Source organism: Musa acuminata, chromosome BXJ1-1 (genome assembly GCF_036884655.1).
Source record: "Musa acuminata AAA Group cultivar baxijiao chromosome BXJ1-1, Cavendish_Baxijiao_AAA, whole genome shotgun sequence".
Classification (NCBI taxonomy): Eukaryota; Viridiplantae; Streptophyta; class Magnoliopsida; order Zingiberales; family Musaceae; genus Musa; species Musa acuminata.
The window spans coordinates 6,835,545-6,966,307 of record NC_088327.1 but is presented as its reverse complement, the minus strand read 5'-3'; the positions used below and the strand labels follow the sequence as shown (position 1 = coordinate 6,966,307).

At 39.3% G+C, this 130,763-nt stretch overlaps 13 protein-coding genes and 4 long non-coding RNA genes across 33 annotated transcripts in view; 11 read left to right on the top strand and 6 right to left on the bottom strand.

The window, feature by feature from the left end:
* Positions 1 to 401: 401 nt before the first annotated feature.
* On the bottom strand, positions 402 to 10,077 carry LOC135638758 (uncharacterized). Of its 4 annotated transcripts, XM_065152310.1 has the most exons (8): positions 9,624 to 10,075; positions 9,094 to 9,443; positions 8,962 to 9,000; positions 6,553 to 6,643; positions 5,301 to 5,414; positions 2,631 to 2,712; positions 899 to 1,124; positions 402 to 718 (listed from the first exon to the last, which is right to left on the bottom strand). In XM_065152310.1, the coding sequence occupies exons 2-7, from the start codon at positions 9,096 to 9,098 to the stop codon at positions 1,015 to 1,017; spliced, it is 441 nt and encodes a 146-aa protein (XP_065008382.1). In that variant the 5' UTR covers positions 9,099 to 9,443; positions 9,624 to 10,075; the 3' UTR covers positions 402 to 718; positions 899 to 1,014. The 4 variants fall into 4 exon arrangements, with proteins under 4 accessions (XP_065008382.1, XP_065008327.1, XP_065008203.1 ...); XM_065152255.1 differs by having other exon boundaries at positions 899 to 1,584; positions 8,962 to 9,443; positions 9,624 to 10,077; XM_065152131.1 differs by having other exon boundaries at positions 8,962 to 9,443; positions 9,624 to 10,076.
* A 2,786-nt stretch (positions 10,078 to 12,863) lies between these two features.
* Positions 12,864 to 18,813, top strand: LOC108952498 (large ribosomal subunit protein eL39). 5 transcript variants are annotated; one of them, XM_065151730.1, is made up of 9 exons: positions 12,864 to 13,126; positions 13,218 to 13,344; positions 14,525 to 14,569; positions 14,886 to 14,990; positions 16,811 to 16,875; positions 16,950 to 17,045; positions 18,148 to 18,191; positions 18,301 to 18,404; positions 18,498 to 18,813. In XM_065151730.1, exons 3-9 carry the CDS (start codon positions 14,555 to 14,557, stop codon positions 18,555 to 18,557), a joined length of 489 nt encoding a protein of 162 aa, XP_065007802.1. In that variant the 5' UTR covers positions 12,864 to 13,126; positions 13,218 to 13,344; positions 14,525 to 14,554; the 3' UTR covers positions 18,558 to 18,813. The 5 variants fall into 5 exon arrangements, with proteins under 5 accessions (XP_065007802.1, XP_065007901.1, XP_065007848.1 ...); XM_065151959.1 differs by having other exon boundaries at positions 12,892 to 13,126; positions 14,850 to 14,990; XM_065151829.1 differs by lacking the exon at positions 14,525 to 14,569 and having other exon boundaries at positions 12,866 to 13,126.
* A 2,363-nt stretch (positions 18,814 to 21,176) lies between these two features.
* Positions 21,177 to 28,830, bottom strand: LOC135638504 (aberrant root formation protein 4-like). Its single transcript, XM_065151661.1, has 14 exons — positions 28,647 to 28,830; positions 28,371 to 28,535; positions 28,141 to 28,290; positions 26,968 to 27,040; positions 25,577 to 25,755; positions 25,422 to 25,481; positions 25,188 to 25,341; positions 25,017 to 25,076; positions 24,626 to 24,900; positions 24,476 to 24,547; positions 23,627 to 23,704; positions 23,354 to 23,551; positions 22,789 to 22,840; positions 21,177 to 21,812 (listed from the first exon to the last, which is right to left on the bottom strand). The coding sequence occupies exons 1-14, from the start codon at positions 28,755 to 28,757 to the stop codon at positions 21,592 to 21,594; spliced, it is 1,848 nt and encodes a 615-aa protein (XP_065007733.1). The 5' UTR covers positions 28,758 to 28,830; the 3' UTR covers positions 21,177 to 21,591.
* A 395-nt stretch (positions 28,831 to 29,225) lies between these two features.
* On the top strand, positions 29,226 to 37,077 carry LOC103984667 (chaperone protein dnaJ A7A, chloroplastic). The gene is made up of 8 exons (XM_009402217.3): positions 29,226 to 29,359; positions 30,523 to 30,700; positions 33,152 to 33,281; positions 33,426 to 33,483; positions 34,531 to 34,573; positions 35,557 to 35,605; positions 35,702 to 35,782; positions 35,883 to 37,077. Exons 2-8 carry the CDS (start codon positions 30,570 to 30,572, stop codon positions 36,729 to 36,731), a joined length of 1,341 nt encoding a protein of 446 aa, XP_009400492.1. The 5' UTR covers positions 29,226 to 29,359; positions 30,523 to 30,569; the 3' UTR covers positions 36,732 to 37,077.
* Positions 37,078 to 40,054: 2,977 nt separating this feature from the next.
* Positions 40,055 to 41,918, bottom strand: LOC135638372 (amino acid transporter AVT6E-like). Its single transcript, XM_065151506.1, has one exon. The coding sequence runs from the start codon at positions 41,611 to 41,613 to the stop codon at positions 40,198 to 40,200; it is 1,416 nt and encodes a 471-aa protein (XP_065007578.1). The 5' UTR covers positions 41,614 to 41,918; the 3' UTR covers positions 40,055 to 40,197.
* Positions 41,919 to 44,328: 2,410 nt separating this feature from the next.
* LOC135638321 (uncharacterized) lies at positions 44,329 to 50,868 on the top strand. The gene is made up of 8 exons (XM_065151435.1): positions 44,329 to 44,518; positions 46,266 to 46,350; positions 46,421 to 46,489; positions 47,291 to 47,403; positions 47,748 to 47,859; positions 47,938 to 48,081; positions 50,281 to 50,455; positions 50,552 to 50,868. The coding sequence occupies exons 1-8, from the start codon at positions 44,467 to 44,469 to the stop codon at positions 50,675 to 50,677; spliced, it is 876 nt and encodes a 291-aa protein (XP_065007507.1). The 5' UTR covers positions 44,329 to 44,466; the 3' UTR covers positions 50,678 to 50,868.
* Positions 50,869 to 51,849: 981 nt separating this feature from the next.
* LOC135638272 (uncharacterized) lies at positions 51,850 to 53,653 on the top strand. The gene is made up of 3 exons (XM_065151354.1): positions 51,850 to 52,083; positions 52,959 to 53,017; positions 53,167 to 53,653. Exons 1-3 carry the CDS (start codon positions 51,982 to 51,984, stop codon positions 53,450 to 53,452), a joined length of 447 nt encoding a protein of 148 aa, XP_065007426.1. The 5' UTR covers positions 51,850 to 51,981; the 3' UTR covers positions 53,453 to 53,653.
* Positions 53,654 to 54,975: 1,322 nt separating this feature from the next.
* LOC135586484 (triphosphate tunnel metalloenzyme 3-like) lies at positions 54,976 to 58,368 on the bottom strand. Of its 4 annotated transcripts, XR_010496565.1 has the most exons (3): positions 57,459 to 58,368; positions 55,640 to 55,894; positions 54,976 to 55,291 (listed from the first exon to the last, which is right to left on the bottom strand). XR_010496565.1 is itself a non-coding variant. In XM_065151140.1 (2 exons), exon 1 carries the CDS (start codon positions 58,077 to 58,079, stop codon positions 57,459 to 57,461), a length of 621 nt encoding a protein of 206 aa, XP_065007212.1. In that variant the 5' UTR covers positions 58,080 to 58,368; the 3' UTR covers positions 54,976 to 55,291. The 4 variants fall into 4 exon arrangements, 3 of the variants coding, with proteins under 3 accessions (XP_065007212.1, XP_065007267.1, XP_065007319.1); XM_065151140.1 differs by lacking the exon at positions 55,640 to 55,894; XM_065151195.1 differs by lacking the exon at positions 54,976 to 55,291 and having other exon boundaries at positions 55,326 to 55,894.
* Positions 58,369 to 58,506: 138 nt separating this feature from the next.
* Positions 58,507 to 62,915, top strand: LOC135680291 (uncharacterized). Its single transcript, XR_010515433.1, has 3 exons — positions 58,507 to 58,737; positions 58,844 to 59,000; positions 59,624 to 62,915. It is a non-coding gene; the product is annotated as an uncharacterized LOC135680291 (long non-coding RNA).
* A 13,529-nt stretch (positions 62,916 to 76,444) lies between these two features.
* Positions 76,445 to 78,781, top strand: LOC103989294 (subtilisin-like protease SBT1.5). Its single transcript, XM_009408101.3, has one exon. It carries the CDS (start codon positions 76,445 to 76,447, stop codon positions 78,779 to 78,781), a length of 2,337 nt encoding a protein of 778 aa, XP_009406376.2.
* Positions 78,782 to 83,229: 4,448 nt separating this feature from the next.
* LOC135638087 (auxin efflux carrier component 2-like) lies at positions 83,230 to 86,173 on the top strand. The gene is made up of 6 exons (XM_065151059.1): positions 83,230 to 84,557; positions 84,638 to 84,947; positions 85,333 to 85,418; positions 85,522 to 85,679; positions 85,778 to 85,854; positions 85,944 to 86,173. Exons 1-6 carry the CDS (start codon positions 83,369 to 83,371, stop codon positions 86,008 to 86,010), a joined length of 1,887 nt encoding a protein of 628 aa, XP_065007131.1. The 5' UTR covers positions 83,230 to 83,368; the 3' UTR covers positions 86,011 to 86,173.
* A 2,514-nt stretch (positions 86,174 to 88,687) lies between these two features.
* LOC135680287 (uncharacterized) lies at positions 88,688 to 93,347 on the bottom strand. Its single transcript, XR_010515432.1, has 4 exons — positions 93,035 to 93,347; positions 90,016 to 90,212; positions 89,656 to 89,800; positions 88,688 to 89,357 (listed from the first exon to the last, which is right to left on the bottom strand). It is a non-coding gene; the product is annotated as an uncharacterized LOC135680287 (long non-coding RNA).
* Positions 93,348 to 94,960: 1,613 nt separating this feature from the next.
* LOC135637952 (putative clathrin assembly protein At5g57200) lies at positions 94,961 to 101,016 on the bottom strand. Of its 2 annotated transcripts, XM_065150878.1 has the most exons (15): positions 100,786 to 101,016; positions 100,575 to 100,644; positions 100,191 to 100,288; positions 99,508 to 99,646; positions 99,273 to 99,400; positions 99,089 to 99,181; positions 98,967 to 99,017; positions 97,918 to 97,983; positions 97,762 to 97,827; positions 97,567 to 97,647; positions 97,184 to 97,264; positions 96,616 to 96,816; positions 96,460 to 96,535; positions 96,189 to 96,307; positions 94,961 to 95,667 (listed from the first exon to the last, which is right to left on the bottom strand). In XM_065150878.1, the coding sequence occupies exons 1-15, from the start codon at positions 100,864 to 100,866 to the stop codon at positions 95,275 to 95,277; spliced, it is 1,743 nt and encodes a 580-aa protein (XP_065006950.1). In that variant the 5' UTR covers positions 100,867 to 101,016; the 3' UTR covers positions 94,961 to 95,274. The 2 variants fall into 2 exon arrangements, with proteins under 2 accessions (XP_065006950.1, XP_065007002.1); XM_065150930.1 differs by lacking the exon at positions 97,918 to 97,983.
* A 324-nt stretch (positions 101,017 to 101,340) lies between these two features.
* On the top strand, positions 101,341 to 103,905 carry LOC135638042 (uncharacterized). Its single transcript, XR_010496487.1, has 2 exons — positions 101,341 to 101,566; positions 102,691 to 103,905. It is a non-coding gene; the product is annotated as an uncharacterized LOC135638042 (long non-coding RNA).
* A 3,274-nt stretch (positions 103,906 to 107,179) lies between these two features.
* Positions 107,180 to 116,749, top strand: LOC108952778 (uncharacterized). Of its 2 annotated transcripts, XR_010496427.1 has the most exons (6): positions 107,180 to 110,212; positions 110,289 to 110,400; positions 111,294 to 111,577; positions 113,667 to 113,761; positions 114,552 to 115,206; positions 116,229 to 116,749. It is a non-coding gene; the product is annotated as an uncharacterized LOC108952778 (long non-coding RNA). The 2 variants fall into 2 exon arrangements; XR_010496423.1 differs by having other exon boundaries at positions 111,294 to 113,761.
* Positions 116,750 to 119,370: 2,621 nt separating this feature from the next.
* Positions 119,371 to 122,262, top strand: LOC103984742 (protein FLX-like 2). Of its 5 annotated transcripts, none has more exons than XR_010496409.1 (4): positions 119,371 to 119,529; positions 119,738 to 119,785; positions 121,396 to 121,793; positions 121,864 to 122,262. XR_010496409.1 is itself a non-coding variant. In XM_018826219.2 (4 exons), the coding sequence occupies exons 2-4, from the start codon at positions 119,741 to 119,743 to the stop codon at positions 121,900 to 121,902; spliced, it is 501 nt and encodes a 166-aa protein (XP_018681764.2). In that variant the 5' UTR covers positions 119,371 to 119,529; positions 119,738 to 119,740; the 3' UTR covers positions 121,903 to 122,262. The 5 variants fall into 5 exon arrangements, 2 of the variants coding, with proteins under 2 accessions (XP_018681764.2, XP_018681745.2); XM_018826219.2 differs by having other exon boundaries at positions 121,377 to 121,793; XR_010496400.1 differs by lacking the exon at positions 119,738 to 119,785.
* Positions 122,263 to 124,509: 2,247 nt separating this feature from the next.
* Positions 124,510 to 130,763, top strand: part of LOC135637733 (mitochondrial outer membrane import complex protein METAXIN-like) — an 11,199-nt gene continuing 4,945 nt past the window's right edge. The window contains exons 1-4 of the mRNA XM_065150515.1: positions 124,510 to 124,820; positions 129,455 to 129,795; positions 130,243 to 130,319; positions 130,470 to 130,530. Of these exons, the coding sequence (XP_065006587.1) occupies positions 124,646 to 124,820; positions 129,455 to 129,795; positions 130,243 to 130,319; positions 130,470 to 130,530 (654 nt within the window). The 5' untranslated portion in view covers positions 124,510 to 124,645. The remainder of the gene's footprint in view (positions 124,821 to 129,454; positions 129,796 to 130,242; positions 130,320 to 130,469; positions 130,531 to 130,763) is intronic.

Sequence of the window (130,763 nt, the reverse complement as noted above, 5' to 3'; positions counted from 1 at the left end):
CAGTGACACAGAGTCGTAACTATTGTTTTCTTAATTCTCTCGAGTAATTTGCTCGTTTTCTTCTCCGACATTACTATTGATCGGTACATCTCATCAAATATCAGACCAAAAATGACATCTGTGGCTGGTTATAGAATGACTGGTTTAGGACTGCCTATGGACCAGACGAACACATACTGCCATTCCAAAGTGAAGGTCAGATAGGCCATGAACCAGCCCATTACAACAAGTTCTCCAAACCATCCAAACCTACAAGCAATGGGTAATGTCCCTTTTTGTGTCCATGACAAAAAAAAAAGGCACAAGATTTTTTATCTTAAACACAACTAATACCTAAAATAAAGTTCTCAGTTGTGATACTTCAAATAAAACAAAGAGAATTCCATAACAAATTATGAGACTACTCCAAAATTTTTCGTATGTGAAATCCACCATAAAATCATGTTCTTTCATAAAAAGATTAATGTGGAAGAAGAAGACCCACTAATGTTTCCGTCAAATGTATCCTAATGATTCCAGGGATTGCCCATTGACAGATAGTTACAACCTTCAAAAATCTTAATAGACAAAGCTCTATTTCATAAAAGAGATGCTGAAGAGGGACTGGTGGAGTAAAAAAGAGTTGTGAAAGTATGACAGTACCATGGTACATGCAGTTTTGGATGGTAGACCTCAAGCATCACCATCCATCATCTCTTCTCGTACCTTACAATATGTCCTGCCCGACAACAACATAAACAGGAACCAATCATTAAAAAGGCTTTCTCCCAATACAAGGACATCAGTTTCACTCTCCTTTGCAAGGTTCATAAAGTAGCATCAAAGTCTGAACCATATAGCCCACCTGACAAGCCTAAAGAAAAGATTTTGCATGCCATGAAAAGGGCTCAGCATGTACCTGAAAGCCAGGGATTGCTTGTTTCTTCCATCTGAACAGAACAATTTTCATCCTTATCGATTGGGCTTGAGCATCTAAATAGTGCACTAAACAAAGGACAACTCCCAAGAGTGGCATCAACTTCGGAGAAACAAGCGGAGTTCCAAGGTGAGATCTTTCTCCCAATTGCTTGAAGGGGTTACTTTGCTGCGACAACCTACATGTTCTGGAACAGGAAGATCCCTTCCTGTTACAATAATATTGAATTCTAAAAATGTGATGCCACAATAACTGATCCACAGAAGAACAGGAAGATCCCTTCCTGTTACAATAATATTGAATTCTAAAAATGTGATGCCACAATAACTGATCCACAGAGGAGAAGACTTTAGTGTTAATTCATGATTTTACTATGTGTTCACATACAGGAAGCCTCTGCAAGAAACAATGGAATAGACTACATGTTCTGGAACAAGAAGATCCCTTCCTGTTACAAAAATATTGAATTCTAAAAATGTGATGCCACATTAACTGAGCAACAAAAAGGAGTAGACTTAGTGTTAATTCATGATTTTACTCAGCTTGAGCTATGAGTCCACATATAGGCAGCCTCTGCAAAAAATGATGCAAGAAATAATGGAATACACTTAAAGTGCTGGTTCATGAATTCCCCTAAGCTTCAGTTATGAGTCCATCTACTGAGGCCTCTGCACATGAAAAATACTAGGTTCAAGAGGGCTTAGCAGATTCCAAGAAAGATACAAGATCCTCACCTAGTTGAGGCAATGCATTCTGAAAATTGAAGCAAAAAATTACATTCCATTGCAAAGCTACATGCAGTTGACAAGCATGGCTTTATTTTAACGGCAATAGTTTGCTGAGGTTTTAATGTTTGTCCAAAAGTTTTAATTATGTCCAAATACAATACAATATGAAACCTGAAAGAAGGAAAGGACAATAATTTTGGCTGAAGAGTGACTAAAAGATAGCAAGAAAAAATTTGGTTTATGGAGTAGAATGATATCAAAGACACAGGAAAACATATATTTTATTCTGCAGCTGAAATTGAGGAGAAAGAAACTGGGGGCAGAAGTTTCTAACAAGTAGTTCAATGATATTATTTAGCAAGGATAAAACGGACATTTATATGATCAGGTATATCAAGAAGAACCAAATTCATATTTTTGAGATACAAGAATTAGCAATCAAGATTGCTCGAGGCACATGTGAGATCTGACTTGACATGTCAAAGAGGTTTGAATGTGCTACAAGTAGTAAGAAAGTTTCAACTTACTTCTTGCTACTCTGAGCCAGAGCAATTCCAAGTGCAATGATGTTCATAACATCAAGTCAGTTGATGCTGGGCAAATCTCAAAAGTTGCAGAAGGCAAGACTGTGGAGTACTGATGAGGGAACTCCAACTCGGCTATTGCAGCTCAGTGCAATACCAAAACTAAGGATCGTGGGTGGCCTTTGAAAAGTATTCTGATTGACTGTATATACTATACAAGAAGGGTTGATGTATTAAGATGGTGTCGAGCATTCATCACATAAGACTATTCATACTTCATCTGGCAGACTTGGATACAAGGCAGAAGTCCACAGGGCTTCCAATAATTTGAGTGCCCAGATTTGTCCTGAATGTAATTTTGCATCATGACTAAAGTAGATTAACTTTTTTTTGAAGTAAAAAAAAGTTCACCCACATCAACCAAAGAAAATCCCAAAGTAAAAGAGAAGAGGGGGTAGGTACCACTTATAGTATTAAAATCAGTCATGTACTGCACTTGTCCAGCCAATTGTAGATTAGGGGACAACTTTCTTTTCATCTTAGCCTGGAATGTGGACCTGCAGCTAAGAAAAACTATTCCGCTCTTCGATCGAAAATATCTATGTGCGATAAAGTATATATCCGAACAACATAATTTATGCATGTATATCCATATATTTACAGAGTATGCAATATATATGATAATATGATTATGAGAAACAGCTTTTGTTGTATATACAAATATATTGAATGTGGCTGATGCCAAAAATGATACTAAAAGCAATGTGAGCAACATGCAATTGTTTCTGTTCTTGGCAGAGATAAATAAATGATGATGATGAATATGATGACACTGAGAAAACTGTTAAAATACTTTGTATATAAGTTTGACAACCAATTCAAAAAATACTGAATGGACAAAATTTTGGATTTTGCAGATGAAACTTCAACAACAGCACTATGAGTTGCCGATTGATTGAACCTGAGAATGTAATCATTGTTTAAATATAAAACAAAACTATCATATACGTATATATGATAGTAGTTAATCTGTGGATTTCTTCAAAAAATGAGTTATCCTATAAAAAAAAAGCAGGACACATTTCTAACACTGGAGTGCTCAAGACATGTCCTGTTTAAAAACCTAAGGGTGGTTTTGTGAATAGATGAATGAACTCTGCTCTTTAGTGACCATAAGACTATGGAATCTTGTACTAAATCATTCTAGTCATATTGGATGCCTGATACAAGTAGTACTTATGCACTATATAGTAGAAGCATATCTGGTTATCTATACTGGTACTAAAACTGAGTTGCAGATGAAGCTCAGAGTGAAGCAATAAACATCATAATTGGCATAGTATGTAGTCCAAACCACTTTTAAGGCATTTAAGAAATCTATCATCATGGGTATTCTCCTCCATCCGATGATTAAAAATATTCTCATCTGGTTTTACCCAACATTAAAGGATGGTTTACCGTATGTCGTCACACCTACCGCAAGGAGGATTATAATTTTGTTTCTAGCAGGTAGTCAAAGGATACGTTCCACAAATATTTGAGGTTTGCAATGCAATCGTAATCTTAAGTTTATTCAGCAAAACACTAGGTGCAAGACTATACATGAAGTTGAACGCAAACTAAAATCTTTTATTTAGAATCAAAGGTTTGGATTATTAAAATTGTCCTCCACATTTTTAAACTTATTTTAAATATAGTTGGATGTCTTTTTTGCATTTTCACTTGATTGCAATATCATGTGAATGTCTTTTTGGATGGACTTTTAGGGACTTACAAGCTCCATTATTTTTTAAAATCTCATAACTGTTCTAAAGTTTGGCGGAAAGCACCCTCTTAATACCATACAGATTTGAAGTTCCTTTTTATATAAAAAATGGAAGTTTTCTTATTTGTATAAGAAATATGGTGAAAGGTTTCCCACCTCTGCAAGATGAGTCAGTATTAATTAGTGTTTGATTTTGATTGAGATCAAGATCAACGACAAAATGCATGAAAACATGATCATGTATGTGATTCATATTTCCTTTTTGTCCATATTGCGTCAAGTATTCTTATTATCTTGATACTACTATGTATATCCATAAATGTGAGACATCACATTTATTTTTTGTAACTTATCACCTAAATAAGTTCTTCATTGAGAATAAATGAAATCAATGTATTTTTTGCTTGGGTCTTAGCATAATAATAAGTTTGGACTTTGGACTTGATTGTGCAGTCTTTACTTACACTCAATTAAATATTAATTTTGAATATTTTAATTAAATTGCATATGCAGCTGCATATGCTTGTGATTCCTTGATTGCATGCAGATCAGAACTTCTTTTGAAATTTTGATTGTTGATTGGACTAAGGCATCTTTGAAGCCTTAGTCTATGGATGGTGCAAAAAATGATACTTTCTTCTAGTTAAAGTATTTGACTATTTTCTCTTCCTTTTTTTCTCTTTATGTGAACTTGTGGGAGGTCAGCAAAAATGGCTAATGTGAGACTCTTATATTACAGAGGGCTTTTACCATAATATATCTTTAGACTGCAATATTTTGTTTGTTGTTTTTTTTTTTTTGAAGTCAAGAATGTCATGTTTACATAAACTAGCCTAACACCAGTTTAAACAAGGTACAAGATAATTTGTTGGCATGGGCTTCAACATTACAAAAAGCAGAGTTATTAGATGGACTTTACCTCAGTGAAGAAATTGCATGTTCCATCTAAGGTACCAACTAAATCTACAATTTAACAGGTGCTGTGCCATAAGGCTTATAGTTCCTTTGGTCAAACCTAGTCATAACTAAACCAAATAGATTATGAATGGGATTGCTCAAACAGAAAATTAGTGATGGCTAACATAAACTAGAATGAAACTTAAACATAATAACTGGCAAAGAGATAAAGAACCCATTGCCTTTGCCGTAAGAGTGAAACTTCCGAACATCACAATCTCCATTGGGATTACTGGTAACTCAAGTAGGCTCCTAGTTTGTGTGTCCAATGTTTGGGATGTGCCCAAATAGAACCCATCCGTGAGTATGTAATCATAAGAAATTCTTAATTATTTGACTGCTTGCATGAACTAGTTCTAAAGAATGAAATTCAAACATGATGACTGGCAAAAAGAGAAGGAACCCATCACCTTTGCTGTAAGAGTGAATCCTCCAAATATCAGAATCTTCACCAGGATTACAGGTAACTCAAGTAGGCTCCTAGTTAATTCAATGTTTGGGAACGTGTACAAATGGAACCCATCCTTGAGTAATAAAGAAATAGTTAATCATGCAAAACTAAGAAAAACTATAAATTAAAACAAGAATGCTAATACCAATTTGATACTAAGCTCATACTTATGTCATGCAACCATGATCCCCAATTAAGCTAGGAATCAGTCAAAATTTACACTGACATACTAAATCAACTACAACCCAAATGTGAAAACCAATTACCAAGGAATTTTTTTAAGGAAATTTAGTTTGTGGCATTCAACACCAACCTACCTATTTTGGTTTGTTAGCCAAACATCACCAAGAATAGGCAATTCGTCATGAGGATACTAGAACAACCCAATTCAGAAAATCAAATGCAGAGACCAACATTTGTAAGCAAGCAATTTGTGGGATGACACCCTTGTTTTTTGTTTGAAATCTCCAGCGGTTTGATATGAGGATGCCGAGATGGACGCAAGATGTTCCCATAATATAGAGTAAGAAATGCTTACTACATTCATCAATAACTAGGTGTAGTTTTGATAGAAAAAGTAAGCGAAAACTACTTAAATGGTTCGACATGTCTAAAGAAGACCTATAAACTTTCTAGTTAGACAAGATGAATCAAGATTAATGGTATTAAGAGAGGTAGACGTGATCTAAGAAACTTCATTTATAAAATAAAATAAGGTTTCATTGTTCTTAGTTTGAGCAGTAATACTTTCATAAAAAGAGCTCAGTTGTAGGAAGGGATTAAGTAGCATACACAACTAGTTGGAACATCATGGCATGTTTTTTTGTGATTGGATGTACTTTCGTTAAGTCATGGGTTATCCATCAGTGTTTTTTCTTAAAGAATGTTTTCCATTATTAAAAAGTAGACTTGATGTATATACGTTGAGAAATCTGACTCTATGATAAAAGTTTTGTCTCGATTTCATTCTATTGTAATCTGAAGATGATTCTAGTTACTTTGCCTTTAAAATAATCCTACTAGGCATTTGAATAAAAATGTCTATTCAAATTCTGGGCCACCCATATGCATGTTCCTTGTATTCTTTGGAGTAAGTCAATTCTTGCAAACTCATTGAAGCCTAGTTTGTCTTTAGGAAGAAAGAACGAAGTCCAGACAGCAACATATATACAAGGGATTAGAAGACAGGAAGCAAACCAATCAAACTGAACCTTCCTCAAGAAACAATTCAACAGTCTGCATGCCAAGGCCTTCAGCTGGGTAAATAGCAAATTGAATTGGAGAAAGAGACTTGTCAGCTGACTAGACAAAGACAAAAAAGGGAAATCAATTATGAAAAATATGAATTGAAATTGCTATATGAGGATGATCAAGTTAAAAATCAACAAGATCATTCTTATTTACCTTTGATACAACATTTGCATTTGATCTTTATTATCTGAGTCATATTATGACAATGATGTCTCTCCTATATTAAAATTGTACCTAACATACGTAAATGTAATGCCTTATTTGTTCAATGATAAACATTCTCCATCTATATAAAGCTTATGGCAGATGGAAGCTAAGTGGACTACTACAAGTCATTTTGCTAAAAGACACAACATGAACAACTATTTTTCATGGACACTGTGTCAAGACTAGTCATAGTTATTGTAGATCCACATTGAAGTGGAGTTTTCCAATTCTCCTATCGATGGCCCTCAACTGATGATATGCATCCCAACTACCAACAATGGGGGTCCCAAAATCACAGTAATCTAGACATCTACAACTATACAAGCTTTATTGTAGAAGTTAGAAGAGGAGCATATGAGTAAAATTTTCCTTTCATACCATGCTTGCTTACACACAAGTTTTATCTTAAAGAAGGTGAAAAAAAGGAAAGGCATATGATAACTATTACCACCATTAACTTATTGATCTGAAATTATGTTAGCTAAACAAAATACATGGAGAAAAAAACTATGAAGAAAAGTCCTCTTATTCTCCTCAATGATAGTGATGATGCATCATCATGAATAACTTAAAATCTCAAGACTAGAGCAATAATGGACACTCAATAAACTAATCATGCTCAGTAAATATTAGTTCACATCTCTGAGTTGTAGCAGCAAAACAAACAGAGTGGTTTTGACAAAAAGTTCCAAAAAATCTCAATAATTTGAGTTTCAATTATATATATTTCCTTTTATACTTTAAACAGTCTTATAGTAAAGGAACTTGCTAGTAGATCGCTCCTTGGTACCAAAACAACCTCATCCAGCACATTACTACATTTCCTGATAAAAGCAAAAAGAACCTAATTGCTTTCTCTTACTAGAACCCATCCCGGCAAAAAATCCAGTTGAATAATCATATCCTCCGATAGAAACCTTGTACCCAGAACCCTTCTCTAATAAACATGGACTTCGAACTTCCAAATTAGGTTTTCCTTAATCAGAATTCAAAAAGTCCAAAAAATTTCACTATAACATTGATAATCTGAGCCAACAATCTACACAGAAAAACCTGAAAATCCCAATGCCTTTGGAAGTGAACCACTCTTGCACTTCCAATTTAAAATCAATGTCAACCTAGTCCAGAAATTATTCCTCTCAATGAGTGACCAATTCTGCCACACAAACTATGTTCTCCCTAAAAACTAACCATCACCAACTCAACTAATACAACAAAAGTCCTAATATCGTCATATATATATTTTTTGGCTAAATTAAATTGATAGTGAACAATCTTAAGCAATCCAACAAACTGAAGCTACCATAGAAAGAAGAAAATACAAAAGATAACCTTACTTCCACGGGTGAAGAAAACAATAAAAATGTCTTCATCAATGGTCATGCAATGAATCATTCCTTCAACCACAAACGACAGAGAAACAAATGAATGGATGGACCACCATGACTGGACCGCAACCAGAAAAGAACCATCTTCTAAAACAACTTGTGGGGCTCTCATTGGTGTAACAGTCTGTTCTTATAGTATCACACCAGATAAAGGAGAGAGTGGTGGACAAAATAAGAAGGGAGAAAGACAGCTAGGATAAGCCAAATATCAAAGGGCATAAAGTTGCGGTTTCCACAGTGAAAAGCAACAAGATCTTCAGGCAAGAGGATAATGAACCAAGGAGAGATCATTTGGAATAAGCTATTGCAGAAATGGTACCACCACCAAATTGGAAAAAAAACAACAAAAGCTTATGTGGAGCACAGGCACCTGAATGCTTGATATGGGAAGGCATAGAAAGATCGTTCCTTTTTACTCTACTGGCTCATCTAGTTCAACAAAGGCATGTAGAATGACAAATATGAAGATGGTGAATGTAAGCGATGACACCCAGATCCAGAACATAAAAGTAGCTCAACAGTCAAGAGTTTTCATCATCATCGAGAAAAGATGTAAAAAAAGGAAAGAGATAAAGAAAACTAAAGTGTTTCATTATCGGGAAACCATAGACATTTCTATCTTTTAAACAAAGCAAAAAAACAGAAAGGGAATCTTTGAGTGCAAAGATAGTCACAGGAGAAGATAAAAATAATCGAACCTTTCAGTGCAAAGATGACCAAAAGAAAGAAATAAGGGAAGCATAATAAACAAAATAGGAAGGTAATGATGCTTACTACTCATCGCATGCCATCAAAACTGAATCTTCTTTCAACCTGGCGAAGCAACAACAAATAAAAGTGAGAAAACGGTTGCACGAAAGGGGGAAAACACAATTGGAAGGAAGAGATGCTAATGATTCATGGTGCCTCATCAAAGCTGAAGCTTTCTCCGCCCTCACGAAGCCGCCATAGAGACAAACCACCAAGGGCTCCTCTTCTCCATAAATTTGATTAGCTTACCACCAAACCCTAGTTAAAACCAGCAAGAAACAAGGGAAAGCAAAGAAACTAAAGAAACACACAGAACGGAAGAGAACAAGAAGAAAGCTAGGACTTGCCAAACAGTAGCCTCCGTTCAGGCCGCACAGACAGCTGAGTGATAAGAGTAGCGTAATGTACTATTTCTAGTTTCTTCCTCCCTCTCGATTGTTCCCTTCAATTCGGTCCGGACAGAGGCGGTCTGTACTCTCTTTCCTTCTCAAAAGTCACGTTTTTTCCTACAATTTCCCTAATCTTTAGAAAACCCAGCGGATGCAAATGGACAACACTGAAAACCCGTTACTATGAATTGCAAACAATCAAACATGAGATTTCTTGAAGCAAAAGAGAGAACGCAAGAAAGGAATCAAAGAAGCCATGGGGCACAGCACAAAAACAATTATTTGCATCATTCTTACCCTCGGAAACCATCCACCACACTTTGCCACACAAATCTGACGAGCCGACGGATAAGATCGATGCATGGAACTCCCGAGACGAGCAGACAGATAAGACCGATGCATGGGACTCCCGAGAAGAGATAGCGAGCGTTGCTCTCGAGCGACGAGAACAGGAGGATAGAACAACAAAGGTTGGATGACAGGAAGAGAAGTGAGCACGCAGCGGAAACAGCACCACGTCATGCCATTTTCCCCGATGTGTGCTCACTCTCTTCTGTCAACCCCTCCTTCGCTCCCATAAAATCTCAACCCTCAGCCCTTTACGCTGAATGCAACGCACAGAGCCCAAAACCCGATCCTCTTCGCAGCAGCTTCACCACCTCCTCCCCTCACCCCTTCCCCTTCGATATCTCTCATCCTTTCCCTTCCCTCGCTCCCCTCCTTCAAATAGACTGCTGCTTTTGTCCGGATCGTGAAGAAGAAGCAGAGATGGTGTGCGGTGACCGGACTCGCTTCTCCCCGTCTTATCATTAGCAGGTATATTGTACGATGCTGGCATCTAATTAATGCGGTTGTGTTAAGACGCTGTCGATTAGGGATTGGAGGGACGTGGCGCAAGCAGACACCTGTCTCGGTGCGACCGCTTGATTTGACAGCGAGATGGGCCCGCGTCGGGTCCCGGGATGTGAGGATGGGACTGCGTCGAGTGCGGGCGACAGGTACGAATCGCGGTCCTCATTATTTCCTGTACGCCTCGCGCTTACTTCCCTCCCCCCGACGCCACCACCGCCTCGCCCCACTGCCGCTAATAATTAGAAGCCCTAATCACCGGATTACCGTCCAACGCCTCAGCATTACCCGGGAGGAGGGGCCCGCATCTGTTCAGCTTATGGATCGTTTTGATTGGAGGTGTCATGTGGGGTCAGGGTCGACGTGGTGGATGATTGCTTTGGTTGTTGAACTCGCTATCCATTTGTCGACCCCTCCTTGTTTGACTTGATCTGCTGACTTCATGCAGTGGTGATATTAATTGAACTTGGGAATTGGAAATGGGACCTAAATGTTGGGTTGGTGACCCAATATTTATATGATATAATATAATATATATTAGCAAATTATAAATAAGTACGAAAATTACTTTTTTTTAATAATTTAATTAAAAAATCTTTACTGTTGGGTTTTTATCCGATGGTGCCCTCCATAATTAGTTTTAAAAATTATTATTTATAATCTCTATTTATTATTTATAATTTTATTTTAAAAAAAATTATTATTTCTAAATTAAAACTTTACGAATAGATGTAAATATTCTCTATCTCATCATCATCTTCTTTCTCTTTCTTCTTTTTTTTTTATCTCAAAGAATAACACGAAAGAGATAACGAGCGACGTCAGTAACAAGCATCAACGATGATAAATGATGATGATGATGATGATATCAAAAGGTATGAGATGAAATAAAAAAATTATGAGAAAGAAAAAGAGGTAAAATTGATAATGCTGGAATTGTAAATAATAAATTATTTTTTTTTTAAGAGATTGCAAATGGTTGTGAATAATAAATATTTTTTGTTACTTTGATAAAAGTACCCCTTCGCCACCACTCATGCTCTCGACCATTAGTATCCCATCGTCATAATCTCTCACTTCCCCCAACTTTCATTATGGTTGCTACCACATTGTTTTTCACTAGTTGTCTCATTTGCCTTTGCGTTGCATAAAGGCCCTGCCATCTCTATATAATGGTCTCCCGTTCATCATCCTTGCTTCCTCTGTCTCTCACTCCCATCGTGAAACCCTATCATCTTTAAGGAGAGAGAGAAGGAAGAGCATAGGTAGAGGGGGAGGAGGATGAAAAGAGAGAAGAAACATACAATAGAAAAGAATAGACAATGAGAAAAGAGATAACGAGTGGGGAAGGGGGTGAGGGGGAATGATGGGCGAAGAGATAGGAGGAAGAGGAGGGAGAGGAGATATTGAGTGATGAGGAAGGGAGGAAGATGGGGGAGAGGGGAAGAATGAGCAATGCAACCTCACGATGGAGTGGAGGTGGCAATGATTTGTCAATAGTGAAAGGCGGTCGATGAAGGATAGAAAGATATTTTTATCAAAGTAAAAAAAAAAAGGTGAAAACTAATTATTGGGTGTCATTGGTAAACGTCCAATCATAAAATTGTAAAAAAATTTTAAAGTGAAATATCCTTTTTTATAGAAATTTTAAATTTTTTGATTATGTAGAGTATGTTAGGGTTTGTTTTTTTAATGAAATTTCAAAGGGTTTTTATTGTGTCGTTATTCAAGTCTCAATCACTTGTTATTGCAAACCGATCACAAATTACCATAAAAGCAGCTGTCATACGGTTAAAAGAACAGTGTTCACTAGACTGCATAAGGGATCAATACTTGTATAAGTACTGATCATCGGTTCCGTCGATCAATGCTCTGCACGCATATCAAGTTTGATGGACACACATCATGCGGTCGGATGGACTTTACGATCGAGAATCCCAAACACAAATTGGCTTCTCATTTCACGGTAAAAGAAAATTGCTATTTTGATCTAAATTATAGTATTTGCTTCATAATGCTTTGTTTTTGGGGGTCAAGTGTAACTCCTAATTATTATATCACCGTATTCACTCGACTAATGACATGCATATGTTACAGAAAAAGATGACATATTTCTTTGTATTCAGTGCGATATCAAATCAGATGTTTAGTCAGTTTTGTATGTCGATACTTGGTCGGTTGCATTGTTATCGCATAATATTGATTATAATGGTCGATAGTTCGCATAAACAAAGATGAACTTAGTTTATGTGACATAAGTAGATGGAGCGGACTACTGAATCAGACATGAACGACAACAGGAATCTGATTTGAGTTATACGTACAGACAAATACCCAAAGTTTGACTTAAATAAATAGTTCTTAACTAACAGATATTTAAATTGGTTTAAGTAAACTAAATACCAGTACGTAAAATGAATAAAAAAGAGAAACCCATTGACGGTATCTCATGATGCACTTACGAGCCGAGTGTGGATCCTTTCGGGTTTGGACCTGGATCCTAATTGGATCCGATCCGATAACGCTTTATTTGTCGTTTTGTTCCCAATGGTAGGACACGGTACAAAATCCCGCGGGTTTACGATGCCACGCGTCACTGTACGATTCGCCGCAACAACACTTTGACGTGGCCCAACATTCCCGGGCCCAAAAGCACAGAGAGCAGGTAACCGACGGCAGCGATGGCGAAAGAGAAAAAGAGAGACTCGTGCCCTCGCCTGCTCCTCCCCCTCAGCGGTGACCCAGTCGCCGTGGCTCCGTCAGGGCCTCTCCCGCCGCAGGATCCCGGCCTCCGCAGCCTTCTCCGCCCCATCGCCGCCTGCCCGGTCTCCCCTCGATGGGCTGAATTGGTTTTTAATCCTCCTCCTCCTCATGGCCTTCTCCTAATTCGCCCTCTCTATCTTCCTTTACTTCGGCCTTGAGTTCCCCGCGGAGGCGAAGAGGGCGCCGAGGTTGGTGGATCTCATCCTCACCCTAGATTGTCTCGTCATATATGTTTTCTAACTTGTTTTCTCCCTTTGTTTGGAATATTACTTATGGTAGTGTGGTTAAGCTGATGCACTAGAGGACGACGTTTCGGTTGCATTCGCTCGATGTGCCGTATGGTTCTGGGAGCGGGCAGCAGTTACTTACTGGATTCCCAAATGTGGATGATTCGAATAGTTATTTGGTATGTGCTAGAATTGTCTATTGCATCTTAGTTTATCTTCGGAGTTCTGGCATCATTATGTTCTGAATTCATCTGCATGGATCTGCACGAACGATGCATTATGCGTTATATCTCTACCAAGCTCGCTAACATTATTCAAGAATGGTAACGTTTCTGCTGTTCATCTTAAGTTGCTGGAATGCATGATGAATGAGACATGATATGGAAGCAGATGATGGTCCTAGTAAATTCCAGACAATTATGTAGTCGTATGATTCGCTTCATTCATATCTGGATTGAGTATGAAGTTCGGATTTTGGAAATAGAAGCAGCAATCGACTTCTGTGTATTATTTAATTGTTATCTCTACTTGGACATAGGTTTGACAGGGCTGTCAGATTTTGTAAGTGCTAATTATATATTTTTGAAGGGCTAATTATAGATTACTCCTTTTAATTAGCTATCTCTAGTATTACGGTCCTACACTTTCAAAAATTATATTAGGATTCTTATAGTTATGAAAGTGAAGCATTTAATCTTGTTTTTCCTCACGTCATCATTTAATCTCTGTGCACTGAGCACGTGCAATATTTTTATCAACTGAGTCGACGACGTGAGGAAAAACAAGATTAAATATTTTTCTTCTATAAATATAAGAATCTAAATTTTGTTTTTCAAATTATAAGAACCGGAATGCTAAAGATAGTTAATTACAAGGCTAATCTATAATTAGCCCTTATTTGAATGTGGTAGCAGTGATCATATAATAATTCTCACTGCTCTCAATCAAGCTAATATCCGAATAGTGTTAGAATAGTTTGTTGGTCACGCATTCACTCACCTTTGTCTTACTTGCTGCCATTTACTATTTGTCATTACATTCTTACCTTTTTCATTACCTTTGGTTTAAATATGTTACTGTTATGCTATTACATTTTCACATATACAAGCACTTTAGTGCAGTTCAGTTATTTATTAAAAGTTGATGATTATATTCATGATAGTATCCTTGAGCTAAGGGTAATTTTGGGTTACAAAACAATAAATGCATCTGTCATGCTTTGATCACTTCTAATTTGGTACATATTTTTGGGATGGATGAGAGGGTGGCCTTGGTCACTTCTAATTTGTCATATTAAAGTTGTTCCTTTGCGATCTAGGTGAGTAAGGTTTGTCATGAAAATAACTTTTCTGCTCGCAGGTTAAGGTTGCTTGCATTGATGTATGAGCAATGTTTTTAGCAATGGTAAGTTGCTAAATGATACTTGTCTGATAGAGATGTTACAATGAATTACTTAGGATTAGGATTTACCAACTCTATGGATGTTTTGCAAATATGTCCCTTAGATCAGATTTTGTTTGGTCTGGAGCTATGCAACAGATAAGGATTCATCTAATAACTTTTAGTTACCTTCTGCTAAGGATTTTTTGTTACAATTAGATGTGTAGAGTTTTGTAGTTCTCTGACTGCTTATTCCATTCAGCATTATTTAATTGTAACATTTGTAATGTGATTAACAATGTAGATTGTAAAATCTCCACCTGATTCCACTGCAAAACAGGCCAATGTTATCTCTAATGAAACTTTCATATGGCTACAACATATGAGAACCCGAAAATGGCTACATAGCCACCAACATACTTCACCAATAACCGACAGTTTGGAGGTTAGTAATCTTTTTGATGTTCTATATTAGTCTCTAGCATCAAACTTGCTGTTCACATTGTATCAGTTTTTAGCCATTTGGATTCTTCGATTTGTGCATGTCTACCTCTGATGGTTTTCATTGTTTGGATCCTGCATTTGCCCCATACGAATGCATTTGTTAATGCCATAAGCTGCTTCTTGTCATGCCAGCTTAATTGGTTGCAGGATGACATTGACAAAATGTATTAATACAGAAAGTCATTATTTGGCTCTATCTTTGTACTTTGTCCATATGATACTCTAAATGCGATAAACCAAATAAGGGTTTACAGTTGCTGCATTTGCAAATGCAGAAAAACAGGCAACCACCAATAAGTTGATGCATGCATCATCTTGTTTGTTTTCATCCATAGTCCAAAAATCACAACAGGTCCCATAATCGTTATATTTGAAAATGGGATATAGTTTTGTTTTGATTCGTGTTCTTACATCCTCATTATTTGACATTTCTCTCTTTTTTGAGTCCATCTCACTGCAATATGGTTTAATGTAGATCATAAGTGGTCCTTAGATCTCCTTCCATCATCTTATATAATGTTTGTTCTACAAGCCTATGATACCCTCTTGTTCTTTTTCCCTACACTTTATTGGTGATTGTTTTAATTCTTTTACATAGCTTATATATACCATTTGTCTTGACTTTCATGGTTCCATAAGTATGTCCTTAGTATTCGAGGTTGTTGGTTGATCCTCTTCGTTTACTAGATAACACACATGTCAGATACTCCAATTTATATTGCTGTGTATTTGGTGCGTATACAAATACATATACTTTATCGATTACATACTGGTAATTGTTTTAAAATTTTTTACATAGCTTATGCATGCCATTTGTCTTTCTTGGTTCCACGAGCATGCTCTTGATTATTTGTTGGTTGTTGCTTGATCCTCTTCATTTTACTAGATAACACTCATGATGGATGCTCTATTGACAATGCTGTGAATTTGGTGCAGATACAAATACAAATATTTCGTCAATTACCTGTTGTCATGTGACCTTCCTCCTTCCTCAAGTTTGGGGCCTAGTCCAATGATACAAATTCATACAATCATGTTTATGACATGAGATATGCGTATAAGAACTTGGAAGACAAAAACAAGAGTACCAAGGAATTTGGAAATTAATTGGCAAACATGGATGCAAAGATTATTAATTACTGAAATATTGTGTTGCTAGGAATTAAGATACTAAAAAACAAAGTACAATCTAACTGAGGCTATCAAGATAAATGGTGTAACCAGAAATATAGAATGAGAAATGATTGCACACTACTGCTAATGATGCCAATCAAGAATTTAGACATCTTTGGCAATGTTTAAGAACTATGATAGGGGATATTAAACCACTTCAACCTTTCTCTTATAGAGGTCATGGAAGATGAAAATGAACTTGAACAAAAAACAAAGAGAAAGAACATTGTTGTTATTTGATTATTTGGAAGTGTTGCCTTCAGTAGGCTAACTGACAACACAAGATCCATATAACAGACAGAAAATGGGTATAATGAAGATTTGGTGTTAATTGCTATTGTTGAATTCTGATCATGGTCTTTTTATGCTGAGATCAGTCTTTGTTGAGGCTTCTGTATGAGGTAGGAACTCAGGTCACTGATAACTTTGGTATAACAGCATTACTCTATGATAACCTGATAACATGATCCAAACTGGAGTTTACTTCTTGTCCTCCTCTTCTCCCCGAACTGTATGTGTTGTAGGGTCGATCGACTTAATCCGCTTGCACTCTCAAATCCCGTGTCTTCTCGCTTCTCTGTTGTCAAGGTACCAAATGATGTCGATTCTGCTGCACTAGGAAAAGGCCGTCACTGCTACACAAGAGGGAACAGGTAAAAATCGCCTCACCCTGCTCTTTCTTCGTTCTTCTTTCGCTTTGGTGTATCATGTCTCTGCTCTGGAACAGTGAGATCAGTACAACAAAGGAATCTCATCATTTCCTCTTTTGCTTGGTCACCACAGTCCGAGTAAGCCCAGTCCATGCCGCAGGTAGCTCTAAAAGGTATGGTGGGTTCCACAGACCGAATTGCATCTTATTTTTATTGTAGATTTTCCTTTTTATTCCAAATAAAAATGCTGTCATATAAAATAAAAAAAAATAAACCTAATGCGCCAAGCTCAGATCAATATAAACACTCTTACTGCTCTAATAAAAATGGTTAGACAAATTATTTTTAATTTTTTCATGATTAGTGTATGATTTCAGTCATTGATTAATTCATATGTTAACACGATAGTTAATATTTGTGATTATCGAGTTATTAATTAAATCCAAATAATAAGTTTTATATAAAAAGACTTAAAATATCTAATCCTATAATTGAATTTTGATTAGTCTTCATTATTTTATTTTATTATTTTATTTTTACTGTTTGAATTGCTGTGGGAAATTCGTGAAACTCTGATATTTTATATATATATATATATATATATATATAATCATATCAAATGACGTACGTGAATATCAGACTATCACTTGTCCAAACCATTTTGGATGTTTCAACAAAGGTAAGTACACATACACTTGATATGAGAAAATGCATATAAAATCCATTGCTCATTTTCATTTTTCTTCTTTTATATATTTTCTCTCTCATGGTCAACCATTTTGCCTCTCCATTCAATCGGGAATTTAGATTTGGGAAAATATCTCTTTTCCATGGTTAGGGGTCTTTTCAATATATTCTTTCAAAAATTGAAAAAATTATATTTATCCATATAAATTTGGTGCAATATACAGAAACCTTCAATTATAATATCTTGACATCTCTCTCCCCCGAAAATACTCATTCAGAAAATTCAAATTAAATGCGACTTACTTACTGTAGCTAACAGAAATTACTATGCTCATTGTGAGTTTTAAAAGGGTATTAGCAACGTTTAAAGTAAATCAGAAATATATGCAACAATTTGTTGCATTATTCTTTTTCTTACTGAGAAGATAGTGTAGATTGTTGCATTACTCTTTTACTGGGGGCGTTCTAAGTAGGCTTAAATAATAAGAAGGCCGAGTGTAACGAGTCGAGGCCTAATTAGAGCCCAAAATTCCCCTAATCACATATATTTATACGAAAGCTCGGCCTTTCGCTACTTCTCTGTGCTAGGGTTTGCGCTGCCGGAATAGACCAGAAGAGCAGCGGGGAACATGGTATGCTTTTTTTCCCTCGATTCTCGCCGAGGTGTCTTCTTTGTTTTTGGGCTTCTAATTTTTCGGATACATCTGCGTCCTGATCCTCCTCGCCCTTCTGTCTTTGTAGCCGTCGCACAAGACGTTCAGGATCAAGAAGAAGCTGGCGAAGAAGATGCGCCAGAACCGCCCCATTCCACACTGGATCCGCATGAGGACCGACAACACCATCAGGTCACTTCCCTATCTTCCCCCGCCCCCCTTTTGCTTTTCCTGTTTCTTTTAGCTTCGAGTCGCTCAGACTCTTCTTTTTCTTCCTGTTCTCAGGTACAACGCCAAGCGCAGGCACTGGCGTCGCACAAAACTAGGGTTTTGAGGGCGCCCTAGGTCTCCTTGCTCACCGCTCTTAGACATTGAGTTCCTTTCTTGACTATTTCATTATCATCGATATATTTCCTTGAAAAAAGCTCTTTCTCACGGTCTTTGATTGATTTTGCTACGAAGAGATTGAGGAGGATGATCATTTGCTTAACTAGTTGGATTTATCTATTGGAATGATGCTGGTTCGATAAAATTTCCATAATGTGAAAATAAATCTTAATGTGTGATTTTGATGCATGAAACAAGTGCTAAGTTTGATTCAGATTCATCAGTTTGATTTGATCCAAGTGCTAAGTATTGATTGTTTATGGTGTTATTTTTACATATTATTTACTAGTTTTCTACATTTACTAACATTGTTTAGTTCTTCAGTTCAATTATTTAAGTCATTTCTAGTTAATTTGTTGTGGTTTGTGATTTTTTTCACTGCTGTGTGTAGCTATATCTGGGGAGTCATGTATCTTAATAACTTTTCCTATTAAACCTAGAAATCATGTGTTCCTCTGCTAGGTTAAAGAGTAAGTTTTGAGAAGGCTACAAATTTTTCTACGGAAGCATGAAAACGATGGACAAAAAGATAATTTTAACGTCCCAGTTCTAATGACGACGAGAGGTGAGGCAAAGGGAGAGAAGGAAGAGGATGACGCAAATGTCGATGCCCTGCATCTGTGTCGACGTTGCGCGGCAACTACGTCGGCGTCAACGTAGATGAAAAGCGACGAAAGGGTCGCTCGACATCTGCATCGGTGCCAGTGTAGATGTCGAGTGGCGTTATGCATCTATGTCGGTGCTAGTGCAGATGTTGAGCGATCCTTTTGTCGTTTCAAAGCGTTGACATCCGTGTCGCTCTCTTCCTCTCCCTTTGACTCATCTCTTGTTGTTGTCGCTTTCTCTCTTCATCTACAACAGTCACCCGTGGCCCCCTAGCGGTGTTGTCGTTCGCCAACTCTGAAATCGTAACTGGGATGTTGAAATTATTTTATTGTCTATCGTTTTCGTGCTTTCGTCGGTAAAATCGACGGTCTTAAGATAAATAGAGTTAGATGTTTCATTTTCATAATTATAAGGATTTCAATGTAAATTTTTTAAGTTTAAAGATCGGGATGCTAAAGAGATCTAACTATAACGGGTGATATGTAATTAACCTTGTTTAGGATGATTATATGAAACATGAAATCAGTTCATTTTATATGATGGATATTATATGAGAATCTTTTTCCTTTTGAGTTGAAGAAAGCAAATGCATATTACTAATTAAGCATCAAAGTACATGAACGAGGGCAAATCCCTTTAGAGGTAGCATATGTAGCTGGAGAATGTGCATTGTTGTTACATTCTCTATATAATAAACCACATTTGGTCAGGATTGCCTTATTAAAGCCCAAGACTGTCACTCAAAATGCCCTATAGGTAACAAGAAGTATTGTCAAAAATGTTCATCCAGGATAAGGAAGCATCAATCTTAAGAGTAAAGGTCAAAATTTTGAAGTTGACGTATTAAAGTCTTCGTGGTTCCAACGACCCTCATCTCCCTCGAACTTGACTGAGAGAAATATACATCCTCACCTGTGTAAGCTAACATGTAGCACCAAGAAGGCTTCAACTGGGTATTGTGGTTGCCAAAATGACAGAAGTTAGTTTTCTGTAGTTTCATAGGATCCAAAGGGAGTTGACAACGAGATCAAGGCGTTCTCCATCCTCCGTTCCTCCCTACTCAAAACCCTCTATCCATTTTCCTTGCTTCCACTCCTCAAAGAACTAAACATGCATTTTAGCTAGCAGAAGCAGCCAACCTGACAAATATGATGGGGAAGAGCAATGAAAACCTGTACTTTGGGAATCTCCCTAAGCTTCCAAATCACCTTCCAACAGGACTCGGTGGTGTTTGCTTTGATGAGTCCGATCCTCCTTCAAGAATCTATATATAGGCACTCTGTGCAGTCATGATATCCCATCGGATCCAAGTGGGCCTAAAACCGACAGTCATCGGAGGTAGGCCACTATCACAACTCAACCAGATCGATGTGTCTGCCCGTTCCCATGGTCCATCGATCCCCACTTTCCATATGGGGACTCTTGTTCGATTGGTACAAATGTATTGAAAAATATGCAACTGTCAGTACGATCGCTGCCGCGTCAAACAAGTAGCGGTGCCGTACGGTATGAAATGGCGGATGTCCTTTAGTAAACCATAAAAATGTAGGGTTGTAATTATAGAGTAGAAGAATGATAACCACATTTACATTTTGCGACAGATAAGATTTCCCGTTTCGGTTAGTTATTGCTACTACTTTCAACCTAAATACAGTCGTTAAGTTTCTGCAGTCAAAATGCGCCTTTGTACATTTCGACACATGACCAATGGGCGACCTAAACCAGTGGTAGATGAATGAAACCACATTCAAGAAAATGCAGGAATGAAGGGCATTCACAGTCTCCAAAATGATGTGCTGTGGAGTATATTTCATGGTTCCTTTGCATCAAAGGATGCAGTTCAAAAAATATTTCATGCGTAACTCAGCGTATATTTAAAAGGACCCATTCTATATTTTGTTTAAAGTCAAACCTATCCAAGTGAGTGAAGATAGGTTAGTGGAGGATGCTGCATTTCAAAGAAATAGAATCTGAATGTAAAATAATTAAGTACTTTGGAAACAAGAACATGACAAAAGCAAGTAATATGACCAGCGCTTTTCATTAGAAGTAATCGTACCGTGTGCTAATCCAGACTCTTCCAATAAAAATGGGTTCTCAAGGAGGATCTTGGGTTGGTGGCCGATGATGCCCAAAATTGCATGGCTCGAGTTACTCCTTTGTAATCTGACAGGAAGCAGCAGAGGATACCATCATGACACTCTCGGCGACAGAATTAACTTGACTCGCAGCAAGATCTGATCATTCTGCTGTGCTAGCATAGCAGCTTCAGCACACGCTTGCTGGATCACATCTGAGGCAATTGTTCCGTCATATCTTGTGATTTACACACAGTGAAAGTAAGTGGAAATCAGCTGCGGATCCTCTGCACAAGCTACCGCCAATTTCATTTTGAATGTTTAAGATTGTCTTCGACCAATTCAATGCAACGGTAGAGTACCAATTGGACAGGATTTAAGGCACAGAAAATGTGATCTGCAAGCTCGCTTTCATCCTTCTCGTTCTCTGCCGAAACGCCGGCGACCAGTGTTCTAAGAGGTAGAAGCCACTCTGTGTAGGCCATTTGCAAGGTACTCTTCGTGAGCACACCAGTGTGGTTTGTTTTTCCTGTGATGAGGAATTAATCAAGTAATTGCAGAATTGAGTGTGATGCAAACATGATCTGATCTAACTTAAAGACTTTTCGATTCACGAAAAGGGGGAAAAAAAAACAACCAAAGATGCTGATAACAATAAGGTTAGGATACAGGACTTTGTTGGTTAACCAAACTATGTGAGACATATAGAAGAAAACTGCATGCCGGAGGTATCATTTATACTCCCATACAGTTTTCAGAAGCTTAGGCATATGAAGAACTTAAAAATCCAAACATTTGAACAAGTGATTTTAAATAATAGACAAGTCCAAGCTTGTAGAGCATACAACACAGAACTTAATAGTGCTATGAAGGACATTTAATTCATAGTTCCACTGCATGGCATTTACAAACATATATTTTTTAAGATTTAGAAACATATATTTTTTGAAGAAATACAAGCCCTAATCTTGTATTAGCTAGCTCATCAGAAAAAGGTTTGGTAAGTATAATTTAAACCAAATTATTCAACTTTAAGAATCATTTCTACAGAAGGTAATACATAGGTTCAGTAACTGAAACTTAAAAACCAGAATATGAAAGTCCACGAATCATTTTACATAAGTTCCATATAGTATCTTTACAAAAAAATTGCTTGCCTTAGGCCCATTCAAGTTGAACTCGGAAGGTTAGAGAATAGATATCCAGATGTTTCTTAAAAGACTAAGCAAAAACAATGATCAACCTTGATAAAGACTGAATATGCAACTGAAGATCCACTAGGAAATTTGTTGGAAGTTGAAAAAAGTATTATCCTTAAAAAGAAAGTGAAAAATGTTTTAGAACACTCTTCATGGTAGATTACTATGATTAAACCAGCCAGTTCAATTAGTATGGTTATGTCACATGAATAAATATTATAAGATTTGCTGTTAATGTAATCAAACGATGAAGATTAAGAGACTAGCAACAAAGTTGCATGTAACTCACAGAAATAGTAGTTTTACCTGTGGACTCCATTATCAAAATAAATCTAAACAGATTGAGAGCAGATAGAACCTGCACATATGAAACACGTGTGTAAATGGCAATGGATAAACAGAAATACCTATTCGATGCAAATATATTATCATTAAAGAAATAAGATATTGGGTCCTAGCATAAGAATTCCCATTGGCAATTAAATTGGGAAAACATGAGTTTCATAGTTATATCAACCCAACAAATCAATCTTCTTAACTGGACAAGGATGCATAATACTTAACATAAATATCCTACCAAACATGCCTATTAGTAGCAGCACAAGAATATCATGATCAATGCCAGATAGCACAACAGAAGAGGAAGTTCATCGTAAATGAAAAGGTAAAATGTCAAGAAGCTCAGAACAGTTAGGCAGTTACATTTTCTAATTCTAAACTAAAAGTTCATCGCCCAAATAAGATTATTATTCTAACAGCTATGAGAATCAGACAGATTATGTCCAAACGAAAAGGATGAGAAATCAAATGAACTCACATATGCAACTTATGCAGGAACCTGACAAGAGAATATTACAGAAAATAGAAGTACCGGATCACTATCTTCAGGGAGAGAAGGAGGACCTCCTTTTGGAGGCTTCAAAACCAGACCCACAAGGTCAAGGGCATAAGAGCTCCAAAACGGTCCCTTTCTCTTCTCTACATGAATGTCTAGACAATTTTCTGATGATGTTCCCTGATTTCTTTCAGCAACAATTTCCTCCCTCACAAGATCAATAAGAATTGCAATCTGCATGTAGTAGAGAACTCCAATAACAGAACTATCCATGCTTAAAAAGCATATATTTGTCTAAATGAAGCTCACCATTGAAGGGGAATTGCTATTAGTAATAAGAACCTTTAGCATGTCAAATCGATGGGAAGATGGAAGATCTGAAATTATCTGAATGATAATTGAACAAAAAATTGTTAGAATAGTTGGAACATGAAAAAAAATATTCACAATAAGACGACTGAAATAACTTCTGCTAGGAGTTTGTAATACCAGAAACGTAGACATACCAAGTACAGCAACTAACTGAGATGGATTGTGCAGGCACAAGCATCTTAAATATATCTTACAAAATAAATAGGCCTGAGGCTATTGGCAAGGATCTCAAGATCCAGTCATTGGCAGTATCTTAAATTATACCCAAAAGGAACTTATAATTGAGCCGTTGCTATATTATGTCATTAAATTTCAGGAACGATTTAAGAATATTAGTTCCAGGTTTAGAAGAATGATGAACAAGAAGACTGCAACCAAGTCATATAAAAGGAAACAATGTTAGATTTCTTTTTCGGTAATTGGCATATGTCCTGTTATTCATTTTATCCTAATATTCCCCTTAATAATCTCTCCTATATCCCTATCCTCTGCTTTCTTTCAACTTCAAGTGTTAAATCAGAAATTTTTGCTTTACTATTTCAATCCAAAATATTTTTTTCTTCAACAATGTGGTCCGATCAAAGCCCCCATATGAAATTTCTTCCACTAAACAATAAGCATCTCTAACCAAATGATAGGACCCAAGAACTACGAGCAGGTAGAAGGTTTGGATTCATATAAGAGCACATCAAAATATATTACAAGAAAATCCTCCAGTGTAGACATCTGGCAAATGTAGATAACCAGCATGTTAGGTAGAAAAGAGATCATGCATTTAGAGTATACCTTTCTAAGTGTGGCAAAAGCTTTTTTTCTTATTGAGGCATCTGAAGCACTAATCATGATCCTTTGGATAGCCTGCAATACTCACTAAAGATCAAGAGAATGATAAATAAAATAGGAGCTTATCAGATGCAAATCAGCAACGAGAAGTACCTGGAGGGTAGTAAAGAGACTCGGCATAACGGATGAGAAATCAATATCGTTATCATCGTTACGTTCTTCAGTGTTAGTTCCATCCATTATGCTACCTAGCAGGTCTATGCAATGATATTTTATTTCCCATGAATAGTCTATCGAGGAAAGTATAGGTTTCAACATCCCAATAACTTGCCACCTTTCACTTCGATTGCTTCGAATTTTGTCTAGAACAGCCGTCAACTGGTCCCCAGCAGCTTTTGCAACTTCATTATTGATATACCCCCATATAACTGTAGTACAACATCAAATCAAGAAATAATATTACACTCCTCGATGTAGCAAGTGGCAAATGGAAAGATTATGGAAAGCAAAGAAGCAAATGGCAGGGCCAACATGTCAGATATACCTGCAAGAGCTGCCCCATTCACTGCCAACGAAAAGCAGGCCAGCAAGCCATTGTCATCCTCTACATTGCTTCAAAAAGAATTTATCAGAATAAAAGTTAATGTATAGTTACCAGCAAAATTTCTCAAGGACATTACTAAGGACAAAAATATATCAGATCAGCTATAGTTACCTTTGGAAACTTCATCAATAGCTGAACTGACATCGGATCCCATTATCAGACCATAAAAGGAGAACCCACAAAAGGGAAGCAACTCAGAAAATCGCAGAACAAGTGAACAGTAGCTTGAAATAATATTTGCATGTTTGCTTCTTGATACAAGAGCCTAAAGTACCATTAGAAAGTATTATCAGATCATAGAAAACATAGAGACAGAGAGAGAGAGATGTTGTGTTGATACTCAACTATATTTTGCAGGACATAAAGACCAAGTATTGCATGTAGCTCTTCTTTTCTTCTTCCAACCTGTTGCAGGTCCGGGGATATGATTTAATGTAAAACAGATTATAAACAATAAGTTCCTATGAATGCATGAAGATTCTCCTGTCAAAAAAACAAACCATTTTCCCACAAATTGCTTGAATAGATGTTCCAATGCCAACCGCTGTGCTAAATAAGTCCTGATAGTTATCTTTCTCTTCGTCGTCAGACTCCGAAGAACAAGCATAAAGAACTTCAAGGATAGCAGGTAGTGCTGCGTTTACTTGTTCAAGATGACGCCTCTGTATACAAAGAAAAACTGCAAGAGCAACTAAATCTATTAGTGAACACATAAATTGTGTTTTTTCCCGTTAGGTTTGGTGCCTAACAATAAAGTACGAGAAAATATGACCAATATGATTCTATACATCAGTTATTGAATTAGTGTAAAGTTGCTCAAGCTTCAAGAATACAAAACATAGGAATCATTCAAATGATGCTCTTTTCTTTAGTTACAAACATATAATAAAGTGAATATAATCTCTATCCCCAAAAAGAACCATGTGATAAAATAGACTAAGCTTCATTACATTATTTAAAATATGCTTCAAAAACAAAGTACAGGTACCTAGTAAAAGTAGGACTGGGCAATACAAAATCAGATGGCTAGCGTAAATTGAGGACAAATTGACAGAACAAGAGGTGAAGAGATCTCAATCTAAATGTTAGAATATACACAGTTTAAAATTTAAATAGACTAAAAAATGTATCTAAAGGCTCCATAAAAAAAAGAAAAACTAAAAAAGGAAATCTTCTGAAAAATAATTAGAAAAAGCAGAAAATTCTAATCCACTCAATTTCCTACTAGGAAACCAAGAAAAGAATGATCTAAAATCAGCGATTAACTATACTCATTGAAGTCAAAGTCAACATATGCCATTTTTATCATCTAGCTGGATCCGAGATCCATAGGGGGTGATTCAGGATTTGACCACTCCTTAATAGTAATAGCAAAAGAGATCAGAAAAGACTTCAACATTATCAATCTTAGAACTTTAAGTTAAAAGATTAAGTGAGAACAATGAAAATTGCATTTCAAGTGTTTTGAGATAGATGCAAAAAAAATTAGCAAAGTGGAAGTGTTTTGAGAGAGATGCAAAAATGATTTAGCATAGTGAAAGTGTTTTAAGAGGAAAAAAATAATGGTTTAACAAAATGGCAGTACAAGTAGATTTCCATGTCATAGTTCATGGCAACAATGTATAAAGTTTATGATTGCATACTGTCATGGTCTAATTAATGAATATCTTCCAAAGAAGTCACTTACAACATCATTGATTGACCCCATGCAACTGAAGAATATAATTACAACAAACTAGACATGCAAATTGATGAAGTAAAGAGAGCTGGAAATGCATCAGCAACTCACCAATATTCATGCACGATAAGAATTCTCCATATAATGCATAAAACTAATTTTCACAAATGTGCATCAGATATTATTCATGATATTACCATCAGCAAGAATTACCTTTTGAGATCCCCCCTAAGAGCGGAATAAAGTAACTTGGTGACTTCGACACTCTAATCTGGGTATCTGATGCCTGCAACATTTAAGACATTTATTTGGACCAATATATGTCATGCTTGCATTAAACAAAAATCACATACATCACTACCAGGCAAATAAGTCAAAAGAATTACACAGAATTTATAATCCAGCTACAACCAGATAAAAGTAGGGTGACACTAAATCATATATAAACAGCCACAAAATGAAAAGAAAAACACTTAAAACAGATTTGCATCATTGGTAATATTAATGAAGTGTGAATGTTACAACATCAAATGATTATCTCTAGTGTAGCAACTAACCAAATATTTCAATTCAAACCAACCTGACAACTTTATAATGAAATATGTGACTACCAGGATCCAACAGTCATGTACCACGCAACATGCAAGGCGGACCATCCGAGTCAATAAACAAGCTGATAATCTGAAGCACATCTGGACAAGATTCATACTATTTTGAATATATACAGCTCTGGAATAATTTAAATTTTCAAACATGTCAAGCTTGTCACTAGAAAATCCACTCAACTACTAAACAATTCGTTAAGAATATTTTGAGCTCCAAAAATGTTTGCTTTCTGACAATGCCAAAAAACTCTAATTAACCCTGATGAAAGTCCTGGATCAACCAATTTCAATGTTAACATCATGTATCTCAAACAGGAAATGCCTTTTTTTTTTTGCCTCCAAAGCATGGTGGGTAGAATCCCAGTTATATACATATTATAATTTATAACATACAAATGAACAGGTAATTCTTCTATCAATAGATGTTGGTTAAGTTCATCATTTAAAGCTTCAAAACTTTGATGTAACACAGAAAGTCTACATAAGTTAGTACAATAATTCAAATTTGTACTTGATAAACATTTTAAAATTTATCCTAATTTCAAGATTTGCAAAATTAAGCAAGCACTAATGGCACCACTACAGCTAAACAGGTACTGAGCAGCTTATTTACATTAGCATCAGTTCTGCTAATGAGCTTCATTGTAAAAAGGTGTTCTAAGATGAAAAAACAAGGCAAATTTTCCTTGATGCATGAATATCCCAGAAGCATAATTCAGTAACATATTCATATCACAAACTGTCGAAATTGATACAGTAGGATTAACTCTGTGATCCTCACCTCACAAAGAATCGACAGCAAGTCCCGTGGACTACAGGTGGCTACGAGATGGTCGATAATACTCTCAGCAATCTCCCGACAACGATCTGATAAAGCTACAAATTTCACCACCACCTTGGGGAGCTCAAGAGAGAGTGCCTCAACTACCGTCTGCATCCAAAAACATCCCATTAGACCCTAGATACGATCGTTTCAAAAGGTCAAATCCCTCAAACGAACTACCAAGATACCTGATTCGACGAAGCAGATGACAAGTAGTGGTGGATCTCCTCAAGTGCGTTCTGCGCGACGGCATCATCGATCGCGGCGTTACCAGGATCGACGATCGAATCGAGGAAGCTCACTACCGCCGCGACCGCCTCATCAGACTTGCCGAGATCGCCAGACTCAAAGGACTGCAAGACCACGGAAGCGATCAAAGTTAGGCTTCCGAAAGAATAAATGAAAAAGACGGGAGGGAGAGGCCAAAGGGTGCGAGGTTTAGGGTTTACAAAGGATCGGAGTACCTTGGAGCAAGCATCGAGTGCAGCCGTGAGGCGAAGAGAGGGTGGAGGGGAGGGATCTTGCAGCTCGATCTCGCCGAGGTTGAGTTCGCCCGAGGGGCTCTCCGCCGCCATCCCCACGGCGTCCGCTGGCGAGCAGACAGAGCGGTGAGTTCAACTCGGAGTAACAGCCTTGGGTTTCGCTCGTCGCGATCTGGCTCGGTTTCGGTTCAATTCGGTGAAATTAAACCGAACCCAATTCAAGGATCCAAGTCCGAATTAAACGGGTCGGGTAGATGTAGGTACCCGAAAATCCAAGTCTTTCCCAACACTGTCCGAACCCGGATCCGACTAAATATCAGATACCAGAACCAGCCCGAAACTTGATCCGAGCCGGTCAGATTAATCCGGGCGCTTGCGTCGCCCGACCTTTTTAGCATCAAGATTCGCATTTACTGATGGTGGTCCCATGGACGGTTTTAGATGGGACTCCGTGACGGGATCCTCCGATTGGATCCGACCCGATCCGAACCGAGGGCTGCCATTTGATAAATTGATCTGGTGCACAAATTGGAGGAGATCCTAATTCGTTTATTAGCCTGGCGCACCCGTTCTCGCAGTTTCCCTTGCGGCCTCTTATCGCATTCGCGAACACCTCGTCGGCCTCGATCCCCTACCCCAGGGAAGGGAGAGGCGGATTCCCTCAGCCGCCTCCGCCTCCTCCGCTTTTGGATTAGGTATGGAGCCCTCCATCCTCTCCTGAAGCCAAATCGGTTTGATGGTGTCCGGCGGGCCAAGGCTCTTAGCCATGCTAAGACTTTTCCCCTCCTTTTAGTATTGAATCTTCACGATATTCATTTATATGGGTTACTATATTGAAAGCTTCTTCGTGGTGGCCATGAAAATTTTAAGGTGGTATTCTATCTTCGTCGTTGGTCAAGACTGTTGTTCCTTGCCTGGGTGGAGATGTACGGGTTATCTCCTAATGGTTTCGAAGACAGTAAACTGAAGATTTGCTTTTGGAGCAGTCTAAATCAAGTATTTGAGTGAATGCAGAGACTGGAGAGACGGATGCGTACGGGTGGTTCTTGGCTGGGCCAAGAATCTGAGATGTCAATATTGTTATTAGTGAGGATTTGATCTGGTGTGAAGCCAATTTGTCCTTTTCGGGCGAGCTAATATAGTTACTTTTGTGCATAATGAGTTGATCCGAACACCAATGTAGCTGAGGGAGTATTGAGACACTGAAGGATGAGGAAACATTGGGAATATCTGTAAATGGTTAAATTGTTGACCTCTGAGACCTTTTGTTCTGTTTAGGATTTTCTAATTTGGAGGTAAGTTCGGAATTTTTTTAGGGGCAGTCTGATACATTACCTTTGTGCATAATTTCTTCATCTGGAATCCTGAAGAAGATGAGAAAGTATTGAGACAATTGCGGAAGGATGGGGAAACGTGGTGAACTCTGTAAATGGTTAAATCATCGACCCAATATATAAGGAAGTTATTACTTCCTTATAGTTACTCTGGGAAGAGCATGGAAGATTTCAGCAAGTTCTTCTAGCACATGGAATGACCTGACCAATTGGATAAAGAAGCTCATATACTCTGGGAACTTTGTGTTGTGTGATGTATGAGTTACTTTTGGTTTTATGACTTAGATGCATTAACTAGTTAATGCTGGATCATTGTTCATAAACTATTTAAGAGTTGCTAGAGGTCATTGGTGGAACTTGGTGGGACCATAATATTATGGGACATGTTTGCTTTTTTTTTTTTTTGTGTTTTTGCACGAGTATATGAAAAAAGCAACACAACAGGCAAATAATAACGTCATGACAATGTGATCTTTATATTCTTATTAATACAAGAAAGTTGATTATCCTATCTGCTATTGCAGAGAGACAAAAGGAGGTTGAATTTGCTTATATTGGCTGCACCAGTCCAATGGCAACTTTACCATGTAAAGGGATTTCAGTGCCTCGGTTGGGAGTGCAATCTCAGGTGATATGTAGAAATGCATCTCCAGGAGCTAAGACTTGTCATTATACAAAAATGGTGCTGATGCCTCAAATTGTGTAAGCAGCTATATCATCCTTTTGTATTAAGTCTGAAAGAGCAATATATTCCTTATGTATCTGTTGGTGTGCTTTTTACCTCTACATATTCTACAATTTGTGGATTCAAACTATACAATTAGGTGAGATATGCACAATTCAGCTGTGCTTCTGTTCTAGTACTCAACTGGCCATGAGGCCTTGAATATTTAATGTATGTATGGGCTATCTAGGGCATCCTGGTTACTTGAACTCTCAAATGATAGGCCTTGGCTTTCATCAGTTGTTGAATGAGGTTTAAATTTCAGAAAACATATAGCTATTTCTCTTTATTGTGTTTCTTAATATCAATCTTATAATCTTGTATATGTGGCTTGTGTGGCTTCCTTCTTTACACTAAAAATTGTTGAAATGCTATAACCATGGGATTCATTTTAGTAGTGTGAGAATTTATTATGTTATCTTAAGGCAGAATTGGCCTCAGAGTTCTTAATTTCACTTTTAGATACCTAACTTGTCTTTACAGCCTTAAGTTATTTACTGATTAAGATGCCTTTATTTGCACTACATTCTATCATTTTTTTATAATTTTTGCAAGGATCAGTTTAGCTCTCAACTTTCCATGGCACGTATGCATGTCAGTAATTATCCTGTTACAGCACTTGCTTTCATGCCATGTTGTGTTTGTTATGTGCACGTGCATAGACTTGGTCCAGATCCATACACGCTACGATACCAGCATAGTGTGTGTTATGGTTTGAAATGTCTGTTTCAGCCAATTGTTGAATGAAACATTTCAGCAATTTTGTCATTTGTAGTAGTTTAAGTTTGAGTTTCAGCTTTGATTTTTCGTTTCAACCATAATTGGAAAAGGATAAACAAAGAAGACAAGATAGAAAAGTTTAAACATTAGAGAAAAGGGAAGAATTTTTTTTCATGCTTGACAAATGTTGGCATTATTAAATAATGACTTAAAAGTATGACTAACAACGAGAAGTTGATCAAGTTGAGGAAGTAAATTGTTAAAGCATGTGACTCCCATTTTAAGAGTCTTTTGGTACAATCAAAGATCATTACATTTTTGGTTGCTTTTATAATAAAACATGAATTATATAAAAAAATTCAGCAGTAATTTTGTTTGGGATTCAACATTTTACTTTATTTTGGACACTTTTATCTGAGGTTTCTTTTGCTGTAACCAGAAAAATATGGTATTTTGGTTTGATTTTCTCATTTCCACTTCAAATTTGATTGGAAGTAGATCAACTATGTGACTTTATCAAGAGAAAAGAGATGACTGAAGAAGTCCCATGAAGACTCCAGTAACGAAGGCAATTTTGGATGGTAATCCTATCATAAAGCTGAAGCAGTAACTTAACAAGTGCCAAGGCTACAGGCCAATGACAAACCTACACAAATGCAGCTCATCATTTTGTAAATCAATTATACATATATTTAGAGGTTCCAATCTTGACCCAAAACCACCAGTCAAGTTAACCCTACCTGACTTCTTTAAGATTGCCCATTGGATAGACAAATCAGATATATTTCAAGAGCTTTGATCTGTTGGTGCCAAACATATGTTTCCTTGAAAATGAGGTTAAATCCAATTTGATTGTGATCCTGATTTTAATTGCATTTTTAATCGAAAGTCATGTCTCAAACTTAAGTTGAATAGTTATTTACATGGCTTAAGCTTTAATTCGGAAATCTTTTATCATTGTTGGGACTTGGGATCATGAAGCTTGGGTCAAGTGTGAATGTCTTTGCTTTGCTGTATTAAACCGAAGCAGACCAAAAGCATCGACACCTCTACATATATGTTACAGTAACTTATGATTAGCATTTTAATGTACTCTCTCTTGTAGAAACACCATTGACGTAATATTAATTCTTGGGAAATGTTAATGAATTGTGGTTTCTAGCAGTAATCAAATTTAAAAACAAAGGATGATTCATGTACGATACATGTCATTATTATATTAAGGTGGCATATAAATGTATACAGTGCATGTGAAGTTATATTCACTAAAACATACATAAATGTATTTGTTTATATATATGATTGTGTATTCTATGTATATATATGGTGGTTCAGGCAAGCATTGCCCAGGTGTCATGCATAGGCACTAACCCATGTAATAGGTGATTGCCCAAGACAACAATACATGAGGGAGCAATTTACCTCTGGTAATTGAGATATTTCAATTCAGTTCTCAATTGAACTAGCCGAGACCATTGAGTTCTACTTGAAAACATGGAGCCTACATGAAAGCAAATCAGATTTGCTGAATCTGTCAAAATTGATTCCATACAAGTGCGTAAGTGATCAATACCTTTAGTAAATATCAGAAACTGTGATAAGAACTCAATTAACCAAATGAAAAAAGCATTTCTTATGTCTGTGTTATCTATGAAGTCTGACTTTGATCTATAGCCTTTCAAACCCACTGATTTATTGTATATTTGCAGTACTTCAAGTAATCTGGCATCATCACCTGCAAGTTTTCTTGCCCAAGTGTCTTCATCAGCTTTATTTAATAAGGTGCCGCACCTAAATAGGCATAATAGGGGAGCACGATTTGTTGTCAGAGCTGCTGCCGTGAGTGCATTTGTGTTTATAATGCATTGTTTTTTAACCTTATAATTAAGTTGAAATATTTGATCATAGATTGGGCAAGTTATATGTTGATGTAAATGTAAATTTATCTTTGATCATTTTTCCCTGTGGTATCATCTTTTGCAGGATTACTATGATGTCCTTGGTGTATCAAGAAATGCGAGCAAATCTGAAATAAAAAGTGGCAAGTATTTCTCACAAGACTCGGCCTTCTTTCCTTTCTATTTGCTACTGTTATGGGTTTTTTCCTGTTGCTTTTGCATTTATAGGTCCTGTGATGCAAGTTTGTTATTTATTTAATTTAAGGAAATAGACTGTCTAGTGACTAATAATTCTTTGTTATCTTGCCCTTTATGACAGTGCTGCAATATATGTTCCCTGTTCACCTTCATATTGTTGAATGATGAATCTTACAACTATATTTACGTCCAGTACTAGTTTCAGTAATCTACCGAACCAGTACAGTATCAGCACACCAAGTTATATATCAACTTGTACCGCCCAATATCACCCTAAAAAATAGCAAAGAAAGACCAACTGATGATACCAAATCATATGGTCTGACATTGATTCTTAGTTGGACCAGTAAATACTAATTAGTACACATCATACGATTAGTTTCTCAATCCATGTTTCACTGTGTCTGAGTTTACAATAATACTTTATTTTGGCCCACCAACCTTCTACTATCTTGGTTGTATGGTTCTGATGGAACACTTGGAAGTCATAGACTGGTTTACCCTGAACTTTTAGTTATATCAGTATGTTTTCCTAGGCAATAAAACAACTAAGGAATTAAATGCTAGTTGGACCAATACATATCAACCTGGTATTTACCAGTCTGACCAATGATGGGTACTAGATCATATAAGTTGGTACTGATTCATATTTAATTTTTTGTTATTTGTTTAGTGATACCATGATATATATATATATATATATATATATATATATATATATATATATATATATTAGTATGCCACTTGGCACTTGGTGTACCGGTATTGAACCAGTTTGACTGATTACAAAAACTGGTATTGACTGAGATTTTAATCATTGAAAACGTTTTTTTACTTTTGTATGTTGCGGACCATGTGCCTACCTAAACAACTGAGCAAGAGGCTAATTTCCATAATCTTAGACTAGCTGTCAACTAGTGCTTGCTTATCTATTTTTTAATCTATTTTTTAACTACACATGATTATGTATGCTGATGTCTTCTGGTGTGCAGCTTATAGGAAGCTTGCAAGGAATTACCATCCTGATGTGAACAAGTGAGTAGAGAGATAATGTGTATGTTTTGCCACATTATGTTCATGTTTTGTTTCAGTCATGAAAATAATGATTAAAGAATAACAATTAACAAGTCATCCACCCACTCACCCACCTCCATCCCCAGAAAAAGAGAAGAAAACTAAATATGGGTGTGTATCAAAGACAATAAAAAATGAGAAGAAGACATTTACCCTCTAAATTATTCTGTCCATTCACTTGGGTGCAGATAATGCATTTCTCAGCAGCAAATTTTAATTGATTATTTAGTTAAAAACTTAAATTGTTTGTACATGAAAGATCGATGACAATTTTTGGGTTATGTTCTTTTCAGTAGCATTATGTTTATGAAAACGAAGCATTTATCTGGTATGACAAACAATCTGGTCTAATGAGGCTTCAAAATTTAAGCATGACATGTAAAATCAGTTTTGTGCCTTGGCATATTAACCAATCTAAACCCAGGCTTGTTCACTTAGTATGAAAATGAAGTGAACAAGCAAGGAGAGGGAGAAAGAAGCATTTAAAATCAAAAAGGAAGAAGCAAAAATAGTTACAAATAATAGAGAAAGAATAGCAGATGGAGGATAATGTTTAATGGACAACTGGACAGTCTGCATAATTTCTGTTAGTTTTCTTCTTATTTAGCAATTATTGACCAGACTTGTATCTGCTGTAATATGTGTGCTAAGGATTTATAGACAATAGTTCGGCATGCAAAATAGTTTCCATTATTAATCTCTTGATTTTGTCATCTTTATCTATGAGCAATTTTGCTAAACTTAAGATGGAGGTAACTTCTTTATTTAGCAATTATTGACCAAAATGGTAGCTGTTGTAATATGTGTGCTAAGGATTTTTAGACAATAGGTCATCATGCAAAATAGTTTCCATCATTGATCTCTTGATTTTGTCAGCTTCATATATGAGCAAATTTGCTAAACTTGAGATGGGACTAACTTTTGCTGGATGTTATTTGTTTTAGAGAACCTGGAGCAGAACAAAAGTTTAAGGAGATTAGTAACGCGTATGAGGTTATTCCCCTTCTCATGGATAAGTTTGTTCAAACTAGTAGATTTAGCAGCTATCTTAATATACTCTTTTACGACATTCTAGTCACTTGGCTACAGGTCTTGTCAGATGATGAAAAGAGGTCTTTGTATGATAAGTATGGAGAAGCTGGCCTCAAAGGTGCTGGCATGGGCATGGGGGTGAGTATCAGCTAGAGACAGGCTTTACTCTGCAGAAGGATAATCATCAATAAACTCTATTTCTTGCCTAACTCTATTAAACTTTTTTTTTCAAGTGCAGGATTTCAGCAACCCATTTGATCTCTTTGAGTCATTATTTGAAGGCATGGGAGGGATGGGTGGAATGGGTGGAACCAGAGCAGCTCGCAACAGGCCTATGCAGGGTGATGATGAGAGCTACAATCTTATCCTAAATTTCAAAGACGCAATTTTTGGTGTGGAAAAGGAGATAGAGATTACACGGCTAGAGAGCTGTGGAACCTGTGATGGTTCTGGTGCCAAACCAGGTACTCAGCCAAGTAAGTGCAACACTTGTGGAGGTCAAGGTCAAGTTGTGTCTTCGGCAAGGACCCCACTGGGTGTATTCCAGCAGGTTATGAGTTGCACAACTTGCGATGGCACTGGTGAGTTCTCTACCCCATGCAACACCTGTAGAGGAGATGGTCGTGTGAGGAGAACAAAGAGAATAAGTCTGAAAGTTCCTGCTGGAGTTGACTCTGGTAGTCGGCTGAGGGTCCGGTCAGAGGGAAATGCTGGAAGGAGAGGCGGCCCGCCGGGAGACCTTTATGTATTCATTGAAGTTCTTTCAGACCCTGTGCTTAAGAGGGATGGAACTAACATTCTCTACACGTGCAAGGTATCATACATTGATGCAATCTTAGGGACCACCACGAAGGTTCCCACAGTGGATGGAATGGTGGAGCTGAAGATTCCAGCTGGAACACAGCCAGGTACCACTCTGGTAATGGCTAAGAAGGGTGTTCCTTACCTTGGAAAGCCAAACACCAGGGGAGATCAGTTGGTTCGTGTGCAGGTCGAGATTCCAAAGAGCTTAAGTACTGAAGAGAAGAAGCTGATTGAGGAGCTTGCCAACCTGAGCAAGGCCAAGACAGCAAACAGCAGGAGATAGTCGAAAATTAACTGCTCCATTTATTGGATACAGAAGCATTCCAGCACCTTAAAGAATGACATCCTAGACCGCAGAATTGTTGACCACTGCGTATGCGATTAGAATATGTGAAAAACAAAATGTTCAGTGATGGGGAATGGCTCTTATGACCGTAATACATTTTAGTTTGGTTTTCTAGATAAAATAAACTTGAAGAATGGCGCATGGGAAATGTTGTCTACCTTAAGGATGAGATATCGATCATCTTGATATTTTTAGGGATGAGATTTGTCTTTCATTTTGATATGAATCATCTGTAGCTAGCACATAAATTTTGCAAGGATTTGATGGTAAAATCAAGGTGACACTTGGATGGCAAAAATGTGTTGCATGAAATGATTTTTCTTAGGAGTTGAGTTATATGCTGACTAAATACACTTATTAACTGTTGATTTTTCTTTATGTGATGATGCAAAATGTATGCAACAAAGAGGACATGCTCTTTTCAGTCTCGTAGATGGTCAAATCATGCACCAAAATGTTCGTTCATACGGGTGCATGAGGACAACCTATGCCAAATTATTCTTTCTTCGTCTTCTAAATTCTTCATAGTTTCTAGTTAAAGTGATCAGCTGCACCGCCACCAAATGAAAGAGTAGTTATCTGGGTGGCCTACTCATTTATCTTATGCTGATTTCAGTCCGACTTTGGGATTGCTTGTGTGCATCTGCTCATGAAAGATGCATGAGAACTGGAGGTGATTGTTCCTTTTGTTGTGTGAGAAAGTGGCAATGCATATGAATTAGAGTTGCTTTTGTGCTAGTCTTTTGCATGGTGAAGTAGAGAATAAAGAACATGGATGATTTTTGCTGTGGGGGAAGAAGGATGGATTTGTTCATCAGATCACAAGAAAGTTTCCTATATGTGACACATTTAGGCACTTAAGGCAGGCAGATACTGGAGACCATCTCTAGCATTTGGTGATTTGGTATCATATATTCCAATTGTGATTTCAATGTCAGTGTAATATCAGTCTCAGTGACCCGCTGGACCGTTACAGCATCGATATACATCGATATTGATATACATTGGTAATATTATCTCATCGGCATCGATGTACATCCAGTATCATCCAATAGTAATAATATGAATGAATGCTATTTTATTAGTATCAAGTTCTCTTTGCAGGTTCATGAGATCCATGAGATAACCTGTCTTCAAAGTTCAACCTACACATAATGGTGGTGTTGGTTCCAGATCAACAATTCTCCGATCTGGAAACAAAAAAATGATAAGAAGACTTAGATATTTTGGCACTTTAAATTACATAAAACTCTCCAATTTGCCTATCATAGATGAGATAAATCTTTAGTACAAAGCTTCACATAGTGACTTCAATGAAAATTCCTTGTGACATTTAAAGTTCAATTGAGAGTCAGGCTTCATATCTTACAGGTGCATTTTTAGACTACAAGATGGCAATGAATAAAACCATTCTACAGCAGAAATGGAAGCTAAAAAGTGGATGGAATCAAAATCTCCAAATAAAATACCATACAGGTCGAGAACAGCTTTTTAGTCAGCTTAGCTTACTTGTGAGACCAAACAAGAGGACATTTATTATCACAAGAAATGCATAATAGCACCAGTATTCAAACCCAGAAGGGAGTTCCAAGTGCATGAATTATGGATCTCATTCAAAAGCTGATTTCAAGCTGTAGCCTTTGACAAAAACAGGGACAGAACAGCTTTATGACTACATTTCATTTTTTGGTAGGGGTTTTGCTGAAATTGCTATGTAGACAATATACCTACAGGTCTTTCTAGTTGTCCTGAAATATAATATTAGGATAAATAATAACTAGTATATATTCTGAACAATAACTTCATGTACTACACTACACATAAGCTGTTTTGTGTGAACAATAGAAAATGGATTTCTGGTACTCCCAGAAGATAGGAGCCAGTTCTTCATGGAACCTGATGGAAACTAAAAAATGTGATAGCTAACTTACCAATATCCATTCCACAATTATTCACTCCCTATAAAACAGCTTCACATTCTTGTTTAAGAAAACACATGCAGCATACTTTCTGAAGCTAACTTTAATGGGCAAGTATAGGACTGAACCAAGGGGTGCCATGAGAAAGGCCTCAAGTGAAGTTTGGACTGATTCTTAAATCTTTCCCACTGTTTTGGATATGCTGTCATTGGTGTCAAAAGAACAATCATAGTTTGGCAAGTAAAGAAATCAAGCAACAAGAAACAATTTAAAGAACATTTAGATGACAGAATACAATGGCATGTCCTAAAAGCTTGAGGATATGTAAGTAGTGTTCTAATTCATGATTATTGGGTATAGATGAAATCTCAGAATATTGCATTTCCTATCATTCATTTAGAATGTCTTCTGGTTTTTTTTGTACACACAGATTAAGTGTTTGTAATGAGGCTAAGAAAGCAATGAGAACAAGATCACATCAGGTGTACATCATGCCCCCTTGTATCTGCTTTTCTATTGTATAAAATAATGTTTAAATTTGAGAGAAACACATTCGAAAACAACAGAATTGTATATTGGCATCTAAATCAACTATTTTAATTATATAAGTCATTAACCCAAACAATTGCCCTTCAGAAATCATAACCAAATCTGAACTGAGAGCTTTTTATAGTATAAGATATGCCTAAATTCGAGAGAAACAAATTCTGAGACAACAAACAGCTACAATGGCATCCAAATCAACTACTCTTACTAAAGAAATTACTAAGCTAACTAAATGCTCCTCAGAAATCTAACCAAGTATCAACTGAGAGCTTTGCTGAAACAACTTCTGATAATGTTAGAACAAAAGCTCCTTTCTATAAAGACTTCATGGTTAATTTTAAGCATGTTCTTGCAAAGCAGTCACGGCTCACAACAATGCTCGGAGTCAGTTACCAGCAAAAACTTTGACAAGCAGATATTAGGAACTTTGCACAGCTTGGCTGAAGAACTGGAATGCAATCAAGTTTTTTTTGCCAAATAAAAGATAAGCCACAAGAAGTGTGGACTTACCAGGAGGATCAAGGAAACACATGAACCTAATGCTTGAACAATATAGAGTATCCTGATTCTTTCAGTAGATACAACGATTTGCATCTCAGAAGCATGCCTCTATCTGTGTATTCCAACCTTTACCAGCAGTGATAGAATGCCTAAAATTGAGAACAGGATCAGAATGGATGTCTCAACCCTGTAAAAGTTCTTCCAGTAGCTTACAAAGCCTAGACCTGTAACTGCGTATCTCCTCTGAAGCATATTACATTGCTGCTTATCAAGCCAATATGTGACAAAAGACACTTCAAAAACAACTAAGAACTTCTGTTATTAACAAAATTTTTAATTTTTAATCAATCACATAAATTGGTCACCATCACGGCCTGACGAATAATTGCACAACTTTGCATTCCTATACCTATTTTGGAGCTGACATAAAATATAAATCATTCAGACATGTTCTTAAGAGTATAAATATTGCCAACAACTCCTAAAATGCTAGCGACCACTGCCAAAGCTAACATCACCCATGCTATGTACCTCTCTTGAAGCTTTAAGATCTGTTTTTGCTTATCTAATCTCAAGGCAATAAGAGCTGGAAATATGAACCCTAGTGACATGCCAGTTGTAGCTCCTGTGAACTTGAAAGCCACCCATATGTTTGGTATCATAGTAGAACCAAAATAAATAACACAAAGTAGGATGGCCGTCAAAGCCAACATCCTTTTCCTGCTTGCAGGAGCTGATCCTGCGAACACCAGCGAATCTACTGTCTGCCTGAGTGAAAAATGAATGACAGGAAAAACAAGAACCAGATGAAGAACATATCCAATCCTGACCACATAATTCAGGATCGAGCTGAACGGAATTCCAAGATCCTTATCGAAATTTGTCAGGACATCTGACTCGGTATCTTCTCCGAACAACAGATACCCTGATATAGAAGTCGAAGCATAGATGGCGACAGACAACACTGTGGTGATCCTACTAACAAGATACATCTTCTTTGGTGTTCTCTCCTTGAGCTCATTGTAGATTGGCTGAACATTGAAATGGCAAACATAGGCATTTGTCATTATCGGAACGACCACCAGCAAATCCAAGATGGCAGCTTTGGATCCAAAATTCGGCCCCATCCTCGGAGTCCTTGTTCGGCCTTCGGCAAGCTTAACCGAAGCAATGATGCACGACACCACCACGAAGACAACAGCAAGAGCAACGGAGGCGGCCGAAGTGAGACTAAGCGAGTCGATCTTTTCCAGGGCACACAGAGGGGCTAAAAAGATGACCAGCACCACAAAGATCACCAATTTCCTGTGATCCCATTCGCCATGCCCGAGCAATTGATCGAAGACGCCGACGTGCTTGGCGGAGCCCGACATCACGTCGCCTATGATTATCAAGTAGACAACGAGGACCCCGGCATTGTTGACGATGACGCAGATCTCGGAGACGATCTTGAAGGGGCGACCGAGGGCGGACTCCACGACGTCCCCGTACGACGTCGACTTGCAGAGGACGGCGAACCGGATGAGGAGCTCGATGCTGATCTCGGACAGGATTCCCATGAGGACGATGGAAACGAAGCCGAGGAGGATGCCGAGGACCTTCATGGCAGCGGGAAGGGCCATGATCCCGGCGCCGATGATCGAGGTGGCGAGATTGAAGACGGCGCCGGGCACGCCGGAGCCCGAGGCGGAAGGGCCGTACCCAGCACCGTCGGCGTCGAGGATGAGGGGGAGGTCATCGTCGAACTCCTCCTCCAAAAACTCCTTCTTGGGAGGACCTTGCGGCGGGACTGGGGAGTTGGCTTGGAGCTCGATGGACGCAGTCACGGGGACGGCAGAGTACGTGCTGTTCATCCTTCACGACGGATTTGAGATTGCGATAGACAAGAGAGAGAGATCACATCACAGTCCAGGAAAATCGGAGCTTTTCTTTGCTTCTTTGCTGATGTCGAAGATCTTGGAACGGATTCTCACTGGGGGAATGGAATGAATGAGATCAACCAAGTAATAGAGACGGATCTGATACGACGATCAATGGTCCGAAGGGTTTCCCCTCTTTCCCCTGCTCCTCTCCTTGCAGGTTCTCCAGATCTAACGAGTGAGGGGGGAGAGAGGAAGAGGAGAAGGGAAGCCTGCGTTACCCAGTCAACGCCGAAACGTTGACGGTTTCATATATCGCGAAAATTACAAATACGACGCACATATAAAACCTAACAATTTTGGAGTTTTATATATTTATTCTCTTTTCCAGATAATTAAATCACCACATTTTTTTCTCATTCTATATTATTTTTTTGCTCTATTCTTAAAAACCTAAATAATTAAATGTTTATGAACTAAAATATGTTATCAGAAAATAAGTTCAGTGGTGGAATGAAAGTGTGAGCAGAATATATATAATTGAATTGATTTATTAGGATAGATAATTATATTATCATTTAATTTAAATTTGAGCATTTTTAGTCGTTTAATTCTATCTCTTTATCAAGTTAATGAATCAAAATATTATGACTCTATCAAGTTGATGAATCAAAGTAATTGGACAGTGACTACCAAAATACTATGACTCTATTAAGAATATTGTGACCAAATTTTACTTAGTTTAAATACCCTTAGTCTTGATTATCAATCTTATTATAAGTTTTGATACTTTATAAAATGAATCGTATAAGAGCTTATGTGATGTTGGATGAAAATTAAAAATATTTGTCGAGATAAATGAAGACAAAAAATAATTATTTTCACATAATCTCAAATTTAGGCGTGTATATTTGTTTTTATTTATCATGGAAGAATGAGATAAGTATGGGTGAAACATATCCGTTTATAATATCTTTGAATAGATTTATGTATTTTTATTAATAAATAAAATCATTGTAATTTTATTTAAGAACATTATCACTGAGCCCTGATTATTTTAAGTATCCATAATCTTAATTATTAAATGTATTATAAGTTTTTAGATTCTATAGAGGCTAAAAACTATGAATATTCTCATAGTTTTTAGATTCTATTAGTCTTTAGTATAAGAGAAGACTCTTAGTGATTTTTATAAAAATTATGAATATTTTTCATATATTTAAAATAAAGAAAATAATTTATTTTTTTCTCATTTAGCTTTAAACTTATGTTTATATATTTAAAGAAGTTGTCCAAAATATAAAACACTTATCTCTAATACTTTTACCATCGTGGAAATTATAATTATTATTAATAATTAACTTATAATAATTATAGAAGTAACTCATTTTTTGTGCTTCGGAAGGTATCCTGATTTTCTTTATTTTTTTTCATTTGGTATTTTTATTTTTTAAATATTTGTAATGCTCCTCGTTGTGTCATCACCTTCCACCACATCGATTGTTGAATTCTCTCTATACATCACCCTTCCTTTGACATCTCTGTCTAGCCCTTAGTTTTATCCTTTTCTAAGCAAAAATATTCTAATGATTGTGAAGAAGATGGTCTGAGGCTTCCTCTCACTCCTTTTCTGCGTAGTTAATCGTGTTAGACATCATCCACACGAGCCCACCTCTCTCCCGTAATCATCGCCAAAACCTCTCGACCATAACTCTTGTGGTATTCTTCTCCCTTTTACTTGTCGACTATCACAAGCCTCATGATTCTCTGATTACCTTCATCTCGAAAATCTCTCATTATATTAACTTTGAAGAGAACATCCTCAATCCTTTCCATCACCAATTTCGATCCCCCCTAGCACCACCACTATGATCTAAGCTATGACCATTAACCCCACTTGACTTGTGATAAGGATTATGATGGACTAGATGAAGGTTGCAAGGGTTATAACGGAAGACAAGTTTGAGAGAGGAATAAGAATTATGACAAATGTGATAAAAATATGCTTGGTAATCACACAAGCAACACTTTGGTACGATTGGTAATGCAAAAGAAGAGCAAGAGAAAGTCTTAGTTGTGGCCTCCTCTTTCATCGTAACCCTTCTAGCCTCCTCGTATGAAAACAACAAAGCTGAGGGCTAAAAGGAGATGGTGAGAGAAGGACAACAGTAGAGAAGGATGGGCTCAACAACATATAATATTGTGGATGGAGACGACTAACGACGATGAATAGTATTATGGGTATTATCAGAAATATGAGACCAAAGGGGAAAAACCAAAATTGGTGGCACTTTCTAAAAAAAAAATGAAAAAAAACTTATATATATATATATAATGATAAATTAAAATTAAAGGATAAATATTGAAATTACAGTTTTGATATGCATATTTATGTATTTTCCTTATAGCTTCACTTTCCGCTTTACTTATTAAACAAAATTGAAGCGGCGTGGTTTAAACGCAATTGGGTCATACCAAACTTAGTCCGATGCAAAATACAACTTACAATCGTTATCAGACCTCTCGAATCGATGTGAGATCGACAACATGATTTCGACAGCTGTAAAACTCGAACAGTTTATCGTGTTCTCCTTGCGTCGGATCCCTTTTACGTTAACTTGTCTCTGCCGTCGGTTCGCCTCTTATCGTGTGCCTTCTCCGCCGTCCGTCCCCTACTCGAACTCGGAAGCTAACTAATTACTAATATAAAGAGATATCTACACGTTATCTCTTCCCGTCTTCGTTGGAAAGGAAAAGGGAAGAAAGGTAGGGTTTGGTTCGTCTCGCTTCGGATCGATTGCTTTGCTCTGCCTTCCGCTTCGATCTGTTGTTCGTGGAGAGGTTGCGATGGAGACGGTTCGAAGAGCAATTCATGCTGGATCCTGGTACACCAACAACGGTGAGTCCCTCCGCCCCTCACAGTTTCTGATCACTTGACGGCGATCGGAGTAGGTTTTGCTGCAGAATATCTGTTCTGTACATGGATGTATGACCGCCTTCGCTGTTTTGTAGTCGATGGAAATTTGACCAGTTTATCGAGTGCAGCAAGGGGAGTTGGTTGATTGTTTGGGGGTTTTGTTCGCCCTCATGAACAGCGATCGATTGAAGATGGTTTAACATTTCGGTTAAATGCTCGTATGGTAGGCAACCAGGCGGGCTTTTGCGTGATTAGACTCGGTGTCTGCATAGCAATGTGCTTGGCTGCTTGATCGTGTTCATGTTTGAGTTTTTGGTGAAAACTAAATCCTTAGGCTAAGAAATTACTTCCGTAATATAAATTTGGTGTTATTTACAAGTAACTTTCATAGTATCAGAAAAAGAAAAAAGACTGTGATATGAACCTTGCTTCAAGGTATAACATTTCCTTGACAACTTACTATGGGCTTTGCAGGTAAAATATGTCGAGGATTTACCTTCATGTAGAACCCAAGGCCAAGCAATTTTTTTGTCTTTCATTTTGCACAAATTACATAATGAGTTTGATGTTGAGCCTGGATAAAAGCAAAACAGCTGGGCCACAATTCAACTTCTTATGGATTTGATGAAGGTAGAGGTCCCTAAACAAAAATGTTGAGGATGCTGTATGAGATTGATCGAGTATAAATTGAAGAAAAGTTTATTTTTTTAAATTAGTGGTCTATAACTAAGATTTGAGTATGCCGTGATAAAAAATTAGGTGAACAAGCTTCAGACGAAGATAGATGTTTGTGAGGAACTGAAGATGGTAATATTGACAGTTATACAGTAAGAGTCAAACATCAGGGTTAAAGTGGTCTGCTCTGTCAACTTAGACAACTCATTTCCTTGAATTTATGTTGCTCTTTTCCGATACCAGTAACTTGACATCCAAGGATCAACTGCAGATTTTATTTCAGATCTAGTTAATTTTGGAAACAACCATGTATGTGAAGTCTAGGTTGGCAATTAGTTCAATAATCATAATCTATCGTATGATTCTTGGTGACATTAACTTGATTAAATTATGTATTCTTCTAGCAAATGTGGCTATCAGTATTATTACTTTGATTTTCACACCTACCCTTATGAATCATACTAGTTACTTCAATTGTCACATCGACCTTTATGAAGTATAATAGTCACATATCCATGTGACATACATATCCTTGAGCTGGATATTGTCAACTCATATTATGGGAGAGTGGTAGAATTAGAACATTTTTTGTTTTTTTATGATATCATCTTTTAGAGTTTTGTACTGATGTATGTGTATGCATGAGCAAACAAAGCAACCGCAAGTCATGTGCAGGTCTGACTGAGAAAACCATCCATTGTGCTAGATATTACAAAGAAAATGCCAATATAATTGGTTAACCAGTGCATCATTGGTTAATTGAATACTTCTAAAGTATATTGTATTACTTGCAGAATTGCCCATTAAGTAGGATGAGGTTGAGATTTAAGGTTCAATTCTTTAGTCATGCTGTATTTTCTCTAGATAGTGCAGTTGAATACATTTGACTCTGTGGTTCCAGCTCCTTTGGCATTATTATTATTCTTTCTGAAAGTCTTCAGTTGCTCTTTGTGCATGATATGACTAGTCACTATCCTTTTTTCATTTATTGTTGCATTTTGAGTATGATTTGAGGTACGGTTTATCTAATAATTCCATCTTGATGCCTTATCAGCCAAGAAACTGGATGAGGAACTTGACCGGTGGCTCCAAGCAGCAGGCCTGGTTAAATCACCAAATGTTAGAGGCGTGATTGCTCCGTAAGTATTCTTACTGCAGAGAGTGAAAAATTCACCCAAAATACATTGGATGAAAATTCCGTAAATGCAGGCATGCTGGCTACTCATATTCAGGCCGCTGTGCAGCTTTTGCATTTGCTAACATCGATCCTGCAAGCATGTGAGTTGACTGCTTTTATTTCCAAAATATATGCTAATCAAGTTTCCATGTGCTAATCCACACTAATTATAACGTTCGCTACCTCCGGATATTGCAAAAATATTTTGCAGTAGTTGTTTGCAGGGAACTAGTGAGCTACAGTTGAAACTTATTTTAGGTATTTGGATCCTGTTCTAAATAGTGATGTCGACCCCTAACAAGTATGCCTTCTATAAAGTAAAATGGTATAAGATGCTAATATGAACTTGAAGAAAAATAAAAAAATTGCACACACTAATTTAAGCCTTTAGGCAACTTAGAATCTATCTTCATGGTGGGGTAGAAAAATCATCAATAGAACTGATTTGAGTCTGACAACTGTTGTATTATCTTTAAATGAGTGACACTAATGATAGTTACATGTCTTGTTTCTATGTAGAAGTGATCTGGTATGCAGATCAGTTGGTGGAATTTTTGAGGTTTAAAATGATGGGATATAATCAGAATAAAGGTTTACTTTGAAATGCATTATTTTTTCTGCAGGGCATTTGAAAAATCATCCAGAAACTTGTATTAATCGTTCAATCTATTTTGTTTTCTTTCTAAAATTAATGTATGTATTTATAAATAATAATGTTTCACCCTAGGACCTGTTTAGTTGATTTCTAATCCTGTCCCTATTCATTTATGTGACCTTATGTATTTCAAGGATATAAATGCCTGTCGGATAGTGGTTTCAGTAACCTACTGGATGGTATAGTCATGGTATGCTGGTTTATGGTCTTGACTAACGTGTGGACAATCTGTATTCTACTTTTGCAGAGAACGAGTGTTTCTACTTGGTCCATCTCATCACTATTATACTCCAAAATGTGCCCTTACAAGAGCCACCATTTATAGTACTCCTTTGGGGGATCTTCCAGTTGATTTAGAAGGTATATCATGTACTTCTTGAGGTATACAAGTAATGTTTAAATAAGATTATATTTCATTCACCATTTCCTGATATCTTTATGCACTGTAGCACAGATTATGTAATTTACATACATCAAGTAGCCTTTAGTTGTTTCTGCAAGTTGCCATTTGCTTGTTATTAGAGGTGATGTCATGCAATTTGAAAGTAGTTTTTCTGCGTGAGCTAATAACCAGGTAGTAGGCACTTTTGATGAGACTCCTAAGAGTTTATATAATTGAAATCTGGCGTGATTTTCTCCACTTTTCTGTTCAGATCAATGGTGACAGATTAAAAAATCATGCATTTCTTTTTTCTTTTTTCCAGTCAATGACGAGCTCAGGGCAACAGGGAAGTTTGAACTTATGGATCTTCATGTAGATGAAGCAGAACATAGCATGGAGATGCATTTGCCTTATCTTGTCAAAGTGTTCCATGGGTAAGCATACTGGCTTGGGTGTTAATCTACGTATTATAGTACTGAGACTGTTTATTACATGTTTTCTTCTTTCTAAAGTTATCCTGTGAAAGTTGTGCCCATTATGGTTGGTGCTCTTAACTTGGAGAATGAAGCCATGTATGGCCAACTGCTTGCTAAGTATGTGGATAATCCCAAGAATTTCTTCTCTATATCATCGGACTTCTGTCACTGGGGCTCTAGGTATGCTAATTCTCCTTTTGTTTTCATTTTATTTTATACATTAATCTATTAGCTTAGCATATATATAATTTTCATTGTAGATATTGTTTCTGTCTATAGATTTTGTGAGTAGCTTATACTCTTATGCACTGCAGAATATGCATCTAACATTTGATTGAACATGATGCCAGGAGAGATAATCTAAGTTGATCCCTTCTGATGTTCCTGATGTAAATTCAAGAAAAAGAAGTTTTACAGAGTATTAGGTTGTTTGAAATTTTAATTGCAGAAAAGAGAAACCAATGCAGGAAACAGCATGAAAGCAAGAAACTGGAAACTCGTCGAGATTTTTTTTGAAATTTGGGAAACTAGAAAATAGCTAGAAAACCTTAAATATTGAGAACGAAGGAATGATGTTTCATCCAGATCGATATGAAATAGGCGGTACATACTGATGCGTGAACCAATTCGTGTATTGGTCTGGGTGTGAATCGGTTCATGAACCGCTTCCATTTCAAGTGGTCTGGTCCGCCCATATTTATATAAAAACATTGGTCTAAGTGATAACCTTAATCGTGTCTCGTGCATGCCACGAGTTTGTCGCACATCGCCTTTGCCCTAATTGTGTCTACACATGTAGGATACAACCAAGGAATGATGTTTCGCCTAGATTGGTATGAAATAGGCAGTACATACCGGTGCATGAACCAATTCGTGTATCGATCCGGGCATGAATTAGTTCATGGATCCGCTCCCATTTCAAGCAGTCTAGTTCGCCCATGTATATATATATGTATATATATGTATATATGTACATATATATATGCACACACACACACACACACACACACACACACACACACACACACACACACATATATATATATATATATATATATATATACGTCTAAGTGAGAACCCTAATCGTGTCTCTTGCATGCCATGAGCTTGTTGCACACCGCCTTTGCCCTAATTGTGTCTCCGCACGTAACATACATCATGTGACCTCGCCACATAGTGCTACTGCATATCGTCTACCAAGTATGCCTCTTCTCCTCCTTACTCTTCCTTTTTCTTCTTCCCGCTTCCTCCTTTTCCTCTACCACCTCCTTTTCTTCCTTTCTTTTACCTCCTCCCTCCTGTTCCTCCAATGCGCCTTCCGCTTCTTTTTTTTCATCATCTTTGAAACACTGATATATACTGGTGTACTGACACATGGTACACCAGTACCGATTGGTATGTACTGCTATGGCCAGGGACCGAGACAGGTCCGGTACCTGGTACAGCAATCCTTGAGAAATACAATGAATAATATGCGAAAAAGAAGTATTGGGAGTTTCTTGGTGACTATTCAAGGCCTATCTGGTAAACATGTTCATAGATATACAAAGATAACAACCATTCGGGTGCTTGTAACAAAGCCTCACTAAGGAACCTGACAAGTTGGGCATCTTTCTTGGATACTTTCTTTTCCACCTTTTTGGAAGGACATGCATGTGGTGGAAAAGAAAGGGCATGAAAGCTCGAGCTCACTCATTATTCAGCAGCAAAGATGCTATGACATATGTTGCTACAGAAAAATGGCAGGATGGTTGTTGGTATCAGACGGAAGGGTTGGCCATAGATCTCAAGGCTGTAGTTGGTGATCTGACGGCTGATTGGTGAGCCAAAAGCTGAGGCATCTGCTTTATGCTGGAGTTTGTTTTCAGTTTGGAACCAAATACAATGGAAATGATTGCACATCTTTTCCTACAAAGGTGTTTTCTAATGGTTCAATGAGAGAACTACACTCAGTTTTGAAGTTGGTTTCGTGAAAAAGGTCCAAGATGTCTGGAAAATGTAGATCACGCTCCATGCAGTAAATTTAATTGGATAACATTCCAATCTGGGTTGAGTAATTCGCCAAGGTAAGAGTAATAGAGATTTCCATGATAGTAAGTGCAGAAAATAAAAAACTAGGTAGGCCTTTTCAACATCAACAGAGCCCTAATATAACTTTCTGTTAGTGTCTGGCACAGTTCTTGGCTCTTGGTTTCAGTTTTATCGCTCCTCATATTTCAACCTACATGAAAGCTGGCATTCTGCTGTGTTTCTACGCCCCTTTTTCTACCTGTTTTTGTTTGATTCAATCATTCAGGAAGTTTTATATTTTCCTCAGATTTCAGCAGTAATATTCCTGAATGTGTAGAAATGATACTGTACCTGTGCACAAATGTACAGGTTCAGTTATACACACTATGACAAGAAGCATGGACCCATCTACAAGTCCATAGAGGCCTTGGACCACATGGGCATGGATATCATAGAGACCGGAGATGCCGATGCATTCAAGCGCTACTTGCGTGAGTATGACAACACGATCTGTGGACGCCATCCCATCAGTGTCTTCCTCCATGTAAGACTGGCCATCTCTTTTGTTTATCATCTTGTGGAACCATTTCACTAATGGTATGCTTGTAATCTTTGCTCTCATTCACTCCTCTTCCACCAGATGTTAAAGAACTGCTCGACAAAGATCAAAATTGGTTTCTTGCAATACGAGCAATCAAGTCAGTGCAAGAGTATGCGAGACAGCAGCGTCAGCTATGCGTCTGCTGCAGCAACGGCAGAAAGTTGATGTAATTGGAGAATCGCTCACCATTATTATCTTTTCCCCATTTAAACTATGGCACATTTCCATGAAACAGCATAAAACATCACTGCTTCGCCTTGAAGCACATGAACTCAATAGTATGTTTCTGTTTATACCGTCATGTAAGTGACAGCACATTGGATCCTCACTAAATAGGCCGAATCGTCCTTGTTTTCTGTCGACATGAATGATGAGGAATTTTAAGATGCTGCAATAACGCCAATTAAATTATCCATGTTGTTATGGAGCTACATGATTAGGTTTTTACATGGGATAATAGTCATAAAATATCTAAGGTAGTATCACGGTCGCAGTTCCGGAATCAAACTCGATCTGTATTGAGTTTGGACTAGTTTGCCACTCGCATGTAAGGGGGTCAAATAATCTAATGATCAAGTATTTTAGATGGAATGTTATCGAGAGAGAAAAATGTAAGATTCTGTAGTTTCGTGTTTTGCTAAATCTTCAAGAAGGGATTGTTTTCAAAATCCAAGTCATATTTAATATTAACCATGAAAATAAATAAATAAATATAAATTTATGCAAAATAAAAAATAAACATGCAATTTTCTTTAAGATATACAGAGGAAACTATCTTGCCCTTTAACACCATTCTGAAAGGAAAATGCATTCACTTTTTGAATGTGCATAACACTGTTGAAAATAAGTGTAACTTCATTCTCTATATTAAAAGTATCTTATTGATGTATCAAATTACTTGTATATTATTTATCCTTATATATTAAATAATATGTTTCGATATAAATGAAAGAAAACGGATTTTATTTTAGATTAAGACACGCACAGTGAAATTTTTAAGATCTTTTTCTTAGCATAATATTTTAGTTAACAGCTAATTATGACCATAGAAGTCATAATAATTAATTAGTAATAATTATCATCGTGATCATCATCAGCACTAACACTAATTAATATGGAGCTCTTTTATCAAATAAAAGAAATTTTAGTGAATTTGGTTCTCTTTAATAACTACTAATCACTGTTGCTAATATTCTTTTCGAAAAAAAAGAATAACCACAAAATTCACTAATTACATCAATATAATAATAATAATAATAATAATAATAATAATAATAATAATAATTTTTCCTTGTAGTTTTTAGCCTCTAGTGAAACCCGTCTCCTTCTTCGACCCCTTATCGACGCCCATTAGATCTATCTTCGACCCCTGGATAGACTCTTCTCTTCCTTCCTCCTCCAAAGTTGGGTTGCTGCTTCGCTCGCTTTTCCCCATTTTAGGATCGTTGTTGACTGTGTTTGCTACGGGGATGGAGGCGTTGCGCGGAAGTGAGATCGGTGGAGCTGCCGTCGCATTCTCCTCGATCGAGTTGCTTGCGGCGCAGAGGTCCCTCTCCTGGCTTCTTTTCGCGGTGAGTGTAGCTTCGTCCCTCTTTCATATCTTGCAGTCTGGTCTGGATTCCGTGCTAGTGGCTTAAAAATGCGATTTGTTTTTCCTTATTTGAGAAGGGGATTCTTGTTCCTTTCTTGTCTCGAGCTAAAAGATCGAGGATTTAAGCCTTTCATGGTAGTTCAGGAATGAGCGTTAGTTGATTGAGTACTTCGATTCACATGTCTATAACAGGATCTGATCTGAACTACCGTGACGTTTTAGTGTTCGATTAAACAGGTTGGACGTGAGTGGGGTTCAAGAATGTGAATTTGGGATCCTGCAATTAGGGTTTTCCTTCCTCTTTTTGATTACTCTATCATTAGCAGCATTGTCTTAATCTCCTTTTGATACTCCATCAGGATACTTGAGATTGAGGACAAGTGGGTTATCTGAAAAGCATTTCTCACTTTGTCATATAGATTTGTGCATTTAGCTCGTCATATACAAACAACTACTAAAAATTTGATGAGGCTAAGGTTATGATTCACTATGCTTACAATTGGGTTGTTCATTTGACATGTACATTTCTTTCCGGCAATCTGCCTTAAGTCTGTGATCGGGTGGGACTTCTTTTTTTCTTATGGATAGATTGTGTCTTTGTTTAATTAGGAGTTCATTTGGTTATTACATGTTGCACTGTGAAGATTTGGAATGATGCTCTTGCTATTCAAATTTAGACCATGTCAGTTGATCAAGAGGTTTGAACTAAATGTGATAACATCTTTGGTATACAACATAACCTTCATTTAAGGTACAGAATTATTATTTTGTGTGCAGTAGTTGTTCCTTCTCCTTTACTTGCTCGCTTATGTTGAACCTTCTTTTTTCTTTTCTTTTCTTTTTGCGTTCCTTCAGGTGTGCTCACTGTCAAGCAGTGTTGGCGTATCAGGCGAAGGGTTTGACATGGCAAATATGTAGGATTTGTGTTTTTTTACTTATATTTCACTTGCTATAAGAAGCTCAGTGCATGATGACCCTGCATTCTTATTTCCTTGGGGGCATAAATCATCTTGGCTAATGTAGTTGATTAACTTTTTTTCTTATGTTTGATGTTGTTTTAAAGGATAATGGAAAGAAACAAACCTGAAACTATGCCTGAGAACAAGGATGATGGTGAGTCGGATGATGATGAGCATGAATATAGGGATGAACGAGAAGATGATGGTGAAGATTTCTTGGGTGAGGAAGGGAATGATAGAGATGATGATGATGATGGTGATGATGATGACGATGACGATGATGATGAGACCAGTGGTGACGAAGAAGAAGGAAGCGAAGAGGATGATGACGAAGATGATGAGGAGGATAGTGAGGATGATAGTGAAGATGATGAGGAAGATGATGAGTAACGACTTACCTAGCCAAAGGGAAGCCACCTTCTAAGTAAAAGAAATGAGATTTCCATTTGTTTGGAGAAATGACTTATTGTCAATGAAACTAAGTTGTTTTTCTTTTGTATTTTAATTGGAGAGTATCATGTTGATGGCTACTCACTCATGTATCAAACTGGTCATTTCATTTTTAGAATTTTTTACACCACCATTTATTTATCTTTCTATGGCCGCAATTCAATTGTTAATATCTTTTTATTGTTGAAATATATTGATAGTTAGTGATAGGGAACAACTTAGTCCTATATCGGTTGAGGAGTGGGGGAGCCAAGGGCTCATAAGGCAGCCGTGCCTCCCTTACGAGCTGGACGGGTTGGATGGACGGGCATCCCCCATCCAAGAGGCGTCTTTTGGAGCTCTGTGGCACCCAAAGGGACAAAGACAGACCAAGTGATCCCCTATCAGATTGGCGCCCACCGTGGGGCCCGAGCGGCCCAAACCCCCTTGAGCCCTTAGCTCTCAACGAGAGGGGGTCACCTGATAGGGCCAACTTAGTCCCACATTGGTTGAAGAGTGGGGGAGCCAAGGGCTCATAAGCCTCCCTTACCTTTAGAGACGCCTTTCACAACCCGTGCCTCCCTTACGGGCTGGACGGGCATCCCCCATCCAAGAGGCACCTTTTAGAGCTCTGTGGTTCCGAATGGGCAAAACCCCTATCAGTTAGCAAATGGTGTCCAATTAAATATGTTTCAAATTTATTTCGGATAGAGTGCCTTGTATGCAGTTTAATGATAATATATAAAAAATAAATAAATTTATTGAATAATAATAATATTTGAGAATTTAGCCAAAATGCCATTCATTAGATATTACATTTTTTTTTGGGGTTTCTGTTTAATTTTCTCAACTGATTATTTGGTTTGTGCATCGAATACAGAGGAGTACTATGATACCATCAAGCATCAACTTATCATAATGGAATTGACTTGATAGATCTTTTTCTATTCAACTTTACACAAGGAAAGATCTATGCTCATGATTTTGGCCATAATGTTACATTTAACAATTTGTAATCTAACACAATTAATCATCTTTTTTCTCAATACAAACCATGGTTGAAATAGTCATAGTCCTGTGCATTAAACGCATAAAAGATTTGATCTTGTGCCATGGTTAATAATACATTACTATGGTTATTCCTCTGGGTCTTCTCAACTCTGATCCTGATGCCTGCAGATGAGCAACGACTGTTAAGCAGGTCTTATGTTAATCTAAAACGCCAGTTGCATTTAACATTTGATGTCACAGAACAAAGGATGGTCCCATGTAGTTGGTAATATATTGTTTCACATCCTTAGGTCATCTAGGTCTCTGCTATGACAAGGATGGTCGTCACACAATAGCTCCCCAGTACATACAAATATCATGTGGTAAAAGGGACACCAACCTCATATGAGAACTTTGGCAAATCTTATCGTTGTACCAAAGGAATAAAAGAGAACCAGGGAAGTCGGATGAGCCACTGTTAAAAGAATACGATATCAAACTGCAACTAATCTGCATCCGATCATTAGATATCAAGGGGCGAAACGCTACCAACATGTACACAATCACACACTCCGAGAAGCAACAAACAATATAGTAAATGCAGTATTCAGTTAATCTTGCTTGCATCTAAAATGGAGAAGCTGATCCATCAGACATATTCCACCATCTTGCTTTGTAGGACAGGAGGAAACTAGATCGACCAGAAGGTGAATTCTATTAAAATGGAGCACTTTCACCATGTGCTGCTACCTGCGTCTTCCAACTATGTGTAGTAGTGGCAACTTGTGAAATGATCCTCAGGCCTACACCCTGCAAAGCTACATCATGTTAATTGCAACTAAAATAAACCATAATGTTACTTTCGGCTTGCCTGACTTCTCATTGTAGAACAAAGTCCAGCACAAAATGCACATTTGTAACCCTTAAGTTGCGTTTATGCAGTTTCGACACACATTCGGTTCACTAGCCTCTGAAATCTATGAAAAAGGAAGAACACTCTAAAACCATTTGCTGAGAATATACACGGTAATGATATCACAATTACTTGTTAACTCATCCTTAATAATATGAATTTATCAGACTTTATATGAAATCTGATCAAAGAGGGGGGGCTGGCCCAGCTTCGGACAAGTCCAATGAGTTTGGATTTGGGAATACCTGGCAAAAGAGAGTCCAATGTCATGATATAATCATGCAGCTCTTTATCCAGTCTTCTGACCAATGGACACCTTAACCATTTTTATCCCTACCAAAGGAGAGGAGAACATACTGCAAAAAGCCCCCTTAAAAGAGAAAACTATTTCTTTTGGAAATGCCCAACAAAAGAAAGTCCAATGTCATGAATGAAAGCTGTCGCTTCTTTCTCTGTTTAGTCCACTCATTATGGACTCACCTTACTCCGTTGTATCCCTGCTGAAAAGAAAAGAGAACAAATTGCAACAAAAATGCAAATAAATTATGTGATACCCCAACTTACTCCTACATTGAAAGCGAGCAGATAATTATGAGGGTATCTATAACTCGAGGGGTCTGCTTTCACTAACTTTTGCTTAAACATTTTGAACCATGTAGTTTCAAGCCTATCAATTTAAAAGGTCAATTCTCCCATTGGATTGACACATTGTATCGAAGCAAACTTGGTATTAGGCATAGTGAGAGGCCCAAATAGGAATGAACGAGGCTGAAGATGCATCATAATATGGAATCACCATTTGTGTAGTCTCATACTCTAATAATGTGAATTTGGACTATGTCCTTAAGTGGAGAAGATTGAGATACCTCAATTTGATCCCACATTGAAACGTGGGAGAATGATTATGAAAGTAAATAGAGATTGATAACTACCACTAGTTTGGGCTTAAACATTTTACATCATATGGTTTCATATTTATCAAGTTAATGAGTTAGTTTGACCATTGGGCCGGATCAAGATGAATTTATTAATCTGATGTATACAAACATCATAACTTGGCACTAGGGCTAATGAAGGACAGCAGTCCCGACCATGCAAGGGAGACATTGAGAAGGCAGATCAACCTAATTCAGAGAAATTGGAAATCTTTGGTTTTTCTGTGTGTTGCTGTATGCAGATCCAATAGGATACAACCAAAGAGGTTTACCAAGATTAATTACAAAAGGAAAAAAAATTGTTTCTTTCATGTAATTTCATATAGTTGTCTCTTTCTAATCTCACATCTATTCCCAGTTCCAATACAGGATTCCAGATGAAAAAAATTCAATTTCACAAACAAAGGTGAGGCTTGTAATGCAATTGAAAGAAGCCCTATTACTGTGAATCTGTCAGAGAACTGAAGATGTCAAAAAAGGACTTGGAAGTGAACATAAAATAATCAATTCTGCTTGATCCATTGCGACAAAGATGTACAGCGACCCTAATTAAGACTGCATCTAACATATTCATAAGAAAGAGACAGCAGAAGAAAAGCCTAAACCGTCCAATTATCAGAAACTCTTAAATGATTTATTATAGCATCGTCTTTTACAATATATACTAGAAACACCATATATGCAAAGTTGTGCTTATCTGTGCAACCTTTATTAACATTTTACAAGCTAGCTTCACACCAAATATGCAAACTTGTGCTTATCTTGTTAATCTAATAGGCTAATTCGAAGAATTTGCATAAACTGATCCACATCTGATTATGCAAAATGCAAAGGTGATCGCAGAACTAAATATTGAATTAATCAAATATGCCTTGAACTTCTGCCTCCAAATAACCACTGTTAGATATGTTCCGCTTATTGTTGAAATTGTAACATCAACACCACATGCGCTGAACCCACTAGCTTAAATGCATTTATCCATAAACAATCCAAAAGTACACTAATCCACCAAAACCCCCATCAAATCTATGTCTACCTACTCAATTGATTTCATCACTCAATTTTCATGACTTCATCCAAATGCTTCAATAAAGGTCATAAAGAAGCAAAGAGAAGATAGTAAACTCACTCAGGGTAGAAGCTTCCCTGCTCGGAAAACTGCAAACTTGGATGCTTCGGAGTACGAGTACGGTACTCCATTCTCCTTCAAGAACCTCTCCAGCAACTCCTTGGTCCTCTCTGGGTCGATTGTCTCACATTCTAGCTCGTAACTAGTCCCGAAATCATACTGCGTCTCATCAAGCTCGAGCATCAACCCCTCATTCCACCCGTAGACCGCCCTAACATTCCGGAAGCCCCCCAGGCACACGAAGGATCCCATCTTTCCCTCCGACCCGAACTCCTCGACCACCCTCCTCATGATCCGAGAGGATCCGGCCAAGTCGGCGAGCCGCCACGGCTCGGCGGCGCAGGCGCGGCCGAGGGCCGAATCGATGTCCTCCTCGTCCTCCTCGACGCGGCTGACGCCGCCGGCCAGGCGGGCCTTGGCCTTGAGGGAGATCACGCAGCGGGAGTCCGCGTCGTAGAAGCGGATACGGAGGACGGTGAAGCGGGAGGAGAGCTCGCCGGCGGCGCCGTCGAAGAAGAGGTTCTCCTGGAGGTGGGTGCGGAGGTGGTGGGGAACGAGGGCGTCGGAGAGTCGCTGGTGGGCGCCCGCGTCGGGGAGGCGGAGTTTGACCTCAACCTCCATCGGGGCTAAGGCTGGTTGAGGCCGATGCGCTGGGCCTTGGCGGCGGCGTCGAGGGGGGAGGGGTCGAGGTACTTGTGGAGGGGATTAGGGTTAGGGTTAGGGTTGGGACGGGGATTGGAGGATCGCTGGCGGACGGCTTCTTCGATCTCTGCTTTGTCCTCCGCTTTCACTTCGATCCTGCTCGGCTTCCTCCTCAGCATCCTCCTCCCTCTCGATCAGTCGTTTTAGTTCCTTTCTGGTTCGCTGCCGACCACAATCCAAAGATATAATGCGTTTGTATACACATGATGAACAATCTGCCATAGTCACATAATATATATATGCATATGATCTGTTACATATGATGGTGAGGACATATATGTTACATATATATGATTTGTTATATATATATGTTACCGGGTAGTGGTTCGGTCCAGCCCAACCCGTAATTAGTCGTCCACGAACCCGATAGTGACTTGAGTCCGGTCTCTAACCGTCCACCGACCCTTTCGCTCCGCTTCGAGTTGATCGCCCGCCTACATAAGCAGACTGCCACCAGGTCATAGTGTCTTCTCTCTGTCCGCTCTATATAAAACATGCCCTATCCAGATAAAGAAAGGGTGGGAACCCTCCCCGTCCATCAAACTCCATCGCATTCTTGCTCTCCCTCCGCTCGAAGGTAAGGCCCTGCTTGAATCCGTTCCCATCCGGTCGATCCCCTGCTGTATCTTGGATTCTTGATCGATTGAATCGCTTTGATCCCGTTGCGATTCCTCCGGATGCAGGTTTTCCCGATCTACTACCGGGCTTCACCTCCGATGCCACCATGTTCCTTCCGAGGCCGTTGCCACGGCCTCCGACCTCGTCGTGGTTGCCAACCCCGCCATCGTCCAGGTGGCGATCCAGGCCACCGTCGACTTGATCTTGCTCAGCCCAATCCAGGTTCGTTTCTCCTCCTCCCCTCCCCCCTCGTCATTTCGTTTGGACTCGATATCAGTCGTCAGATCTCGGTTGCACGGTTGTTCAACGTAGATCTAGGTTTATTCCTGCGATTAGCCTTATGCTTGCCTAATTCTTGCAATATGGTTTGGAAACCTGGCGGGATGAATATGGGCTGTAGCTTAAACGGAATAGGTTGGGCCGGATTTCATATGGTTTTAAGTCGATCCTCCGCTCATCGCTATGGCTCTTTGAACCACTCGCTGCAAGCCGCGTATAAAGCAAAAACTAGATTAAGTATTCTTTGATCAACTTTATGATGCACAGAAAGAAAAATATTCAAATTGGGTTCAGATTAAAACAAAAAATTAGTCGGACTTGGATTTTTCTAAATACCAATCATTATTATTACTGAATAACAATGATAGTGAATTTATTTTTTTTCAGATGTTATATTAATCCAATCCATTCAAATTGAATTTAAAATGATTTGGATAGAAAAGTATGTACTTAGATTAAGTTGAGAACCTTTTTAGTTTGATTTGAGATGGTCTCGAATCACATTTGAATTCGGTACATAGTCCATTTCGAATCAGTAATGTATGAGGTGCACGTGATGTGTTTAGGGATAAAACCTCGATTCGCTTTATAACTTCCCGTCGCACATAAATGGACGGCCAGTTTCAGCTCGTCACGAAGGGCCTTCAAGAAGGGAAGGAGATCCCACTCGAAATTAAGAACACTATTCCTCGAAGACACACCTTTCTCTGAGGAAGAAGCCGAAAGCTTGCCGGATATTACTCCTATTCCTCGTCAGGCCGGTGGGACCCACGCGGCGATGAACGGGTGCGGACGCGGCGATGGATCGTCTGGTGGATAAGCATTGATTCGCCACGCGATTGACCGTACCCGCCGGACCGCCCGCCAGACTTGGTAGGAATTTAGTCTCTGGCCCACTGGTGGGCCCAGACGATGAGCTGCATATGGGAATGCCACAAACGCCGATTAGGTAAGCGTATGCATTTTATATCTTAAAAAAATATAAATTAAAAATTTCCTTATCTAAGAAGAGGGCTAATTATAATATTATCATAATAATTAATTATTTTTAATATTCGAATATCTACTTATATTAGCATCCCTATAATTATGAAAGTAAAATATTTAGATTTATTTCTCATAACATCGTTAATTTTATCAATTTTATAACGATATCGTTAGGGTCGCGGATAGTTATTGTGGATGAAGAGAGTAATGGTAAGCGATGATGGCTGTTTTGCATTTGCATCGATGTCGTCATCGGTGCAGTTTACAGATATAGAGCGACGTTAGTCAACATCTCTATCGGTGGTCTTTCGTCCTATCATATGGTAATTGCATTGATGTGACACAAATATAAAGTGACTCTTATTTCTTTATTATTTCCTAAGCAAAATGCTCTTCCTTCATCATGTCTTCCTAAATCTGGAAATTGCTTATCCATTCTCATTAGACCAGACCTTTATTTGCAAGTTCTATATATGGTGCTATCAAAATATTTTCTTAAATGATCTTATTTAGATACCAAAGTGACATGGATAATCCTGACACCTTCCCGTTCCTCTTGCCACATAAACGACACATAAGGCAAAAGGTCTCGAGCCACCTACTTCTTATGGTCGCCAATAAGAGGTCATGTCGCTTCACTTGGATTCCCAAAATGAGTACCCAAGACCTATTCCTCATCAATCTCGTAGTTGAAAAGATAAACTTGGCTCTGCATTACTGGTCGATGACATGACTCGGCTTCACTAATCTTTCATTCCAAATGAACGATGATAAGACCGTATCCTGCCTGACCCAAATAAGTAAGAAAGTCATACCAAAGGCACCATCTCGTTAGTGATAAGACGTTGTCCCTATGAATATATGCTAGTAAGCCATCTGCATTAAATGTCTCCGTTACGTCGGGTTAAGGGAGCATTAACGAAGAATCATCAACTCTGCCTAATGCCCAAGTATAAAAGCTAAGCCCTAAGCCAAACCAGGACGAGCAGAAAAAAGAAACTCTTTACTCTCTTGATTATTCTAGTGTCTTCCTCTCTCTTCAACGGAGAAATCGAGCTGGGATGCTCTTGACACATATCAGTTGTGTAGGATCCTCGATGCCATCCGAAAATTCGGCTAGGAAGCAATTCGATAGCTAGGAGAACCCAGTTCTTCCCACCCGGCTTCACCGCCCCAAGGTCTGAATACTCCCAACAGATCTCTTCCCTAGTGGGCTCTTCGCAGCGGACGACCATATTGCCGTATGTGTACAGCATAGTATACCGTATGTTGTCCACGATGTCAGATCCATCTGACGACCGTATGCGTACAGCATAGTATACCACATGTTGTCCACGATGTCAGATCCATCCGACGTGTATTTGGACGCTTCCATTTCAGCCAATGCAGTGGAGCTCATCGCGTTGACAAACCATCAAATAATAGATCGTTTTTGATAATTTCCATGATGACTAGGTATATTAGTGTACCCCTTCTAGTCTTGTAAACCTAACCAACATCGTAGCAACGAAACTGGACGCCCAGTAATAAAAAAACCATTAATTGCTGTCGATAGAAGAACCATAATGTGTCTGTGCAACAAACGATCCTCACAAGTTCGTAATTATTTTACCCACTGGGATGAGAGGATCATTAAGTCTCTCTTTTTGTTTGTTTTTGTTCTAATTAAGTATGGATTCGTGAACGAAACTCTTACTATTACCTTGTACCGGTGATGATTATTATTTTTTTTTTTGCCTGAATATTTTAAATGGACCTCATATTGCGACCATCCAATGATGTCGATGAGGTGGATAAGACAATGGAGGCGGGGAAACATGCATTTGCCCTGCCGTAAATATCAGCGTATCTAGGAAGGCGACATATTTTCCGGGTTTGGCGTGGCCGTATATTTTGCGGCGAAGAGCAGTTCATAAATGCTTGCACCGGCTCACGCAGACGGTAGTCTGTCTCCGGATGTGTGACTGTGAGCTGATCGATGGTGTGGATCTCGGAAAGGATGCACCGGCGGGATATGCCACCGCATTCCCGGGTCGTCTGATAGATATCTTTTGACCCTTGTGAAGCTTCCACTAATCCGTTACCTTCCCACATCAAGCATGGTTGCTCCCTGATCTCTGCATTCCCCTATCCGGGCAATGATGCGGCCTCCCCCTTTTCGACCCCCATCGGCCTCAAGTTATAGTTCGACCTAAACCAAAGCGAAGCAAGCGGCGGTGCTGATGGCAACAGACAGAGGAACGCAGTCGACCGCGTGTAGAGCAAATTCAACGATGGAAGACTTCTTCGGGTGCAAAATGATGTAGGCTCCGCTCTTCCGTTTCTTCTTCTTCCTTGCTCTCTTCTTGTTTCCGTGGCAAGCTGCAGCAACGGAGGGCAAGAGGACAACGTTCATGTTTCTGGTGGATACCAGGATGAGGCCCTCCCCTTTCCCCTCCGACCGCCATTGGTACTTCTCTCTTCTTTCCTCTACCTCTTCTCGTCTCCTCCACCACTACCAGTCTCTCCTGCACGGCTTCTCCACCTCCCTCACTCCTTCCCAGGCGAGAGCTATCGGCGGCCACCGGGGTGTCGTCGCCGTCAGTCCCGACTCCCTCCTCCGCCCCCACACCACTCGATCCCCCTCCTTCCTCGACCTCGACCTTCCCGGCTCCCACCTCTCCGCCCTCTCCCACCGCGGCTCCGCCGCCGTCATCGGATTCATCGACACCGGCATATGGCCGGAGCGACTTCTCCGATCGCGTTCTCGACCCGCCTCCACGCCGCTGGCGCGCGGAGTGCGAGGAGGGCCCGGGTTTCAACCGCTCCCACTGCAACCGCAAGTATCCGCCCTATCCTTCTCCGACGGCTACGCGGCCACGTTCGACGTCGGCTGGCAGGACGAATCTCAGCTCGACTTCTTAAGGTGCGACCCAAACCTCCCATTGTTTTATCTCATTTTTTTTATCTTCTGTAGTAGCCTCGTGATTTTAATTTTTATATGAATGAATCAACATTTCTTGAAGAAAAAAGTGCCTGACGACTCATTGGGTATGGCCTCTTCGGCTCAGATTGCTGTTCGTGAGCCGTCGATGGAAGCGTCGGGCCTACCTCGGTCCGATCATCATGATAGCACCGACCAGCATTATGATCACGGAGGCCGGATCGACAGTCGTCGCCACCACCAGCGTCACCATCGCTGCAGCTGCGCGGCTGGTTCTGGATCTCCTTCGGAGGATGGGGAGGAGGGAAGCGGGCGTTCGCGTCAGGAAGCGATGGCGTCCGGCGCACGGACTTCGCATCTCTTTCTGATTTGATCAACACGCGCGCGACGGACGACAATGAGAAGCGGGAGAGAATTGGACGGTTTTGGAGCGACCCACAGTAAAAGCTTTCCTCTTCCATGTTCAAATGCTACGCTGCGTGTGGGCTTGGCATTCCAACGAAGTACATGAATGCATTGCATGCATGAATTGGCATGAACTATAAATTTGATGGGGCAAAGCACATCATGTACACGAATGCATTGCATGCATGAACTATAAAATTGATTGGGCAAATTCCAGATTTAAGCATTTCCTGGTAGTTCACCAATGAGCGTTAGTTGATTGTGTACTTCGATTCAGATGTCTATAACAGGATCTGAACTATCGTGATGTTTAGTGTTCAATCAAACAGGTTCGATGTGAGTGGGTCTTATATTTTTTGCAGCGCAGGCGTCGCAGCCGCCTCCTCCCACCTCATCGGCCGTAGGATGGTTGACTTGAAGAGTAGGAGGGGAAGGGAGAGGAATAGGCGGTTTGTGATGACGAGTGCGGGCCTTCTTGGTACCCCAGTTAGTCTGTCAGTGAGGAGGGATAAGATGCTAGGCGATTTGTGACAAAATGTGCGAGGCTTCTTGGTGCCCCAGCTAGGCATGCCGGCGAAGAGGGATAAGTTGCTGCGGGAATCGTCGGAGAGGTCACACAGAATGGCAGCCACCTTGAGTTCCTCGCCGGTCTGCGGCTCATTCAGCTGTGACATCTCCTGCAGTTGGCGGAGGCTGGCGGAGATGGGAAGTGCAAGACGGAGCAAGCCTGTGGTGGCCCTTTATTGAGTTTGGCTGCAGTTGCATCGTCAACCCAGAATTCCCTTTCCCTCCGGTCACCCGTCTTTCTACTTCCACTTTAGTTATCAACGAACATTAATACCCTTCTCGTCACCTGTCCTTTTTCTTATACTTGTTACGCACACGGCCACGTCGCGGGGTGGTTGGTTTAATAAGTCGATCCCCACTTAGGTTTCTCGACTTCTATAGTTATAGTCAATGTCACGATCTTATGTAATAAACATATGATTTGATCTTTTCGATATTTAAGTTAGTAACCGAAGATAGATAACAAATTGGTCTCCTGTCCCATAGAGACTAATATTTATACCGACAGTGATGATCCGAGAGTACGATGACTAATAATGATCGTCGATACCTCCCGTGACACGATCATGCGGACATCCGACCCATACATCCTTTGCGATACTAGTCGACACGTCTGGATTCTTGTAACGCAGCATCGATTCGTCTAGCTTGTGCGATGCGAAGTCGGGTGGAAGGGCATCACTTGCCATGTCAGCTTCCACGATGGCTATTAGCTTACGACTCGTGATTGGTGCTGGAATATTCTCTATTATAATTAAGAGACTTAGCGAACCAAGAAACAGTTAAAAAACTCTTAATACTTATCATGCTTAATCTATGCAGTTGAAAAACTGTAAAACTTGGAGCTAACCAACAAACAGTTGAAAAACAGTTAAACAGTAATGGTATTGCAAATGGAGAACCGGTTATCGTTAGATAAACTATGCAGAATTTAATGCTTAAATGAAGAACATTTTTTTCATTTACGAATCACAAACATCTGGAACATATTATTCGAGCAACATCGAGCAAACACTTACTGGACAGGATAAGAAAAACACTTTCAGATTGCTAGCTATCTCTCGGATCATATGTGATTGCAGTCTATTAATATCTGGGATACAAAGGCGTCTTGACATATAACCATGGCTACATTTTGGTTATAGAAATCTACTAATTTCCCAAGCATACATCCTCGACAGCTCATATGTGATTCCAGTCTACCATCTAAATATGTCGGGCTTTGGTCAAACTAAAATAGTCCACCATTGTGGCAGATCTTTTATGGGCATACAGCAAGCCGGTAGGAGCGTTGTTGATCCATATTTCTTTCTAATATTACCTGTCTAGTTCTAATATTACTAGACAGGTGGACGCGCTCGCCGGTGGCCACCTCCCAGCGGTGGTCCAGGTCGTCCTCCTCGACGATGCTCCGGTGGTGTTTCAGCAGGCGCACCGCCCCGTTCGCGAAACGCTTTCGGCAAGAAGAGCCAAATCAAGAGACACCGTGCTTGCACGAGTCGAAAAGAACAAGGTGAAGAAAGAGGAATTGGCGATCAATGGGAGGGGAACTGACGGCGACGGAAGGGCCGGGGTTCTATCCGGGTATGGCGAGGAAGGCAGAGACGGAACCGACGGAGGCCGGGTCGACAGTGGTCGCCACCAGCGTCACCATCACAGCAGCTGCGCGGCTGGGTCTAGATCTCCTGCGGAGGATCGGGAGGAGGGAAGCGGGCGTTCTTAGCAGCAACCGATAGCGTCCGACGCACGGACTTCGCATCTCTTACTGACTTGATCAAGACGCGTGCGACGGACGAGATTGAGAAGCGGGACAGAATGGACGGTTCTGGAGCGACCCGTAATAAAGCTTTCCTCTTCCATGTTCAAACGCTACGCTGCGTGTCGACTTGGCATTCCAGCAGGTACATGCATGCATGAACTGTAAAATTGATTGGGCAAATTCCAGATTTAAGCCTTTCCTGGTCGTTCAGCAATGAGCGTTAGTTGATCGTGTACTTCGATTCAGATGTCTATAACCGGATCTGAACTATCGTGATGTTTAGTGTTCAATCAAACAGGTTCGATGTGAGTGGGGCTCAAGAATGTGACTGTGGGATCCTGCATTTATGGTTTTCCTTTCTCTTTTACTTTTGATTACTCTGTTATCAGTAGCAATGTTTCAGTCTTCTGTTGACACTCCATCAGGATACTTGAGATTGAATATAACTGGGTTATTTGAAGCGTTTCTCACTTTGTCATATAGATTTGTGCATTTAGCATCAAGCTTGTTATACACAGACAACTAATAAAAATTTGATAATGGCAGGTTATGATTCACTATGCTTACAATTGGGTTGTTCATTTGACATGTATATTTCTTTCTGACAATCTACCTTCGTCTGTGATCGGGTGGGACTTCATGTTATCGTGGTGTTCTTCCTTTTACTTCTCTTTTCATATGGATAGATTTTATCTTTGTTTAATTAGGCATTCATGTGATTATTACACGTTGCACTGTGAAGACGTGGAAAGAAGTTTGGCTATGGGAAACTTGGGAAGGAGCCAACTGTTGAGACAAGCTTTCTGAACTGATAGGAATGTTACATATGTGTAGTTGAATTTGCTGTGTTTTTTTCTTTCAGCAGCTGAAAAGAAACTTTGTTTTACTGATTGCTTAGCTTATGACTTTGGGTTTGTGCCAACGATGATTTTTCAGGGAGAGAGAAGCAGACGAACAAGCAGAACGAGAACGATTACGACGTCAATGGCTACATGAGCAGGAATTCATTAAAAGTATTCAGAAACTTATACTGCCATGTAGTTTCTGCTCATGTAGTCACTAGTTAGTGATCATGTAGTCAGGGGGCTGGGGGAGCGCGGCGCCGCAGTCATCTCCTCCTCCCCTCGTCGGCCGTCGGATGGTTGACTTAAAGAGTGGGAGGGGGAGGGAGAGTGAGTAGGCGGTTTGTGACGGCGAGTGCGGGGCTTCTTGGTGCCCCAGCTAGGCATGCCGGCGAGGAGGGATAAGTTGCTGCGGGAATCGTTGGAGAGGTCACACAGAATGGCAGCCACCTTGAGTTCCTCGTCGGTCGGTGGCTCATTCGGCTGTGACATCTCCTGCAGTCGGCGGAGGCTGGAGGAGATGGGAACTGCAAGCCGGAGAAAAGCTCTGGTGGGACTTTATAGAGTTGCTTCCTATGGTGGGACTTAAATAGAGTTTGGCAGTTCCTCGTCAACGTGACGTAATGCCATTCATATATGAACGCAATGGCAGTTTTACTTGTAAATCGTGGCAGCTGCTTGACTTTTAATACCATTCCCGTCCAGTTTTAGTGGATTGGAAAATTTAGTGCCTTCCCAAAAAGTTTGTCCGGATGTTGCATGATGTCATCGTGAGATCAATTGACTCGTGTGTCATGCAAAGTGATTGTCCGGAATAAGATTCCTCGGATACTAAAATATGTCTCGAGAAGTTATTTCCAACTTGGTACATGGGCAAAACCAAGCACTTGAAAATTACAAGATTAGTGCCAAACCACTATTAATTAGCACCATGGCCTCCTGGTGTGGACGAGGAACTCCCCGTCCCGTGCGTCATGATTATTCACTACCAATATTTGCTTTAGTTGTGCACGAGCGACCCTAAATTTCGAAACTATTACTGATTTCTGGGAAGGAAAAAAAGATCCAGTGACGAGAACAAGCGGGCAAAGAAGCCAGCAAGCTTATTTGTGGTGAGGACCAAGGTTCGACAACAATTGCAAGAGGTACAGTAGAACGCGAGAGGAGTTAAAGACCAGTGGATTTACGACATAGGAACATTTTCCTAAGGCAATTATAATAGTCCCTTCTGGTGTTATTGTCGTTTTTATCTTTTCATTTTATTGTTTTTGTTGTGTTGCCAAAATTATCCTTTGGACTAGCTGTAACACGTTTCTTTCTAATATTATTACTATTGATATAAATATAATGAAAACTATACAATCCTAAAATTAAAATATACTAGTGTATCAAATAAGACGACAGGATTTTCCCTGTACATCATATTTTTGACATCCTTATAAAAATCTATAACATTTAACCGAAAAAAAAAAATCAAAATATAACATGTCCAAAATTATTCTATACGAAATGTTCGTAGATCGTCGTTCATATATACACCGATATGAGCTTATACATACTCACACTCTATTTGTCTAAGTATAAGAGTATAAAAAATTCAATATAATTAATTATTAAAACTTACAGCATAACTAAGTAGTGCGCCTCATGTCTTTAAAGATATAAATAAGTTACAGGACTCATGGCTTAGGCTTGATGCCATAGCCTTTATAATGTCACATTTTCATTTACATTATTACTATCACATTTTTATTTACGTTATTACTATCGATATAATTACAACAGAAAATAAATAATCTTAAAAGTAAATCATACAAATTACTAAACAAAATAACAAGTTTCTCCTGTACATAATGATTTTGAATCCCCAGCCGCATTAAGACTAATGTCGAGGGAGATTTTTTGACCTAGTCTTTCTTATGTTCAAGTTAGTGATCGAGATTTTTCAGAGCGAGTATAAGTTTTTCTTAGAAAGAGAGTTCTCTAGCATTGTGCTAAGAGGGTTTTTATACCAAGTCCAGGGGAGGTAGTCCCTACCCGGGTTTTCCCGACTCATATGGCTTAGGCATTTTGCATAATGCCACAATCGTAATGGATATCTCTTTGCACGGGTTAGGTTTTTCGACCTACACACCTCGAGCACATTTTGTTTTACCTCCACCATAATAAGTTTCTTTTCACCTGAGTTGAGTTTTCCTAACTCACACATATCGGGCATATTTCGCTCTACACCTCCATCGTAGCGAGTTTCTTTTTATGCAGGTCAGGTTTTCCTGACTCACATGTCTCAAGCACATTTTGTCCTGTGCTCCCGTCGTAACGGATATCTCTTTGCATGGATCAGGTTTTCTCGACTCACACACCTCGAGCACACTTTGCCTTGCCCCTGCCATAGTGGGTTTCTCTTCGTGTGAGTTAAGTTTTTCGGACCCACACACCTCAGACACATTTCACCCTGCACCCCCATCGTAGTAGGTTTCTCTTTGTGCAAGTCGAGTTTTTCCGACTCACACACCTCAAGCACAATTTCCCTGTGCCTCTACCGTAAGAGATTTCTTTCCACACGGGTCGAGTTTTCCCAACTCACATGCCTTGTGCATAATTTGCTTTATGCCCGTATCATAGCGGGTTTTGAGTCCTTCATCCATCGTGGCATATTTCGAGTCTTTCTTCCGTCGTGGCAAATCTCGTGTCCTTCCATCCATTATGACAAATCTTAGACCCTTCATCTACCATGGGGGATCTCAAGTCCTTTATTCGTCTTGGTAGATCTCAAGTCCTCCTTTCATCATAGTAGATCTCAAGTCTACCATCTTTCATGGTGGATTTTAAGTCATCCATCCGCCATGGTAGATCTCGAGTCCTCCCTCCTCAATAGCGGATCTTGGGTCTATTGTTTGTCATGGTAGATTTCGAGCTCTTCTTCGGTGGATTTTGGATCTTTTTTCAATCGGTGTCCCTTATAAATTATTCCGAAGGGACAATTGTCTTGATCATAAGTGGAGAGAGGTCAGAATCCTTCTTATAAATTCTCCATCCCCCTATAGGATGGAACACATTCTTCCATTCGAGCCTCCAGAGCTTCCTCAAAAGCCTTTTGCCTCATCCCCAAGGCCTCCTTAGAAGTGTTCTCTACCTTGCCCTGATTCCCTATAAGGCGGATTGGTCTTCGAGTCCCTCATAGTCTGGCCATTAGTTCTACAACAAATTAGTCATCCATCACCCATCTTTTCTTTATCAGGTCAGAATATCTTTCCTTTCTCACACAAGTTTTTCTCGATCTTTTGGCTAGTCGATAGAGGTCCATGCTCTATATTTGGATAGTCCAAGGGTGGAGGAGGTTGCATCCTCCCTTTCAATTGAGGAGTCTCTAATGAACCTGAAGATTCTTCGGGACTTGTCTATGAAAAGTTCATACGACTACGGCTTAGTGGTGAGCACGCCACTCATGGATTACTTGCGAACTATGTATTCTATCATGATCAAGTTTGAAATGTAAGTCATCCAACTCAGTCAACATCCATTCGACCTGAGACTCGGGTCTTTTTCTTTATTTTGTGATACTCTCGAGGTGGGACTTCGTTTTTCCTTCGACTTGTTAATAGTGTATTGCCTCCAATGGTGGGGGATATTATCTTTTCAAATGGTGTCCAACACATTGTGCTACTTAATTGTATTCATTAGAGAATGCCAATGTGCTAGTATTACTCTGACCCGTACCCTTTTCATTGCTTGTTTTCGATTGAATAAAAGAAGAAGTAGCTACTACCTTACCGCTTAGGGGGATTTTAAAGTTAGTAGTGCTCCTTTCAACCACAACGGTCGGAAGAAACACTTCTTCCTCGTGGGTTCAAGTCGAGATTGAGAATTTAATCTCACCTAATCAGCACATTATATGTACAACATCCCTCCCTTTCTATCGGACCAGGAGGCATAACAAGTGTTTCAACTAACGAACATGCTCTCTTTCTTCGAAGCAGTCCAAGACAATGATTAGCTGATTGATACGAGTCTCAATTCGGCCTCTCAAAGTGTGACCCAAACCTTCCATCGCTTTACCTTAATTTTTTTTTTAATCTTTTGCAACCTCGTGATTTTAATCTTTTATATGACTGCATTTCTTGAAAGAAAAGTGCCTGACTACTCGTTGGGCATGGCCTTTTCGGCTCATATTGCTGTTCGTGAGCCACCGATAGAAGCGTCTGGCCTATGCTAGATCCGACCAGCATGATGATGACGGAGGCCGGATCGACAGTCGTCGCCACCACCAGCGTCACCATCGCTGCAGCTGCGCGGCTGGGTCTGGATCTCCTGCGGAGGATGGGGAGGAGGGAAGCGGGCATTCGCGTCAGGAAGCGATGGCGTCCGGCGCACGGAGTTCGCATCTCTTTCTGATTTGATCAAGACGCGGGCGACGGACGACACTGAGACGCGGGAGAGAATTTGACGGTTTTGGAGCGACCCACAGTAAAAGCTTTCCTCTTCAATGTTAAATGCTACGCTGCGTGTGGACTTGGCATTCCATCAAGTACATGAATTCATTGCATGCATGAATTGGCATGAACTGTAAATTTGATGGGGCAAAGCACATCATGTACACGAATGCATTGCATGCATGAACTATAAATTGATTCGGCAAAATCCAGATTTAAGCCTTTCCTGGTAGTTCAGCAATGAGGGTTAGTTGATTGTGTACTTCGATTCAGATGTCTATAACTGGATCTGAACTATCGTGATGTTTAGTGTTCAATCAAACAGGTTCGATGTGAGTGGGCCTTATATTTTTGCATATGAGCCTATAGAAATTACATACGGTTACTGCTCATGTAGTCACCGGGTCACGAGGCTGGGGCAGCGCAGGCGTCGCAGCCGTCTCCTCCCACCTCGTCGGCCATCGGATGGTTGACTTGAAAAGGAGGAGGACGGAGAGGAGTAGACGGTTTGTGACGACGAGTGCTGGCCTTCTTGGTGCCCCAGCTAGGCATGCCGGCGAGGAGGGATAAGTTTCTGCTGGAATCGTTGGAGAGGTCACACAGAATGGCAGCTACCTAGAGTTCCTCATCGGTCGGCGTCTCATTCCGCTGTGACATTTTCTGCAACAAATCAGTCATCAGTTATCCAACTTTTCAGTGGACTGTATTTTTTTTCTCGTTAAAGTTCCTCGTAATCTTTTGGCCGCTAGTCAGTCGAAGTTTGTGCTCCATCATTAGATAGTCCAAGGGTGGAGGAGGTTGCGTCCTCTCCTTCATCGGAGGATGTGTCTCCCGTGAATCTGAATGTTCTTCGAGACTTTAAGTCTATAAAAAATTTACATGACTATGACTCAATAGTCAACACGCCACTTCTAGATCGCTTGCGAACTAAGTATTTTATCCCGATTACGTTTGATCTAGATGTCCCTCGACCTGATCAATGTCCATTCGATTCTATGCTTGGACCTTTTTGTTTATCTTGTGATGCCCTTGAGGCGAGACTTTATCTTTCCCTCCATCTGGTAATAGTTTTTTGCCTCAAATGGTGGGGAATATCGTATTCTCAAATGATGCCTAACTCATGACACTACTTAATTATATTTATTTGAGAATGTCAACAATGAAGGAGTGCTTCTTCCTTATGAGTTTAAGTTGGGGTTGGGGGTTCAATCTTACCTAATTAACACATTGCATAGATAACATATCTCTCGCTACCTATCGGACGAGGAGGTGGATCAAATATTTTGACCAAAATATGAGTGAGGATTGATTGATCAATACAGGTCTTGACCAGGCTCCTCGGGGTATAACCCAAACTTTCCATCGTTTCACCTCACTTTTTTTTTTAATCTTATGCAGCCTGATGATTTTAATCTTTTACATGCATAAATCTGTATTTCTCGAAAAGAAAGGTGCCTAGCTCCTTGTCGGGCATGGTAGCACCGGTCCGATCATCATGCTACCAATGTCACCATGCTGTAGCTGCGTGGCTGGGTCTGGATCTCTTGCGGAGGATGGGGAGCAGGGAAGCAGGCGTTCGCGGCAAGAAGCGATGGCGTCCGACACACAGATTTCGCATCTGTTGCTGACTTGATAAAGACGCGTGCGACGGACGAGATTGAGAGCCGAGAGAGAATGGACGGTTTTGGAGCGACCCACAATAAAGCTTTCCTCTTGCATGTTGGAACGCTACGCTGCGTGTGGACTGGGCATTCCATCAGGTTCATGAACGCATTGCACGCATGAATTGGCATTGGCATGAACTATATATACATTTGATGGGGCAAAGCACATCATGTACACGAATGCATTGCATGCATGAACTATAAAATTGATTGGGCAAATTCCAGATTTAAGCCTTTCCTGGTAGTTCAGCGATGAGCGTTAGTTGATTGTTTACTTCGATTCAGATGTCTATAACAGGATCTGAACTATCCCCCAATTCTTATCAACGAAACTAAGTTGCTTATTGATGGCTAGTCACTCATGTATCAAATGGGTAATTAGTCGAGCACGAACCCGATTAGTGACTCGAGTTCGGTCTCTAACCGTCCACCGATCCTTCCGCTCCACTTCGAGCTGCCACTCGATCGCCCGCCTATATAAGCAGACCGCCACCAGTTCTTACTGTCTTTCTCTCTGCCGCTCTCTCTCAAACATGCCCTATCCAGATAAATAAAGGGCGGGAAACCCTCCTCCTCCATCTAACTCCATCGCATTCTTGCTCTTCGCCGCTCTCCCTCCACTCGAAGGTAAGGCCCTGCTCCAATCTATCCGTTCCCAACCGGTCGATCCCCTGCTGTAACTTGGATTCTTGATCGATTGAATCGCTTTGATCCCGTTGCGATTCCTCCGGATGCAGGTTTTGCCGATCTACCATGGGGCTTCACCTTCGATGCCACCATGTTCCTTCCGAGGCTGTGCCTCCGACCTCGTCGTGGTTGCCAACCCCGCCATCATCCAGATGGCGATCCAGGCCACCATCGACTCGATCTTGCTTAGCCCAATCCAGGTTCGTTTCTCCTCCTCCCCTCCCCTCTTGTCGTTTCGTTTGGACTCGATATCAGTCGTCAGATCTCGGTTTCACGGTTGTTCAACGTAGATCTAGGTTTATTCTGGCGATTAGCCTTATGCTTGCCTAGTTCTTGCAATATGGTTTGGAAACCTGGTGGGATGAACGTGGGCTGTAGCCTAAAATGAATAGGTTGGGCTGGATTTCATTGTGCACCGCCCATCGCTATGGCTCCTTGAACCTCTCACTGCAAGCCGCGTATGATGCAAAAACTAGATTTTCGTTGATCAACTTTATGATGCACAGAAAGAAAAATATTCAAATTAGGTTCAGATTACAACAAAAAATTAGTCGGACTTGAATTTTTCTAAATACCAATCATTATCATTACTGAATAGCAATGATAGTGAATTTATTATTATTTTTCAGTTGTTATATTAATCCAATCCATTCAAATTGAATTTAAATTATGTACTTAGATTAAGTTGAGTACGTTTTTGGTTTGATTTGAGATGGTATCGAATCACATTTGAATTCGGTGCATAGTCCATTTCGAATCAGTAATGTATGAGGTGCACGTGATGTGTTTAGTAGGGATAAAACCTCGGTTCGCTTTAAACGTCCCGTCGCACATAAATGGACGGCCAGCTTTAGGTCGTCACGAAGGGCAGTCAAGAAGGGAAGGAGATCCCAACCGAAATTAAGAATACTATTCCTCGAAGACAGTTTTCTCCCAGGAAGCGAGAAAGCTTGCCGGACAATACCCCTACCTACCGTCAGCCCGGTGGGACCCACGCGGTGAGGAACGGGTCCGGACGCTGCGATGTATCCCCTGGTGGATAAGCATTGATTCCCACGCGATCGAGGCTTACCCGCCGGAAGGCCCGCCTGCCTTGGCAAGAATATAGTCTCGGGCCCACTGGTGGGATCCACGCGGTGAGGAACGGGTCCAGACGCTGCGATGTATCCCCTGGTGGATAAGCATTGATTCCCCACGCGATTGAGGCTTACCCGCCGGAAGGCCCGCCTGCCTTGGCAAGAATTTAGTCTCCGGCCCACTGGTGGGACCCACGCGGTGAGGAACTGGTCCCGACGCTGCGATGTATCCCCTGGTGGATAAGCATTGATTCCCCACGCGATTGAGGCTTACCCGCTGGAAGGCCCGCCTCCCTTGGCAAGAATTTAGTCAAGGGCCCACTGGTGGGCCCAGACGATGAGCTGCATGTGGGAATGCAGCAAACGCCGATTAGGTAAGCGTATGCATTTTATATCTTACAAATAAAAAAAGAAAAAAAAAGATTTAAAAATTCCCTTGTCTAGGAGATGATCATAAAAATGTGGTGCTTAAGATTGATGGATTGGATTATACGGGTCCATAAAGCATTTATCAGGAAAAAAAAAAGTAGAGATGCGAATGATATCTCTTTTCTTTTCTGGAAAATAAAATTATAGTTCTTTATTATTTCCTGGGAAAAATGCTCTTCCTGGAGCATGTGACCCATTGGGTCGTTTACTGCCCCAAAATCAGTCAATTGCTTGTCCATTCTCATTGGACCAAGAAGACCTTTATTCGCGAGTTGTTCTACAGATGGTGCTATCAAGATATCGCCAAATGTGGATGGGCCAAAAGCTACACCCTGCTACCAAAGAGACTGCCAATTTCTGACGAATGAGTCTATATATATGCTATAAAATAGTACGATTTTAAAAGCGCGAACTGGTATATTGCTTGCCAATTCTCAGTCAGCCATGATGACTTGTGTTGAACTTTTTTTCCCTCTGTGTTTCTTCTGTTTTTTTCTTAAATGATTTTATTTAGATACCAAAGCTAGATAGTTCTATCAAGATATTGCCATATGCAAATGAGTCGGGCTACATGCGTACAACATAGTGTACCACATGTTTATCCACGATGTCAGATTCATCCGTCACGTGATGACTACGGATGAAGTGGGGCTCATCGAGTTGACAAGCCTTCATATATTAGATCGTTCTTGATCATTTCCATGATGACTACGGATGTTAGTGGGCCCGTTCGAGTCTTCTAATCGAGTTGACAAACCATTATATATTAGATCGTTCTTGATCATTTCCATGATGACCAGGGATGTTAGTGGGCCCCTTCGAGTCTTCTAATCCTAACCAACATCGTAGCTACGAAACTGGACGCCAGTTAATAAAAAACCATTTATTATTGTCGATAGAAGAACAATAATATGTCTGTGCAACAAACGATCGTTACAAGTTGGTATTTATTTTACCCTCTTGCTGAGAGGATAATTAATTCTCTCTTTTTGTTTGTTTTTTGAACTAATTAAGCATGGATTCGTGAACGAAACTCTTACTATATCCTTTTACTGGAGGTGATTTTTTTTTTCCTGATGATATTTTTAATGGACCTCATATTGCGACCAACAAATCATGTAGATGTGGTGAATAAGACAATAGAGGCGGGGAAACAAGTCTTTGCCCACTCGAAAGTATCAGCGTCTCTAGGAAAGCGACATATTTTCCGGGTTTGACGTGGCCGTATCTATGCTGTGAAGAGTAGTACATAAATGCATGCAACGGCTCATGCAGACGTAAACACGTCTCGGGATGCGTGACGCGAGCTGATCGATGGTGTGGATCTCGGAAAGGATACACCGGTGGCGTTCGCCAGCCAATGACCGGGTTGTCTGACACTCACCTTTTGACCCTTGTGAAGCTTCCACTAATCCGTTAATCTCACCTTTCCACATCAACCATGGCTGCTCCCTGATCTCTGCCTTCCCCTATCCTGGCAATGATGCGCCCTCGCCCTGTTCGACTCCCACCGGCCTCATTAAGAGGCAGTTTGACCCAAACCAAAGCGAAGCAGGCGGCGGTGCAGATGACAACAGATATAGGAATGCAGACTGCGTGGAGATCAAATTGAACGATGGAGGACTCCTTTAGGTGCAAAATGATGCCGCCTCCGCTCTTACGCTTCTTCTTCTTCCTTGCCCTCTTCTTGTTTGCGTGGCGAGCTGCAGCAACGGAGGGGAAGAGGACGACGTTCATGTTTCTGGTGGATACCAGTTTGAGGCCCTCCCCTTTCCCCTCCGATCGCCATTGGTACTCCTCTCTACTTCCCTCTACCTCTTCTCGTCTCTTCCACCACTACCAGTCTCTCCTGCACGGCTTCTCCGCCTCCCTCACTCCTTCCCAGGCGAGAGCCATAGGCGAGCACCGGGGAGTCGTCGCCGTCAGTCCCGACTCCCTCCTTCGCACCCACACCACTCGATCCCCCTCCTTCCTCGGCCTCGACCTTCGCGGCTCCCGCCTCTCCGCCCTGTCCCACCGTGGCTCCGCCGCCGTCATCGGATTCATCGACACCGGCATCTGGCCGGAGCGACCTAGCTTCTCTGATCGCGGCCTCGGCCCGCCTCCACGCCGCTGGCGCGGGGAGTGCGAGGAGGGCCCGGGTTTCAACCGTTCCCACTGCAACCGCAAGCTGGTCGGCGCCCGATCCTTCTCCGCCGGCTACGCGGCCGCGTTCGACGTCGGCGGGCAGGACGAGCTCCGCTCGGCAAGAGACCACGACGGCCACGGAACCCACGTCGCTTCCATCGCCGCCGGGGCGTCGGTCGCTGGCGCGGGGTTCGAGGGCTTCGCCCGCGGCTTGGCGCGCGGTATGGCGCCCCGGGCGAGGATCGCGGTCTACAAGGTGTGCTGGGCCGAGGGGTGCATGGTGTCCGATGTCGTAGCGGCCATCGAGAAGGCGGTGTCCGATGGCGTGGATGTCGTCTCCCTCTCGATCGGATCGTCTTCTCCGGCGCCGTTCTACCACCTCGATCCGCTCGCGGTCGCCACCTTCCGCGCCTCACTGCAAGGAGTTTTCGTCGCGGCGTCGGCGGGGAACGGCGGCCCCTCCCCGGGGAGCGTCGCGAACTCCCCGCCTTGGATCACCACCATCGGCGCCGGAACCATCGACCGATATTTCCCTGCGGTCGTCCGACTCGGCAACGGCGCGTGCGTCCGTGGTACGTCCATCTCCATGCGCCCTCGAGAACCTCGCCGTCGTCATCTCGTGCACCTATTCTCCGTGGGTAGAATCACCGCCGCCGACACGAACCTCACCTCCCAGCATATAAACGGCAGGATCGTGTTGTGGGAATCTGGCCGACGAGCGGCGAGAATCGAGACCGGCGCCGCGCTGAAACGCGCGGGGGCGGTCGGTACGGTGGTCTACCACGGGGACGTCGACCCGGAAGGCATACTCGCGGAGCCACATGTGGTGCCCACTGTCGCCGTAGGATCTCGAGGAGCGGCCATCATCGAGGCGTACATCAGAACAGCCAGGAATCCGACGGCCGTGATCTCGTCGGAGGGGACAGAGCTACTCCCTGGAGACGCGCCGGAGGTCGCGTCCTTCTCCGCCCGGGGTCCCAATCCGTCGGTCCCCTGGGTGCTGAAGCCGGACATACTGGCGCCAGGGGTGAACATCGTGGGCGCATGGACGGACGCGATCGGGCCATCGGGATGGGCCGCGGACATCCGACGGCCGTGGTTCAGCGTCATGTCGGGGACTTCCATGGCGTGCCCGCACGTGTCGGGGGTGGCGGCGCTCCTGCGCGCCGCTCGCCCGCGGTGGGGTCCGTGGGAGATCCGGTCGGCACTCATGACGACCGCGGCGGCTTCACCGCCGGTGGGCGATGAAGCCGGGGAAGGAGGACCGCCGGCGGCGGGAGCGGGCCACCTGCGCCCGGAGCGGGCAGTGGATCCAGGGCTGGTGTACGACTTGATGTACGACGACTACGTAGGGCTCCTCTGCGGGCTAAATTACACGGCCAAGTCCATCCGCATACTCACCGGGAAAGCGGCAGCTCCTTGCGAGCCTTCCGGCGACAAGGGGGTGTGGGGGTTCAACTACCCGGCCTTCGTGGCAGCGGCGGAGGAGATTGCATCGACAGGCGAACTCGTGTTCCACAGGAGGTTGAAGAGGGTCGACGGTGGTGGCCCGTGCCGCCGCTACAGGGCAGTGGTGGCGGCGCCGGCTGGTTACGCTGCGGTGGTTGAGCCGGAGCGGCTATGGTTCAGCGGCATGGATGGGGAGACGGTAGCGTTCAGGGTGGTGCTGAGTGAAGCGAGGGGGAGCGGAGGACGAGGGAGGCGCCACTGGTGGAAGGGTGGAAGCTTGACGTGGCGGGAAGAAGAGGGGAAGCACGCGGTGAGAAGTCCCATTGTCGTGTTGTTTCGCAGATACATGACGAAGGAAGAGGAAGTAGTACTCTGATGGAGTCTTCGTTATGATGCAAAATAGTAGTAGTACTAGTAGTGAAGGACATGCCCCGTCCCTGATCTACTGTTTATAATGCTGCACTTAGAAAGGTATTTCGTTTCGGGGGCAAAGGGTAAGTGGCACAAGTAAAAAAATAGAAGATCTGCTGGTGTTGTGGTAAATTGATTTCACACGCCGCTATGATGATAAAAAGGAAATGCAGATACCTACATCTATGCATGGGTTATATCATTGGCTCAATTATTGCTATACAATTGTGTACAGCAAATGGTGAAATATTCATCAACTTCCCGATATCAGGGATTTAGTGAATAGATTACCATGATATTTCATGGTGAAATATCATGAAAATAATCTTTCACTGATGACTTCCCTGTTAGTTTTTGCAGCTCTAAAAATTTTGGAAGCAATGGGTCTCTGCAAACTATTACAGTGATATAGATTTATGCTGCATCTCCCAATTAGTTCACACACCACCTTCGTTTTTTATTGCAATTTTGGGCTTCTCATTCACTCCTGCTAAGTTGTCTCCGTGCTTAATGATTTGTATGTCGGTGTTTGCCTTTCACATAGACTACTTATAGCCCATTGATGCCACCTTCATGTCTATTCTTGTTGGTGATAATGAGCTAAACACGAGTGAATGAGTCATCTGGTGACAGAGTTGGACTCCGCCGTACATTAGGCAAAAGTGATGGTGGCTGAGCGGGTCAGCCCGTTTCAACACTTGGTGGTTTTATAGCTCATTTGACATTCTACGTTGTTGCTCACGTCTATTCTTAACCAAAGGATCCTTTGCGCCAAGCTTACAAAATGGATATAGAAATGGTGCTGGAGTTTGACTGACAATCCCCCCTCGATGGTCAAGTCAAAGGGAATTGCATTATGGCACGAGAGCATAGGAAGCTCGGAACAAGAGAGTTTAAGTGAAAACAAAGATGAAACTTCTCCCATCCTACTCCATCTTGAGTTGTCTCCTTCTCGTGAGATGGGTTCTGGAGACCCTCTAGCCTTTCGAAGGGGCATTTTAGTCTTCCGAGTTACAAAGAGAGGTTACTGTGGTAGGTATGCTTGGGGAAAATTATTGCGTAGGATTAGAAAAGACTCGATAAATCACACGGTAATATTCCCCCACATGTCGCACCCTCTGAACCGGAAGATGCAACGACAAAGTGGATTGACAGTGGTAAAATGATGGTTAATCCTTTCAGGTAGTGTGGTTTTATTGTCGTATTGGTAGTAAAGTTGACGCATCATGGACAGGTTTGATCATGATTTCAGACCCATCGATTTCACTTTAGCAAAATTTGAAGTTAGAATTGAATCAACAAGGATCAATTTTGGAATCGGAATGGTCGATTTTGGTTTTGATTCAATTGGTTCCGGTTCTGATTTGAATAGATAATTTTTTAAAAAAAATTATAATATAAAAATTATAATTTTATTTTTAAATTTTGAAAAATAAATGTACATCCATAATGAGTGTAAATATGTAATAATAATAAAAAGATATAACATTCTGTAAAATTATAAATATCTATCTTTTTTTTTAATCTTTGTACTAATAATTTTTCTCCCTTAAAAATTTTACTACCCACTCTAACTTAATTAATAGATACAAAAGTTTCCAAGGTACCATGTTCTCTAATATAGTTAGCACTTTAATGGTTATATAAGTTAATGATTAATTTTTTAATATCTCTAACTTTATCGCTAGGAAAGAGCTTAAGACCGTTAAAAGGTCACTGAGCGTTTAACCAAAAGTGTGAGAAATATATGAGAGATTTGAAGGATATTTATAGGGTTTTTGGATCTTTTTCCACCTAAAATGCTCCTAAAGTAACTATTATTTGATTAATGGAGGGGGCAAATATATTGTTTTATATTTTTAAATTATAAAATGACTAAAATACCTATGAATATAGCCATTTATATGGCTGTCTGAGGGGCAAACTACTCCATCAATAACTAGGCAAACAACTTATTGATAAGGGCTTTTTTTAATAAAAAAATCATCGAACCATTAATTCTAGTTCTTGAACTATCGATTTTTGAATTGATAATTCTGATTTTTTAAACATAGGAATCAGAATCAATCTATTACTCACCAATCCGATTTGGTTTGGAATTGACAAATCATGAACCTAGTTTAGTTTCTACCTGGTTTAAACCGAACCGTGGTCAAGCTACGTGGAGATATGAGCTCTGACTTGTTAATTTATGGTGTCGAAGTACTAATTTAGCATGAGAAAAAAAGGTGGATAATTCTTAAACAATCCACACGTTAGGGAATTGATAGAGTCACGATGATGTGACCGATACCACGACGTCATATGGTTGACACCTTGGCGTTAGGTGACCAACACCTTAGCACTAGATGGGGACAATCTCATTACACTTTAGGCCAAGAAATGTGGGGACAAGTGACAAAGGCGTGATGAAGTGGTCAACACCTTGACGTCAGGTGATCGACATCTCGATATCAAGTAGCTAACATTTCAATTCTAGGTGAATGATATCTTAGCGTTAGGTGCCTGACCATCGCTACCATCTCGACGTCAGGCCACCATGTGGTTGATAGCTCACCATCGTACATTCAATACCATGTGGCAAAACGGGCCGAATGTTACTACACTTAAGAATTTGATGCACCATGAGCGAAACTAAGTATGAGAAACACACACCATGATTTTTATGATCAACATCTACTGCAGATGTAATGACACTTAAAACTCATTATAAAAGAATTTCCTAAGTTCATTCACTACACACAATCTTTTATCCCAAAAAGCTAGTCGAATCGTTTGAATCATTTATTAATTAAGCAGTAAAGGGGCATCATCATCGAAAACATTTCAATGTAATTTTATAGGATCAGCATGCCTAGAGTTGAACTTGTTTGGTATCAGTGAAGTTTAACTTAGGAATAATTCGAAAGAATAATCTCAATTGGCTCTGAATTAGCTCCGAACTCAAATTATCAAATCTGACTAAACATGAAAAAATGTTAAAAAAATTATTTGTGTATAGGAGATTGCATGTATGTAAGAGATGATGATAAGCATAAGCTAACGGCTAGTCACACGTTACTAAGACCGCAAACACTTGGGGTGACGCGGATGAGCCAATCGTCCTCGAACGCATGTGGATGAATTTGACCCTTTAGGAACAAGAGGAAGAAGATGAACATGGGAAAAATTTCCATGCGCCTCCGATGAATGGACGAAGGGATTAGTCTCTCATTGTTAAGATCGAAAAAAGTGAAATGACATAGTTGACCTATATAACTCATCAAGTCAACTTTTTTTAAATTGTATTGATGTTCCACTCCAACTCAAATTCCAGAATGTTAGAAAATTCTAAATTTTCTAGCAGCTAAAATTTGGTCAGATCATTAACTGAGACTTAAAAAAAATAAATATTAGTTCACAAAGCATGTCTTTCTCCTCCGAATTCTGCTCTGACTTATTATAATGACCGCAGCAGACAGCCAGCATATGGTTTACTTTAAAGTAGTCTAGTTTTCTGGCTTCAAGTCTAACTTTGTCGGACTTGGGGTGTAGCTTACAAGAGTGAGTGAAAATAACAAGAGTGAGTGAAAATAACACCACTAGTTAGATCCAGGCTTTTGGACCTATTCAAACGGCAAGCAGAAGTCATCAATAAACTATTAGCACCAGAGGACTCGAAATAACAATGGCACAAACCATGGCTTTCCTTTAGGTTGGTTTTGATGTTGTTTATTGTCATGACAGAGCAATGCTCTGTATGTATTGCATGGCTGGATTAGAATTCTTGTGGTAAGTCATGAGTTATGTATCATAGGACCTGAAATTTAATTATTTTAAATATTTTTAAATTGTATTATATATAATTTTAAATTATTTTAAATATTTTTAAATTGTATTATATATAATTTTAAATTATTTAATATATTTTTAAATATTTTTTATTTTAGTGATTTAGTGACACAGGGTCGATTCTTGGTTCGGTTCTGATAACTATGATTGAATCCTCTTAGTTGGATGCCTGATTAATGTTTGTGTGATGTTTTATCTCTAATTAGCTTGAATCATATAATTTTCTAACGCATGATGTACTTTGATACCATGAAAAAAATTTAGAATTAGATATAGATAATAAATAATCTTAAAAACTGAAGTCATTAGAGACCGATCTGATCCATATTAAACTCTAATGCTAACATCGAGGAGAAGACAAGAACAGGGGGGGCCACGTCGGACTGCTCATGAGATGGACGACCGACGTGCGACAACCCATGCACGTACCAGCTCCAATGGTGGAGCTTCTTCCGGAAAAGCCCACACCCACCACACTCACACAGTCCCTTTCTCGACTCTTCACTCTCACTCACCACAAGCAGCCTCAATTCCCAGCCCTCTTCTCATATTATATATACACGTATCATCTACCTTCGTAGATCCCGGAGTCTTATATCCCCTTCCTCGTTCTCCCTCGGCGAACACCATGAGCGAGAGCTAGAAGAGCATGTTCATGTTGGTCTGAGATCTCCAGCATCGATTCCTCTTTCCTGGTTGGGTTCAAAGTGTGGGATCCGCCATGATCACCGGGAAGGACATTTACGACGTGCTGGCGGCGGTGGTGCCGCTGTACGTGGCGATGATCCTCGCCTACGGCTCGGTGCGGTGGTGGAAGATCTTCACCCCCAACCAGTGCTCCGGGATCAACCGCTTCGTCGCGGTGTTCGCCGTCCCACTCCTCTCCTTCCACTTCATCTCCACCAACAACATCTACGCCATGAACTTCCACTTCATCGCCGCCGACTCGCTGCAGAAGGTGGTCATCCTAGTGGCGCTGTTCCTGTGGCACAACCTCTCCCGACGCGGCAGCCTCGACTGGAGCATCACCCTCTTCTCCCTCTCCACTCTCCCCAACACCCTGGTGATGGGCATCCCCCTCCTCCGGGCCATGTACGGCGACTTCTCCGGCAACCTCATGGTCCAGATCGTGGTGATGCAGAGCGTCATCTGGTACACCCTCATGCTCTTCCTCTTCGAGTACCGCGGCGCCAAGGCCCTCATCTCGGAGCAGTTCCCCGCCGACATCACCGCCTCCATCACCTCCTTCCGCGTCGACTCCGACGTCATCTCCCTCAACGGCAGGGAGCCGCTGCAGGCCGACGCGGAGGTCGGGCAGGACGGGAAGGTCCACGTGGTCGTCAGGAAGTCGAGCTCCTCCATCGCACGATCCATGGCGTCCTCCTACAACAAGTCTCACGGACTCAACTCCATGACTTCCATGACGCCGAGGGCCTCCAATCTCACAGGCGTCGAGATCTACTCCCTGCAGTCGTCGAGGGACCCGACGCCGAGGGCGTCCAGCTTCAACCAGACTGACTTCTACGCCATGTTCTCGAGCAAGGTCACCAGCCCGAGGGCCGCCGGGTGCAACGTCGAGGACGACGGCGGGGTCAAGCCGGGAAAGCACAGAGGGAGCGGGAGCAAGAGCAGCGAGTTCATGAACGGGGGGCTATACACCACCTCGTCTTCCTCCTCCTACCCAGCTCCCAACCCCATGCTCTCTGGCCTGTCTAGCGGGGCCAAGGAGGGCGCCGCCGCCGCGGCCAATGGCAACAAGGAGCTCCACATGTTCGTGTGGAGCTCCAGTGCTTCCCCGGGCTCGGAGGCCAACCTAAGGAACATAGTGAACCGAGCTGCCTCCACAGAATTCGGGATCGTGGATCCTCCCAAGGCCGCCGCCCACTTCCAAGAAAACCCTACTCCCAAAGGTAGTAGTTCTTTTTCATTTGCCTGCTGCTTGTTAAGCAGGAAAGATGTGATAACCATGAGGTCTTTGGATGAAACGTAGGCGTGCATGCAACCAGCGGCAACGCCAGCCCGACAAAGAAGGCGGGAGCAGCGGCAAGCGGGGAGTTGGACATGGAAGACGGCCGGAAAAGCCACGGTGGGAAGTTCCCGACAAACACGTCACCGTACGTGACGCAGAAGAAGGGGGTGGACGCCGGCGGCGCACCGGGTCTGGTGGAGAGCAGCCACCGGATGCCGCCAGCCAGCGTGATGACCCGACTCATAGTCATCATGGTTTGGAGGAAGCTCATCCGGAACCCTAACACCTACTCCAGCCTCATCGGCCTCATCTGGTCCCTCGTATCCTTCAGGTGCTCAACATACGCACCTCAATACGACTAATTTTGACTGAAATCTGAGTACGAAGGATTGATAGTTCAAAATCTTATCTTATAAACATAAACACACCTTAATATTGACATACCATTCGATAACAACTTAGACTATTGATAGCAAGATACCTTTTGAGTCATTGGTGTAGACATGTTGATAACTAGTTCCTCATATTTCTCATGGTCAAAAACCCTAACCTAGCTAGTCCTTGAAGCAACTTAATAAAGCCGTCGATGCATTCTCGTGGTGGTCCTTTTTATTCTTCATGGTCTGTAGGGGCTTTCTTTTCAGTGTAAGATGGTAGTAGTTCGAGTCAGACTAAGGTTTTGTTGCAATGACACTGATGCTGTGGTACATCTCTAGGTGGAACATCGAGATGCCGACGATAATAAAAGGTTCGATATCAATACTATCTGATGCAGGACTGGGAATGGCCATGTTCAGTTTAGGTACGTTCTCTGTCTTCTCCGATGACTGCAAGATTAATCAGATGATGATGGCACAACCCATGGCTTACACGTTCGTATACTATTTGCCCAACAAAAAATGAAGGTCTTTTCATGGCACTCCAACCAAAGATCATTTCATGTGGGAAGTCGGTGGCTGCTTTCTCCATGGCGGTCAGGTTCTTGACAGGCCCAGCAGTGATCGCAGCGACCTCCATCGCCATTGGAGTCCGTGGAGTTCTCCTGCACGTGGCCATTGTCCAGGTAACTATTCTTGTTAACCTCCAACCCTACACCCCATTCAAGTCATTCCTTCATATGACGAGACCTGTATATATGCATACGAATATTACTGATTGCAGGCAGCTCTACCCCAAGGAATTGTCCCATTTGTGTTCGCCAAGGAGTACAATTGCCACCCTGACATACTTAGCACTGCGTACGCAACCTTCCTTATCTCTGAACTCCTAATGGACAGTGATGGCATTGTGTGTGTGAGAATGATGATTCTTTGTTCCATGCACGCAGGGTTATCTTTGGCATGCTCATCGCCCTACCCATCACAATCCTCTACTACGTTCTCCTGGGAGTGTAGGATGCTGCAACTTTGAAGAGGGCGAAGGAGAAGAAGGAATAGGAGATAACATGACGCTCTGCATTTTTCCTTAGACTAGATTTGTTTATTTCTTAGGATGCGAATTGTCCACCCTAAGGAAAGGACTTAGTGCTCATATATATATTTTATCTTGCATGGTGAATGGTGCATGTGAGTTCACTGCGTATAAAATTGATTTCTATCTGCTGTTGCTGAAACATCATAAAGATTCAAAGATCCATGTGCATGAGCAACATGACTGTAAGGGTAGAATACCGGAAGAGGGGGGGGGTGGGAATCTTATTCCATGTGAATTTAGTTGGTGAAGGCTTTGGGGGGATTCAGTGAATGCACTGTTCTGACTTAGACTGTGACTTGGACTGCAACCCTAGAAAACTATGTTTTGTCTTGTCGGTTTTTGAGGGGGGGCGAACGTGAGTAGTAGCTGGACTTCGAAGGTCGCGTTCCTGGGTTGCATGTCAAAGAATCAAAGTCTCTCTCTCTCTCTCTCTCTCTCTCTCTCTCTTTCTCTCTCTCTCTCTCGGAAGAGTGGGGAGGGTGCATATGCAACTTGTCAAGACTCAGTTCTAATTTTATGGTTGACACTGTTTGGTACGGCTTAAGTTATCTTGTCAAGGGAAGACATGGTGAAAAAGGAACAGAAACATGTAGGTGAGATGTCGCGTAGGAGCTTCAAATGGGCAATACTCTAAGACCATTTAAATCTCTACATCTTAACCTGACAGATCCATGGACGATTCAGATGCGACTACAAAAGGAGATTATAATTCTTCAAAATAGATTGAATCTACAATCTTACTCTTTTATCAGTATCGTTGTATCTAAAGGCCTTAAATCAGTAGATGCCAGATGAGACATGATCTGTTGATCCATGTACCTAACGCTTCCTCTCGTATGGGTTGACATAGTAACCCAAAACCAATATGAATAACTTGAATCGATTGAGAATATATATTTTCATTTCTTTAAATGTGCGTTGCGCCGAAGAAGATTTGCACATTAGATCGCCTCGAGTGGAATGGTAATATCTGTATTTAAATCCCTATCCAAATTGCGTCTTTAAATCCTATCTAAACAATAACCGATGAGATTTAGCCTGAATGGAACCATTTCTATATATAATCCTATACTATGATATACTCGAAGAGCTAAATTACATATGAGGTCCCTGGATGAACTCCACCTTTTGTCTCCGGTGAAGCTTTTTCTTTATGTATCTAACTCCACCACCCACCAATCTCTCGTGTCTTTTCTTCCCAAAGAGGATCACAGTGCAGGTATCTACTGCAGTAGGTGAAGATAAAAACAAACATGGTGTACTACGCACAGAATAATGTGGCAGCTAGGGTTTCACAGAGCTCAGACAAACCCCTTCTATGTGTCAGCTGTAAGGAAGAACTGCATGGTGGAAGGCCGACACCACGCTGTTGCAAGCTGACATGACTCCCTCTGTCTCTCGCTCTCTCAGATCTAGCAAGCGTCGCCCTACCACTTAGTCTGCACGATACACTGCGTGCCTGCAGCAATAATGGACCTGCTTCAGCACATAGAGCTTTGCCTGCTGCAGCATCCAACAATTAAATGCTCTCTCTCTCTCTCTCTCTCTCGCCTTGAAATGCTGCAGCCTCTTTAACTCTTTCCAACTTCCAAGGTTCTGACTTGCCAACACCAGCATATATAAACATACATGTAGAGGTGGGCATTGTGTGGAGCAGGAGCTACGCAACGCTGGTGTCTGCTGTTGACTTTGTCAGGGAGGGAGGGATGGTGGGTTGGGTTTTACTTTTGATAAGTCGATTGAGATCAAGAGATTCTTATTGTCAATTCCAACACGTAAGATCATATTGTTTTTTGTGTACATGTTGGGGTTGATGCTGGTTCGGGAACAACATTCATGCATGCACTCATGGTGGTGTCTAACCCATAACTAGTGACAGTTGATCTTTCCTATGTTGGGGGTTCGCCTGCATAGCAATCATTATTAGATCCCGATCGGACAAGCCTGGGATAATTGCTTCATTGATTGTATTGATATAAATTATATATATATAAAGATAATTAAAAAAAAACTTATTTTAGATAACACTTTAAAATGTTTAACAAAGTATTTTTTTTTTTCGAAATGATCATTCAATCCTCGTCGATCATCGACCTTTGCCCAATTCCTGATCGTGCCTCTACCCTACCAATTGTCCCCCTCCACCATAGCTATTACCCCACTCCATCGAACCCGACGGAGCATCTTAGTTGATATCAGAAAGATGAAAATATAAATGTCAACTTCAGGTGATAGAAAAAATAGATCAACACATGACATTATGGTAAAATAAAAATTATAATAGTAAAGAAAGCAAAAAGGATTATGACGATTAAAAAAAAGCTACAATTCGAAAGACATATAAAAGGCAAAAGCAAGAAAATAAAAGAGAAATTAATTTAAAAAAAAATGATATACGATGGGGAGGATGATAGACATTGCAGATGGATATCAATAATTAAGAAAGCATTATTTTATAAATAAAATATTCTCAAAAAATATATGAGTATCTATATTTAAGAGTATTATGATCAATAATAATAGAAGGACGATCCAATTAACGAACCAGAATGATCAGGATCTGATTCAGGGTTTTCTGGTTGGACCAATCAATCCAATCCGATCTTGGTAACTATACTATGAGACTATGGTAGCAACTCATCTAACTCATGTCCTGTAACACTATCAAGATCATAATCTTCACTCACAATAAACAACAGACATCCTATCTGATCCGCCACACATCATGATCAGAAGCCTAAATGTTATGTGGACCAATCTATAATATGCGGTGCCCACGCATGGGAAAACAGAATGAAGTCCACGTAGACCCTATACTAGACTAAAATTTTCATTTCAACACCATTATATTGGCGTTACCACTCACAGATGTATTAGTAGATGCAGATCACTCTGATGAGACATTATAACGTGGTCGAATTATATCATACTTGTACTGGTGGAGCCACAAAATCCATCCTTGCTAACTAGAGGAGATCAAAATAATATATAATCTTAAGATAAAAGTCAAAAGGATGGAATTGCTGATAGAAGTAGATAAGAGCGCAAAAGTATTCACAAGAAGTAAGTTAATTAGTAAAGAAGAACTTGCCTTTTAAAGATGCTTGTCTTGTCTTAGCTCTGGTCTCTCAGCATAATCATTGTGATGAAAACCTGGCAAACGAGAGGATCACTAAACCAGTGACAGGCACTTGGTTCGCTTTCACAATAATCCAGCAATATGGTCTTCTGCGAGTTGAATCTGGTTCTGCAGCTCAACTCCTGAGTTCTGGTATACAAGCAATGCCGACCTGTTCTATTTTAGTACAGAGAAGTCATCATATCCAATTTGAAGTGGTAACTATCAGCAATATTATTGCCAGACATGTCTGTCCTGAACAGAATATTTTGTTGGTTGTCCATTTTGCATCTAATGTCTTATAAACCTATATAGTTCATGACTTTTCAGACATGTTTTCTGAACACTTGCATTGAATCATGAGAAAAGATCCCATTTTCCATTAGATGAACATGCAGTATGATTAGATTCATGGTGGCTACTAAATGGAAATGTCAAGCAATTTAACCTTTATAGTAGATGCCAGTTTAAGGATTATTCCCATCATCATGGCCACCAGGAAAGCCATGTCCCATATTGACATATTGAGGCTGAGTAGGTGCTCCTGCTTGTTGAAGCCATCTTGTAAGGGGGGAAGAGCTATAGTTCTATATCTGCAACATATGGAATGCCATGAAGAAGTGAATGGTGGAACTAACAATCGTAGAGAAACTAAAAGAGACATAAAATTCCTAATAGTATACATGCACGCTGATGAGAGTTAGATTTCCCAGATTATAGGCAACTATTAGAGACTAAAATGACTCATTATGTAAGCAAATAAGAAATCAACTTTATCCGAGGCTTCAAGTAAAAAATTTTGGCTTACAGGTACACCAGTGAGGCACACAGCATCCGAAGCATAAGTTTCTGTTCTTATCCATCCGACTGAGCAGAAACATCACAGCTGCCAACTTGAGGATGAGAGCCAAGTCAAGCTAAAATCTTCTCACAAAAGCTTGTCTCTGAAGATTTGTTCCAGCCTCACTTCTTGTCCACGTCCATCATTAGCCCCACCTTTAGAACCTGACCTCCAGAAGTATTACTAGAAAATTCATAAGCTCTGGATATTCTTTGCCCGAGAGAGAGTTAATCAATGTACCAAAGACAATTTATAAAATGTGCATGCTTGGAGCTACAAACCATAAACAAACAACAAATAGTAATGTATTAACTATGTATCTGATCATAGATGTTCACTGATGCAAACATATAAATCAAATAAAACCGAAGAAGTCTCAATAATTGTGTTTGTTGTAACATAGTGTTGTCTGTAACCTGAAGGGCAAAGGCATTTAATTTGTGTTATGTTTATCTAAACCTCCCACAAGCTAGTAGCGGCATAATGCCTCCTTGATAACCGGTCATATCAGCTTTAAAGTACAATAACCAACATAAATAAATTTCCAAACTCATGTATTAAGGATTATGTTCAGATACTACTTTTCCTCATTTGAAACTAGTGAGATTTTTAAAACTAAGAATAAAGGAATCTCTAAGTAACTCAGTTCTTCAAGATAATGGATTCAAACAACATAAAAAGACAATACATGAACTTTCCATGAAGTAGCTTCACAAAAACTTTGTATAGAAGCAGACCATAAGTTAGTTTAGGAAACAAATGTTAATGCAAGAAATATGTTTTCTGCACATAAGTATCAAAGACTTGCCAACGAATTCTGTGTCAAAATCTGTTTACATTTTGTTGTTTGAAGAGCATATAAAACTTCTCCTATTTTTGCGAAAAGATTAAATATTTGGGCACCACCTGCAAAATATACATATAGCCACAGAGTATAACTGGTCTTCCTACTTTTCATTATAATAATTTAACTCTAGAATATTTGCCTCTTGGAAAATTGAAAAAGAAGTTACAAAAAAACATCTATAATCAAGACCGATGCAGGCACACCCTTGGATCAAGAAAGATAAGATACTACTCTCAGGGGCTTTCACTTCAAACAAACAGGTAACACAATTTATAGAACCTCAAGCTACTAAAGACATTTTATTAGAGAACAGTTCAGTCTGGTAATTTTGGGACTTTATGGCATACCTGAAGCTGTGTTCAGAAAGAACCAACAAGTGGGCAGAAAGGCTTTGTGTGGGAGAGTCGATGAACAAAGCTTAAACAAAGGAGGTTCCCTTAAAGTTACAAGATGACAGGAAGCTCTAGACTAAATATCTTGCTGCGAAGGAAGGAAGACAGATACCAAATGATTCTAAACCAACCTATATGGTACTACTAGATATTTTCTTTCGACATGTCAATACATATGGATAGGAGACCAATACATGCATTGAATTTGAAAGCAATCATAAGAAGCAAAGAAGGGGGGAAACCTAGGTGTTTAATGAATGATGAAAAAAAATAATGACTTATCAATTCAAGTACAATTTAGTTACCAATTAGCTTGTTTTTTTTTTATTGGCAGCTCACATTCAGAGATAATAAGTACCGAATGGTTACCTTGCATTTGAATCCACACGCCAAACTTATTAATCCTTCAACTAGCCTGTGGATGAGTGGGTATATAAAGCTTATATATGATGCTGAGTCCTATCCTACTAGCTTAATCTTCTGAAAGTAGTGGTTAACCAATCAATTTTCTTTTACGAACTGTAACCAAATCACCTCCCATACTATATCGACCCGACCATTGGACCACCACATAACCCCCTTAGCCAAAAATTTCCTTAATGTCATGTTTAAGTTAACTTTTCTATGAAGTTTTGGAGCTCTCTGTTTAAACAGCCAGAGGATTTTATTTGCCAGTTTGTTCCCTACACCATGTTTAAATTCTTGCAATATCTCACCTAAATGGTTCGATAAGCAAGAATTCAATGAGAATTCCTAGTTGTTTTTGTTGATGGAAAAAAGCTATCTATTTCAAAGAGCATTGAGCCATTGATTCAAAAAAGTCAAAAGAATAATAAGCATTAGGTGAAAGATAATAATGAATGATAAAACTATGGAGGTCCCTAATTAATGAAGAAAATTTTGGTCACCATCCTAGCTAGGATCATGAGGGCTGGCTTGGCCATTTTGTGCCAAGAAAGACAGCATATCTAAGCACGTCAGAGAAAAGCTAAGGTACAAAGCCATGTTATGGCGCAATAAAGTGATTCAAACCGAAGTACAACTCTGCTTAACAAAGTTCTTTGATGACTCAATTGGATTTGACCAAGCCGAGATGTTTCATGGCAGAAAATGTGAACTAAATCGAATCTTGCAAAATAGAGAGAGAGCTGAGAGTGTTCCTGAGAGAATCTTCCTCTGACACTCAAGTCAAAACATAATATGATTTAGGAATTAAAATGTGAAGTCCCTGTAATGATTTGGCCTCAATGGCAACCTACTCGTACAGATCATATGAGGTGGTTGATTTGGCACTACTTCAACTGGGATATTGTCCACAACCAACATAGCAGACAAGTATGATCTACATCAGATGTGTCGTGACAATGTCTGAGATTTAGTGGTTTGGGGCCATCGATGACATAGTGACTTGAGAGTGCAAATGCCACATGTTGCTTTCTTGGTTAAACAGAGGAAGATTTATCTTGTAGACGCCATTTTTTTATATTATTCAGTTGACTGATAAAATCAAGAATCAGCTATTATTCAAAACGCCATCTGAACCAAGCAATAAAAGAGATGGTCGCATACTCGATCAAGTGCCAAAGAATTAAACTATCTACAGCAAGCTGCAAACAGATGCTTTCGGGGGGGAAAACCACATTCGACCGAGGAAAACTAAGAACCGATACCTAAATCAAAAGGAACCAAGCACGAAAAATATATCCCAGTCCGCAGAACAGAAGGAGGTATGTTGATCGAGACGTACTTGAGGGTTCCGACCCCCAGGGTAGACGATGTCGGGCCTGATGGGGATTATTCGAGTGATGGCGTCGGGTTCCTCCAACACTGGGAACAGAGGACTGATGCTTTTTTAACGGTCGTGGGCGATGGAGTGGTCGAGCGGTCTGTTACTCCTGCGGAACTAAATAAGAAAGACATGGTACTCACATGGTGAGTGGACGATATGTGCATGCAGCGCAACCGATTTGTCATGGTTGGCATGGCTCGTCAAAGCATGTTGCTGCGAATTTAAATGCGACACAAGCACTTCTTTTTTTTTTTAAAGGAAAAACTTTAATTATCCGTTTAATACGCAGAAGGCTTTGCTCGTCAGAAGACAAGCCCTCCTAAACTAATAATTTAAAAAAATTAACACAACGATTAGCTTCTCTAAGAATACCAAAAAAAATTATACTCCTGAAATATAGTCAGATAAAAAAATATTTCAATAAAAAGATCGAGAATCACGCGGCACTGCTCTCGTTGTTAAGAACTTTGGAAGATCTCGTGCATTTGGTGTGTATATATATATATTGATTAATCATCTTGCATCACCTAAACAAACTCAAAATTATAACCAAAAGGGATCGAGTTTTCTTCCCTTACCTTTCATAAAATAGACCGAGGATCATCCACGAATAATGGTAAACGATACAATCTCCTCCTCTGTCATCGGGTTCGCGAGCTTGCTGACGAGCTCTGCGACGCCACAGGAGCGACTGTGGGGCGGGACCAAGTAGGAGGAGCCGGGGATGAAGGGCAACCAATCGGGGGCCTCTCAACGAACTACGATGGCATCCTCGAGGCGGCGAATCACCAGTACCTTGATCTCCGAGAAGCCCTCCGGCTCGAGCTCCGCCCTCTCGGCAGCCGGAGAGGCCCCGATTAGGGTTGGGGCAGAAAGGACTCGAGCCATCAAAAACGAACCGAGCGAGAGGACCGAACAAGAACGGGAAGCGTCGATAGAGGTCGGAGGGGGATGCAAAATATATAGATGGAGGACGGTGAAGGCGAGCGGGGTAGTATCCGGTTAGCGAATTCTTCGTTTTAGATATCAGGATCCGAATAAATTTGGATCAGATGCAATTAAACGCCTTCTTGATATTAAGACTAGGATTAGATCAAACAAATGTGAACCAAACAACAACTGATCGAGCCAAATCCAATTTATCATAAGAATATCCATTGGTGTTACCAAGTATTAAAAATTAGACTGATTAAGGATTATTCTTGTAGTTAATTACTTTTAATATCCATATCTCTATATTTTTAAAAGTTATATTAACATCATTATAATTATAAAAAAATTCATTTATCAATGAAAATATGAAAAAAAGAAGAAGATAATTTTAATGTTCTGGTCGATAGTAATGGATGACGTTGGTGGTGACGAACGATAATGTCGTTGGAGATCGCAGGAGGCTATTGTGGATGAGGAGAGTGATGACAAGATGTGATGATCGTTTTGCAACTACGTCGATGGCCCTCACCTCTCATCACCATTCTTCTCATCCACAACAGTCATTCATGGTTTCCAACGGTGTCGTCGTCTGTCACCACCAGCACCATCCGTCATCACCAATTGAAATGCAAAACTATCTTTTATGTTTATATTTTTGTTAGTAAAATGGATGACGCTAGAGTAGATAGATCAAGATAATTCAAATTTTTTAAAGTGTAAAGATCGGAATACTAAAAGTAGCTAACTACAAGGGTAATATGTAATTAACTCTTAAAAATATCATATAAGATTTGTTATATGGTGCTAAGATTAGAATAGTTCTAATAAGAACCTTCTAAAAATTAGCGTTAATCAACTAGGAATAATAATAATGATGAAGAAGAAATATATATCAATAAAGTGTAATGGAGAAAGTCAAATGCAATGATCTCTTTATTTCTACGAAGAGCATTCAAACTAATTCATGTAATAATGAAGAAAAGAATATTCATCAATAAGCTGTAATCAAGTCAATCATCTCCTCTGATACAAGATTGGATACAATCTGACATACCAAGTATACAGGCGTTTCAACACTGCGCAATGAAACCTTGTCCTTGTTTCCTGCCATGGAAGAACACACCGGTCATTTTGGTCTAACTCATGTTTGCTTCCATAGTTTAGTAGAAAAAGACTTGGTTACAGTCTCATTTAATGGAGCTCAAGTCCAAGAATGATCACCCCACCATTCCACCATTCTGGAAGAACAATACAACGCATTCTTATTAGAGCAGATGCTGATTGCTTTGTGTGGTTGCACCCTGTGGAAAGCCGGCAAATGGGTCGCCGAAGGGGTTGGCAGAGGCCATCTGCTGCTGAGCTTGCTGAGGTTGATAAGGCACCATCATACTCGGATCCTGCTGCTGATAATACTGCTCCTGCTGTAGCGGCTGCTGTTGATAGTAGTAATACTGCTGCTGCTGCTGTTGTTGCTGCTGTGCCATCAAAGCCATCTGCACGCTTGGTGGCGGCGCAATGCTGTTCGACACGGCGAAGGGATCATTGTAATCGGAAGGATTGGCGTCCAGACCGCCGCTGCTGTAAGCACCAGCAATTTGTTGGCTCCTAGTTGAATCTTCGTAGAGACTTTCTAGCAAGAGCCTGTCGAATCCGCCAGCCTGCACAGCAAAATGAATGCTTGGTTGTTGTCTCTACCACCAAATGCAGCAGATAGGAAGAAGCTCTAATTCAATGGTTTTCTAGGAAGCTTTTGAATGTTTAAGAGAAGGAGCATGAATGGTTGGAGGGTCTGAAATGAAAAATTGGTTATGATGTCAAACCACTAACAATGAACTAAAACATTTGTGGTTGTGACATATATGCGTGTAATAAATATTCATCAAACAAATTCCAATTTACAGGAAAAAGTTATACTAAAAAGTTCTCTTACAGTAACAGCTAAATAGATTTGGAGTTTTTCCTTTGAAGAAAGCAATGTAAATTTCGATGATCATGTAGATGCATAAGACCCAAAGATGCAAGAAGTTGGAACTCTCAAAGAGGTAGCTTATTTGCTTTCAGTCTTGCTTCTTAGTAAACTTGGAAAGGCAGACTGCAAGAGAACAATTTATTGCAACTGCTCTAACCTTTAAGTTCAATGGTCAATTCAAGTGCCAACGTATCCACATAACAAACGTACCAGTTTGCTTTCAACCAACTGGCTGGTGTTGCTGCTCGCAGTAGTGACCAGTGCTAGCTCCCATCCGGAAGAATCAGTTCCAAACAAGTCATGAGTTGATGAAGGCTTTGTATCATCCCCTGTAAATTCAAGAAGTATAGTTGCTTGCAAAGGTTTGCAGCAATAGTTCTACACTAAAATAGAGAGAAGCATAGACAGAGAGAGATATTATCATTTACGCAAGATTTATTGGAGATTTAATCTGAAATGCATAAAAAGAAAACTAGATTACCTGGAGAAATGATGGCAAGGGCCAAGGCATTGCTTTGCTCAAGTTCGGCAGCAACGGGATTTATTTCATCCAAGCCCTGCATATTGACACTGGATATGTTTCATATGCTACAGCCTCGTCATGAAATAATCGTACAAAAGGGTATACACAAATTACCAGCAAGTCTCCGGTAGTAGCAGGCTGAGCTTCTTCTTCAGTTATAGGTTCAGGTTCAGGTTCAGGTTCCGGTGGCGGTTGCTCTTCTGGTGGTTGTTCCTCTTCCGGTGGCTGTTTCTCATCTTCTTCATCTGGATTTTCGTCCTCTGCAGGTGCGGCTTCTTCTTGTTGGTAAGTTAATACTTTCCTATCTTCATATTCCTGGTTTAAACATGTTAGACACAGAAAACATTCATTTGAAGTGCTTTAACAACATACTCTAAAGTTACTATATGGGAGATTGACATTTACAAGCAGTAAACATGTTGGAAAACAATTACATGTCACAATTCATGTAGCGTCTTAAAGCACATCCACACAAATCACTGGTCTGAACGGTGCACAAGAGCTCCATTTCAATTGATTTAGTCTCACATTGTGAATAAACTTCAAACAAGGAAAAAAAAATCTACTGGCTTCTTTTCTTACTAGTTAATTGCAAGAAAAAGCTACTAGTTAAACAGGACTTAGCTGTTAGCAATATATGTACAATTTAAAATTTTGCACCCGCAAACTTAATTACACTCACCAGCTTCTTGCTTGAAACAGAGCCAACTCCAGGTGCTTCTCTGACATATTCTTCCATTGTTGTAAGGAACGAAGGAGGTGGCTAAAAATATGGACCCCAAAAAAAAAATCATTAGTAGGAACGTCACTGAGAACAACAGAGTATATCTAGGACTTCCAGTTCTGATAGCATGTTAAATTTTTAACTCTACAATTCATCCTAAATCTTAAGCTGATAGGTGAGATAGGATCTAACATTTTAGATTCTAATTAACTATTAATTTTGACAATATTTGATGACTGAAATGAAATGTTTGAAACTATCTAATTCAGTTTGATTGGTTTAACTGGTAAAAGAAAAAGTATTCGTATCAGTCTAAACCCAACAACAATCGTCGTGAAAACCTGTCTCAGAGTTGGGAACTGAAAGGTCCTTGCAAGCTCCAAACATTTGCCGAATTCATAGAACTCAGAAAGAGATTCTGCCTGCCAGGGATGAACAGACAAAACTTCAGAAAATCAATGCCAATTGAAAAAGATAATTATGCAATTTTATAATTAGAATTAGTTGGCCATGGTAAAAAACATGAGATCTTATACCTGCTGTCCAGCTCTCTTGTAGATATCAAGCGCCTTGACGGCATCATATTTTGACATATCAAAGAACTGCATAAAATGCAATAAGATTGACTAATATAGAACCAGAATCTCCTTTTGATAAAGAGATTAAAAAAATTATCATAAAAGCCAAAGTACCATATCCACAAGATTGATGATCCCATCATTGATTGCACAATATATTTTAAAACTCTCTTTCAAAACCTATATAATAAAACAGGAAAATCTATCAGCTTCATGATTTTAATTGGGAAACTTTGTTTATTCTACAAGAAGCTTGCCCTATTTAAATTAATCAGGTTCCGTTGATTATTTTTTCATGGCACAATACGGCAATAACTACTTTGAAAAAAGCTCTAAAATAACAAATTTTGCAATGATAAAAAATATAAATTCGACCACTAATACTTAGTGAGATCAAATAGAATGTAACCTGGTTAAGGAGGTACAAAGCAAAGCTAGCACGTTATCAAAGGTAACCAAGAGCCTTCAACCCATGGATGAGGTAGGGAATAGGGACTATGACCAAGGTCAATAGGCCCACACCATGAGAAGGCTATCCTTTACTGATAACTTAAAGAATCAAAGTTCCTATCATATGCACCAAAAAGGTGAAGGACATGCCACCCCATATTAATGCATTGTAAGAAAGCTTTTGTTCTGGTGTCATGATAAAATATTGACTTCACAAACATGGTCTAGATAGAAATGTATATTAATTTGCTCCTGATATTTGGGAAAATAAGGTTTTTCGTCTCGAGAATTAGGAACTGATGACTTGATTTCTTCTTAATGGGCATAATAGCACTAAGATGCTTATGGTATTGTTTATACACCAATATGGATGTCAAGTGGTTTTCTGGATATTCTGGATATAGTGCTAAATTCAAGTCCATCATGATTCCTATAACAAGCCAAGTAGGATGATCAACTTCTTCATTTTTTTTCATAATCATGAAATTATTTAGAATGATATTTCAAGCATTTTTTGAATCAAGAGATCAGGGTATCCTTCTACATAATAATTCTTAGCAATTTGTGAACAGATAACCACAGACCAGCACTAGAGCAGACCAAGACATATAATACCTACCGTAAGAATTTTACAGATAAAATTATAGGGAATCTCAGGAAAAAGAAACTTTCAAACTCATGTTCAAATGCAACCACGAAAAAATTAAGCATACCAGGGCTAATGCATATTGAATAAGGAAGTTTCCACATGCTGCTCCTTCAGGCTACAACATTTAAACCAGATAAAGTAAGCATTGTAGACAAATAAGAAGGATGACTGCTGTTTTTATTTTACCCGGCATCCTATAAGGCGGAACAGTAGCTGTTGCAAAGCGAGCAACTGTTCTAACAGATCAGGACAACATAGTGTTCTGGTTCGACTATGTCCCTGGAAATTTGCACAGGGAAAGAAGAGGATAATGTTGTGATCCAACTAAAAGCTGAAGAATATGTGTAACAATGAGAAGAGTGAAGCCTACTTTGGCAGACTCCTGTGGAGATTTCATCAAACGTTCTGCTTCAATATCATATTTTAAGATCCTAAAACAAGAAAGCCGCTCCTCTAAGTAGAGTGCATATGTTCGTACCCATGCGGAACAATCCCAAGCTACATGAAGAAAAATCTAACCTTTATGAATAGACTGAAATTTTCCTTTCAGTCAACACAATAGTATGTAGAATCAGCATTCCAAAAGAACGAAGAAAGAAATAAACCTAGAGGACCAGAATCATCCTTAAAGTTGGATATATGTAGAACATTTCCTCGACGAGAATAAATCAATAGCTCCTCTCGGAATGTGGGATCGCCCTCTCTCAATGTCCTGTGAATAACTATAAGGGTTTTCAAGGCAACCTGTAAAATTTCATCCACATTTATTTATCATATTGGAGGATAAAATATAAGTACCAGAAGATTCTCGGTGTAAAATATCACTGTTTTTATACACTATCAATCCAGCAGATTCAGTATGTGGACAATTAGAATTCAAATATGCATTCTAGTTCTGTTCAAAAACTGAGCTAATGTAAACTTGAATGCTTGAAACCTTGATTGGTCTAAGGGGCCTGGTTGTGTAAAACAACTGAGGGCAAACAGTTCTTAAGCCACATAGCTAATGACAGCTTTGTTGCATTCTTTAATAATTACCATAAGCGATATCTAAAGTAAACAAGAGATAAATATATAATGTACCCAACAGAAATGCCTACTGTTCAGAAAGAAAAGCAAAAGAGTATCTGGAACTGGAAAAGGTTAGTCTTGTACCATTGCACAATACTTTCTTGCATCCAATAGAATGTTAAAAACTACTGCAAGTAGAATGATAACCAAGGATCGCAAACAAGCTGTTAAAACAGATTATGTTCATAATGACATTAGACAAAGTATTTGGACATACCATCCAATTATGTGTCTTGGACAATCTTCTGCCAAGTGCATATATGCAGTAAGCTACATCTGCTCGTGGCCTCACCACAGACGTAGCAGCAAATATTGCTGAAACAAAAAAAGGATCAAAATAAAAAGATGTGCACAATTAAAACATCCAAACAAAATGGCCAATTCAACAAACAGAAAAATAATACGACCAAGAGCATGAGAGTGCAAAGAATTCAAATGTTACAAAAATTTGAATATCATGCTCCAGGTTCATCAGACTCTTCTGCTAATCAACACAGGTTTATGTATAATGAACCGAATTTCCAAATAAATAAATGAAATTAATTGGAATGCACAGCAATTGCACACCAACAAATGGAGGACCATAATCAAGTTCACTCACTCCGCACGTGCCGCTCCTTCGGTGGGCATTCTTCATGGTTTGTTGCCTTCACAATTGCAATGTCCAAATCCTAATCAAGGAAGCAATAAAACAAACACGTCAGAGGGATACAACATCTATCAACCTTCAATTCCAACAATTCCTAAGACGAATTCCAAGAACAATTCACATACGAAGAGACAGAAATTAGATTCAAATAAAGGGCTCAGACCTTGAATTCGCTGTTGACCTTGGCGAGCCCGACCTTGGTGGAATCCTTAAGGGCTCCGTAGGCCTTCCGCCATGTACCCATCCACCTTGTCCTTACTTCGAATCCTTCCTGCCCCTAATCCCACCTTGCGTCTCTCGAAACAAGGATTGAGAGAGAGAAAGGCGATCTCTTACGGAGTCGTAATCGCGAATCGTCGCACCACCCGCCACTTTCGGCCCTTCCCCATTCTTCCTCCGCTATCTCCAATCTCGCTGTTAGACCTCTATAACAAGGGCAGTTGATATACACCACTCCCTTTTCACTGCTTATGCTCCAGTTGTCCGGCTAACTTGGGGCCCAATGAAGAGAGAACAGGTGAGAGTGCACGAAACATTAAAGGGGGTGTTCCTATCGAAGGGATTCGAAGTCCCTCCCTTGTGATGCCTCGCGAGTCACCATTGTGACGACACTAACGAGCGCTTAGGATCGTCCAATTTTCATCCGACGGCTGTTGGCATTTCTGCACCGTAGTCATGCGGTATGAGACTTCGTTCCCGCGTTCCGTCCTCTGGTCTCTCTCCTCCAGCCTCTTTGATCTTTCTCTGTTTTGGAAGCCAAAACCTAGGGTTAGGTTCAGGGTTTGTGGTGATCTCGAATAGCGCTAGGGGCATTCTACAACGGGATAAAGGGTATGAAATGCTTCGGCGCCGTGGCTTTCTCCTACCTCGTTGCCCTGCCTGAGGAGCGCTGGCCCACATGCTAACGCCGGCGAAGGCGACCACTGACCCGCCTCACCTCCCAGGTCTGTGCCCGATCCCTGAGTGCCTTCACGTCCATTTCGTTTTAGGTTAATAAAATTGGAATCTTTATTCTGTTGCCTTTGTTTGCCGATCTCGCGTTGTGGTCGGGTGGCGGATTAGTTATCCTTGTGTCGCATTCGAGGACTTTCCAGTATGATTACTTGTTGATTGATTCTTTTGAATTGGGGAAGCTAGTTTAGATTCATTTGTTGAAGAACTTTAATGGTCCTAAGACCTAGTAATTATCTGGATCAACAACTACTTAGCTCTTCTAATTTTCCTTGTTAATGCAACTCCGGAAGGAAGGATTCCTGCAATGAGACCTAAAGGTTGAGCAGTGTGAAGGCAAATCTAGCACATTTTTTATACCAAGCAAGCTCATGCGATTAAGAGATAATATCCCAAGGCTCCATGAGACAAGATTGAAATGTAGAGGGAGGGTGGCAAGATTTAATATTTGGCAATCACATTATTCACTGACCATGAGAATCTAGTGTGATTAATTGAAGCTATTGAAATGATGCTTGCTCAATTGAAATGATACTTGCTCAATAACGGTGGATTGCATAGTCAACAATCTATTGCAACTGTTGCTTCAGTATCTTGTCTTATAGAATATATGATGCTTAATACTTGGACTCCTTTCTCAAGCAACCCTTGATCTGTTAACAGCGTGAGTGATGCAGTGTTGTGCTCAAGCAGAATTACTTTAGAAGTTTTATGAATTGAGACAGAACAAAATGTTAAAAAGAAGAGAAGTTTTGTATAAGATAACCATGGTAAGCTTTCTTGACAAATTGCACAAGAACAGGAACAAACCAAACTTTCAAGAAGATTTGAGAAATTTGGTTGAGGAACCTATTTATTCTGGTTCGTCATTTTTTGTGGTACTTCAATTTTCTTTTTCTTTTTGCATGTGCTGGGACAGGGAAGATGTTTAATTTTGTAAGCATTGTACCTTAATTCATGATACATAAAAATCGACAGGTTATGTTATTCCTTGTCACAGAGAATTAGTTTCCGAAAAGGCATTTCCTATGTTCTTTAATTACTTGTCTAATCTTTATTACTTTTCTTTTTTCCATTTCTGGTGCAACCTGATATAGTTAACTTAGGCTTCTTTCAGGTTGTTACATGTAGAGATTTTTCCCTTCAGTCATTGCATAATATGGTCCCTAGATAGTGTACATGTCTAGGGGCCTAGATGAATACGGCTGCCAAATTTCTGACTTCGTTGTTCTTCTTGGGGATTAAGATCAATGGAGGTATGCCACTTTACTTAAAAGCTGAATTTTATTGTGTAAAATCAATAAATTATACTTGAAATAGAAGAACCTGCAGAAGCTAACCATCACATTTTGGAAATTTTTAGACTAAACAATACTTGCAGGTGCCCAGTTTTGTATACTTACTTTTAATTTGACTCTGTCAATCATTTATGTGAATCTGTTTGGCAGAAGCAATGCTGGTTATTGCCTTAGATGACTGCTTTCGTGGATGTGTCAGATATCAGCGACCCTGACTACGAGTCTCCTGAATTTCTCAGGTGGTCATGAGAGAGAGGAACCTTTCTAGTGATGACCATGTGATGTGCCCGAAAGAAGTTCAGTTGCTTGTTCCTCATCAACTAGTTATTTTGTTAGTTCATGCGTGCTTTCAGTAGCAAAAATAAATGAAGGTGCTTGGATCATCTCTCTTGTTTAGATTTATAAGTAATTTCCTTTTTTTTATATGTGTTATTGGATTCATATCAAGAGCGCTTTTCATGCACCTACTGTTTTAACCTACCATAGGCACTCTGATGATCTTTTCTCCCGTAGTCAATGTCAGAGAGGGCCGCTTCACCTACCATAGGCACACTCTGATGATCTTTCTCCTGCAGAGCAGCACTACGAGTGTAATGGGGATGTCCGAAACAATGAACGTTTTGATGGCAGTTCCACCACCTGATTCCTTCACAAGATGTCAGTCAGCAAAATGCACACTTCGCCTTGAAGGACTATCATGAGATGCAAGTCACCTCAGAATCGATGTCATAACAGCATGATGGATCCAAGTGAAACTGCTATGTGCCAATCTCCAGAATTTGCTGGTTGGCTGTTAGCTTTATCATCATTTGAAAATATTATGATGTACTAGTTCAAGGATTATGTGGCTGATACCTTGAGTTGGATTATGTAGCTTTTCATATTCCAATTTACGTTAGTAAGATTGGATACTTTCGTAAGTAAGATGACTAAGGTGTTACCCATGTTATTTGAATGGAGAACAGTGACTCCCTTTATGTGCAGAAATTGTTCAGTGATTATTGGAGTAAATTGGAGTTGGGTGTTATATTTAATAGCTTCTGATCCCTCTGTCTTACATTTTGTTTGAACGATTTATTTAGAAAAGCTTCACTTTATCAGTTTTTACCTGCAAGTATCTCAATTTTCAGAATTTATTGCATTAATCTACTCAAATGTCCAAAACTCTCCTGAATCCTTGATCGATTCACTGAACTGTCAATCTAGACGAATCAAATCAGTTTGTCTCTCATCAATCAAATTGGACCTAAAGGTTCATGAAGGCTTGAGATGAGCTGTATCGATATAGGATTAGTAGTAGCGGCATTATCTCATATGATACCATTTATATCATATTTTATTTTAATAGTTAAAGTCGAGTTGGATAAATTTTATGGTATTACGTTTGTAGAAGAACTAAGTATTTCATTTTGACATTGATTCTTAATCAAGCATAACATAATTCATTTTATGAGCGTAATACCGTAAAGTTTATCCAGCTTGCCTGGACAAATATAATATACATTGTGATTATATTAACATTTCTATTTATATATATATATATATATATATGTATATGTATATGTATATGTATAGAGCCTCAGAAACCCACGAAACCTCATCTTTCCCACTCGAACCCTCGAAGACGATCGCCGTGGGAAGAAATGACGATGGCTCTATCAGGGTTCGAGTCGCCGACTATGTGCCCCCCACGTTCCTTCGGTTTTGGTTTAAGGATCTGCTAGATTTCTCTTTTCACCTTCGAAATTTAGATAGCTTTTGGTCGTCGATTGCCATTGGATCGCAGGTCATTCTCGGCGGCTTAACGTCCGGAAGAAGTAATTTGATGCATCTTAACTGCACTACGCTCATATCTGCTGCTGAGGTAACCATTATTTGGCTCGATTCTTCCTTTCTGATTGGCAACGCGTGTTTGGAGCCGTAATCTGCATTCCCACGCTTTCAGAGATTAAAATGTGGATTGAGTCCCTTACTTCTAGATCCATTAATTCGAGGAATCTGTTCTTTAGGTAATCTCTGTAATTTTGGCAAACTTTCTTGTTGTTTGATATCTTTCGTAGAGTTAAAAGTGCTAATTCAACAGAGATATTCTGATAATTATATATGAAAGTGCCATGTTATGCACAACATTGGAAACTATAATTGAGTTATTCTTTGAAGAATGTTAAGAAGTCTTATGATGGCATATCCATCTTCTGCATTATATTGGCCTGTTTATAATTGGAAAAGCAACTTATAGTTAGAAAATTCGATCAAAACCATTGAATTAACGCCATTATAAACTGGTAGCCCTTTTTCTCTAGTTTAGACTTTGTCATTTCTATATCCAATTAGATTTCTGGAGTGGAAAATTTGTCTTTCTGCCGGGCACTGATGACCTAACAAATGAAAAGCTCTGTCATGAGCACATGCAGATCTCACTCTGTTCTCACTTTTGTGAATATGATAATGATCACTAGTGATGCATGACAGAGTATTTATGCATGGATGCATACTTTTTTTTTTTTATGATTTACATTAGAAAAGGGGAAATGCAAGAGCCTACCCTTTGTTATCATGTATTTAGAAGCTTTAGTTGAGCTTGGTGTAAGTGACATGATCCGGCTTTCCAACAGATCAGCAGACAATAACCCAAGTTCTCAGTTACTTTTGAAAAGCTCAGTGTTTATTTAGAAGAAGTTATGTTTTTCTTTTTGATATAAATAGTGGATTACCACCTGCTAGTACAAGAATCATAAATCAATTTCAGAACTTATACATGAACAATGTATTCAGAGAAGAACTTCTAGTTGTTACTTCCTGTCTAATTGTCCTCATATCATGCTGTACATTTCACCTTTTAATTTATCTATGATCAGCATATCTATGCCATGTGACACAATAACATTAACCTTCAGGAATTTTCCTAACCATTTTCTCTGAACCTGTTTGATCATCTGTCATCATGATCTTTTCTTGTACTGTTTATTAACAAGAAGTTTCTAAACATGGGACCAATTCTTTGGTTTGTACTTCCGTAATTTTGAGTTCCCTTAATTGTTGATTAGTGCCTTTGAAGTACATTATCAAATATCAAGTAGGACTTTCGGTCTGATTTTATGAAGCAATCAATAAGTTTGATATGTGTTCAAGAATTCACATATTGGTGTTAAACTATGAATATTTTACTCTTATTTGTACAAACAGACTGTATCATATTTGGAGAACTAAGCAATTAATAGGAAAACAACAAAGACCAGAATAGGATAAAGATGTTCATTCTTACATCAATACGAATCTCTACGTTTTTAATGACTAAGATGCAACTCCTCCTTTCTTTCCTTTATTATCTCTTACTCTTGTTTTGTCACTTACAACTAAATGATTGTTGGTTCCTGTACTGTGATCTTGTTCTGCTAGTCTCTCAGCTAACGAGAAAACATAGTGTGGTTATAGCTACTGTAAAAATACAATCATTTTCTCTAGTAAGGTTATATGAGATGGTGGTTAAAATTTGACAGCAATTCAAAAGTTGATAGCCAGTGGTACTCTGTTCAATAATCCTGTAGTACTTTTAATTATTTGCTCTATGGTCTATATAAATTTTATGTAACAAGACACAGGTGATGGCTGCCATCTCCATTTTCACTCTAAAAAAGTAAAACAATAAATTAGTTTAGGCATATGCACTTTTAGAAATGCAAATGACTTGACAAATTCATGCCTTGCTTTTGACATTGAGGATGACGTGCAATTTGCACATAGATGTGTGCTATTATTGAAATCACCTTAAGTCAGTTTCCCAGCTGTGAGATAATTTGATAAACGTCACCAGTGCCTTTGTTAAGTCTTGTATGGGAAGATGAGAGTTAAATGTAGCTAAGGACAATTTGGTAACTGCCTGTGCTCCATCGTCTTCTCTTGGGTTGGTGCTGGCAAGACATCCTTAGTTGCATTTTACTATTTCATATTTGTGTAAGGCCCAGACTGACATCTCTTGGAATTGTTGGTGAAATTGTTTGTATATACAGTTGGTAAATTCTATCATTATATTTTTGGACAATTGCCTGGGAAAATACCCTCTTTTGGGGTTTTTCCCTGATGGTATCCCCCTTTTCATAATTTTCAAACGGTCACCCCCTATTTCTAATGTTCCAAAAAAGCCCCTTCAAAAAGCTATCATTTTTTCCGTCCAAATCCAAAAAAAATTTCCACCAACGGTTTACAGTGTTTTGTGGGTTAGTTTTTATCCACAAAACATTGTATAATGTTTCAAAAACACTGTATATTGTTTTTAAAACAAAACACTGTACAGTATTTTTATGGATAAATACCAATCCACAAAACACTGTGAACAGTTGATGGGAAAACTTTAACATTGTATAGTGTTTTTAAAACAAAACACTATACAATGTTTTTAAAGCACTATACAGTGTTTTTGTGGATAAAAACCAATCCACAAAACCCAGTGAATAGTTGGCGGGAAAACTTTTTGGATTTGGGAGGAATAATACATGACAGATTTTGGGAGGTATTTTTGGGATTTTTTAAAATAGGGGGTGACCATTTGAGAATTATAAAAAGGGGTATCATCGGGGAAAATCTCAAAAAGAGAGTATTTTCCCGGGCCATCCTTTTTTTTTCTGCTGCATTAAATTTTCTATAAAAGAAAAATAATTTGAGATGGCATTATAAGATGGTCTCATATGCTACTTGCTTAGTCTACACCAACTATCGCTCATGACCCTTCCTTGATAAGGAGGATTTGATGGACTTAAAAAGGAGATTTCATAAAGCATCTTCCTGAATACAACAAAAGGGAGGTGGTTGCAAGGGAGCATCTGGTTTAGTAAATGTTGACTCAGTGCTACAAGAATTTTTACCATACAGTGTACAAATAGAATATTTAGCAGAGAATGTGGCAAAGCTATCACATTAAATTGTTTCATCGAATCCATTGGAGATATGACTTTGTTTGAATGCATCTTTGTCGAAAATGGTGAGGTTCATATTCCTAGTGTTGCACCTTTCTTGTAATTTAACATGATTCTCTTATGTTCTAAGGTCTGATGAGCTCCAAACAATTTTTGATCTGGTGGGTGTTCAGCTACAAATTTTTCTATCCTCTGTCAGCATGATATTAAATGCACATTGCAATTAATATGTCAAGTTCAACAGCAATTGAACTGATTACCACTTGGCATTCAATCAATTTTGTAAAATGTACTCATGGCCATGATGCATTGTTCTATGAAAGTTAGTACATAAAGAGACCACCACTCACCACTTAATCAATATGATTGTTTGATTTCATTTTGAACCTTCTGGTGTGCTGGTAGTTGCAGCCTATTCTTAGCCTATTGAAGCTGTCTGGTCTATGCCTGGGTATGTCCTTTGCTCATTTATGTGCTTTACGGCTACCACTCCTTTGGATTGAATCTAGAAGCTACACTACTATCATCAGAAGCATAATTACTGTTATGAATTCTCATCTTTCTGTAGTAAGTCTAAAATTTTCGCTGATAGGTGTTCTTGAATCATATTGGAAGTTCAACTGTGTCTACATTTTATGAGACAGAGACAAATTCCTACACCACTTAATTATTACGATCATTAGATTTCATTCTGAACCTTCTGAGGCCACAACAATTTATTGCTAGCAGTTGCAGCCTATTCATGGCCTATTGAAGCTGTCTGGTTCATGTCTGACTATGCCTTTGCTTGTCTGATGCTTTATGTCCACCTCCCCTTTAGATTGAATCTAGTAGCTATGCTACTATCAATGGCTTCTCACATTTCTGTAGTGAGTGAGCCTATAAAATGTTAGTTGATAACAGTTTTCCTACATAAGAATTAATCTTTTCTCATGTATCTTTTGGTATGTGAGTTGGCCATGGGGGCCATTTGTGAGAAGTGCTAGTCTCTTTCGATCTTCAACATATGTAGTCATAGACATTAAAAGAAGAATAAAGGATAGTTTGATACTGTTGCTTGATAATTCTCATTAATGCTGACTATTAGGAAGTTTTTCTTCTGTGTTTGAATTTTGAGATTTTGGCAATAAGCAAAAGGTAGGTATAGGATGCTTGATTACTACTTTAAAGGCAATAAGCAAAAGGTAGATAAATCTTCATATGTAAAGGGCTAAAGGCTGCGGACATCTTCTTTAGATGTTTATTATTAAGCTATGTGGATCCAGTTAATGATATTTGATAAAATGATAACAATGAGGATGGGTGTTACATGAAATCTATCTAGTGGCATCAAATTTGCAGAATGCCAGTACATAAAGAATATAATCATAATATGGTAAAGCAACTAAGCTCTGTTGATTGGAAAAGGCTTGGATGATGATGATGATGATGACAATGACTGATAATGATGAATATTAAACTATTTTATTTTGGTCATTGTTTAATTATGTTTTTAATAAAAAAATGTCATTTCTATAATGTCAAACGATCTAATAATTCACATCAAGAATAGTTGTTTTAGAATCTTATTTGCAATGACATACTTCTATATCCATCCTGAACATCATTGCAGAATTTCCAACTGAAAGTATTTTTCATTTGCAGAAATAAGAGTGCTTTTTTTATTACTTCTTTTAAATATATGCTCCAAACTATTCTTGAAAAGCATTTCTCTTGTCTCCTTGTTGTTAAACAATTGACCACTGGTAATTTTGGATTGATCAATATTTGCCAGATATTAGGACCCAATAGTTCGGTGGCATTGAATCTGGTGCTATTACCTTTCTTTGAAAAAGAAGATATTCACATTTTTGCTCGAATCGAAGGATGCTGCTTTTCCAGACCGCTTTATTCCTGGAATGAGATCGAATTCTGCCAAAACCATAATTAGTGCTTACAAATATCAAATTGATTTATATATTTAAACCTTCATTTATTTGGTTGCCCTGTATTTTTGTAGGCTTTTGGAACGTGCATGTCATCTTACTCATCATGTGACCACTGTAGTAACATACTTCAAAGATGAGAATTTTTAAACGTATCTTTGAGATTTTATACCAGCACTTTTAGCAAGTTCATAAACATTCTTATTTGTTACTCATTTAAGTTTCATTTTTCTCTTTTATATCTTATTATCAGTATGTAAAAGCTTCATGCAATGAATCCAGAACAACAATCAGTTTTCAGCAGCGAAAGTGTTTTTTGTTATGCAACTGATGGGGACTTGGAGATTTATTCTGGGTTCTGTGTGCAGAACTTTGTTGTGAAGGATCAGTTTGTTAATGCATGGGAAGAATTCAACTCAAAAACCTTGATCAAATAGATGAAGTTCAAAACCTTGTTCTTGTCCAATGAATTAAGTATATTTCACTTGTATATTTATTCTTAGGTACAAAATGATGACCTAAAAATTATTGTTTGACACAGAATAATTCCTAGATTGACCAATGAATTTTTTTTTGCAGAGAAAATGGTCCATCAAAACAAATTGCATCATGATGGTCATGTAATTTTTGGCAACAGGAATGCAGGTATCATGACATTGGATTGCTAGCATAGACTCAAGAGTTCAGAGAGGTCAGAGAAACTTTGTGGTCTTGGCTTTTAGTTTCAACCATTTGCTGGGAAATGTTTTTTAAATCAGATCTAGTAGGCATTTAGCTGTTTCCAGTGTGTTCATATGATGTTTATACTTTATAGTACAAATCCTTGCCATATATCATGGCAAGTACAAATCCTTGCCATATGTGCCACAGCTACACACTAATATCATGAGATATTAACCACACCAAAAATAGAAAATAGAATAGTTTCTTGAAGATGCTTTGTACTTTCAATTAATACTGCTTAAATTTGTGTCCCAACAAAAGTTAAAAATCTATGAACGAATTGAGTTTGAACCCCTTGTAAAACATAAAATCCAACAGAAATCTGTTACCAAACAACTGAACAAATACAACATACAATATCTCTTGCATAAGACCCAGAATTTATATGCATCATCTGTTCCTCAAGTTTTAAACTGGTGCACAGACAATTATGAGCTGTTAGAGATCATGATATATGAAATGCCCAATAGAACAGAACTTATAAGCCAAGGTATTGAATATTTCAACAATATTTGATAAATGAATTGCATTGAAGCTTGTCTTTGCTCCCTTCTTTCACCCATTCAGTTTTATAGTCTTTTGGAGCAAAATCCCCATTGCAAATTGGGTAGTGCAACTTTCTCAGATAGAACTGCTAACTTTTTTCCCATTGTTTTTTAATCTCCTTTAGCTCTGACAAGTTTGCCTTAAATCACATGTATATCTATAACTTCACATGATCTAGATTGCTGTTTTCTCTTTTTATTGTCTTGCCAGTTTCCTCATATAATCATGCCTCATGAGTCATGGCCATCCCATACAAAGTAGAGATAATAGACAACATGGCATTCTTCAATACAGTTTTGAACTCTAAATTTTCAGGCACTTACCAGTGGCAAGCAGACAATGCTAGTTGTTTATTAGGGCTTCAGCAATTGTAGCATCTGTAGTCGGTGATAGCTAATGCGTTGCTTGAATCATGCAAGAGCTTCACATGAGAAGAAGAGAGCCAAAGGTAGCCAAGGACAAACTTGCCAGCAACTCGCAAACAAGGAGATTTTGTTACAAGGCAATGCCGGCAAGTCATCCTTGGCTGCATTCCACTCTCTGCCTCTTCATGCAAAGCCCTCAGCAAGCATCTTCATTCCCTTATTCCCCTCTAGCAGGTATGCAGCCCTTTCCTCTCCATAGCAGGTACGCAACCCTTTCCTCTCCATAGCATTCCATCTTGCAACTTCTACTACGTGTTCTGGACAGATGAAAGAGTTGGTATATATAGGCCAGGGTAGTGTGTTGGTAATTCATGGAATGTGCCTGATCCTTCTGGTTCCTGTGGATAGCCAATGGGGTGATACGGAGAGGAATTCCCCAAAGTATGTGATACGCGCTGCCTATTAGGAGATTTCCAGTTTTGGTATTATGCTGACTTGCTGAGGTCTCAAAATGGACAAGTGGTCCAATCTCCATTATTCATGGGATTTTAGGCCTTATAAGAAGGCTGTGAAGGTGGTCTGTGGGGGCGGTTTTCTTCTTGCGATGTTTGGTAGGCTGTCATGGGAATAGAATCATGGGTGGAGGCCACACTGAGATATGGAGAGGGCTCATGTGTGTCTCGTGATTTCAAGGATGAGTCGTAAGATCCGCTTCTTATTGACTCTGTCAAATTTCATAGCTTGCATAATTTGAAAGAGTGTTCCACTCCCTTTTCTGTACTATTTTCTCCAGATTTTATGCATTGATTGGTTTAGTTGCCTTAAATCTCATAGGCTTCCTTAGTTGTCATTGAGAAAACATCTAATGTAAGTGCCATTGCTGCCAGGTCCTTTCTGTAGATGCTTCTACCACAACCTACCATCAATGAGTTTGATATCCTTTTTTGCTTCCAGTAATATAAGAATTCACAATAAACTATTATAGGAGTTTTATTATTGGGTCATTTTAGGTCATCTCAGGAGATCGTAGTTAATTCCTTCATTCCTTGGAAAGGTAATATATACTTGATAATAAGGCGGGAGGTGACAGTGATCAGTTCATGATTGGAAGGCCAATTGTAGGATTGATCTGGTCGGGAAAATCTTGTAGAATTCTTGATCAATAAGATTTTGAATAAATTGGAGATCTGTCATGGCTCATCTGTAGTATTTAGTCTTCCATTTGTTTCGTCAGTGAATATGTTATTTGGATGGGCATTTTTCTTGTCAGGTTGCGACTGAAGGGTGTCATCCACTTGGTCCACTTGGACAAGTGGGAGGCTGAATACCCCTTTGACATTAAAGAGGGTCATTGGAAATACGTAATTTATTTCGACGAATTTGAACATCTTTTTTCGTTAGATCTCGTGGGACACAGTCCTTTCCCACAGGCTATTTAGGTTCGTCCAATATAGAATTGCTAAACCCTTTTTATTGCTTGTCGAGGAATCAGATTCTATCAAATATAAAGGTTAGGGCCAGAAGTCTCAATCTCTGAGACGTCTCTTTAACCTCCCACTTGCCTAATTCTTTAACTTCATTTCTTTTCGAGCTTGCCCCCTTTTTGGTGTTTTCTTCCAGTAAGATTAGAGGACAAGTAGTCCAGCATTTTATAATGCATCTGTCAGCTAAAATGTATATATATTATATATATTGAAAAATGGAATAGTTGTGTCCCTTATATCTTAGATCTCGATTTTTTTTAAATGCAATATTTTTTATTTCAAGAAAAAAAAATACTACTCAGCTTAATTCATGATTGGTTATCTCGATGATGGATGTTTATAAAATGTCAGAGTCGCAGAGTTATGCATCTTTTTGGCCCCAATTCTGAAGATTAATTTGTGAATTTGATATTCCATACAAGCGCTGAAGACCTCTTGGTTTCGGAATCATCCTGCAAGTTACTTCTCAGAGAAGGCTAATCATCCGCCAGTGTGGCCACCAGCCTAAATCATTACAAATAGGACAACACCTGCAAAAGAGGGAAACAGTAGATCATATCCGTAACTTTGGTCGGGTTCACTGTCAATGGTTCCTGTTCATTGAATTGCTCTGGTCACTGACGTAGTCAGGTCCTTCACATGGCAGCATATATTATTACTGTGTTCTATTTCCAAGTTGGTTCCGTACTATTTCTTTATTATACGTGCATGACAGCATATATTACTTGTTATTTCTTTATTCTTCGGTGAAAGAAGCTTTTTTGGTGCATCGACAAAAATCTTTGCATGGAAGTGCAGAGGATATGATAGTTTAAATTACTGGGCTTTCTGGTGTGCAGCTCAGCCATTGGGCCTGTCGGCCACTCGAGTTGTACCTCGTGCGGGTGTGGTTCTTCTCCAGTTAGTGCGATGATGGGCTGGCCCTTCTCTTGCAGTTAAGTTGCTCAACTTCTTTTGTTTATACTCAATCAAGAATATGTCTTTAAAGAAAATGTTGACTTGTAGATAAACATCACCTGCTCTTCTCAGTAATTAAGTACAATGTAATGCATTTATTTTTTATGGTATTCATAATAAAAAAATTGTTGAGAAGATACCTTTTATCACTGGGATAATGATTATGTCCACAAAAAGTAGTAGGCGATATGGCTAGCCTGCCACTATTGATTGGAACTGTTGGCTTCTAACTAGTCCATTTTGGATTATAGCAACAAACTATTTGTGGTTTGGGACTTTTTGCAGTTTATTTAGTCAGTGCTAGTGATATGGCATCTTTAAAACACCATAATTTACTCATAGGCGAGTCAACATTTTACCATATTCTATAGCATGAACAAGCAAATTTATGCAATGTACTCTTCATAAATCTCTAACTCCTCCACTAAACCCGTAAAGTCTATGAGTCAGCTAGCGTTATGGTTGAAGCAACATGTAGGAGTCCATGAACAATGTCCAACCATATAACATGACTCGTTCGTACATAATTCCAAATTATCATATTGTCGTTATTGTAGTAATTAGAATATTTAATTCTTTCCAATGCCAATTTACCCATCTTTTAATATCCAATTTTTGTTTCAATTACCTCTTAATTCTTTTTATTCAATTTCTGTGGCTAGCGTATGTAAAAACCTTTATTCATTTGATATTTTCAAGAGAGTGGGTATAAACTTGTTTTGGTTGTTCTGATTGTTTGATCAACTAATCTGGATTTATCTCTGCAGGAGGAGCATCGCTGGCCAAATCTTGTGCTTGTTTTGAGGGCATTTTGAGGGAGTCAAACGTTTTGAGCATTAAGGAAGAACTTTAATTTAAGGATTAAAGGACAATGCCAAATCTTTATCTCCCCTCTCCTTTCTGTGCATGACCAAAATCTCACATTTCACCGGCTCTCCAAAATTCCATTGGCAAATTTGTCCCATTAGTTATAGTCCAAAGGGTTGAGTATCCTTAGAACCCCATAACAGTGGCAGTAGTCTCTCGGAGGTCACAATCAAATCTTAGTTTATCGTCCTTCTCCTTTTGGCACTTTTTTGTTGTTGCACAGGATTAGAAGGGATGCTGTGGCTGGTAATGTTGAAATGTTTTACTGGTAATGTTGAAATGTTTTACGGTCCAGCCTCACAGGTTTAATGGAAAGTATATGGCTTTTGATACAAGCAGGTTGGTCCAAACCGTTCCATCGGATCATGAGAAGTTCGATCTCTTTGCATGTCAAGCTACTTCATCTTTGGGTATACTTCTCCTTTCCCTTTGTTCCATAAGTGTCTTGTTTTCTACCAAGCTGTATGATTTCCATTCCTCTCTTGGTATTGGACTACTGCTAGAGTTCCTCGAATTCACTGGCCTCTCCCTCCTTTGAAGAAGACCAAACCTCAGGTTTGCTTCTTACTTGAAAATGTGATATTTTACGAAGAAAATGTGGTGTAGATGTAGAAAATTTTGGCTCAAACCCTTCTTTTACTTTGGAGGGATTTAAGCAACTGAGAACAAGTGAAGTCTGATGGGTTGGAAATAATTCGGAAGTTCTAATACTCTTCTGTACCATGGTAATCATATTTCTGATTTATATTTCTAACGTGAATGGTTTGTCTAAATAATATTCTCGACAAATGTTCAATAGGTAGAAGCCAAGCCAATAAATATGTACAGATTTAAGTTGATCACAAAGGCAAGAATGGTTATTACAAGCAAACATCAGCTGCAAAATGTATTCCAGAACTTACAAAAAGATTGGTTATGTTCGATATCATATTAAGGATCTTTTTTGCCATGTTTTTTTTATATTGATTACACCACATTATTTGCGAGGTTAATAATGTACCCAGTAAGCAGATTTGGGTGGTTTAATGTTTATTGTATGTAGGTGAGTCCTCATCCTCTGAAGCATGCACACATTTGATTTCTGATGCATGTGAAGACTTACTTCTGGAATCTCTTTAATTTCCTGTAATCTCTTTGTTTAATTGCATATAGTGTTTCTGTCGAGGAAAAGAAATCTAAATCCTCATTTTAATTCTTTCCTTTAAATTGATGATCTGTTTCTTTCTTCAAAGTATTGATGATCTGTTTGATTTCTGATGCTTGTGAAGACTTACTTCTGGAATCTGTTTAATTTCCTGTAATCTCTTTGTTTAATTGCATATAGTGTTTCTGTCGAGGAAAAGATATCTAAATCCTCATTTTAATTCTTTCCTTTAAATTGATGCTCTGTTTCTTTCTTCAAAGTATTGATGATCTGTTTGAAACACTTGATTCAGATATTTATATGTTGAAATTGAAGCGGTGATCATTCTGAGATCAGTCTTGTAAAGGAGAAAAAAAGGGCAAATCTAAAAGCTCATTGTTCTGCAAGCAATAAGATTACCTCTCACTTACTATTTTGTCTCGCGTTGGCGCAGGTAAGCAAGGATGTGGGAGGACCTTAGCGGAGTGCCACCGGTTACAGAAGCGCACGATTGAGGGGGCCAAGTTCCACCTGTTCTCGCCTTCCACTGCCGCACTCTAGGCGGAGATGCAGGACTGGCTTCTTGCCTCGGGGCCTGGTTCCAGGCCCAGCGGTGCTCGCCCGCTAACCCTTGAGGCCGGCCTCCATCCCCCAGCCGTTCCGTCAACGGCGATGAACGGGATGGAGATGTAACAGATGTTCGCGTCGGTGGCGGCAGAGAGGGAGTCATCAGAACCGGGGCGGAGGAAGAAGCCAGGCACGAATGTAGCCGACGGTGGACTTGGGCGAGAATAAGGGCTAGTCAACGGGTGGTTTGGCCAATAGTCGCTACCGAGTTGGAGGTTGTTTTAGTTTGACTCGACCATCAGATTCATGTATAAATGGCTGTGATGGCATAGTACGAAATATAATGGATAAGAAAAAGTATTTAAATAGGACTCCAAAATCGTCTGTGTCTACAGAATTGCATATACAAGTACATACGTATCCTACTAAATCAATTTTTGTAGTTACCTCTTCAAATTTATTGTCAGCATATATCCTTGTCAAACTAAAAAAGGTTCTAAATGCACCATTTTTGTTAATCTTCTTCAGTTGATAGGATGACATTAAAATTTTAATGGATATTAACTTTTTCAATGTTGAGAAATATGAAGGTTTAAATAATTAGTTAAAGTAATAACAAGTAATTTGCATAATAATAATTAGATAATAATTAATTTGACTTTATTGGATGGATGCTAAGAAGTGTGTCTTAAGAATTAATTATATAGGTAAGTTCTAAATTTTCAGGAGGTTACTATGTTGAAATTTAAGAGGTAAATATGCTATTTTCGAACTTTTGAAGGATATATATATATATATATATATGTAAAACCAATATATCAGAAATACATTCACAAATATAAAAACTGACACAACATATAAATAAAAAAAATATTTTTGAAATCCTTATCTATTTTTCATCATAATATTATTATCTGCAGCAAACCAATTTTTTATTTAGACTTCGATCCTCGTTTGAAAATTTCTGGAAATCCACCATATAAAGCTCAATGAATTAAAATTAAGACCACCAATTATAGAAAAATATCAAATAAATATTTTTTTTATTTTTCTTTCTAGAAAGATCTAAATTAGTACCCAGAAAACATTTGACACCGCCACCGAGTTTTCCTAAACACACACAACTCAACCGTAGATATGGCGAATAGTAACGGTCACAGGTGTATAAGAGCAAAACCCACACAAGAGAGCGAAGAGGACGGGTTCGACCCCCCCACCTCCTTTCAGACTAAGCGTCGTTGCCATCGTCATCACCGCCTGCGCCACCAGAACGATGAGCATGCACAACGCTCATCCGGGTTGGACGGGTCGATGGCCAAGTCATATTCATTTAAAGCATCTTGCATACAATAAGATAAAACAGTTCGAATCGAAACCATGCGGCCACCATAGGCGTCACAGAGAACTCCTTACAAATGTTTGAACCCGTTTGCCTTGTGGTTTATATTTATGTCTTTGTTACAAATGTTAAAGAGTTGCAATTACTTGCTGCTTTCAGAACATTGACTTTTAGATTTCTAGTCATTTTAGACATATGTATGATTTGTGACCATCTAATATTAATGGTAAAGAGTCAAAATTTTGTAATATTTGGTTTTTAAGCTCTTAAATGAGTTTCTATTGTACTAATATTTAAAGATATAGAAACAATTAAATAACGAAATATGGGGGAATAATAAAGAAAATAAAAAAAGGCCAAAAGAGGTGATGTCCCCTCGTCATCGATCGCGTGGTGAATTGGGAGCGTTTCGAGCGTTGGATGTGCACGTGTGAGTTTCCAATACAATTGCGCGCAGTAAACCACACGCGTACGAAGACACCGTGCGAGTGCACCACCCATCCTGCAAAGCAACACAGCTTTCGAGTTCCTTCTCTCGTCCCCATTCGTTCTGCTGGTGCGAACTTTGCAATCTTGCCGACGCCTTCTCCGGCGGTGCTTCGAATGCGATCGTGGTGACGAAACAGGGGGTGGCTTGCTTGAGGGAGTCAGTAAAAGCAGTCTGAACACCACACACACGCATGAAGAACACAAAATATTATTGGCATTGCAGCGAAGGAAGAAGACAGGGTAACAAAGATCTGTCCCCTCCCCCACACACGCATCTCCAGATGCCAACCATGCCACAAACTCGGTCGACGTCCCTTCGTCGTCTCTCTCTTTCTCTCTCTCGCAATCCGATCCTCCCACGTAGAAGAAAGGGAGAGGCGACGGTCGAGGGAGATGGATGGGGAAGCAACTAATAGATACGATTTGATGCGTTCACAAGCATCCTTTAATGCTCCCAATACGTGCATCGGCAGATGGATAAGTGACTTAATGTGGACATGCATGCATCCATTAATGCTCCCAAGACGTGCAATTCACAAAGCATCGTTCGTAACATATCTATCTATTACAAAGGAGTACTGTTTCAGCAGGAGACGAGCTCGCGCTGCCGGTGTCGGGCGATGACACAGGTGGTAAGTTCAAGTCCACCGGACGCTCGCGCCGCCTCCTCTTACTGCTCGAAGTGCCTCCGCGGCACCTTCTTCTCCCTCCTCCTTGTCCGCCTGTTCCCCGGTCCAAGACGTCTCCTTGTCCGTTACGCTTTCCTCTTGGAGCCGCCCCTTCGAGTGCCTGCGGGGTGTCGAACTCTTGCTTGCACCCGTTGCAGATGTACTTCCTCTGTTGCGCTATCCCCGCGCCCGATAGCAGGAGCAAGGAGTCCGCGGCCTCTTGCTCGGACCCGAGGCGCATGGACGGCGGGACAGCCCCGCGTCACTTCCGCGCCAGGTGGGATGCACAACGCTCGTCGGAGTTGGACGGGCCGATGACAGCCATATCCATTTAAAGCATTTTAGTACAGTAAGACACACGATTCGCATGGAAACCGTTATAGAGAACTCGTTGCAAATATTTATGTCTTTGTTACAAATGGAAAGGCCCATCATGGCCCATGGGCTTAGTCTTGGGCCCACAAGAGGCAAGTTGGTGCGTATGGAAAACGTTGGCGCCAACCCCCTCCTGCAATTACATCTCCACCGTCAATCTCGAAACTGGATTGCGGATCTGAGCCCCAAGTTTCGGCTGTGGGAGTCCGGTGATCGTTCTCACGATGTGACCGCCTGAGGCGCTGGTCTTCCGAGCCCTATTCCTCTCTCTCGCTGCCTTCTCCGACGAACCCTAACGCCTCCATATCTGGATCATAGTAAGTTTCTTCGCTCTTTTGTTTCCTCCGATTGCTTGATTGTTTTGTATCGATCTCGATCGCTGGGGTTTGAGTTCTGTTGACGCATCACTCCTTGTGTTCGCTTTATTTTTTACGAGTGCCAATCTCCTTGTAATTTGGATGATCACTCTTTGTTGAGGTGCTTATGCCCTAATCTGTCCTAAAGGTCCTCCTTTTTGTGTGACAGTTGATGTGGATTTATCGGCTCTCGAAGAAACATCGTTTTCAATCTACCGTAAGTATTTCGGTAGATTAACCCACAACAAGCACTGGTTAACCCTTAATTATTGATCGATTATGTGTTGTCTGACGTGAATTCAAGAAGAAATATGGTGAAAATCTGGAAAAAGTATCTGCTCCACTACCACCACCACCTCCTCGTCATCTTTAGGTTGCAACTGCTACGATGGGCTTCCAGATCACGATAAAACCTTAGGCCTAAATCTTGGAATCTTAAAACATTGTAAACAGCCGAATTTGTCCCAATTTGAGAGTATATAGCTTTTCAACTTGGTTTTCCATCGGAATCGATAAAATTTTGGTCGAATCATTTCAAGATTCTACCAATCTGTCAATAGTTTTGCGCTGCTCAAAACTTAGTTGTCCACATGATGGTCCATGACAGCAAGTGTTTCTGTGGTTGATATTAGATAGGGGGCATGTTCAAATGCATGTTACACCAAACAGATTTTGAATAATTGGAATTGTAACTAGATCTTCTTCACCATTGCTTGTGCAAGTTCTAGTTGGGCAAACAATGACTGCATCTATGCTAATGGTCATTGCGGATAGCTGCGTCATGGCATAATTGCATAATTCCTTATCTAGCACCAGGCTGTTCTCTTTCTTGTGAAGCTATTAGATGCTGCTTAGCACATCTAAATCTGGATCCCATTTTCCACCTATGCATTCATATTATTCATCAGAGAATTTGCATAGTTGTCATGCATACTAAATGTGCTAGATGATTTGAAAAGGCAAAATGACTCAGATGAATTTTCTTGCTATTTGTTCTACAGTCTACACTCATGGTATCTATTATCATTCTGCATAAGTTGTGAAGGGAATGCTATCATAGTTATAAATTATAATAATTATTTTCCTTGCATCAAATAAATACTACATTGTAACATCTTGTTTCTTTCTCAAGCGTTTGTTTTCTTTATCTATGGAACTAGATCTTGTCCAAATTCGAGGGTGAGCTCTAGTATTAGAGTCAGGTTGTTCCTCTGCGATCTAAATAGCCAAAGTTTGAGTAACAAAAATAGTCATCCTGCTTGCAGAGGTAAGTCTATGTATATTGACTCTTTTCAACCGGTATCGACAAGAGACATTTGCATTTGGCTGCCTTTTTAGATATCATCCAAATTAGAACAACCTCTTCATAAATGAATCCAGTCACAGCCATACTCTTTTTATTTGATTTTTTTTTTCAAACTGATCTGCACAGTTTATCCTTTTCTTATTAGTGATGATCCTAGAACATCAATACTTTACGGTGCTAATAAAAATTGGATATTGTGAAATGTACAATATGAGAATTTTCAGTTCTACTTGGGAAAGGAGTACTTTATTCATAGCATATCATATGATGCTTAAATATCATAATTTTTTACTTTTGTTCTAAGATTGGGTCTACCTTCTTCATTAAATGGCTCTCACATGTACTTGTACCAATTATTGGGTGTAAAGTATTTATAAACTTTTTAGTGAATATGTTCTTTTTCATTTTTTTCTATACTTATGATCATTATGTTTGGAACAGTAGTGTGATTTTATTTATGTTTCATGTTACATTGATTGAATTATGTACCTCGCTTCACAAGGTTTATCATATTGTAAAAGGAGATATTGTGCCAATCATCATGGGAAGCAAAAGCTGTATACCTCCTCTGCATCTGCAACGGCCTCTTCCTGGGCCTGGCTTTCTGCAACCAGATCCATTTGGTCTAGGCATTCTCCCCCCGCCGGGTGTTTTTCCTTTCGATAAGTTGCCACCTCCAGAAATTATGGAGCAGAAGCTTGCTGCACAACATGTGGAAATGCAAAGACTTGCACTAGAGAACGAAATTATGGAGCAGAAGCTTGCTGCACAACATGTGGAAATGCAAAGACTTGCACTAGAGAACGAAAGTTTTGCAGCTACCCATTATTCTTCGAGGAAGGAATTATCTGCTGCCCAACAGGAGTTGCAGAGATTGCAGACTGACATGGGTGCCATTAGAGCTGATCAAGAGCAACAAGTAAGAATGCTCTTGGATAATATTTCAAAGATGGACTCTGACTTGAAAGCTTCTGAACCTGTTAATGTAGATATGCAGCAGGCTCGTCCAGAAGCTCAGAGCTTGGTAGCAGCAAGACAGGAGCTAATTTCCAGAGTACAACAGCTGACTGAGGATTTGCAGAGGAGCCATGGTAATGTCCAGCAAATCCCATCGTTGATGTTGGAACTTGCGGCCCTTAGACAAGAATATCAAGATTTCAGGTCATAAATCTCTCTTCGGCTTTATATTCAAGCACACAACTTGTTCTCCTAATGGTTTGACGTAAGGTCAAATTGTTCATTTAGTTTTGTAACAATTTGACCTTACGATCAAACCGAGAACATGCAGAAATTGGTTCACATTATTCTATAAAATTCTGTGAATACTAAATTGAATGGTACCCTACCAAAGCGTGAAATAGAAGACTGTCACCAAGGTCTTGCTACTAGTGTGATTTTTCTACGTGGCCTTCTTAGAACATTTGCTTTTGTGGTCAGCTTGACTACATGTGAGTCACCTAGTAGTGAATAAAAATGCTGGATAGTTGGAATGTTGGGTAGATGCCAATCCAAAATTATAATAAAAAAATAATAAATTATCTATAGGAGATGAAAGATTATATGCCCATATACAAGAGATCAGATCAGCTTGAAGTAATATGATATTTAGATATATGATATTTAGATACAGATTTTACAAATTACGTGATCAAAAATCTATTTTATGATTTATATTTATAGAGAATTTTTTAGAAAAATATAAAGTAATCACTTATCAACAATAGAAGCTGAATCTATGTCAAACCGTATGACTATAAAAATCTCAAAGATTTTATGTGGTTGACTTAGATTGTCAAGCAAGATATTTTATGATAATATCATAATAATTTTTTCTAAAAAAATAAGTATTTTAATAATTTTAATCACATTGAGATAAAATAATCGATGGTTAAAAAAAAATAAAAATAAAAAATATTAATTAAGAACCTAAGCACCTTTGATGATTGATAATTCATTTATTAAGGTCTTACAACTTAAAGTGTTTAAAAAATATGTTTTCAGAATGAGATATGTGAGAAACTCATTAGGGATATGGTAATGGTGGATATTATTATAATTTTTTTAATTAAAATTATTTATTTCTATTATTATGTTTATATTTATATATATATATATGTATAGTATAGTTGAATATGATAATAAGATTATCTTGATAAAATAAATTACATGGGCTATTATATATTATATTAGAAAAGATTAACATGTTATGATATATAGAAGGAAGTATGATATTAATAATATAAAATCACTATAACTCATATTAGTATTTGGACTTAATAAAGTATTTTTATACTTTATGTACTTATTAACTTATTTTAAAATTCATAACTATGTGTAAAATATTTTGTTTTAATTTTTAAAAATTCAACTTGATAAAATTATTTTTAAATTATTTTTATTTTTTTATATCTTATCAATTAATAGATCAAATAAGAGAATGTTATATTATATGGTTCTATCTAATTAGATAATATATATTATATATCTGATTGGATTCTATTTACGATAATTGATCACTAAAACATAAATAATTATAATAAAAGAATTCCTTAGAAGATATATTAATGGGAGTGACTCTTCTAATTATTGCTTATAAATAGATAGAACCTTCCAAAGATAAAATATAACACAATTGAGATCATATATTTATTCTTAATCTTTATTTATTTTATATTTTATCGATGACTTTATGAATGGTAAAAAGAGAGTAGAAGTATAGGCTAATTTATATTTTAGATATGTGATGTTGCTTCTTGCATATTAGGTATTCGACACATTTACTATTTGATCTTTGATTATTTATTTTTAATTTTTAATATTAAATTTATTTTGAATAACAATATTAGAATTTTTAATGTTTATACCTTTCATATATGAACAAGAGATGAAGAGCTCCTTATGCAAACAAGATATCCTAATTCTCCTCTAAATGCACAAGAGATGAACACGAAACCTGATGACTTCACCACTTGAAGCAACTACTAACATCCAGAAATCTCACTCCACCACCCTGGTTTTGCTGCTACAAGGCCCCACTTAATAGTCAAGAAGTATCGACAATTCCCTCTAATATGCTATGGATTTGAGGTAATAGGAAGAGCACAGGCTGTTAAGGGTTTAAATAAATAATTAAAGAAATAATAATTAACTTACATAATTATAGTTAGATAATAATTAATTTTGAGTTTGCTGGATGGACGCTAAGAAGAGCGTCTTAAGAATTATATAGGTAAATTCTAAATTTTCAGGAGGATACAATATTGAAATTTAAGAGGAAAATATGCCATTTTCAAAAGGATGTATATGTAAAATTAATTAATCATCAATACATTCACAAATATAAAAGCTGCCATAACATATAAATACAAAATATTTTTTAAAATCCTATTTTTTTCATGCTTAAAATTCTTTAATTGATCATGATATCGAATCTGCAGCAAATGTAAAATTAAAATTTTAATTTAGACTTCATTTCAGGAAATCCACCAAATAAAGCTCAATGAATTAACCATTAATTATAGAAAAATATCATATATATATATATATATATATATATATATATATATATATATATATATATATATATATATCTTTCTAGAAAGATCTAAATTAGTGCCCAGAAAACATTTGACACCGCCAACGAGCTACCCTAAACGCTACAACTCAAGCCGTAGTAACAGCAACGGGCCACAAGAGGAAACCCTCCCAATAGAGCGAAGAGGCGGAGAAGAAACCCCAGCCATTTGGACATCGTACGCCACCTTCTTCGAGATGGAGATGGCCGACGAAAGGGAGGAGGAGGCGAAGCAGGAGGTTGTCCTGGTGGCGAGGAAGGGCGGGTTCGGTCTCCCCACCGCGTGCCCCGTTTGCCTTCCCGTCTACTGCCACCTCCGATTCGCCAACGTCGACTTCAAGCTCGAGTTCGATCGCGCCAACCCGGATTCCGGCACGTTCATCTTTGCCGCTTCTCTTCCCCTCCTTCCCCTCTTGTTAGCCTTGACTTTGATGTTCATTTATCCTTGTTCTGTCTCGCTTTGCAATTGGTGCTGTGGATTGGATTCTTCGCGTCCTCGCGAATGCTTTGATATCGCATACCTCCTTCAATCTGGAGATTGGCGTAGTGGATTGGATTCTTTGCATCTTTGCGAATGCTTTGACATTGTTCCAATCTGGCTTCGAGTTGCTTGTTTGAGTGTGCGCGTTAGGATCTCAAATGATTTCAATATGCCCCTCAATCTAGGTCATGTTTCTTTGATACTGTAGTGATTTGGTTTTGTTTAGCCGTTAGTACTAGCGATACGGATAACCATATAGATCGAAGCTTGAAATGAAAGCCAGACGAGTTAGATAGCTAGTGACTTAGTATTGGTCTATGCTGATTTCTCCCTCCTTTTTCTAAATCAGGAGATTATGGCCTCAGAGTGCTGTACCCGCAAAGAATCTTAAAGAAAAATGCTAAGAGCAAGATTCTGCTTAACGTGATTTTCCCTAATGTATGTCAAAGGTAGAAACTTAGATGAATATCAGTTCCCCATTTTCATGGCAAGTGATTGCCAGGAATAAATAGGCTTTTGCTGCTAACATTGGTAATCAAATTAATAGCAGGGCTCTTCACTTGGACTCAGCCTCCTTTGATGCTAGACACATCTCTTAACAAATCTCAATATTCAAGATAGAAACATGTGTTCTTGAACTCGTTTTGAAGCTTGAATTCGTCCATTCAAGGCTCCAAACCATAGAGATCTGCATGCATCAGGGTTTAATATTTTATCCACTATCCATGATAAGAAATATGGGTTAGGGCATTTTCGATTTCGGAGAAAGTCAAAGCAGGAGTAGCTTTACTTAGCCTAATTGATCTTTAGAAACCAAGATATTTATATAATATCAGAGTTAGGGCATTCTCCCTGGGAGAAAATGATAGCAGAAGTAACTTTAGTTCTTGTTTTTGATCTTTAGAAATCAAATGAAGAATTATAATCTCCAACTTAATAGTTAAAGCGACACCACCATATGTATTGATGTTCTTGATCTTTAGGTCATATATCTATCTCTAATGAAGAATGGAAAGCTAAAATAGGAGCTTTTCCAAAGCTTAGACAGGGCTGTTCAATGGGATCACCTAAATAGTTGATAACATTATTCTTAGACTTGATTTAGAGAGGTGAGGAAAGGAGGGATGGATTTTTCATGGAAGAAACTTGATTTCAAAATGTTGTGTTCCTTTTTTGAGTTCTTGCTGATTCTATCTTTGGCTTATATGTGATACATTAAGGGTCATTTTTTGACTTATTTATAATGGTCATGGTTTTTATGATAGGTTTAGGCTGAATTATATTTCACATATTTCTTGTCTACGGGTGATTTTTGTTACAGACCTCTGTTGTCCATCAGTTGAAGTTGGCTAGTATCTACTAACATTAGCCTAGTGTTACCGAAGGCAAGCGTATGGTAGCACCACCTTATACATGTCTCATAAGCCTTGCTCAGGCATGCCTTAGGAATGCATTTTGTGGGCTTTTGTTTAAGAGATCTATGCAACGATTTTAATTTTGAATGATACCGCCCATACCGAGCAGTACGTACCGATCCGCTAGCAGATCGATATGCAGACCGCCCACTATCAAACGGTATTGTCGATTGGGGCTGTTTCCGTCTCGTTACCGCTCGAAATTGGTCGGTAACGGTTGATTTTGATCGTCGTTGCCCGCTACCGGACAGTATTAGTCGAGGGAGAAGGAAGAAGAGGGAGAAGAAAAGGAAGAACTCGAAGATCTAGCATCACTCTCCCTCGATTATCCTGATCCGTCATCGCTCTCCCTCGCCGGACGCTATAGATGAGATATCGCCTCCTCGTCTGAAGTGACGAGGCCTCGACATTGTCGGCGACTTCTCCTCATCCGCGCGGGGAGAAGAAGCCTCGACGACGTCGCCGAGGCTTTTCCAGGAGAACACTCGGTTTCTTCTCCCTGTGTGGGGAGAAGAAATGAGTCGATGTCGCCCTTTTTTAATATTTTTTAACCTTTATATTTATATATAATATATATACCAATTCTTTTCCTCGGTTTCTTTTCCCCGTGTAGGGAGAAGAAACGAGGTGACGTCACCTTTTTTATTATTTTTTTACTTTGTTATTATATATATATATATATATATATATATATATATATATATATATATATCGAGCAGTATGCCGAAGCATACCGCTTGGTATGCTCGTATCGTACCGAGCTGAGATCGAAACTCCGGTACGGTACAAAATTATAATCCTTGGATTTATGTAGTTCAAGAGAAGTTTTATCAACGAAAGGATTAAAACTTTTGTTTCTTGAAGAAACAAAGTTCAAATAATAGAGAATTTTTTCCTTCAATGGGAAGGAAAAGATTGGGTGATGGGTTTTAAAATGTCATTATCTTATCCTCATCTTCTTTCTTTTCTTTTTTTTCATTGCTTTCTTATTGTTGTTTGCTTTATCTACAACTTCCATATTTTCCACATGTTTTTTTATTGCAATATATAATTGTCATAACACTCTCAACTTTGAGCCTACGAGGCAATCAGATATTAGTGACTGATAATTGCACAAAAAAATTATATTATTCTGTTAAAATTATCTTGTAACAAGTATTAGATTTTTTGCCTTGATCTAATAAATTGGCTCACCTCCCATAGCATATCCTAAAATCTACCTTGGTGCTCTTAGTGCACCTTGAAACTTTCGCAACTTAATATTAATTACTAAATTTGTAAAAGCAGAATTGGTTGATCCTAATTGATTCACACATATGTATATCTATTATGTGTGATCTGATTTCAGTCTCATGGTTTGATTTTTAGATAAAATTGGGGTTGGATTGATATCTCCAGCTGGTTCCGAACTTCCGATTTCCAGCTTCTTTTTCTCAGTTCTATCCCTCCTTGTCTGCTGTCATAAATTTATTAAAATCTCAACCCTAAAATTGTTATTTTGAGCCATAAGCTTTCCATTAGAGGATATCTTCTGAGTTTGAACTAGCAAATGCTCATGTGTCTTTGAAAGTTAAACTGCAAAAATAATAATTTAGATTTATTTTCAAGTTTTTGATTTTTGTCAATAACAAATTTATGTGGTTTAGTACTTATAATAATGCAATGTTTTGGATGAACACAATCATGGTTTTGTTTTAAATATTTTTCCTCAAAAGTTAAATATTTTGAAAGATTTTTTTTGCCAATGGTCAACAAATTTGATCCATCCTGATTTCTAATCATATTGCTCATATACTTTCATAGTTTTTCTACAGATCATGTCGGGGATTTATTCCATCTGGTTGTTTCATTTTGAGGTGTATTTAAACCTTTTTTAACTTGAAAGAAAATGATTTGTGATGGAGATCCAAGCAACACTAGTTTCTCTCTGTTGAACTACTGTTATTCTAATGGAAGGTGGATAAAAGCATTAGTGCTTCAGTGGCAGTGCCGTGGTATCATGTAGCACCTGAGTTGAGCGTAATTAGTCATATCACAAGTGTTTTGAGTTTTTGGTGTATTTGGGAAGCTAAACCAAATATGACATGATTATGGTTATGTTTACAACCTTGATTCTTATGGTTGAGTTCAAACAAAGTTAACTTTATGTAGCCGAAGGTAATTTGTAACATAAGAATCGGATGCATTTAAGATTTAGAATAAAATATTTTGATTTATTTTCTGATTGACTGATTGTGAATGTCGATAATGCACATGGTCCTTCATTGCAGTTCTGTTGGGAAGAAGCAGTGAGACATGGCAGAGGAGGGGGGAGTAGTGGAGGCTGTTGAGAGGCTCGACAAGGGGTGGCGGAGTAGGACGAGAAAGAGGAAGAGAGGGAAGGAGGGGGAAGAAGCACCAAGGATGAGGTGATGGTGTAAAGAAGGAACTAATCCCATCTATTGGAGTGAGAAATTGATCAAAAGATGATGGCACATTCCTTATTGGATCGTAACCTATCATCTCAAAAGAGCTTTGAGCCATGGGGGACACCTGGTCCTCAACAAAGCTCCTCCTTTTTGATGCCACGATGCCAATGCTTTAAATTTAGGTTTGTCTGGATGGCAAGAGAGAGTTGCATGAGCGTGCAGAGTTAATAGACCTAACACCTACAATTTTGAGTTGTGGGATATTTAACGACCTTTTTAATTATACACCTTCCAAGCATGGATTCAAGAAGCTACTTACTCTTATTTGAGGCTTACACATTTCTCTGATATACTAAGTAAGATTTAATCTAAACCCACCAAAATCACAAGTTAAGACAGTCAAGACTTGCGTAAAATTATAATTTCAATACTCTTAATTCAGATACAATTATTTCATCCTTTTATAAATTATAAGAATATATATATCTTTATTGTTGCACTCATGTCATGTTGCTTCCTAGTTCTTTAAGATCTTCTGTGTCGGCATGTCCATCTGTGTCTTGTGTCCAGTATCTATGTTTGTGCTTGCTAATGAACTGTCAATCGTGGCATCATATATTTGCCAGTTATTTCTCATTTATTGTTGTCGACTGTTTTATAGATAATATATCATTTCTCTTATTTATTTTTCTTGTTTTACAGACCACATACCATATGTTGAATATGGGGATCATGTCACATTCAATAATGAGAAGGGAGGAGTTATTGAATGTTTGAATGAAGACAACGTTGTAAAGTTGGACTCCCAACTTTCAAAGGACTGTTTTCCGGATTGGGCATCAACAAAAGTGATGATCAGCACTTGGCTTGCAGAGGCGGTGCAATATGAACTTTGGGTGTCTTGTGATAATACTATTGCTGATGACATATATTTCTCTGACCTTCCCTGGCCTATTGGAAAAATTCTGCACTGGAAACAAACTCAAGCAGTGAAGCAGCTACATGGAATAACCAAACTTAATGCTGCAGAGAAAGAGGAAGAGGTCTGCTTTCTCATACTCTAGTTCCATCACAGTTGTGGAACTGCTAAAAAAGTGCAAGAAACTCTTTCTATTAAAGTGTCATAAATGGACTCATAATGCTTCAGAACCACATGATTTTGCTATTATGGATCAATTAAGCCTTATTTTAACCATTATATTATGCCTAAAAGCTTCCCTCGATAACTATAATTGAGCTTTCTGCATCTTTCAATCATTTTTGCTAATTTTCTGATTTATGCTCAACTGCATTTTTTTCTCATTCTATTCTCTTCCAATTTTTACAAGGTGCAAAGAAATCATTATTTATAGTGTTGTGCTTTATGTTGCTTGATAATTTAATTTGTTGCAACTGGTTTATGCCACATTTTGCCTCAGAAATGTTTTCATTGGTGTGTGTTTGTTTGGCAGTATCTTTATATTCATTAGGTTGGGACTTTTCCATTGCAGATTTATCGGAAAGCAAACATTGCATATGAGGCCTTATCTATGAAGTTAGGGAGTCAGGTCTTTTTCTTTGAAGGGAGGTAAAATATTCTTGCTATCTATCAATTTTTCTTTTTCTTCTTTTTATGCTAGAATTTGATATTGAGCATCAATTTAGCATCATATTAGAACCTCAGGAGCAATAGTTTAAGAGGTTTCTGAGAATTGGAACTTATTTCCTCTGTCTGCAGGCCTACTAGTGTGGATTCTCTTTTCCTTGGACATGCTGTCTTTGTCCTCCATGTTTTGCCGGTGAGTATGGTTAATTATTTACCGTGGCATACCATAGATGCTAATTGCTGATTTGGTCATTTAATTTGATTCATATGATTGATTCTGTGATCCTTGGAATTCATGAACCTTTTATGTCCCATATTTTCAGTTAAAGATCAGGAAGAAAAGCATTTACTGTAGTTTCATGCTGTTAAGAAGATGATTCACACTATTTTCCTGTCCTTTCTTGTAGAAGTTATGGCAAAACTTTT

Coding starts and splice junctions, on each gene's coding strand:
- LOC135638087 (XM_065151059.1), top strand. CDS start 83,369: ATGATCACCGGGAAGGACATTTACGACGTGCTGGCGGCGGTGGTGCCG. Junction 84,948..85,332: donor TGGTCCCTCGTATCCTTCAG/GTGCTCAACATA, acceptor GTACATCTCTAG/GTGGAACATCGAGATGCCGA. Junction 85,855..85,943: donor CCTGACATACTTAGCACTGC/GTACGCAACCTT, acceptor CCATGCACGCAG/GGTTATCTTTGGCATGCTCA.
- LOC108952498 (XM_065151730.1), top strand. Junction 16,876..16,949: donor TGCTACACAAGAGGGAACAG/GTAAAAATCGCC, acceptor GCTCTGGAACAG/TGAGATCAGTACAACAAAGG. Junction 17,046..18,147: donor GCCGCAGGTAGCTCTAAAAG/GTATGGTGGGTT, acceptor TCTCTGTGCTAG/GGTTTGCGCTGCCGGAATAG.
- LOC103989294 (XM_009408101.3), top strand. CDS start 76,445: ATGGAGGACTCCTTTAGGTGCAAAATGATGCCGCCTCCGCTCTTACGC.
- LOC135638272 (XM_065151354.1), top strand. CDS start 51,982: ATGGAGGCGTTGCGCGGAAGTGAGATCGGTGGAGCTGCCGTCGCATTC. Junction 52,084..52,958: donor TCTCCTGGCTTCTTTTCGCG/GTGAGTGTAGCT, acceptor GCGTTCCTTCAG/GTGTGCTCACTGTCAAGCAG. Junction 53,018..53,166: donor GGGTTTGACATGGCAAATAT/GTAGGATTTGTG, acceptor GTTGTTTTAAAG/GATAATGGAAAGAAACAAAC.
- LOC103984667 (XM_009402217.3), top strand. CDS start 30,570: ATGGCAACTTTACCATGTAAAGGGATTTCAGTGCCTCGGTTGGGAGTG. Junction 33,282..33,425: donor TTGTTGTCAGAGCTGCTGCC/GTGAGTGCATTT, acceptor CATCTTTTGCAG/GATTACTATGATGTCCTTGG. Junction 34,574..35,556: donor TACCATCCTGATGTGAACAA/GTGAGTAGAGAG, acceptor TATTTGTTTTAG/AGAACCTGGAGCAGAACAAA.
- LOC135637952 (XM_065150878.1), bottom strand. CDS start 100,866: ATGGGTACATGGCGGAAGGCCTACGGAGCCCTTAAGGATTCCACCAAG. Junction 100,289..100,574: donor GAAGGAGCGGCACGTGCGGA/GTGAGTGAACTT, acceptor TTTTTGTTTCAG/CAATATTTGCTGCTACGTCT. Junction 99,647..100,190: donor CCAAGACACATAATTGGATG/GTATGTCCAAAT, acceptor GAAATTTTACAG/GTTGCCTTGAAAACCCTTAT.
- LOC135586484 (XM_065151140.1), bottom strand. CDS start 58,079: ATGGAGGTTGAGGTCAAACTCCGCCTCCCCGACGCGGGCGCCCACCAG.
- LOC135638758 (XM_065152131.1), bottom strand. CDS start 9,098: ATGAGGCACCATGAATCATTAGCATCTCTTCCTTCCAATTGTGTTTTC. Junction 2,713..5,300: donor GATTCACTCTTACAGCAAAG/GTGATGGGTTCC, acceptor TCCACATTCCAG/GCTAAGATGAAAAGAAAGTT. Junction 1,125..2,630: donor TGATTTTAATACTATAAGTG/GTACCTACCCCC, acceptor TTATTGTAACAG/GAAGGGATCTTCCTGTTCCA.
- LOC103984742 (XM_018826200.2), top strand. CDS start 119,741: ATGTGGATTTATCGGCTCTCGAAGAAACATCGTTTTCAATCTACC. Junction 119,786..121,376: donor AACATCGTTTTCAATCTACC/GTAAGTATTTCG, acceptor TCGCTTCACAAG/GTTTATCATATTGTAAAAGG.
- LOC135638504 (XM_065151661.1), bottom strand. CDS start 28,757: ATGGCGGCGGAGAGCCCCTCGGGCGAACTCAACCTCGGCGAGATCGAG. Junction 28,536..28,646: donor CACTCGATGCTTGCTCCAAG/GTACTCCGATCC, acceptor GTGGTCTTGCAG/TCCTTTGAGTCTGGCGATCT. Junction 25,756..26,967: donor CTTAGGGGGGATCTCAAAAG/GTAATTCTTGCT, acceptor TTGCTCTTGCAG/TTTTTCTTTGTATACAGAGG.
- LOC135638321 (XM_065151435.1), top strand. CDS start 44,467: ATGGAGACGGTTCGAAGAGCAATTCATGCTGGATCCTGGTACACCAAC. Junction 47,860..47,937: donor CTTGTCAAAGTGTTCCATGG/GTAAGCATACTG, acceptor TTCTTTCTAAAG/TTATCCTGTGAAAGTTGTGC. Junction 48,082..50,280: donor TTCTGTCACTGGGGCTCTAG/GTATGCTAATTC, acceptor ACAAATGTACAG/GTTCAGTTATACACACTATG.
- LOC135638372 (XM_065151506.1), bottom strand. CDS start 41,613: ATGAACAGCACGTACTCTGCCGTCCCCGTGACTGCGTCCATCGAGCTC.